Source organism: Bufo bufo, chromosome 11 (genome assembly GCF_905171765.1).
Source record: "Bufo bufo chromosome 11, aBufBuf1.1, whole genome shotgun sequence".
Taxonomy (NCBI): Eukaryota; Metazoa; Chordata; class Amphibia; order Anura; family Bufonidae; genus Bufo; species Bufo bufo.
In genome coordinates, this window is record NC_053399.1 from 11,581,727 (window position 1) to 11,708,820 (window position 127,094).

At 45.4% G+C, this 127,094-nt stretch overlaps 1 protein-coding gene across 3 annotated transcripts; it reads right to left on the minus strand.

The window, feature by feature from the left end:
- Positions 1-26,175: 26,175 nt before the first annotated feature.
- SAMD4A (sterile alpha motif domain containing 4A) lies at positions 26,176-99,011 on the minus strand. 3 transcript variants are annotated; one of them, XM_040412232.1, is made up of 14 exons: positions 98,910-99,011; positions 97,667-97,777; positions 97,283-97,456; positions 50,856-51,374; positions 42,646-42,909; positions 38,750-38,859; positions 37,543-37,629; positions 37,158-37,446; positions 36,193-36,278; positions 34,339-34,457; positions 32,139-32,367; positions 29,702-29,828; positions 27,457-27,540; positions 26,176-26,818 (listed from the first exon to the last, which is right to left on the minus strand). In XM_040412232.1, exons 3-14 carry the CDS (start codon positions 97,452-97,454, stop codon positions 26,790-26,792), a joined length of 2,115 nt encoding a protein of 704 aa, XP_040268166.1. In that variant the 5' UTR covers positions 97,455-97,456; positions 97,667-97,777; positions 98,910-99,011; the 3' UTR covers positions 26,176-26,789. The 3 variants fall into 3 exon arrangements, with proteins under 3 accessions (XP_040268166.1, XP_040268164.1, XP_040268167.1); XM_040412230.1 differs by having other exon boundaries at positions 97,283-97,777; XM_040412233.1 differs by lacking the exon at positions 42,646-42,909 and having other exon boundaries at positions 97,283-97,777.
- Between the last annotated feature and the right edge of the window lie 28,083 nt (positions 99,012-127,094).

Below are 127,094 nucleotides of genomic sequence, written 5' to 3' on the forward strand. Positions count from 1 at the left end.
CAGAGATGGCGTCATGTTAACAGCACGTGACTGCTGCAGCCAATCACCGGCCTCTGCCAGCCTGACACTAATGGAGGATTTATAGGACTATGGTTGGCAGTCATGAGGACAGTCCCAGACACTGACTAAATGTATCAGGGAACGGGACTGTGGCTTGAGTTGTTATTGGGGGTCTGTGGTGATATAGATGTGAAAAAACTCTTGTAATTTACATCTTAGGCCTCAGACGGTCCTTGTTGCCCCTAGCAACCAATAGGAGCTCAGCTTTCATTTTTTAAACTGCTCTGGAAAAATGAAAGCTGCGCTCTGATTGGTTGCTATGGTCTGACTAGTTGCTATGGGCAGTGAAGTCTTACTTGTAGACAGCTGTGATAACTGAGGCCTGCTTCTCGGGGGAGGAGGTGCGCCTCTATTATAATTCACTGTATTTGATCCAAGGATATTATATATAATACGTATTTATAGGCGAGGTTCACATCTGCAGCAGAGGTTGTGGTAGGAGCGTTCATCGCAAATTATGGGAAGAAGCTATATTGGTAAATGTGTCAGGTCATGGAGGGCCCTGTCCCACCTGCTGATAGTAAAAGGAGACTTGTGGCTAAATTTCCAACTTTTCTACGCAATAAAACTGGTATAGAAGATTGATCCATCCTCGATCAGCGTTCACCTGAACAGTCATTGACCCTGCGCGTCACCAGAAACTGTTCTCATTTTGCGCAGCGGTGCCAGGACTCCTAACACTGCTAATTGGGGGAAAATGGCCAAATTGTTTATTTAAAATAGTAAACATGGCAGAACCCCCGACTCAGGAAGAGTCGCCCCTCAAGCACTCAGGAGAGGAAAACCCCCTGTGGAGGAAACCACTAGGGAACCATGGCTGGAGGTCCGACCTTCCCTTGGGCTTAGAGGGTAACGTTCCTATGTGGCTGCCACATGAATAGATGGGGGCGGCAGCCGCGATGATCTGGGTGGCTCGGCGGATGTCCCTTCTCTCCTGCTAGAACCTCCAAAATTTATCAAGGTGCAGTGGGCGTATGTGGGTGGTCGAGCTTAATGTCCTCAAGTGTGGAACCAAATATGGCCTCCTGCCCTCTGTTCATAGGGGTTCTTCTTATGATACTCGGACTTGTGATGTCACAGGTGTCTATGACTAATGTTCATGATGTCACTTCGCCGGCAGTAGTTGAAGAATTAACCATTTAGTGACTGTCAATGTGGCTTACTGCAGAGGCCATAAACCCATTCCCAACTGCATTGCATCAATATATTCAGATAAACGCTGTATACTTAAGGTCCCCCGACAATCAGAGACCAGTGGCTCTTATTTAACCCCTTCCAGACCGCAGCATGTAAATGTACAGACTAACACCTTGGTCCTGATCAGTTTTGTGTGTGACCCTTGACCTTATTCTGGGACCCCACTTGAGGATGGCGCAGCAATGAGACGGACTCTTACTTCCTGACTTTACTCCAGCAGGGGGCGCAGTGCTTAGCGGTTCCAGTCACCATTGGTACAATTAAAGGTTGGCGGAGACTATGGGAGGCTGAACAGTCCATCAGGTAAACAGCTTGATGGTTTCAGTCTCTCACTGAGGCACACCGCCCTGTGGTTATAAATCTCACCCTGAGGGCACTCAGCCACAGTCTCTGACAACTCACACTAAACAAGATGTGGCTCAGGGCTCTCTTGTCAGGGCCCCGATATGGAGGGCATCACATGCTCTCTCTCCTCCTGGCTCCCAACTGTCTCCTCCCCCTGACTGAGCCTGGACATCTCATTGGTAGTCAGCCTGCAAACACATCTCTGATTGGTGCTCAGCTCCATTCAAACCCTTTTACAGATCAGACACCAGAAGACAGGCTTCATATAGGACAGAGATCATACACTGCCATTATCAACACCCTCTCTAACAGTCAAAGCATGGCTGAAATAATTTAAAGGGGCAGCACCTCCCTGTTACAAGCTGCAGTATGCTGGCAAGGTCACTACACGGGGATAGCCTTCTGCTTCTGGCTCCATTCACTGATTTAATTCCAGGCTGCTGAAAACAGCCGATTGTGGGGGTGCAAGGTTGCCACCTGGCCGGTTCACCACTGGCCTAGTCGGTATTATTGGCAGGTAGCCAGTACCAGTAATTTTCAGTAGCCAAGTAGGTGTCAGATCCCTCCTTGCTACTACCAGCTATATCTCAGGCTGTATAACACCTAGAGGTCTGAGCCTAAGCTTTAAAGGGATTGTCCGAGTGTTTAATACTGATGACCTCTCCTCCTGTCTCTGTGAATGACCCCGGGGAGGGGTAAGGCCGGGTTCACCCGAGCATTTTGATTTCCACTGTAACGGTTCCATTATAAACCCTGGCGTGCTGCGCTATATACTCGCTCGGATTCTTACATATGGGGGTCTTTTTCTCTCCAGATCATCAGTGAGAAGACGATCACTCGCCGTCTAATCCCCTCTGCCTCTAATGAGACCAATTAATTGACGCCATGACCGAGACATTTCCCAGCGTCAGATTAGTGGCACCAAACCCACAGACACCAGTGCAGCCTCCATGTTACACCGTCCTCCTGTCCATATTGGATCTTTAGTGTAAAACCTGCTACACGGTGCAGTAATGGCGAGTCGGCGACTATCACTAGCGAGGAGGATCTGATAGATCTGACGGATGGAGGAGGTTTCCATCAGAACAGACGTCTTCTCTCACTGACTCTCCAGAAACCATCGTCTTCTATTAGTTTTACAGAACAAACCAGTGTAACAAACCAGTGCAAACTGGGCTGCATAGGGCCACACGGTGCAGGGGCAGCAGTGGAGTAGGTGGAGGAGATGGATTTTCCTGGCTTTGTGGTTGTTTGCTTCTCCATTCATTACACCGGGCATCCTCAAACTGCGGCCCTCCAGCTGTTGCAAAACTACAACTCCCAGCATGCCCAAACAGCCTACAGGTATTAGCCTACAGAAGGGCATTGTGGGAGTAGTAGTTCTACAACAGCTGGAGGATGCCTGCATTACACTGTTCACACGAGGCTGGTGCAAAATTTTAGGCTGCATTTTATATTAAAGATAACTGAAAAAAAAATTCAAAACTAAAACTACCATCAAACCACTGGTGTCAAATAACACCCTGTCTTAATCTGTGCCCCCGAATTTGGCCAGTAAGTAATGGTCTGTTTTTTTTGTTTATTTCAACCCCTTTTCAACCCCACACAGTAAGATGCCCCCATAAGTGTCCCTAGACACAGTGATGCCACCATATTACCTCCACTTTAAACTCTAACCTATCTCTTGTATTTTGCCACTCCTGGGAATAGCAAGTATGTAACAGTTATATTTGTGCTGCGATGTCGCCATCTTTTGGTGAAAAAAGAGAATGGCAGGGAAAACTGGAAAAAATATAAAAAATAATAATAATAATAATAATAATATCCCCACAATAGGTAGGCTATGAAGAACTATAATGTGATAACAGCCCAGACAGTGACACAATCCAGGTTTTCTCCACTGGTGCATACACAGCAGCATGTACTTACTGTATGTGCTCCATCTATATGGATGTTCTTTGCCATTTCAACACATATCAGGAAAGGGGGATATATAGCCTGCCCTGAATAAAAAGAAAAACGACTATCCTGCCATTACCTGCAGACTACGAGGAACACTCCGGATAAGGGCTCATGCAGACGAACGTAAGGGCACTGGCCGTGTGCACACCAGGGTGCAGATTGGTGCGGACCCATTGACTTGAGTGGGTCTGCGATCCGCCATATACGGCCAAAGATTGGTAATCTCCAATTTTTATGAAGCGGAGGCACGCAAAAGATAAGACATGTCCTATCTTTTGTCGTATTTTGCAGATTGCGGACCCATTAAAGTTAAGGCCTCCTGCACATGACGGTATGGTTTTAGGGTCCTTTTAAACGGATCAGTTTTTCCGTTTTTTGTTTCAGTAGTGTTTCCGTTCTGCTTCAGTTCTGTTTTTACGTTTGGTTTCTGTTTGAGATCAGTTTTTTGCGGATCGCAAATGGAAACGGAAGCATATAATAAAGTTTAAACAGTAAGTACATTGAAAAATTGGGCTGGGCATAACATTTTCAATGGATGTTTCCACAAAAACGGAACGGATACGGAAGACATACGGATGAATTTCGTATGCATTCCGTTTTTTTGCGGACCCATTAACTTGAATGGAGCCACGGAACATGATTTGCGGGCAATAATAGGACATGTTCTATGTTTGAACAGAACGGAAATAAGGAAATGGAAGGTACCTTCCATTTTTTGGGCGGATCCATTGAAATGAATGGTTCCGTATACGGAATGCAAAAAACGGAATGTAAACGGAGGCCTTAATGGGTTTTTTCCTTACATTTGTTGGCATGAGCCCTAAAACTAATACCCATGTATGCCTAGAACTGGCCATAAGGGGGCAGTGCTCTCAATCCTTGTGTCATGCTCCACCCCCTGCAGAAGATCCGTCCTCTCCATGTCCTTGGCAGCACATGGGCAACATAAGCAGCTCTGTAGTGTGAAGGCCCGGACAAACAGTGCCTCATATCTCAGCTTCCTAGATAGAGATACTCTACGCCTTACAAATAGCAGATCGTTACATGGGAAAAAATAATGGTTTTGGAAGAAAAGGAGAAAAAAAATGACTTCAAGAGAATTACACAATGGACGCAGAACAGGCAGCGGTTGATTACATTATGGAGGCCGCTCTTATCTGCTGTAATCAGATCTCCTCTTCTATACCGCTTCTGTGCCCTCTGTCTGCCACATGCACTTGACACAACAACTGCCCAGATGACTACTCTCATCAGTTCAGGGTTATAAGTAAGGGATCTTAAAGGGGAACTCCATTCGTAATCAGCAAATTTGGGGGATGCATTGATAACTGCCTTAAAGGGGAACTCTATTCTAATCAGCCTATTAGGGACTACACTGATAAGACATCTTAAAGGGGAACTCCATTGTAATCAGCCCTTTAGGTGGTACACTGATACAGGGTCTGAGATGCTGAACTTCATTGTAATCAGCCCATTAGGGGCTCCACTACTAAGGGATCTTAAAGAGAGAACTCCATTTCTAAACAGCCCATCGGGGGATACACTGATAAAGGATCTTAAAGGGGAAGCCATTGTAATTAGCGCCATAGGGGCTACACTATTAAGGGATCTTAAATAGGCACTCTATTGTAATCAGTCTATTGTGGACTACACTGATAAGTGGCCTTAAAGGGGAACTCCATTTCTAAACAGCCCATTGGGGGCTACACTGATAAGGGATCTTAAATAGGAACTCCACTGCAATCAGCCCAATGGGGGCTACACTGATAAGTGGCCTTAAAGGGGAACTCCATTGTAATCAGCCCATTGGGGACTACACTAATAAGAGATATTAAAGAGGAACTCCATTGTAATCAGCCCATCAGGGACTACGCTGATGAGTGACCTAAATCTGAGCTACACTGTAATCAGCCCATCAGGGACTACGCTGATGAGTGACCTAAAGGGGAGCTCCACTGTAATCAGTCCATCAGGGACTACGCTGATGAGTGACCTAAAGGGGAGCTCCACTGTAATCAGCCCACTGGGGCAACTGATAATTTATAGTGTTTCAGGTGCAGCAGGAAGCGGATTTCACCATCACCCAAGACATTGCAGCAGGTTTGCATTGCTGACACTTACCCAGCAGTCACGCCCTCTACATGGTATATGACTGTTTGTGATAAGAGCCAAGCATTGATCCATACCGCTCTGCATTCCCTGCCAAATGCTTTGCACATTTCGACAGCCCACCGACTCCGCTAGAGTATACAGATCTATATGTAATTTGCTCTCTGGAATTTATGGGGAACCATATAAATCTACATGCAGTTTGCGCCTTCTAGTGGCAGCCAAAGGAATTTTTGTGGCTGACCCAACAAAGATTATCAGGTGCAAATTGTATCTCAGAACATTGGACCAATTTATGTCTTAATTAAAAAATAAAAATAAAAAAAACTCTAAGGGGGCGTTCACACGGCGGATTCTGACGCTGTCACAATCCGCTGCCAATAACGTGGCATAAGCACATGGATGTTCAATTTAGATGTCACGGACCAGCCCACAGTATAGCGCCACTGATTTATTATTATTTTTATTATTAAAGTGCCATTCATTCCATAGCGCTGTACATATGATAAGCGGTGCACATACATAATACAGACAATTGCACCAAACATGAACAAGACGAGTTACAGACTGGTGCAGAAGTAGAGAGGGCCCTACAGAAGGGCATGGTGGGAGTTTTAGTTTTACAACAGCTGGAGAGCCGCAGGTTGAGCATCCCTGGTTTAAATTAAAGGGAACCTGTCACCAGGATTTTGGGTATAGAGCTGAGGACATGTGTTGCTAGATGGCCGTTAGCACATCCGCAATACCCAGTCCCCATAGCTCTGTGTGCTTTTATTGTGTAAAAAAACTGATTTGATACAAATTAACCTGAGATGAGTCAGAGCTTGAAAATATGACTCTTCTCTGGTCACACAAGTAAGATATGACTCTTATGTTAATTTGCATATGTATCAAATCGTTTTTCTTACACAATAAAAGCACACAGAGCTATGGGGACTGGGTATTGCGGATGTGCTAACGGCCATCTAGCAACCCATGTCCTCAGCTCTATACACAAAATCCCGGTGACAGGTTCCCTTTAAGTTAAATGATCTGGACTGACATTCTGCGGTTTGGCCACAAGATGCCGCTGTTTCCTAAGCACAGCAACAGACTGCATTTCATGTGATGGTGGGAACTCTCAGGGGGTGGAGTTACAAGTCGGGAGAGGAAGGCAGCAGCCATCTTAGAGTGAGGCTGTGAGAGACACTGAGGAATTGTGTGAGCAGAGAATCTGAAGCTGATCGTGTTCAAGACCTTGATCCTGTCCAGAGGAAAGAGGATTGCTGATGAGAGCTGAGGAGCAAAGCTACATACACTGCGGGACCGCATGCTTGTTGGAGAGGCATTTGTTCTATTCAGAGTCAGCAGCGGATGCAGAGCAGACCCGGGTCGGTAAGATCGTGCACGCACCTCATTACAGTGTTGGCGCCTAAAGACTGAGACCAGGCCTGTAGTTAGTTAGTTAGGGTCTCTGTTTGTGTAAGGCCACAAGTCTTACTACTGTTCATTGCAAGGGCTCCATAACAAAGTGACATTTCACATTGGAGAGCTGATAAAATTCCCACAAACTCAAGCCAGGCTGGCGTTTTGCTCAGAAGGAATACTCAGGCACGTGCTACAGGACCAGTTATGGGAGGGGGAATACTGTAGATCTGTGTAAGATTGTAAGCTGTTGTGCTGCACCGCAGGCTAGCCTGTACCACACACCCGTACAGTGATTCTTGTTCTTTTAGGCCAATGACAGGTAAGGTATGGCAGTTTAGTTGTCCCCGTCAGTAGGTAAATTACTGCTCTTTCCTCCTGCATCCATCGGAGGGCGCCGTGCTGTGCAGCACAAGAGTCTCAGCCTTCGGGCTGGGTGTATGTAAATGTATTGTATGTTCCCAGCATTTGTGGTTGTGTTTATTGCCACATTTAAGTAAAATTCTGTTTTGGCAAAAGCTGGTGTTGGGGTTGCTTTCCTCGTTTGTGACTTCACTGTATCCTGGGGAACCCACCCCGGTACACGGCTTAGGCTACTTTCACACTATAATTTTTTACGGATCCGTCATGGGTCTGCAAAAATGCTTCCGTTACAATAATACAACCCCATAATGTGCCAGTAGCCAGAGGCCCCCCCATAATGTGCCAGTAGCCAGAGGCCCCCCATAATGTGCCAGTAGCCAGAGGCCCCCCCCATAATGTGCCAGTAGCCAGAGGCCCCCCCCTATCATGTGCCAGTCGTCATAGGCCCCCCCCATCATGTGCCAGTAGCCGCCAGTATTGTACGCAAAAAACACACACACACAAAAAAAAAAACACTTATACTTACTTACCATGTCAGCGATGCGATGCAGGCCTCTTCCGGCCTGTGTACCGCGCTGTACGGCTCAGGCGGCGCGATGATGTCATCACGCCACCTGCGCCGGCCTCTGATAGGCTGCCGGCCTAGTGCCGGCAGCCTATCAGAGGAACAGGGGAGGGACACTCCTCTCCCTCCCATGCCGCACAGCCATCTGTATCGCTGTCCTGAGGACGGCGATACAGAGCACTATCGAGATGAGCCCTGCCGCCGCCTCCCCCACAGGGGCCGGGGCCCACAAAAATATATTTAGTTGCCGGCCGGCGGGGGCCCCTAGGACTTGAGGGCCCGGGGGCAATTGCCCCCCTTGCCTTAATGGAAGCGCCGGCCCTGTCCAGAGCTGTACTTATTGTGGTGTTGTATAGGGTGGTAGCAGCATCTGGGTCTTGGAGGGAACAGATGGTAGAGAGTGGGAGAAGAGAGTCAGAAAGCAAGCGAAAGTCGAGATGTTTAAGGTTCCTGGGGGGTGTGCTAGTGTGTGGACCGGGGAGCAGCAGAAAAGACCAATGAAGGTGAGTAGGTTGTGGTCGGATAGGGGGAGAGGCGAATTAGAAAGGTTAGATAGGGAGCAGAGGCAGGTAAAGATACGATCCAGAGTGTGACCATCTCTGTGGGTGGGAGCTGAAGACCACTGCGAGAGACCGAAGGAGGAAGAGAGTGATAGGAGTTTAGAGGCGGCCGAGTGGCAGGTGTCAATAGGGATGTTGAAGTCACCCATGATGATTGTGGGGATGTTGGCAGAAGGAAAGTGTAGGAGCCAGGTGTTAAAGTGGTCAAGAAAGATGGTGGCTGGGCCTGGGGGGCGGTAAATGACAGCTACTTGAATGTTGGAGGGAGAGAAGATGCGAACAGAGTGTACTTCAAATGAAGTGAGTGTAATGGAAGTGGCAGTGGAGTTGGGCTGTAGGAGCAGTTGTCTGATAGGAGAAGACCAACTCCTCCACCATGTTTGCTGCCGGGGCGGGGGGGGGGGGGGGGGGGTGTGAGTGAATGTGAATAAAATCTGCTATAAGAGAGTGCAGCAGTGGAGGAGGTGTCAGAGGGTGTCAGCCATGTTTCTGTGAGACCAGAAAGGAAAGTTTTCGAGAGATGAAGAGGTCATGAATGTAGGATAGTTTGGTACAGAGTGTGAATTCCATAATGCTCCTGCAAAAGGAACCAAAAGGAGCAGGGGTCAGAGGAATGGTTATTAGGTTTAAGGGGTTGCAGAAATTTGTAGTAGGAGGTAGAGGTGATTGAAACATTGTTTGCATTAACTATTTCTGTAATTACCTTTGGTCCCCTTCTAGTCTGAAAGACCTGACTTAGATTTGTAGGTCTCTTGCACACAACCGTATGGCTTTTTTAGTATTTTGTCGTTTGTTTTTCACGGATCCGTTGTTCCATTTTTTGTTTCAGTAGTGTTTCCGCTTCCGTTCCGTTTTTTGCGGATCGGAAATGGAAGCATACAATAATATTTAAAAACAGTAAGTACATAAAATGTTGGGCTGGGCATAAAATTTTCAATAGATGGTTCCGCAAAAACGGAACGGATACGGAAGACATACGTATGCAATCCGTATGCATTCCTTTTTTTTTAATGACCCATTGACTTGAATGGAGCCATGGATAATTATTTGCGGGCAATAATAGGACATGTTCTATGTTTGAACGGAAGGGAAATACGGAAACGGAAGGCATACGGAGTACCTTCCATTTTTTTTGCGGATCCATTGAAATGAATGGTTCCGTATACGGAATGCAAAAAACAGAACGTAAACAGAAAAAAGGTCTTAGGCCTCTAGCACACTAACCAATTTTCATTCCGTATCCTTTCCTGGGTTTTTTGCGGACCGTATACGGAACCATTCATTTCAATGGGTCCCCAAAATAAACTAAAAGGTACTCCGTGTGCATTCCGTTTCCATATTTCCTTATAAACGTTCCGCTAAAAGCTAGAACTTGTCCTATTATTGTCCGCATAACGGACAAGGATAGTACTGTTCTATTAGAGGCCAGCTGTTCCGTTCCGCAAAATACGGAATGCACATTGACGTCATCTGTATATATTTAGCGGACCGCAAGAGGCCTTATACCACTCAGTGTTCAATCAGGTGCGAACAAGAGGGGAGGGGGCTACATTTGGCCTAATCAAGGGAGGACCAGATACAGGGCGAAATAGTCAATGTAAACAAATACTCAATAAATCCAGCAGGGAAAGAGACATTAAAGTTCAATGCAGACATAGCAGGGGATGAGAAGGAAAGATGAGGGGTGGGGACACTGACTGGAGCTAAGCCACTAGCAGACACCCACAGCATCTTCAAATGGCATTCATGTGGACACAGCAGTAAGAAGGAACTTGTCCCTTTTTGGTGCGGTCGCTACTTTAAATCGCCGGCCCACAAACAATGGGAGCCATCCACTACGCTGCAGCCGGCAGAATTTTGGAACTATGTCCATGCCAAAATTCCACAGGCAAATTCTGCGGTGTTTAGGACCACTTAGGGTATGTTCACATTGAGTATTTTTTAAAGAGGTTTACCGTTTCAGTACCACAAACACGTGCAGATCTTTCCGGTTAAATGAGGAATCTGCGTGTCAATTCACACATATTTTTTCCGCCTGCATTGCTGGAGTACATGGGGGTATCCGCAGAACATCACCACAGGAAAGTTCACATAAGCACGGGCCCCCTCCACCTCATTCTTTATACTTTCTGTGCAGCCCGATAGTTGGGGACCTCTGCTTTACAACATGCACATTGACCATAGGAACCTGTAGACTGGAGATGACGCAATGACTTCTAATAAAGAGCAAGGTGGGCATGCTCTGTGACCGGTGCAGAGGTCATTGTGCAGGGAGGGTGAAGAGATAAGCTGTGACCATCACCTATTGTGAATGGTGGATCCTGTGTCTACAGTAATATTATATATATACACACACACACATATATAAATATATATTACTTGTCATTGTAGTCCCACCTGTGATGATAATGAGATGACTGCTGAGAAGTGATCTCTACAGAATGTAAAGTGTCAGCCGATATGTTTTTTTCACATAGTGATGTGGCCACCATAACATGGACACAGAGGAGGCAGCGGGGAGCAGGAAAAAATGAATCTTCTATTTTAGGAGGTAGGCTGCGGGCATTAGATAAAAAAAATTCTGCAGGTCTGTGGGAGAGATCCTCTGATAGCTTCTTCCATGGACTCCTGAAAAAGACGAGCCAATGTGTATTGTTACTAAGGCAACACGCTGCATAAAAAAAAAAAAAAAAAAAGGAAAAAAACAAAATCAAGGATGGCGCCTGCTATTTTTAGATTGTGATATATAACAGACATGAACAGGAGGGGGCACCCCGATAAATATTATATCTACCTTAGGAAAAAAGGCATCTTTAAAAGGGGTATTCCCACCTGGAACATTTATGGCACATCAATAGAATATGCTATATATGACTGATGGGTGCAGGTCCCAAGTTTGCAACCTGCTCCGATCTCAAAAATGGGGCCCTGATGTGGAGACCAAGCTGCGCATGCGCAGCACCTTATTCACTCCCTGTTTTTGGAAGTCCCAGAACAGTGAATGGAGAGGTGGGTGCACCTGTGCAGGGTGCTCTTCACTCACATCGAGGCATCTTTTTTTGAGATAGGATCGGGCCTTAAAGGCTCTTTCACACGAGCGGATGCCGTGCGGGTAATCCGCTGCGTGAAAGACAGCCAAGCCCCGTTCCGGACAGCAGAGACACGGACCATTAACATGATTGATAATGCTCCGTGCCTCTGTGACCTTTTTGCTACAAAATCGCAGTGGGTTATAGTCTTGTTAGCTCTGCTCCATTATCTGTGATTCTAGCTTAGTTGCATGGTATTCTTCCCCCATGATTTACCCTGCGGCTTTGCTCATTCAGTTCAAAGGCACAAGAATTGTAGAAAAAATGTTGCAAATAGACTGAGGGAAATGAAGGTGGGGTGGGCGAACGGACTAACCAAAAGACTGGAGGATCCACTGATGAGCCCAGGCCCTTACTGGGCCCTAGCTACAGCAGGACCCAGAAGGGGTAGCAGGACATGTGATCCAATTGAAGGAAAACCTAGACCTGCAGAATGTGTCTGGACCTCTGGACTAGTTAGCTCAATATAGACCAGTCTGACCCTGTGATATGGGGGCGTGCAATGACTTGTGATGGCAGCTATCCCATCATCTTAGGAATCCCACATGGGTGGAGAGAGGGATTCCTCCTGTGCAATCATTTCTATATATGTAGGAGGAAATTACAGCGATTTTTCTGCCGCTGTGACGCTCCAGACCCCTCCACAGGAATGCATTTATTTCACCAAATACAATGCCTGGAAAGGAAGTTCAAAGTTTTTTCATCGGCACAAGCCCAGGGGGCTGGCGGTGGCTCAAGTATGGGGTAATCGGGGAGAAAAGATTAGTAACTAGACAAATTCCTTCGCCGTGATTCAGCTCGCTGTGTTTTCTGCGGCTATTGGATAAAACTTACACCATGGAAAGTTTTATGGAGACAATAAAAAGCTGAACTTCCCCAGAGTCACGCCGGAAAACTTTCCTCATTGCCGTGCAGGAACCCTATGATGTGATGACTGGGTGTAGTCAAAGAGAACAGCTATTAATCCCACACTTAAAGGGGTTGTAGGAGAATTGAAAGAATATTTTCAAGTAGCCTATTATTGCAGCCACCAGCAAGTGCCACAAACCCACCTCAATTACAGATAACCCGCCCGTAGGAGAACGTTTGTAATATACTTACCATTAAGAAGTTGCATGGATCAGGAACCCAGTCAGGTAAAACTCCTCTTCTAAAAATCCTACTTCTGCCAATGTCACATCCTTTACCAGGTTTCTGGCCTGGGCCAGAACTACTCCTTTTGTTGGCGCATGCGCAGATTAGGTGGAATCGGAAATTTGCGCATGCTCCAGCAAAAGGAATAGTTCATAGCCCAAGCAGGAAACCTGGTAAAGGAAGTGAAATCATAAGCTGGATCTTTAGAAAAGTAACCTCACATGACTGGGTTCCTGAACAGCCGATCAACACGACTTCGGAACAGTAAGAATATTGCAAACTTTCACTTACAGGCGTGTGCGCTGTAATGTGACTTTCTTGTGCCCACTTTAGTTCTGGAGGATCAAGTGTGTCTGCCCATAACATGATTTCAACAGGCTCCGTGCAATACCTTATTCCTTCTGTGGTGGCGCTGCAGGCAAGTTGAACACTTACTGTACCACCCACAGATTGCTGATCGCTGGAGGTCCCAGAACAACGCATGAGCAGCTGATTTTAGGGGGACTCTCCCTTTAAGACATTTCTGTAACGTTTTTAAAAATTCATATGTTTTTTGTTTTGTTACAGCCGATTGTGTTAAAAATCTAAGCAAAACCAATATGACTGCCAACACAGGTCCCAGAGTTCTCTGAACTCAGCTTTCCAGGACTCCTGAATGGCCAGTTATACAATAGCGTACAAACCGGAAAAGCTGGGTCATTTTTTATTTTTTTTTTGTAGCTGGAAATACTCTATAGCAGGCATGGCCAACCTGCGGCTCTCCAGCTGTTGTAAAACTACAACTCCCACCATGCCCTGCTGTAGGCAGTCTGGGCATGCTGGGAGTTGTAGTTTTGCAACAGCTGGAGAGCCTCAGGTTGGCCATGCCTGCTCAATAGCATGGGTTGAGGCTCTCCAGCCGTTGCAAAACTACAACTCCCAGCATGCCCAGACTGTCTTCAGCTATCAGCCTACAGCAGGGCATGGTGGGAGTTGTAGCTTTACAACAGCTGTAGAGCCGCAGGTTGGCCATCCCTGATCTATAGCAATGATCTGCAACCTGTGTATCTCCTGCTGTTGTGAAACTACAACTCCCACCATGTGCGATATACTGAGGCCCATCCATGAAAAGCAAGAGCTGTTACCATAGAAATCACTCTTCACGCTTATGGATTATAGCGCCATCTGTTGTTACCATCCTCCCCCTAACAGACCCGTTATTCATGGGACTACCCCATAAAACGGCACCACAAAGAGGCGGAGCTTACCCAGATTTGCATAAAAGGGCATTTCTGCCATTTTGTGGGTGGGAATTAAAATATCGCGCACGGTTTGGGCCTTTTTTTCAGCAGTTTTCATTTGTTTCATGTCAGCTCATTTCTAGCCAGAGGTTTTATATAAAGACAGATGTTGATGTGAAAATGAAATCTCGACTTTCCCAGGAAACTAAATTTTGGCTCAGCCACGGTTGGTGCCTGGGGCCATGCTAAACTTTAAATTACCTCTAATATTCATGTATTAATATCCTGGGACAAAGACCACAGAGAGAAGCAGGTTTGTACCATCTCCAACAACAAATTCTGAGGTGTTCCCTAAAAATCGAAAGGGATGAAAGTAGCTTATGAAATGCAGGGCAGAGATTGAGGTCATAGGGCCCCAAATATGCCCCCCAATAGGAAAGTCTCACTACAAATGTCGCCCATACAAGTCCCTTTGGGCTCAGGACCACAGTGTATCCATTTGTATGCAGTGAGCTCCCTCTGGTGGTGGCTGTGTGTAAGCAAATATCATGCTATTAAATACTGATGAACTATCTTTAGGGTTTTAACTGATTAATGGGGAGGGTCCAACTCCTGGCAACAATATCTGATTTTCTTAATTTTGCATTAATTATGGGAGAACCCTCATTCACATGCACTTATTCACTTGTGCTTCCCAGTACAGTCCATTTCATTTTTTTTTTATTCCCATGGGGCGATCTGAGGCTGATCAACGATTTTTACTGCAGCACAAAAGATCAGATCAACCAACAAAAGGGCTTCAATGACCAAGTGAACGTACGATGATCGGTCCATGTAACCGGCCAATGTCGCGTCGCGCCCCCCTCCCCCCAATAAATTGAAATAAAAACCACAAACACACAGCAGTGTTACAAAACCTTGTATTAATTGTCTCCCTTCACTTCGAATAGAATGCGGATATGAAATATAGCAGTGATCTGTAATAACATGGGAGGAAACGAGTAATAAATACTTTGTAGCAAGTTGAAATAACATGGGCATCGTCACCGGTCACAACATCTGAAAACTGTACACTAGCAAAGAACAGCATTTTGTTTTTGTAATATTTATTTTTTTTCCCAAACATCTCAATAAATTTTTTTTTCTTCTTATATCTCGTAAGATTAAATACATGTAACAAACGTGCTAATTTCATAAAAGACAGAACGTTTAAAAAATAGGCATTGCATGGCAACATCGAACGAGCCAAAAATATTTTGTTTGTGCACTAATTTTATACAGGTGGAAGGGAAGGTATAGAGACAAAAAAAAAAACACACAAAAAATAAAAAAAATAAAAAGCTTGCATGCATTTACAAACAGAAGTATGCCTGGATTGAGCATGCAAAAATATATTGTTTTTTTTTGTTTTTTTGGGTTTTTTTTACGAGGAGGCTTAGAATATACATAAATACACACAATTTATATTAAGTACGGGAGGAAGAATTTTGCTCAATACTATTAACAATCTTTATTTTTTTTACGGTTTTATTTCTCTTTATTCCTCCCAGAGGAATTTTCACACATACATCAGTTAACCCGCAGGCTGTCCCAGAGAAGGCCGCGCCGTGCAGGGCCATTCAGGCAACCCGAGGGAGGGGGGGGGGGGTTATGTAAAGAAATACAAAAAAATAAAAACTCACTTTGCAATCTGTAGTGATTTATATAAAATTAACTTTAGTGTTACTACAGCTGTGTGCAAATTTAGAATTTTTGCATGAATATACTTAGGCACATTCAAAAGAAGAAGAAAAAAAAGAAAAAGAAAAGCCTTAGTTGGGTTCACCGCAGCATGACCATCACCTTGGAGAATGCTGCCGCTATCCTCTGTGTTGGAGCAGCTTGCAGACGGATGCACTTCAGTGGCACACGAGCAAATAAGGCTGCACTTGGTCAGTGCCTAAAGGCTGCTGAAGGTCAGGAGGCCACAGACTATTTTGACACCAGCTCTGCTGGGTATATTGGCAATCTCATACTTCAAGACCGCCTGTAGCCACCAGGCCTACGTATCGGCAGTCATCAATATTGGAGGTGCTGAGGCCTCTAATGCTGCTAGGCACCAGTGCCTGACAAATATACATCAATAGGCCCGGCCCAAACCACGACCACCTCCTCTGCGTTTGCTCTTCAACCTCACTCCAGGTCCAGTCATGTTCTGCGGATCTGGACTAAAGGTAGTCAATTTTGGGTGCTTCCAGAGCGCCCTCTACAGGGCATTTAGGATGTGCAAAAACCTGTTGGTCACTGGACGTGTACTCTCTGAATAATTGCAGGACTACAAATCATGGCACCTGGACAATCAGAAATTGCAGTCATGAGGCACGGGGGCAGGGATTATAGTCTTTGACTATAAAGTGCACCCAGTGCAGCCTTTATACCGGTCCGGGCCAGACAGACACATTTGAGAACACAGAGATAACCTACTCTCTATTCCAATTGGATATTCTGGAATGAAATATATAGACTTTCTGTAGTCCTTCTCAGGACTAAAAAAAAATATTTTTTTTTATTAAGGCATGGTTAAAGCATCAAAAATCTCCCAAAAAGTTATATCGATATAAAGAGTATATATATTTGTATGCGTGAAACAAGCAAAAAAAATAATGCAGTCACCCAAATACTGATTCTACAGGTCACTCACCCAAGGCTATTTGTCATGGACTTTACCATTGACTTTTATCGCCCCCTGCTGGCCTGTGACTGAATGGTTTGGAAGGCTGGTCTTTTCAGAAATGTTCCTATAGATGATAAGAATACTTTTAGGTCAGTGGTCTTTTAAATGAAATATATCAAAGAAGGCTAATGCCCTATGCAGAAGGCAACCTTCAGAGTGCTAAGTTTATACAATAAAGGATCTCCAGGGCCAGGCTCGGACTGGCCCACCGGGGAGGCAGTAGTGAGCTGTAGGAGACTGTAAGGGGGGAATAGGGGATTTGTTTATAGCAGAGTCAGATCTGTATGTGTGTGCTGCTCTCTGTAGAGTTTCATTGGTGGGACTCTGCCCTATGTCCCCCCCAATGCCTCTGCTTTAGGTGCACCCCCATTAGTGCCTCTTCTCCACTTGCCCCCCTAATACCTAAGCTCCAGGATCACCACTATTACCCTGCCTCAGGCAACCCTAATGCCTCTGCTTTAGGTGCACCCCCATTAGTGCCCCAGCTCCAGGTGCCCCCACTCTAAATGCACCGCTAATATTGCATCTTCTCTAGTTACCCCTGCTCCAGGATCCACACTACTACCCTGCCTCAGGTGACCCAAATGCCTCCGTTTCAGTTATGACCCTCGGTTTGTGCCCTTTGCTTGGGATTTGTTAAAGGTTATGACCTGCAAAGGGGGTTGGACTTATGCCCGAAAAATTCTGCACAGTGAGTCACATTCTCCAGTATTGACATGTATGGTTTACATGGCGGCAGTGATGATATTCCGTATTTACAGGCATCACTACTGCCATGTAAAGAGATACTGGTAGTGGAGGATTTAAAGGGGTTGTCCAGGTTTTTAAGTTATCCTCCCCACACCATAAGGCATAACTATATGATTAGTGGGGTCCGGGTCCTGTTCCCCCTTTTTATGGACACAGGCCCTTTAACAGGCAAGTATTTCTATTTTAGTTTGACACATATTTTGGGCCAGATTTTTTATTGCAATTTAAAAAATAAAAAAAATTTACACCCAAAGAAAACCTTTAAGGATAAAGAACGTGAAGAAGTCCAACAGCTATTACACAACAGGTGATAAGTGTCTGATTGATGGGGGTCTGACTGCTAGGACCCCCTTGATAAAAAGGGAACGTGGTCTTAAGACCCTTGTGTACATAGATTGGTGGTAATGTAATTGAATGTCTCAGGACCCCTTTTTTAATGATCAGTGGGTGTTCCAGCAGTCAGACCCCAGCCATCTAAAGATTAAAAGACAAATCGCCAGGACCAGATGGCATACACCCCCATATCCTAAGAGAATTATCTAATGTCATAGCCAGACCCATATTTCTGATATTAGAGGACTCTATACTGACAGGGAGTGTTTCACAGGATTGGCGCATAGCAAATGTGGTGCCAATATTCAGAAAGGGTCCAAAAACAGAGCCCGGAAACTATAGGCCGGCAAGTTTAACATCTGTCGTGGGTAAACTGTTTGAAGGCTTTCTAAGAGAAGCTATCTTGGAGTACCTCAAGGAAAATAAGCAAATAACGCCGTTTCAGCATGGCTTCATGAGGGATCGGTCATGTCAAACTCCTCTATGAGGAGGTAAGTTCTAGACTTGACAGCTGCAAATCAATGGGTGTCGTATATCTGGACTTCTCCAAAGCATTTCACACTGTACCACATAAAAGGTTAGTATATAAAATGAGAATGCTCGGACCGGGAGAAAACGTCTGTATGTGGGTAAGTAACTGGCTCAGTGATAGAAAACAGAGGGTGGTTATTAACGGTACACACTCAGATTGGGTCACTGTCACTAGTGGGGTACCTCAGGGGTCAGTACTGGGCCCTATTCTCTTCAATATATTTATTAATGATCTTGTAGAAGGCTTGCATAGTAAAGTATAAATTTTTGCAGGTGACACTAAACTGTGTAAAGTAAATAACACTGAAGAGGACAGTATACTGTATATATATACTACAGAGGACAGTATACTGTATATATATATACTACAGAGGACAGTATACTACTACAGAGGGATCTGGATAGATTGGAGGCTTGGGCAGATAAGTGGCAGATGAGGTTTAACACTGAGAAATGTAAGGTTATGCACATGGGAAGGAATAATGCAAGTCACCCGTACATACTAAATGGTAAAACACTCGGTAACACTGACATGGAAAAGGATCTAGGAATTTTAATAAACAGCAAACTAAGCTGCAAAAAACAGTGTCAGGCAGCTGCTGCCAAGGCCAATAAGATAATGGGTTGCATCAGAAGGGGCATAGATGCCCGTGATGAGAACATAGTCCTACCACTTTACAAATCACTAGTCAGACCATACATGGAGGACTGTGTACAGTTCTGGGCTCCTGTGAACAAGGCAGACATAGCAGAGCTGGAGAGGGTCCAGAGGAGGGCAACTAAAGTAATAACTGGAATGGGGCAACTTCAGTACCCTGAAAGATTATCAACATTAGGGTTATTCACTTTAGAAAAAAGACGACTGAGGGGAGATCTAATTACTATGTATAAATATATCAGGGGTCAGTACAGAGATCACTCCCATCATCTGTTTATCCCCAGGACTGTGACGAGGGGACATCCTCTGCGTCTGGAGGAAAGAAGGTTTGTACACAAACATAGAAAAGGATTCTTTACGGTAAGAGCAGTGAGACTATGGAACTCTCTGCCTGAGGAGGTGGTGATGGTGAGTACAATAAAGGAATTCAAGAGGGGCCTGGATGTATTTCTGGAGCGTAATAATATTACAGGTTATAGCTACTAGAGAGGGGTCGTTGATCCAGGGAGTTAGTCTGATGCCTGATTGGAGTCGGGAAGGAATTATTTTCCCCTAAAGTGAGGAAAATTGGCTTCTACCTCACAGTTTTTTTTTTTGCCTTCCTCTGGATCAACTTACAGGATAAGAGGCCGAACTGGATGGACAGATGTCTTTTTTTGGCCTTATGTACTATGTTACTATCCTGTAGATAGGTCATTATGGTAGGACAATCCTTTTAATTATACTGTCGATTATGTACAGTATGAGAAGGTTAAGATTTGGTAAATTTCATGCCAGACATTTATGCTTAAAGGGGTTTAAGTGTTTGTCTCACTTCAGTAAATGGCATTTATCATGCAGTTAAGACAAGGCACTTACTAATGTATTGTGATTGTCCATATTGCCTCCTTTCCATCACATTATACACAGCACGTATCTGTGGTTATTACCACCGTGTAATCCAGCAGCGGTGGCCGTGCTTACACACTATAGGGAAAGGCTGGAAGTGCTCGTAGGCCAACACCTTTACCTATAGTGTGCAAGCACGGCCACCGCTGCTGGATTACACGGTGCTATGGAAAAAGAGAGTCAAAATGGACAATCACAATACATTAGTAAGTGCCTTGTATTAACTTTCTCTACATGATAAATGCCATTTACTGAGGTGAGAGGACCCCTTTAAGTCTGCTACACTTAATAGGGTTAGGCATAAATGTATTGGTGTGTGCATTGGGTGTTTCCTATGTGTGATTGGTGTGTTCTATGTATCAGCGGTGTATGTGCAGTATGTGACATATGCGTCAATGGCATGTGAGCCACATGTGTCCAATGAGCGATTGGTGTGCGCTGCATGCGTCTCGTTTCTGACTGATATCCATATATGTGTAAATTCTGCCACATGTATGTTTGTGCGTGTTGCTGTGAGTGTCGGCCATCATACTTCATCTGTAATATTTCTGTTATCACTGTAAGGGCTCATGAACACGACCGCTGGATGTTTTGCAGTCTGCAAATTGCGGATCCGCAAAACATGGATACCGGGTTTGTGCATTCCACATTATGCGGAACAGAACGGCCGTCCTCTAATAGAACCGTCCTATCCTTGTCTGTAATGCCGACAATAATAGGACATGTTCTATCATTTTGTAGAACAGCCATGCGGACATACAGACACGGAATGCACACGGAGTCTTTTTTTTTGCGGCCCCATTGAAGTGAACGGTACTGACATGGAAAATAAATAAGTTAGTGTGCAGGAGCCCTAAGGTGGGCCCCCAGAATCAGGTACACTGGTGGGCCCTAAGTACCCCAGTTCGACACTGTCCAGGACTCAAACATCGATGGCGTATCTATAGGCTGGGCATACACAGCCCCCTTCCGCCATGCACATGCATGCTCAGCTCAGCAGAGTGCATGTGTTCTCAGTAGGGAAAAGAAAATAAGTAGCTGCCAGTCACCTCGGGTGGCAGATTGTCTCCTCTGTAAACAGGAACAGGCATGTTGAAATTAAATGTGCCTGATCCTCATTACCCCCCCCCCCCCCTAAAAAAAAAAAATTTAGATGGCTCGTAATCATCTAATGTGCATCGATAGCTTTGAGATTTGCAATTAATGCTCATACCTTCATTATGCCAGAGGTCGACCACCTACCGATGAAACTTGGTGGTTTATGCTTTACCTTCCAGAGAATCCCTTTAATTTTTTTCCATATAGGGGCAGATTTACTAATAGTGCCGCACTTTGCACCGTCTAAGAATACGAATCACAGTCTTAATATTAGACAAATATATTATTCTGACGCATGGACCTTTGTAAGTTTGGAGTAATGTAAAACCTGCACCAGATTTACACTAGAATTCCATTTGTGCACCAAAACAAACAAACTGTCTAGTCTAAGTTTGCCACCTATAAGTTGGCGTAGTTTCACTCCAAAAATGTGGCAAAAATGTTTGGTACATTTTTTGGCGCACAAAGGTGCATTCAGATCACACCCTTTCCCGTAAAGCCTCTCCTCCTTGTCAGACGAAGCGCAAAATGCTTAGAAAAAAAAAAAAAAATTATTTTCAATTATTGTCAATAGTAAATCTGCCCCATAATGTCTCATTTGAAAATACATGGTCAGGAACCCTACAAAACAGCTCAAAAAAAAGTCTTAGTTTTGGGGATAAAACCCCACAAATATGTTGCGGATGACTTTGTAGCGAGTGCGAGTCATCATGTAACCATTTTATTTTTCACAAATTTCTCATAATTCTTTCCTCCCTTGAAAAAATAAAATAAAATACATATAAATTTTTGTGGTCATAGCCTATTAAATAGGATCCTGGACCCTTCCCAAGCAGCAGCTTCTAAGATAGTACTGAAATGAGTAGTAAATTCCTTGGCATTATGGTTTGGCTTAAATATATTGTTCTACAACATATTCATAAACCTACTTAGAGTAAACTAGCTGTGTTAATACAAAAAAAAATTAAAAAAAATCCCCAAATCTACACAATACACAGTGGAAGAATGGCAACGTTTAACAAATATACCGCCATTGCTCTGAAGGCCACTAGGGGGCCGTTATATATGTATATATACACATTTTTTTATTTTTTATTACTGCAGGTAATATATTCCCTAGCACCCGAGGGGTATAATACTATGATAACAATACTGTATTGTACATAGAGCACTTGTGTAGTCAGCTTCGCCTTAAGGGGGTGAAACAAAACAGTGCATTTGCCTTGGGACCCTCACGGAACGAAGCTGAAAATGTTGAAGCAGCAACATCTAAAAAAAATTTTTTTGTACATCTGAGAATACTGTTGTTTTCTTTGTTTTATAAACCACTATGGATAAAAAGCACCAGAAGTAAGGCAAAAAACATTTCTATAAAATATCTAAAAAAAAAATAGCCAGAGATGAGTATACCACGATGCACAGCTAAGCAGTTACTTAAAATAAAAAATACCAAGAAAAAAGGAAAATAGAAAAAAAAAAAAAATTAAAAAAAAGTCTAAATAAAAAAAATCTGAAAGAAAAACATTACAATAAAAATAAAAATTGACGATGAACAAAGAAAGGCACTGCCACTTTAAATATTAGCCTAACGCCTCCAGTACATTTACATTATAAATAATTTGCGCCTCTTTCTGTCTTTGTAAACCTGCAGTCAATACAGGATCTCTGGAAACCAAAAATAGTCAACATTTTGCTGCTAGAATAGATCAGAAATGACATGTATTGTAGGAATATAGAGATATATACATATATTTTATATATATATTTTTCTTAACACTGACCAAAGGGGGGGAAAGAAAAAAAAAAACCACAAATATATAATCTACAAAACCTATTCATACATTTTATATGAAAAAAAAAAAAAGAACAAAAAACTACAAGTATAACATGAAGGTAGGTTATGGTTACCAGCCACAGGACAATATTACAAAATAAAAAGTTGTACAAGACGAAGATAACATGGCTGCTTCCTTTCAAAAACAGCGCCGCACCCGTCCACAGGGGGTGCGTGGTATTGCAGCCCCAGGCTATGCACTTCAGTGAGCTGCAATACCACACACAACCTGTGGACGGGTGTGGCGTCGTTTCTGGAACCATGCAGCCATGTTTTGCTCATCCTGGACCACCCCCTTTAGGATCGCTGAACCCCTGCTGGTGACAACCAGGAAGGACGAACATATGAGATAACTAGAATCCCAGTGAAGGATCTCAATGGAGGCGTTAGGGAACGTTCACATGTACACCTCTTTCTCGGCGGCCCCATAGAATTTGCTGCAAAATGCATGTGGGGTCGATTCAGATTTCCCCACGGAATTCATCCTATGCGTTGCAAAGGGGCGAAATCCGCACGGAAACCCTTGCATGAATTACCATGCTCCGGATTTAATATCTACTACATATAAATCAGTTTCCACAGTGGATTTTCCCCGCAGCAGGTGGATCAAATTTTTTAAACTCTTGCTGTGCATTGGATATAAAATCCACAGCAAACCCCCCCCCCCCCCCCCCCCTCCCGTGAACGTACCCCAACCCTGTTCTTCTGACCTTTCATTTTACTATGCAGCATAAACATCTTAATTTGGCACAGCCTACCTAATGTAAGAAAACCAAGCAGAGGACAATTTTTTGGGGTCAAACCAAGTTTAAAAGGGTTTCTGGGGAGTAAAAATATATCAATGTCGGATCCGTGAGGGTCCGACTCCCGGCACCCCTGTCCATCATCTGTTTGGAGAGGTCGCGGCACTCCGGCCAGCATTGTGTCTTTTTTCTAAGTCAGTGACGTCACAATCATCGGTCACATGGCCTAGAAGCGCTTACTCCCCATTCAAGTAAATGGGCCCGAGCTGCAATACCAAGCACAGCCACTAAACAATGCATGGTGCTGTGCTTGGTAAGCTGTGAGAAGGCCACAGCGCTCAATAGAGTGCTGCAGCCTCTTCAAACAATCAGGTATTGATAACCTATCCTGAGGAAACCCTTTTAAAAAAAAAGGGGGTACCCTCCAGGACAGGCTCCTTGGATGACCCAATTTACTCCACTCTTGGATTCACGAGTAAAGGCCACCTATATTCAAATGCCAGTGGGTGGACGGGGCAATAAATTCACTCTACCAATTACAATGCTGTGACGCAGCGGCGCCCCCAATGGCCAACATGGCAGAGACCTGGCCAGGTATGTCTGACATCCCTTCCCTTAAACATCTAGGGAGTAAGAGGAATAGTGTGGCACTTTAAGGGGTTGTCCCAAAAATACTTTCCTGTCTGGTGTCTGACAGGTTGAAGGTACAACTACTGGGACTCCCAACATCCCTCACTGATCGTAAGGGGTCTGTATCTCCCATTAGCACAAGGTTAGAAAAACATGGCGGCTTTCTTTCAAAAATAAGCGCCAAACATATTGAAAGCAAAAAATGTTGCATAGCAAAACACCACGTATGATACTCTAAAAGGAAACCACAGCACAATCCAATCTACAGCATCCCTCCATCCAAATGACAGCATCTAAAATGATTTGCCCCTTTAAAAAATAAAAATAAAAATGTACATTGTGCAGTATGAACGTGTTCTGTGCCCGAAATGACCACAGTGAGGTTGTCACCCCACCCCATCTAATATTGGGGAGGTCTTGTAGCTTTGGCAGAAGTTTCTTCAACTCTAGGTTTAGCAAAAAAAACAAAAACATCAAGGGGTGCAGAACGGTGGAACCCAGAAATGCGCATTTAGGGACCAATAAAAAAAAATTATAAAATACCATAAAAGCAAAAAAATGACATTCAACTGTAGCTACAAAAAGTTCTCCATTTCTGAAAGGAAGAGACAAATGAAGTTGGACATCTCAGTGGTATAAAATAAAATCCAAAAACATACAACTGCTGAAACAGGCACCTCCGGTAACCCATATTACCTGCTATATCCATATCTCATTTTGACCTTTTTTGGAGTTTTTAGATAAGTGCGTTAAGTTATCCATCGTTTGTACGAAAAGTTTCCCTAATATTTTTTTCTAATTAGATCTAGTCCCGATTTTCTTTTTAAACAACAATGAAACATGGACTGAAACTACGGCCAAATAAAAGAATAGCCTTAACAGCTTTCAGGCTCTCCATCAGCCAGGTCTAAAGAATATATTAGCCACACAAAATATATCAGCTCCTAGAAAGTCAGAAGCCACAGATCTTCAGGGAACTTTTTGAAATTTTTGACTACGCAAAATGCAACTTGCGGTCCCATAACTAAGTAATGCATTTGTAGATTTGCTGCATTTGGGTGTGGTACAGATCCATAATACTGTGCCCATAGCCTGCTATGGGCCCATGCCAATCTGTGAAAAAAAAAATGAAAAAATTGTGGCATGAGCCATTGCATCCCATTAGAAGCGCTGCTTCTCAGAATATGGTGCCTCACTGAAGCATCATATGGCGGCACAGAGAGTGCCAACAGGTCGTGCCAATAATTTGACCATTACGCCAATAGGCAGATTCCTCTTGGCAAAGCCGTTTGATAGAGAGACTTTTGATATAGGACCCCCACTTGGGATCACCAGTCACTGACTTTTTGGCAGATGCAGTGGGGTTTATTGCAGCAAACGGTGCAATATGTTTTCTTTAGACTATGTACTTGGTACTTTTAATTTTGCCTCTGGCAAATATATTTAGAAAAGCTCCACAAGCAGCACTAAAATCACATCAGCAGCATTTATATCACATGACCAGCAACTGAATATTGTAATTGCCTATGCGTGCCTCCAAAAAATGCAAAAAAAAAAAAAACTACAAAAACTTTGGACGAGAAAAAAAAAAAAAACACCCCAAAAAATCCTGCTCCAGTTTTCCCTCTTCACCTTCCAATCACATTCCATGACTTTCCCTGAACATTTTAAGAACCTTCTTGAGTTCACGACTGGCACCATAAAGCTGCCCCATAAACATTAGAGTCTGCCGTTTTTTGGCCCAATTTTTGGAGCTCATTTTTTTAATTTTAGGAATACAAAATTTTCTTTGCATGACTAATGCAGATTTCTGCAAACAACAGACCCGGGGACAGCAGCTAAATAAACTTTCTAATGTCTATGGGTTAGCTTACTTTAGGTCTGATCAAAGAGCACAGTGGCCCCCCCCCGGGGACCGAGGGGGTCAGAATCAATATTCCTTGAGGACACTTTCTAATTTCCATAAGAATATTTTGACTCTTACATAATGCAAACCGGCTGCTACATCGATAAAAGAAAAATCTGCAACATTTAAGAAACAGAAGGCATACCTGAAGAAACCATGTACCCTTAATAATTCAGTTTTTTTATGTAAACATGAATTTTTTTTTAACTAAGGGGAAAAACAAAAACAAATTTCAAATACTGTAAATGTATTGAAAAAAAACAAAAAAAACGACAGAGCGATCATCTCCCCTTTCCTCCATCGTTTGGTCACATGTACAGCCCCCGATGACTGGTCAGACATGTATTGTCCAGTGGCAGCAAAACTTCCTGCCCGTCACATTTCATGCGTTTTTCCCGCTCAGAACACGAAGCTTTTCATTCAGGAAACCAATCGCATGGAAAAAGTTTGAATTTTTCGCTTCACAAAGTAACAAAATAACCTTTTTTTTTTTTCCTCGCAAGCTCAGCTTATGCTTCCGACCCTCTGTGTCTTCTGTTCTTTAGACAATAATGAAATTGAAAAAAAAATTAAAATTTGCAAAAATTGTGTTTGGCGCTTCCAGGAAAGAGAGAGAAAGAGAGAGTCAGCAAATTCCAACACTGGACCAGCAGTTCCGTGTGCTACGTCCAGCGCTGCCACGAAGTACCGTTTCGCATTAGATAGTGGATGTTTTGTCTACGCCATCTGCAAAGAAGCAAAAAAATAAAGTGATTGGGGGGTGGGGGGAGTCCAGGTCAACGGACAATCCATAATCCATATTAATCTCATCATCCCTTAAACCTCAAAGGAGATAGCATGTATGTATGGCCACTTCTAGTGGACTGAAAAGTGGCCATCAGTGGGGGGGGGGGGGGGGGTCTGTATAAAATTCCCTCCTCTCGGACTGCAAGGCATTATGGGACAGGTAACCGACCTCAGGCTGGAAAACCGCACAAGATTTACAAAATAAGCGGCGATAAATGGGGCGAGTGTCCGTCCGTCCCCCCCCCCTGCGCGGTCACACGGTGTACAGACCACGTTGTTTTGCTGTTACACCAGATCCTGCTTTGCAATAACCTCACATACCTCGGCCCACCGCAAAACTGACTTTGGCAGCTGCAGACTGACATTCTATCGCCGGGCTACCTGAAGCCGAGCTTTCCTGCCGCAGGACTCCAAACAGCAGACTTCTCTGTAGTCTAAGTGGTGATTTCATTGGACGGATTTACAAAGCAAAGCCAGAAAATAGACATTTTGTGCATGCATTACGTCTCGCAGACATTCCACTTCCAGGCTGTCTCCTCCCCGGGTATTTTTAGCTGAGCTATATTTGAAATGCTTACCGCTCAGGGCATGCTCAGTCATACTGAGACACAGCGATTCCAGCCGGTTGTTGATATCGGGTTCTGTCGCTGGTACCTGAAAATCTGGGGAAGGGGGTGCAAAAAAATAAGTAAAAAGATATATAAAATATGAAATTTTTTATTTTTTTTTGTTTAGGACAAATAAGATGGTGTCGCGTGTCGCCAACAAGGATTTCCGTTATTTCAAGTCCGTACAACCAAGCTCCAAAAATAAAACCCAAACAGGTGCATTATTAAATCATTAGGACAAGGGCATTACTAGTGGGGAATGTAGATGTAGTAGAAATGAATCGGTTCCGTAAACTTATAATAGAGAAAAGTAAGGGTTGTGTTGCCCAATTCCACAATGTGTAGGTTTGAAGTAGCAAAAGTATATTATGGATGGATAAAATCGCCTTTCCGGTCAGTTGCATTGCGGATTTTCACGCAGTAAAATACAAAACAAAAAAAAAAACACCAGTCTGCTGGATCAACCCTAATACGACATGCTAGTGGTAGTGTTGATTCTGCTAATTAGAATGATCCCTATCTTGTAAAAATCAGTTGCAACGTTTCCGAGAACAAGTCGCTTACTCAGCAGGATTAACCCTACCACGCACTATGCCTGGATTAATAGGGCTGATCCTGTAGGTGTTCTTTAAGTCAGCTTACACTACGGGTTTAAACATTTGCAATGAACAGAGTGAAAGACGTAGGAAATCCGCAGACAAATCAAATTGGCAGATTTTTCTATTGGAAAGTACATTTCAAATCTATATCCTTAAAGGATATGTACACCTTTGGGGGCCATCTTTTTTTTATTATTGCATCGCACTTATCTTGAGCTAAAAATAATTTTTTCAATCAGAGTTTATTAAAAATGTTGAGCCCCTTTCCTTGTACGGCCTTGAGATTCTGTAGTAGCAGGCTCTGTATTTTTACTCTGCTCTGTCAGGCAGCTCAGCTGATGGCTCCTTGTCTCTGACCTCCTAAACACTCAAAACTCAATTCTTACTCCTCATTGTAGTTTTGCAACCACTGGAGAGTCACAGGTTGGGGAATACTGGATTAACATCCTCGTGACCAAAGAATCGTCAACCTATTAACCAACAGGTGACATTTATACCGATTTACCTAATCGCTACTTCACCGGGTATGCAAATGATAACACCAGGTTTATTTACCTGCAGTCCTATGTAAAAACCAGAAACACGAGAATATCATGAGCTGTGCTAAATGACAAATACAGCTCTGCTACATCTGTTTAACTCCTACTGTTTTTCTGCTGCAACAGAATAGCTGTACATTTTGTGCCAGTAATTTGTCTCCTTAAGGCTGGGTTCAGACCTGAGCGTATTCGATATGCGCTGTTTACAGGCGTTTTTTGGGGCGTTTTTGTATTTTGGAAACACGCGTCGTACGCGCGTTCTTGCTATTGACCACAGAGGCGTACAACGAAAAACAGAGGTGTTACGCGCGACAATACGCCCCAAAGAAGCTCCTGTACTTCTTGGGGTGTTGGGCGTTTTACAGCACGTAGGAACGCGCTGTAAAACGCTCAGGTGTAAACCCAGCCTTAGGGTTGGATTTACCCCACCTAAATGCATCAGTGCACAAGTCTGATCACTAGGGGGAGCTGACTCCATACATTAGACATTTAATTAATTAATGAAACACTATGCAGAAGCTCCACAGCTCCCCCTCCTGGCGGCTGCAAGAAGCTCCCAAGCTCCCCCTCCTGGCGGCTGCAGGAAGCACCCAAGCTCCCCCTTGTGGCGGCAGACAGAATTATGTTAAGTATCCCAATGTCTACACAAGGGATTGGGAGCTCTGTATGAAAAAAGTTTTTTTTAGGATTGATCCAAGGAAACTTGTTAGACTGCACACACAGACTGATCTATGGGCAGCAGGTTACAGAGCAGGAGGAGCTGAGCAGATTGGTATATAGTTTTGCAAGAAAAGATCATTTAAAAAAAAAAATCCTGCTCATTCTGGGTTTAGGAGTCCAGTGGGCGGTCTTATCAGTGACTGACAGCTAAATGTACGTGCAATCATACAAGGAATGACGTCAGTCACTGACAGGAACGCCCACTGGACTCCTAAGCCCAGAATTCTCCTATGAAACCATATATCAATCTGCTCAGCTCCTCCTGCTCTATAGCATACCGCTTACATATCAGACTACATGTACAATGCGACAGGTTTTTCCCTTTAAACCCAAGCATGAGCGCAGCGGCACGCTTACCTGGCTGCTGAAACATAAGCATGGTCTGCGGGGAGGTGTGGACGGGCAGCGAGCGCGTTCTTTGCACGGAGCTGTGAGATCGACTCGGCATACTGTTACTTCCACCAGGGTTGGCGAACCACAGATTCTATTAGGAAACCAAGAAGGAATCATTACTTATTCTATTCATTACTTACAGTGTCGGCACTTTGGAGTAAGGAGACATTATGTGGTCAGGAACACACTACTGCAGTAACGAGCATGCCCTGTCCCATCTGCGGCAACCGCCTCATCCCTACTGAAAGCTAAATATCGCACAAAAATACATTTTATAAGATGATCTCCTATTTATCTATGTATGTGAACGGTTTCTCAGAATTCCTTTAATCCAGATCCGTTCATCCAGGAAGTCTGATAATCTGGTACAGGAGAGCGCACCCTGGTTTCCTTTGGGCACACCATGGACTTTTGGGGGGGCTCCTGCCTGGTGGCAGCGGAGGTGCCTCTGATGTTGGGTGGATGATATTTTCTGGTAGGAATGGTTTTCCCCTAGATAAAAGGTTTTATATAGGGCCTAGTTGGAAGAGCACGCCATGGCAGGTCTTCCCCCTAGATCTGCTGGCTAGGAACTCTCGACGACCCAGCGAGGGTCTCCGGGTCAGCCTGTCTACAGACAACTAACTAAAAGATGGTCAGATTTAACTACTTCCTACCTATATCTAGCCTTTTGGGATTCACAGTGCACAAATCATCATCACAGTAAACATATTAAAGCGGTGAACTTATGTGTTAACCATTTAACAATGAATCACAACATTAACCCTTTTAGCAGTGATCCCCTGGGTCACTGCATACACACAGACAAGAGGTAGACAGACACGGACATGAGAGACAGACTTTAATGAGAGCCTCAAGCTACCTGCACATGGGGCCGGTAGATTTCCGTGCGTTTCTGCACCAAAGATCACGTGTTAATTGCGGTTTTTTGGTGCACCCTTGGATTAAAAAAAGGGTGCAATCCGCACATAGGATTGATACGCTGCAGATTTCATAATCCGTCAATTTCCGCTTGGAACGAAAAAAGCAAAGTGTGCATGAGATCTGTCTAATCTTCTACAATAATCTGCTGGTTCTGTATTACACTGCGGTTCAGAAAAACTGCGCGTAATCTGCAATGTGTGCAGGCAGCCTTATGGGGACGAATGCGAGCGAATATGGGATATTATTTACAGGGAGTTCCTTAGCGTTTTAAACTTCAAAACTCCAGCCCACTGAATGCTGATCCTCTGTATTTCAGGCACAAATTCTGAACCAACGTCGACCCCAGAAATAGATTTGTTATAAGCCTCCTCTTCCTCCACGTCCGTAGTTCTAAGGAGCCTTGGGCTAAATAGGTTTTCTTAAAGGGCCAGCGCTCCTGTTGCCACCATTCAGAGACGAGCTCTATACTTGCCACCTAAATGTACATTATATCAGCTTTTCCCGAGCGGGACTGCACCTGGTCTGCTCCTGATTTCACGTCTTAAAACTCCTCTCAGCCCCTTTGGTACCCCTCTGCAGGGAACACAGGAAATGCCTGCAGTCTGTTCTCACTACTTTTTTTTTAATTTTTTTTTTTACTTCTTTAAAAGGATCCAGACATGTGGAAAAAAAATAGAACATGCATGGTTAAGTAATCAAGTGCACGGGATGGACGGCTCCTACTTATTTTACCCTCTGTGTGGTAAGGTTGGCGACTAAGGTTCCAAAACAAAGCAGTCGCTGAGGTCACAGGTCGTGCGCTCCCGAATCCTCTAGCAGTCCTAATGTTATCTTAAAAAGTCACAAAAAAAATCTGCAAAATGTTCTATAAGTGCAGTTATAACCCCATTTTATATACATCAGCAAGGCATGAAAAGGGACAATCGCTGTAAGTAAGAGCATAGCCATAGGGGACTGCCGAGATAGTCGCTGCACCCAGGTCCTGGTGCCTGATGGGAGCCAAGGGTCCCAGAGACATAAGGTGTTGCCTACTGTAGATTTTGCATATGCTCTAAGCCAGGGATGCCCAACCTGTGGCCCTCCAGCTGTTGAAAAACTGCAACTCCCAGCATGCCCTGACCGCCTACAGCAGGGCATGGTGGCAGTTGTAGTTTTTCAACAGCTGGAGGGCCACAGGTTGAGCATCCCTGCTCTAAGCATAATTTTCCCTAAGGGTAATGACTGACTCTTTAGCGCCCCCTAGCCCTAAAGACAGGTTGTCCTACTCAAACAAACTTCCAATGATCCTGCATCTTCTAGTACAGAATTAGTTTGGATGTTTTTGGCTTAGAAGTGCCCAATAATCCAGTATAGTTAATGTTGCGTTCATTGCCAAGCTGTGCAGCCCCCTCCTTCAATGAATGGCTTTTCGGTGTACTTCCCCTTTAAGAGAGATGACTCCATACACACCAGTACACGGGAAGACTTGAGCACCGACCTGTCTCCCTTGCTTTAGCATGGCGGGATTGTTGGACGTTGTTCGTTGCGTCGCCCCCAGGAGGCTGCTTGGACCCAGCAAACCAAGCCGTGTGCTGGGGAGGTTCCGGGATGGGATCGGAAACTGACGGGGGTTTCTTCTCGCTATTCCTGCACCCACAGATCCAGCTGTGGGCAGCGAGTTGGACTGGCCAAACCCTCGGCTGCCAATGAAGACATCAACGCTAGTCCTGTAAACGGCGACATTTAGAAATTCACCGATTGGACACAAAGCGATGGAAATAGAAACATTGTATCAAAATATAACAACTTTACATTATTTGCATGGAGTAAAAAAAAAAAAAGTGCAACTTTATGAAAGTCAACTCTCCTCCAGAAGCAAGAAAACTCTGTCTAGTGCCTCCTCTTGGTAGCTTTCATGGCACTAAAGAGATTGCTTTTTAAAGGGGTTGTCCCACAAAAAATATTTCACAGTTTTCAAACCAGCACCAGGATCTGAATACTTTTGTAATTGAATGCAATTAAAAAATTTGTATAGCCCTCGAGTTATTCAATAAAATATATCTCTATGGCGCCACCTGCTGTTTGTTTTATTTATTTTTATTTCTTTGTCCGGCTCACTGAGATGGCCGCACATGCTCAGTTTGATCCTTCAACTGACTCCTGAGCGAGAGCTGGAGCTGAATGGACACGTCTCCTATATACCTCGGCAAGGCATGAAAAGAAGGGACAATCGCTGTACGTAAGCGCATAGCCATAGGGGATTGCTGAGATAGTCTCTGCACCCAGGCCTTGGTGCCTGATGGGACCCAAGGGTCCCAGAGACATAAGGTGTCGCCTACTGTGGATTTTTGCATATGCTCTAAGCCAGGGATGCCCAACCTGCGGCCCTCCAGCTGTTGCAATACAAGTCCCAGCATGCCCAGGTAGGCTACAGCTATTAGCCTACAGCAGGGCATGGTGGGAGTTGTAGTTTTACAACAGCTGGAGAGGTTGAGTATCCCTGCTCTAAGCATAATTTGCCCTAAGAGCTAATTTACATACTCCTTCCCAGGGAGCACTACATTTAAGACTCTACACCGGCTGGATCTCAACGAGGGGAACCGGTACCTTGATTTATGAAATATTATTTAATACCGCACTCCCTTAATCTACATAGAGACCTAACATTCTGTTCATCCAGGGCCTCCTGGTTCATGGGTGCACAAGAACAGATTAGAGCGTTAGCGTCACAGCGATTAGCTATGACAAATGGACGAATGGGAGAATGTAAATGCCACTGAGGGTCTGTGGACAGCTAGGCGATAACCATCTAATGGCTGCCAATATTCCTTGTTAAAGGGGCAGTCCACATTTTTCCGTGCTTACCCTTATCCCACACGAAGTGCCCATGTATACTGATGTAAACAAGTAGTGGCGTCCATAGTTTCCCAAGATGGCGACTGTCTCCTCCACTGTGCAGACGCAGGTAAAGAGTGCTCACAGCCTCCGTGTATACGCGCCCTGTTTACATCGGTATCCATGGGTGCCATTAGGGTGGGCTTCTGCCATCACATGTCTATGTATTCTGATATTAATGCAGAAAGTGGACAACCCCTTTAAACATCTGACACTATAAAACATTCGCACAGGATTAATAAAGCATGGCTAGTTTCTTCCAGAAACAGTACTGCGGCCCTGCCCTATTCACTTTGACAGCACTGACCTGCAATACCACACGCAAACTATAGACAGGTGTGGCCCTGTTTCTGGAAGAAATCTTTTTTTTTTTTCTTTTTTTTTTTTAACAGCTCTCAGGGAATGAATGAAATGGTAATGAAATTTAATTCCCCTTTAAGAGAACGGAGAGAGATTTATATTCCCAGCGCCGGAGCTATGCAGCGGAAATTTCAATGGCTTGCTGCTGCAGCCGAGGGGAGAGGAAAACCCTCATCCTTCTGTAAAATAATACATCAATGTCATAGAGCTTAATGGATGTGATCGAGGTGAATGTGATTCAGGTTATTCCTGCGTAAAACATCCTGATATCTCGCCTGCAGATCGCGGTCAGACCGGTAATGTGTGCACAGGAATTTTTACTGCAAAGGGGAAAAAAAAAAAAAAACACCCATAGCCTGCAGACAGAGATGGGTTTCCCAACAAGCTGATGAAATGCAGTCACTAAGGTAACTAGCACACGGGGGGATCTGAACCCAACCTACTTTCTCTGCTGCCGGTACCCAGCAACATCCAAGAGGGTTTTCCGTGGAAAAGACCTGTATAGCTTCTGTACTTGCTGTTTCCATGACAACAGTCTCTTCTTCTGTGTCTCCGTAAAGGCCTGTGCAAATATATCGTTTTAAAGAAGACGAGGACTGCAACAGGATAGCACACACACCATGCAGTGGAAAGCCCCCCCCCCCCCCCCCCATCACTAAAACATTGTGACCTGTAATCGTATCACTGTCCTGATGCATGCATGTTATTGCAGATCGTCAAAAATATCTCCCAAAAATTCAGGATCCGTTGAATTATGACTACAGGTGTAGCAGAGCGGAGTTTGTCATAGTAATTTCATGCATGATTTGCTGTAAGATAAATCTAATATAGTAATTGTGTACATGACTACCTCCTGGAGCAGTGATTTTACCCTGGATTACCGGGGGTCATTGATGGTTTAGTGATGACAGCTTTTCCCCCTGCAAAGAAGTGTATGTGTTCCCAAGAAAGGGGGGCACTGTGGCCGGCACCAATACCAGGGGGGAGCACTGTGGCCGGCACCAATACCAGGGGGGAGCACTGTGGCCGGCACCAATACCAGGGGGGAGCACTGTGGCCGGCACCAATACCAGGGGGGAGCACTGTGGCCGGCACCAATACCAGGGGGGAGCACTGTGGCCGGCACCAATACCAGGGGGGAGCACTGTGGCCGGCACCAATACCAGGGGGGAGCACTGTGGCCGGCACCAATACCAGGGGGGAGCACTGTGGCCGGCACCAATACCAGGGGGGAGCACTGTGGCCGGCACCAATACCAGGGGGGAGCACTGTGGCCGGCACCAATACCAGGGGGGAGCACTGTGGCCGGCACCAATACCAGGGGGGAGCACTGTGGCCGGCACCAATACCAGGGGGGAGCACTGTGGCCGGCACCAATACCAGGGGGGAGCACTGTGGCCGGCACCAATACCAGGGGGGAGCACTGTGGCCGGCACCAATACCAGGGGGGAGCACTGTGGCCGGCACCAATACCAGGGGGGAGCACTGTGGCCGGCACCAATACCAGGGGGGAGCACTGTGGCCGGCACCAATACCAGGGGGGAGCACTGTGGCCGGCACCAATACCAGGGGGGAGCACTGTGGCCGGCACCAATACCAGGGGGGAGCACTGTGGCCGGCACCAATACCAGGGGGGAGCACTGTGGCCGGCACCAATACCAGGGGGGAGCACTGTGGCCGGCACCAATACCAGGGGGAGCACTATGGCCGGCACCAATACCAGGGGGGAGCACTGTGGCCGGCACCAATACCAGGGGGGAGCACTGTGGCCGGCACCAATACCAGGGGGGAGCACTGTGGCCGGCACCAATACCAGGGGGGAGCACTGTGGCCGGCACCAATACCAGGGGGGAGCACTGTGGCCGGCACCAATACCAGGGGGAGCACTATGGCCGGCACCAATACCAGGGGGGAGCACTGTGGCCGGCACCAATACCAGGGGGGAGCACTATGGCTGTCACTAATACCAGGGGGGAGCACTATGGCCGGCACCAATACCAGGGGGGAGCACTATGGTTGGCATTTGTGTTTCCTGGGGGTCAGCAGTTATGTTGACTAGTATGGAATCAAAAGGCATCAGGTTGGTCGGGTGGGGGCATTTTGAGCATAAATATTAAGGATTTATGTACAAGACTCACCCACGATCACTATGCAATAGTATAAAAGTCACAAATAAAGATGCTTTCATATTTAATTCTGTCTAATCTAGCTGCAGCAAGAAGAATTCCCACAGGTGGCTAATACACAGGTCTCTTCTGTCCCCCCCTTTACGTTTCCCCATCATGGACGCCACTTACTTCATGAATAAGGCATTTGTCAATCAGCTGCAGATATGAACTGATGTTTTCTTCGTCCGGCCTGGACACCAGGAGCTGAGTACAGACTGAAAGAACAGGACCGTATACGGTGACCAATCTGAGCAAGAAATGGACCCTATCCTAACAGATCGCCATGAGGGAAGTCATGCATCTTATATGGGGCTTAGACGAAGACAAAAATCATAGGGAACCATTAGTCTAAGGGCTCATGCACAATGACGTATGCATTTTTGCGGTGCGCAAAACATAGAGCCACAAAAATAAAAAAACTGATGACATCCGTGTTGCATCTGTATTTTTTGCGGATCCATTGTAACAAGCCTGTCTTTGTCTGCAAAACAGGCAGCAATAGGACATGTTCTATTTTTTTTTGCGGAAAAGACTTGCAGACATACGGAAGGCACACAGTCATTTTAGGTTTTTTTTGTGGCCCCATTGAAATGAATGGTTCCGCATACGGGCCTAAAAAACAAAAACAAAAAACCATAACGGACAAAAAATATGTCTGTGTGCAGGAGCCCTAATTGTACCCAGCAAGGTACCCCCTAACCCCTCAGGTTAGCACTGATGATGGGCCGGAGCACTGGGACCCTCATCAGCTGCTGTAGTGAAGGGGTCAGGGCTCAGTATAAGGGGTCAGGGCTCAGTATAAAGGGGTCAGGGCTCAGTATAAAGGGGTCAGGGCTCAGTATAAAGGGGTCAGGGCTCAGTATAAAGGGGTCAGGGCTCAGTATAAAGGGGTCAGGGCTCAGTATAAAGGGGTCAGGGCTCAGTATAAAGGGGTCAGGGCTCAGTATACATGAACAGGAGATTTCTGGATGAAGGGTATGATGGTTGCTGTCATTGAGCCCAGGGGCCCAGACCATTTCCAGTTCACCGTTGCCCATGTGTATATTCGAGCCTGACCCGGTGTAGTCTCAGATTTATTACAGCAGCAAACTTACCTTTTCCCATCACCCTAGTGAACTGTCCTGGAAGATCGGCTTCAGGTAAAGGGACCCCCCCGCTCTCTCCTTCTAGGTTGCCCATATGGTGCTGATGAATCCCACCAGAGGCAGAGTCTTTGTTTTCAGATCCGTGGCCCTCAGTGCCCAGTAATGAAGACTGAGAGCCCGGCTCCCGGCTGTGGTCTTCTGCGGTGGAGTTTTGTGCGGAGTACGCTTTGATGGGTGTAAGAATCATCTGGTGCAGCTCCTGAAGAGGACCCCGCAGGTTACCCCCATCTAGGATGTCCTGTCCAATGTAAAACATACATAATATCTGTAATCATCTGAGAAGGATCATGGACTAGTGGGAATTCTGAGCCGTCCCTCCTGAAGGAACACTTACCCTTTCCAATGACTTCAGGAGAATGTGTCGCTCTTTCAGCTTCTGGATACTAATGACTATTTTGTGCCTTGCACCTTTTGTGACATTCTGAAAAAAAAAAAACACAACATAAATGAAATATTAAACAATTCAAAGCAGACCATGATCAGCAAAGATCCAAGAGGTGAGGATCAGAGCGCCAAATATTTGAAGATATTGGCTATTGAAAACAAATGTCCTATATTTGCCCTATAACCTTAAATGCAACATTTATCCCCTACCCTCTGGATAGATGATAAATTCTAGATCAATGGGGGGGGGGGGGGGGGTTAACTGCCCGGACCCCCACCAACCTACAGCGCCTAGGTATATTTGTCAGCACCATAGACTTTGAATGGAGCAGACGGGCGCACGGTCGACCAATCTCCCCCTGGCTGGTGTGTAACGAGTATCAGGGTTCCCTGTTGTAGCAAAGAATGGGGGTCCCAGTGGTCAGACCCCAAGCTATCTAGCATTTATCACCTATGCAATAGATATATGCTGCAGGTCGGAATACCCCTTTAAAGCAATAGTCTTCTAATAATAATAATAATAATACCGGTTAAATAAAAGGATAGTCCAGCTGTGACGGCAAAACTGGCGCCATTGGACCTTGCGTGCAAGGATGAGATCCCGTTACACAAAAATAAATCAGCAGCCATACCCATTGCTTATGAAGAAGACCAGGCCCGATATAATCTGATTATTATTACAGTACTACGCAGCCAAGCAGTGCATCATACCAGTTATTTCCACAGATGACCCAGCAAGAAGCCATCGCAATGCACGTGGCAGCGCTCTCCAACTTTTGCAAAACTACAACCCCCAGCATGTTCCGACATGCTAAACGATGCAGTTTTAAACAACAGTTGGACAGCACATGGCTCCGGGAGATATAGACGTCATAGGGCCACCTACAACGGATACCTTTTATGCACAGGGGTTGGAACGGTAGCTTCGACCCTGGTGGGCTCGGCCCGTCCGTTTATTACGCGGACATTTATATGAATGACGGGCACGTAAACGAACATTTTCCTTGCACCAGTTTGGATGGCCGGCTGCAGCTTCCTGCTTGCCGGAGGTTTTCTGAAGCCGATCATCGCATTGGGTTCATCTTGCAAGGAGATAATTCCTTTAAGTGCAATCCTCTAATAAGAATAAAAGATATATCCATATTCTCTAATCGTACCTGTGCCTCCAGCTGACACTCATTGAGGGACATCATTTCCTCGTAGGTCATCTGAGAAAACAGGGCTGCGTACTTGTGCAAACGAAGACTTTTGAGCCATGTAGGCACATCTGAAAGACAAGCGGTAGGTTTTTAAAAAAAATATATATATTTTTGGACCACTGTGGAATTCAATGCAACTGGCCAACAAAAGGGCATAAACTAATAGCTGTATTACACCGACAGATTACCTGACCAATTTCTGTCCAATCAGACCAGTAGTTGCTGTGTGTAAACGGGCATCTGACCAATCTGTTGGTGTAATACAGCCCTAAATCTGGCCATACATAATAAGGCTACTTTCACACCTGCGTTTAGGTCAGATCCGTCTGGTATGTGCCCAGACGGATCCGCACCTATAATGCAAACGCTTAGATCCGTTCAGAACGGATCCGTTTGCATTACCATGAACAAAAAAAAAATTGAGCCATACTGTATCAACTTCAAACGGATCCGTCCCCATTGACTTACATTGTAAGTCTGGACGGATCCGTTTGCCTCCGCACGGCCAGGCGGACACCTGAACGCTGCAAGCAGCGTTCAGGTGTCCGTCTGCTGAGCGGAGCGGAGGACAAACGGAGCCAGACTGATGCATTCTGAGCGGATCCGCATCCACTCAGAATGCATTAGGACTGGACGGATCCGTTCGGGGCCGCTTGTGAGCCCCTTCAAACGGAACTCACAAGCGGAGCCCCGAACGCTAGTGTGAAAGTAGCCTTAGATGAAAGTCGGGGTGTAAGAGGGCCACCCACTCGCTGTCTGATCACAGAGAAGGGTCGGTCATGCTGGGTTTCAACATACCCAATCCTTTTGTGTTTGGAAGATAAGACGCCACCAGAGGTAGCGGCTTAATCCCCCTTTCCCATCCTAAAACACACACAGGCGCGGCTGAGCCGAATAGGCAACTGACAGCAATCTGTGTAGGCCAACTTGAAACTTGCATCTTCATCGGGGGGTCTGTAAGGAGATTCTGCGTTTCAAAACCCACCGGACCCCATTAGAAGTCATTGGGGCCTGTTAGACAACGCCAGCGTCAGTCATGCACTGGATCCAGCACAGTGTTGTAGCTTCCATCATATGACAGATACCGATGGCACTTGACGGATGCTACTGGTTTATAACAGGGTCTATTGGTTTCTGCCAAGGCATCCCGCATGCAGCGATATTTTTTCTGTCAAGTGTAATAAAATCTGCGCTTGAAGCTCATAGAACAGATGTTACCAGAGCCCAAGCACGAAATATCCGGCTGTAAGACAATGCAACTCCTGCAATCGTCCCCCTTCTGTCCATATTTATTTTTTCATTATTTTTTTATTATATATTTGCATCATTATTTCACCTTTTTTTTTTTATTATTATTTTATTCTTATTCTCAGTACTAGTACTAATGAGATTTTAAAAAGTTAGAGGTATAGTAAATTTTAAATCTGAAAAAAATAATAAAACTGTAACATGTCCTCATTTAACATTTCATTTTCTATAGTTTACGAAGAACAAAGTGAAGGAGGTTGTTACATTTCATAGGAATAAACTTTATTTCATTACCTAATAACTAGCACATATCCTAAGGAATACAACCTTACTACAGACAGAAGAAAATGTGCAGCATACTGGATACAGCAAATGGACTGGTGCCCGGAGCGGGCCCTTGGGGTGTGAAAACTTGTGTACCCGCAGGCTCTGGGCATGTGAACCCCAGAGAAGAAGTGATACATTGTATATGGGACATATTTGGCATGTAGCACACAAAAAAAAATCTAAATAAATAAACAAATACAAAGATAGTAAAATAAAAAAGAATGAAAAACAAGGACCCAATTAATAAGTGATATTTTTGCATCTATGCAGCCATTTATTCAGCAGATGTCCTCATCTGCCTCTCCCGACTGCGCTAGCTTCCAGCATTTTGGAAGCGTTCAATAAGTGTAAATGTACCACTTGCAGCTAGAAGCCATTAGTTGAATTTTCAGATTGCATACGGCACAACTTCACCCAGCTGGCGGGGTATATTTCACGGCAAACATGGCTCCTCTCTAGAGCCTTTACCCCCCGTCTACTCGCGGCTCAGGTCATTCAGGGGACATGAAAATTTTGCAGCTGTCAATAACGGATAACTGAGCCCCAACAAGTGCGCTTCTTAGAGAAAGAGCGAGGATCAAAGATGCTATATACATCTAAATCTAGAGCTAGACGGGGGAGGGGGGCACCTGGCACGACTTAAGTCGCATGATGCAAATTTTGTCAGATTCAAGCTAGCTTTTACGACCGCAATGGAAATTGCGAGTGGTCCTCAGCGCTGCATGCCGCTTCTATGGCAGATTCATTTTTTGCTGTCAATCTTGGACCTGGAGGCCAGTGGAGCAGCTATAGCTCTGTCACACCAGGTGTGATGGCATTAACCCCTCTCCACTGCCCTAGACCAAAAGGAATACTGACATGAGCCCCCTTCACTGCCCTGCACCACCAGGTATACAGACATGTACCCCTTCACAGCCCTAGGCCACCAGGGATTCTGACATGAGCCCCTTCACTACCCTAGACCTACTGGTCAGACCAGGTATAATGACATTAACCCCTTCACTGCCCTACACCAAAAGGGATAACTACATGAGCCCCTTCTTCACTGCCCTGCACCACCAGGTATACTGACATGAACCCCCTTCTCAACCCTAGGCCAAAAGGAATTCTGACATGAGCCCTTTCATTGCCCTAGGCCACCAGGGATTCTGACATGGACCCCTTCGCTGCCGTAAACCACCTGGAATATTGACATTAGGCCTATAACCCCACCAGGGCTATTGACACCTTTACCGCCCACCTTCACTACCATAGTACAAAAGGAATACCGACATGAGCCCCTTCTTCACTGCCCTGCACCACAAGGTATAGCGACATGAACCCCCCTCACAGCCCTAGATCAAAAGGAATTCTAAACATGAGCCCTTTCACTGCCCTAGGCCACCAGGGATTCTGACATGAACCCCTTTACTGCCCTAGTCCTACTCATCGTACAAGGTGTAATGACATTAACACCTTCACTGCCCTAGACCAAAGTGAATTCTGACATGAGCCCCTTTACTGCTCTAGTCCACCAGGGATACTTAATGTACCCCTTTGCTGCCCTAAAACAATAAGGAATATTGACATTAAGCCCATCACTGCACCAGGGCTGCTGACACCTTTACAGACACAGAACACACGTTCACTACCATAGACCATAAGGCATAGAGACATTAGACCCTTCACTAGCCTAGACCACCAGGGATACAGAGGTTTAGAGGGAACATTTTCAGCGATGCCGACAGGTGAAAGTTACAGGCAGGCTGCAGCAGAGGGTCGTGAAGAGAAGATGCAGGGATGGCAAGCTTTATTTTTGCACCAGGGCCCAAGAGCCTTTAGCTATGCCCCTACTTAATACACCTCTGCAGATGCCAAATTACAAAAATTGCAGTATGTAGCAATGCAGGGCAAAAGAAGACCTGGAGGGCAAGTGCCGAATCGTACGGTCCCACAACGTGGCATAAAGCTAAAGAATCCTAGATCGAATCATTTGCAACCACAGCGTGCCCCGTCCCTGGTTGTGAAAATGTGCCTCCAACACAAATGTCAAATTTGCCTCCTGTCCCATCCGTTCAGGCTGTTGCAATTTCTGCCCCCCCCCCCCATGCTTTACACTGCAGTTCTTGATCAAATTTGGTTTGATGTAGCAGGAGCCCCATTCTAAGTTCTGCTATGTGGCCCCCACAATTACTTGTTCCACCACTGCATGGAATAACTTCTCTATAAAGGGGAAGACATGTTTCCACATTCCTTTTGTAGCCGGACACTCCCTCCTTAGAGGATCCTACTGCACCCACCTTTCATGCCGCTTCCTTCATCTTGGAATGTATTACGTGCAGAAGAGGGGTCTTCTAAGTGCTCACTCCCACCACTCCCCGAAGAGGCTACGCTGCTTTGTGGAGACAGGGGGGCGTGATCGGATGAAACACCCTGGGATCCGCGAGCTCTCAGATCTTCATGAGACATCCACCCATGTCCTAGCGGCTGGTTTGGCACATTCATGGGCGGAGTGAGGGATACCGACCTTTTCAAGGGGCTATGGTGCGTCTGGCCTGAGAGAACTGAAAAATAGGGAAACAGCGATCAAATCCAGCAGAAGCTTACATAAGAAGTGCCGTTTATACATAAAAATAAAATATAAATTCTGTGGGCCCTAACCTATGCTTAAATAGAAAAAAAATAATAATTTTTGGCCTATCATCAGCAGTGGCCGTGCCTGCACACTATAGGGAAAAGCTCCAGCCTACGTGCGCTCCCACCAGAGAGGCCAGCGGTTTTTTCCTATACAGTGCAAGTACGATCATGGATGGTCGTAATCATGGAAACTAGCAGTGTATAAGGTGCTATAAAAAATAAATTAAAAAAAAGTGCCTTGTATAAACTTCCTCTATAGGATAAATGCTATTTGCTGAGTGAAAGGACCCCTTTAAGGCAAGAATTCAGGCAAATTTGATCAAATGTGTTAAAGGGGGAGGAGTGTGATTTTTAATCTGTGTTGCACTCCTTCCCATAGTCCTAACGCCATGTTAACGTTTTACCTGGAGTGTTCCTGGTCAAGGGTGGCGCTATTTTGTGTGGGTGGTGAGGAGGGGGGGGGGGGGATAACTTTTTCCAACTCTGAACAACTCCTTAAAATTTCAGGCATTGCTTGAGGCTCTCTTACAGGTTAGAGAGAGAGTGCACATCACCGGTATTTTTCTGTTCTTCTGATCAGTCAGAAAAACTGAAAAATAAAGCGAAAAACAGATCCCGTGCATTAGTTACGCACATCCGTTTTAGCCATTTCCGTCTGAGATCCGTTACAGATGCATGTAGGGCTTTTTTTTTGTCTTAAAAACCCCACAATGGATCTCAGAAGGAAATGGCTCAAATGGATGCCAACTGTGTATTAACTGATGCATAGGATCTATATACACTGCTCAAAAAAATAAAGGGAACACTTAAACAACACAATGTAACTCCAAGTCAATCACACTTCAGTGAAATCAAACTGTCCACTTAGGAAGCAACACTGAGTGACAATCAATTTCACATGCTGTTGTGCAAATGGGATAGACAACAGGTGGAAATTATAGGCAATTAGCAAGACACCCCCAATAAAGGAGTGGTTCTGCAGGTGGTGACCACAGACCACTTCTCAGTTCCTATGCTTCCTGGCTGATGTTTTGGTCACTTTTGAATGCTGGCGGTGCTTTCACTCTAGTGGTAGCATGAGACGGAGTCTACAACCCACACAAGTGGCTCAGGTAGTGCAGCTTATCCAGGATGGCACATCAATGCGAGCTGTGGCAAGAAGGTTTGCTGTGTCTGTCAGCGTAGTGTCCAGAGCATGGAGGCGCTACCAGGAGACAGGCCAGTACATCAGGAAACGTGGAGGAGGCCGTAGGAGGGCAACAACCCAGCAACAGGACCGCTACCTCAGCCTTTGTGCAAGAAGGAACAGGAGGAGCACTGCCAGAGCCCTGCAAAATGACCTCCAGCAGGCCACAAATGTGCATGTGTCTGTTCAAACAGTCAGAAACAGACTCCATGAGGGTGATATGAGGGCCCGACGTCCACAGGTGGGGGTTGTGCTTACAGCCCAACACCGTGCAGGACGTTTGGCATTTGCCAGAGAACACCAAGATTGGCAAATTCGCCACTGGCGCCCTGTGCTCTTCACAGATGAAAGCAGGTTCACACTGAGCACATGTGACAGACGTGACAGAGTCTGGAGACGCCGTGGAGAACGTTCTGCTGCCTGCAACATCCTCCAGCATGACTGGTTTGGCATTGGGTCAGTAATGGTGTGGGGTGGCATTTCTTTGAAGGGCCGCACAGCCCTCCATGTGCTCGCCAGAGGTAGCCTGACTGCCATTAGGTACCGAGATGAGATCCTCAGACCCCTTGTGAGACCATATGCTGGTGCGGTTGGCCCTGGGTTCCTCCTAATGCAAGACAATGCTAGACCTCATGTGGCTGGAGTGTGTCAGCAGTTCCTGCAAGACGAAGGCATTGATGCTATGGACCGGCCCGCCCGTTCCCCAGACCTGAATCCAATTGAGCACATCTGGGACATCATGTCTCGCTCTAGCCACCAACGTCACGTTGCACCACAGACTGTCCAGGAGTTGGCAGATGCTTTAGTCCAGGTCTGGGAGGAGATCCCTCAGGAGACCGTCCGCCACCTCATCAGGAGCATGCACAGGCGTTGTAGGGAGGTCATACAGGCACGTGGAGGCCACACACACTATTGAGCCTCATTTTGCCTTGTTTTAAGGACATTACATCAAAGTTGGATCAGCCTGTAGTGTGTTTTTCCACTTTAATTTTGAGTGTCTCTCCAAATCCAGACCTCCATGGGTTAAAAAATGTGATTTCCATTTTTTTATTTTTGTGTGATTTTGTTGTCAGCACATTCAACTATGTAAAGAACAAAGTATTTCAGAAGAATATTTAATTAATTCAGATCTAGGATGTGTTATTTTTGTGTTCCCTTTATTTTTTTGAGCAGTGTATTATATTATATATATATATGTGATGTGACCTCTCCCTTAGAGCTCATGCACACGGCTGTTGCCTGGCCGTGCCTGTATTGCAGCCCGCTATCAATATACGGGCACCGGCCGTGTGCACACCGTATCATAGGAGCGGTGCGGAACGCCACAGAAGCACTACGGAGGGGTTTCTCTCCGTGCCACCACACTGCAACAAAATAGAACATGTTCTATTTTTTTTGCGGTGCGGACAGATCACGGACCCATTCAAGTTGATGGTGCCCGTTCATTGAGGACCGCGAATTGCACAGAATGGCCGGCACACGCTCGTGTGCATGAGCCCTTCGTTTGATATACCGATTGACTACCATTGCTAACTCCAGAATATCCAACAATCCAGCACCTTTCCAAACCCAGAAATGCTAAACTCTAGGAAAGGCATCATACCATTATACTGCCACCCGTAGGCCAAAAAAATTTGAAAAACGGGAATGTGATTATATAATTAGCGTTATTTATCCTCTATGCAGGGCTCATGAGTGGAGAGTATAAAGCTTAATGCAGACGTCTGTGGAACACGGTCCGTGAGATACTGGACTGGCATTGTAACCAATGACGCCGCGCGCTCCTGCAATGCCAGTCCGGTATCTCACGGACAGTGTTCCACGGACGTCTGCATGAGGCTTAACCATGTGCCCGACGGACTGTGGCAGCCTCTTCCACGGCAGGATTTTCTATGGTGTCTGAGGAGCGCGCTACAATTAGTAAGAGTGACCATTTAATGCACTCCTAAACGTATAAGCAAGACACTGGTGGCCTGGATCTTCTGCGACAAGATATCCTAATTTGTAGAGAGATCCTGACACAGGAGATGGGACCAAGGGGAAACCATGGATATTGAGCCAGAGCCGCCACCACAGCCCGTCCTATTCTATGGAATCCGGCAGGTTCCGGATCATCAGATATTCTTGGTTATTGGACGGTCACGGGAAAGGTCTGTAAAACTCACCAGTTTCATATTCTAGTGCAGTTATGTGCTGGATTATAAAAATTTCTAGATTGTCGGATTAAAACAGTTTCACTATATAAAGATCGTTTTGCAGAAAAGAATAGGCAGTTATATTAATGGCTGTACGCGCCGTTCCGCAAATTGCGGAACGCACACGGACGCCGTGTTTTGCGGATCCGCAGTTTGCTCTGCTCATCTATTCCTCCTAGTTATAAAGATTACACGTGCCATTTGCCGTTCTGGAGACATAAGAGGTCTCCTCGCTGCAGCTCTGTCCCTCGTGGCTCTGACTCCGTGTTTACAAAGCAAACCTTGTACTGAATCTCTGGGGTTTTTGAAGCAAAGCAGCAAAAGCAAAAAGAGGCCAAAACGCACTACATCTCCGCAGTTCCCTACAACTGTATGAATGAAATGGACGGCTCAGCCTGATCTCCGGGGGGGGTGGATGGCGCCGAGCTATTCTTTCTAAGGCCGTACCGAGAACTGTGGGATCCCCTGTTGAATCTAAGCTCCAGCATCACATCTATGGCGCATGGTATAGAACAGGGATCAGCAACCGCCGGCGCTCCAGGTGTTCAGAAACGACAACTCCTAGAATGCTTCATTTGCTATTGTGGGAGTTAGAACAGCAGAGCATGTTTGCATGCTGAGAGTTGTAGTTTCACAGCAGCTGGAGTGCCGAACATTGCCGATCCCTGGTATAGAAAGATATTAAACATGGCTGCTCACGCCATATTGATTTGGGTTGCAATTTTTGCATGAGACAAGACCTCTGTATGGCCAAGGTGTCTGAAGGAAAGATCTACAGGAAAGAGAGGGTTAAAGCCCCTTAATGGCAATGTGAAAGACTGACGTAGAAATGATAAGAAGCCTGGTTACAATAATTGCAGCTAAAAAAAAAAATGCAATTTAACCGCACCGTGTGAATAAGGGGCAAATTTATCAAACCAGACTCCAGAATTCTGCTATCAAAAAGTGGCAAAAAAATAGAGAATTGCAACTTCTAGGGCAAAAATGTTGACCTCTACACCACTCACTCCAGTTCTGAAAAGTGGGTGGAAAACTAGACGTGATGCTATGTGAATTATTTTCAAAAATGTCTTTTTTTTATGGGGGGGGCGCAATTGAGCCAAAAAAGTTGCAAAAACAATTCTCACTTTGTGTTTTTGCTTTTCAAGATCTCTTCCTGCTGTCAGTGAAAGAAAAATTGTTCAGAGGCAAAAAAAAACAAAACTGTGATCTTTTCTTGTATATAACTACAGTTTGTTACCGTCTAAGGACTCATTCAGGCGACTGTATCCGTTTTTGCAGTCCGCAAATTGTGGAACCGCAAAACTCAGATACTGGCCGTGTGCGTTCTGCATTTTGTGGAATGAAACGGCCAGCCCCATTGCCAGCAATTGCGGACAAGAATAGTCATTTTTATCTTTTTTCTCAAAGCCACGGAACGGAAATACGGATGCGGACAGCACACATGTACTGTCCACATCTTTTGCGGCCCCATTGAAGTGCACTGACACAAACGTACGGTTGCGTGAATGAGCCCTAACTGTGTAGACAACATTCTGCAAGCTGAGCATAATAGCAAACTCAAAATACACAAAAGAAGGGGGGGGGGGGAACTGACCAAGAGGCTGTGGGTCCCCCGCAAGGTCATGTACCCTGGTTCCTCCCTAATGGCCAATCAGCTCCTAATTCGGGCAAATTTGAATGTAAACATAAGTACTTCCATTCACTGACAGCAATTAGGAGGAGGTGAAGGGGTAAAAAAGCAAAGCATATGAGAGCTGCATATATTTTCATTACATAGATAATAAGTTGCATCTACATAAAGACTGGCCCATCAGAGGGTGCAATCATGAGCCCCCAAAAAAGGGCCAGTTATTGGGTCAGAGCCGATCATTCGCCAATAGAGTCTATTTCTTATAGGTTGATTCTCACAGTAGACCTTATGGAGATGTATTGTGTGCGCAATGATAGTAGTTCGACTGACCCTGTAGATAAGTAGCTGTACAGTACAGATTCAGGCTGGGCCCTCAGGGTCATTTCCTCAGGTGGCTACAAGAAGCCCCAGCCCAACACAGAAAACTAATTAACCCTACTTAACGAGGAGCCGTCACCTCTCCTGACATGTCTGCTTCAGTAACTACTTTCCCCATTAATTTATGAGCATCTGTATAATGGTATATTCTTCTATTACTCCCACTAAAAGTTCATGAATGAAAAAAGGTACAACTGGGTTGTTACCAGTTGAGGGGGTGTCCCTACACAGTGCAGCACTGACTGGATAGTGTCAGAGACTATGCAGGGACCCCCGCAACTGGGTTACACCCAGTTGTACCATTATTTATAAACTTCTATCAGGAATAATAGACCAATGGTACAACATAGAGTCATAAAAAATAATCGGTCCAGAATTGTTATTCTTAAAGGGGTCATCTTCAATTTGCCGTTTTTACGGTAAGATAGGACTAAACGCCGGACGCAGGTGGATGGGCCTTCGGAGACTGCCGAGCGGGCCGGCGCTCGTTGTTAACTCCCATTGCAGTGAACGGGAGCTACATAAAACGGCGTAGCAGAACAAGCAAACCTGCTTCCATATTCCTCTATTATTCCTGTTAGAAGTTGAACGGCGAGATGGGATAACGCCTTTACTGCTGAATTCTTTTCTAAAGCAGATGCGTCAGGAGTGGCGATGGGTATTGTTTAATCATCGGTCACCATGATACACGAGAGGAAGGATTGGGGGGGGGGGGGTGCAAATTTTTTTTTTACACATGTATTGGCCAGTAGAGTTGTCAAATTATTGGACGCCAATCTCATATGAAAACAAGCAAAATCCAAGCAGGCAGACGCTATAAAATCCACCGAACAATCCAATACGGTCATCAAGCGTACAGTAAACTGTTCTAGGCGCTCTAATTAAATCTGCGCTTGAAATATGGAGCCAAGACCTAGTGAGATTCCAGATAACGGGGAGGTAAAACACAGCGGAGGCTTCTCAAGAGCTTAATGGAAACCTTTATTTACGATACGTCGCCCTCCTTCGTGCACAGTTCACTGAATCTGTAAGCGCAGTTTTTAACGCCAGACCCAAATTTCATCAATCATTCTGGAACGGTTGCCGAAGCTCCTCAGCCCGTCCAAGCCTGCAGAATGATGTGACTGTGCCCCGACAGAATAGAGCTTTACCTTCACTTCATTACGTCCGTGTTCAGACTACTGCAGGATCCACTTTGGGTTGTATCAGGTATGAAGCAGCCATGATAGTGACATCTACAGGCTGCACGCAGGTACTACACTCCATCATATGAAATTGTTTCATGTCGTCATTATTTATTAGGGCTGTAATTTAACTTTTTTTTTTTGCTCAGAACTGGGGTAACATGGGCGTGCAAAATGAAATCATGCTGAGCCCACACCCCCAACCTGCGCAAAACACGTCCGCTTTAAATTATATGCCATCATCGTAAGGTCTAATAGATCCAAAATGGGTTCAGGTCTTAAAGAGAACTTGACTTTGGAGCCAAGAACTTGCTATTAGAGTTTGTCATCTGCTAGACCTTTTCGACCCCATTATCGTGTCAGAACCTTGGCCCACCGTAGGATCCATTGGCACTCTGTTGTGTCAATCCAACTGGGTTCCGGGCTGCAGCAAAACTACAATTCCCAGCATGTTCTGTATGCTGGGAATGGCAGTTTTTCAGCAGCTGAGGAGCCATAGGTTCGGTACCACTATATTAAGGGCTCATTCAGACGACAGCAATTTTGAGGAACGTGTGCGGACCCATTCATTTCAATGGGGCTGCAAAAGTTGCGGACAGCACTCCATGTGCTGCCCACATCCGTAGTTCCGTTACGTAGCCCACAAGATAGATAGAGAAAGTCCTATTCTTTTCCGCAATCACGGACAAGAATAGTCAATTCTATCATAGTGCCGGCCGTGCGTGGTCCGCAAAATGCAGAAAGCACAGGGCCTGTGTCAGTGTTTTGCGGATCCGCAATTTGCGCACTGCAAAACACTACAGCCAACTGAATGAGCTGTCCCACCTCAGACATTGATGGCATATCGCGAGGTCACGGCATTAAATGTCAGATATGTATGAGTCCCACCTCTGGGACCTGCTGCCATCTCAAGAAACTGGGCCCCCAAGGGAAGGAGGAGAGCGTACTGCGCATGCACAGTGGAGGGTGGCCAAAAATGCGCAGTGATCTCCCCTTCACTTTGGGGTGACCCGTTCTGGAGATCCCAGGCCCCCACCTACCTGACATTGATGACATATCCTAGCAATACGAGATGGAAATTTCCCTTCAAGGAGCTCTGAAGACTAGCTACTTTGTAACTCATAGATTATAAATGTAACAATTTGTGCATCTCCTCTGCATACCTATAGGTTTCCGTGGTTACAGACTACAAAGCTTGCGTAGTCTGATCTGACTTTGTTTTTTTGCAGTTTTTTTTTAAAGCAAATTATATGAAAATTTTTACAATTTCAAAAATAAGCAGTATCAGCCGACTTACTTGTGCTTGTGTTTGTTCCAATCGCATTGATGGTTGTAGAGACAGAGGAAGAGGGGTACAGGGGCAAATGTCCGTTCTCACAGCTGACGTTCTTGTCCTGCCAGTTAGAGGAACTGACGCAGATCCCGGAGTCGCGAGAATTCGGCCAGCCGTTCAGCTTATCGTCCGAGTTCTGTCTTTGGTGGTAGTAATGCATTTGCCCATAATCCAAAGAGTCTGATCGACAGCGCCCCTGGGTACCAAAATTCCCCGACGTACGGTCCTCCAAGTGATTCAGCCACATTGCCAGAGCGCTCCTGTCGTCCAATGACGTGGCCGGGTGTATCAAGGCGTACGACAACAGCTGACGGCTCTCCTCTATGTGCTGGTTGTGTTCTATCGAATGAGCCAACAGTTTCGGCAGCAACTTCATGTACTCCACCTTGGCGTCCATGTTCCCGGGCTTTAGTAAAGGCAGGTGGGTTAAAAGCTGAGAGATCACCGTGTCCTTGGATTCCTGTTGCCACTGGTTAATGATTGCTGAAAGGGAACAGGAAAATACAAAATCAGCCAATTTTTTTTTTTCTTCTTGCATCTAATTTTTCAGTATTTTTAAATTATCTAAAGGATGATCAACATTAAAAAACAAAAAAATAAAATCCACAAATAAAAAAATTGAATAAAGCTATACGTTAAAATTAAACCAGGACTCTTGGATTCAGTCCGATCAGCATCCTGGTGCTACATCCTCCAATCACAGCATAGTCTTAATGGACTCTATATGGCAGTAAAAAACAAACAAACAAGAAAAAAAAAAACGTTGAATGCAGCTTTGGCTGTGAATAGAGTATAATGAAGTATAAACCTATTTAACTCTTTAAGTAGAGGAGCTGCAGTATGGGGCTGTATTATGGGACAGGCAATTGTTCTTGGGTCTCCACCATCCTGTCCAAGTTGTATTATTAGGACTGTATGACTATATTCACATTTGACCCAGATTTTGGCAAAATCCACATTAAAGCCAATAAAATCTGACCCCAATGCAAGTGACTGGAGTTTATGCATCAAAAATTTCAACTGGCAGCAAATAACTGGCATGTCACTTATTTGCCGCAGAACCAGATGACAATGGGGCTAATCCCTGTGTGGATCAGGGGCTGTGCAAACTAACTAATTAACCCCAACTATAGCCTTAGCACTGGTTATGGGGCCCAGGGTTTGGGGGGCCCAATCAGGTGCAAGAACGTTGTACCTTTTTGTATTGAACAACTAAATGGCGACTTTTGCTATGGTGCTAGATCGTTTCTTATGCTGCTCTTAATTTTCTTACACTAGGTGGTGGGGGCCCCATCTTATTTTGCTATGGGGCCCTATGAATTACAGTTACGCCCCTGAGCACAGACTCATTTCTGCCACCAGAGAAATGCTCTTTGGATTATTATTATTATTATTCTTATACGATGTGTGAACACAACCTACAGCTTTATTACCAGAGCACTGTATAGCGGTATTATTTTGGCACCATATTGTACGGTTTTCTATTTGCTATATGTAATTATGCAGAAACTATATGGTTGTGTGAGAAGCAATAATAGATCATTGAATGGCATGTGGTTTTTTGGAACTATATGGCTGTGTTACGTGGGCACCGCATGGTCATTATATATTTTCTATTTTTTTAAAAATAAAATAAAATAAATACATTTAAAACATTCATAGGATATGGAGAAGGCAAATAATGCCCGCAGAATCCCATCGACTGCCTAATAAATAAAAATTATTTTTTTTTAGCAAAATTGGCCAAGCCAGGCTTTCATTCTGCGGTGATCCAGAGAAATCCCAAAACGCGTGGATGCGATCACAACAGAAGTTTTCAGGGATAAATATTGATGTATCCAACAAATACAACATGTCAAGTGAACGCCCACGAGACGCTGGGCGCAGCATAGCGGGAGCGGACAGATGGTAAAATCGTCAATCAGGACGGCTGTAACAGGCAACCGATCGGAGGAGAAGACAACGGCGATTCTGAAGACAGAACCTTCTGCCCTGTACACAGCTTGGAAGAGACAATCAAACGCTTTGCCCTGCGAAGGTTATCAAGCCAGAACCTCACATTTGTATAATGCAACCCCAAGGGCAGCTCCATACCCTAAATAAAATTAAAATAATAGGACATACACATGAAACTGAGAAGCCATCTTTGCTGCCCATAGCAGCCAATCACAGCCCAGCTCCGTTTTGCACAGCTTGCCTTATTGTTTACGGTGTGGCTCCATTTCCCAAGGCCTCGAGACCTGGGGTGGCAACTGGCCCAAAAAAAATAATATAAAAATCACAGACGGGGACTTTTCTGCCAGATGGGCACTCGACTAGTCAGGTCTTTCCCCAACTTCCATGGGCTTGAATGGAGAATACTAAAGCCACTTACCTATGGCCTTACCTGGGAACACTGGGTTAACAGGGGGTCCTCAATCACCTTCTGTCAGAGGGAGGGGTGTAGCTAAAGGCTCATGGGCCCTGGTGCAAGAGTTCAGCTTGGACCCCCCTTCCCTCAGTGCTTTCTGGCCAGGGGCAAAAATTTAAATGGCAACTCAAATTCTTGACCTAACCCCTTCCCTCCAGCCAAAGGTGTAACTTGACCAGCATACACTTTCTATAATACCAGTGTCTTCTTATGCGGCACAAGGGTTTTTGGGCCCCCTCAAGCTCAGAGGCCTGGTAGCGACCGTTAGGCTGGTTTCACACGGGCGTTGCGGGAACATGCATGGTTTTTCCACGCGAGTGCAAAACATTGCAATGCGTTTTGCACGCGCGTGAGAAAAATCGGCATGTTTGGTACGCAGACCCGAACTTCTTCACAGAAGTTCGGGTTAGGTGTTGTGTAGATTGTATTATTTTCCCTTATAACATGGTTATAAGGGAAAATAATAGCATCCTGAATACATGATGCATAGTACAATAGCGCTGGAGGGGTTAAAAATAAATAAAAAAATAATTTAACTCACCTTAATCCACTTGTTCGCGCAGCCAGCATCTCTTCTGTCTTCTTTGAGGAATAGGACCTTTGATGATGTCACTGCGCTCATCACATGGTCTATCACATGATCTTTGTTTTTTACCGTGGTGGTGGATCATGTGACGGACCATGTGATGAGCGCAGTGACGTCACCACAGGTCCTTTTTCTTGTGCACAGCAAAGAAGACGACAGAAGAGAAGCCGGCTTTGCGAACAAGTGGATTAACGAGAGTTAAATAATTTTTAATTTTTTTTAACCCCTCCAGCCCTATTGTACTATGCATTCTGTATTCAGAATGCTATTATTTTCCCTTATAACCATGTCATAAGGGAAAATAATAATGATCGGGTCTCCATCCTGATCGTCTCCTAGCAAAATTGCGTGAAAATTGCACCGCATCCGCACTTGCTTGCGATTTTGGAAATCTCGCCCGTGTGAAAAGGGGCCTTACCTCTACACCCCCTATAGCTACGCCCCTGGTCAGAGGTATACGTCGCAAGGACTTCACGCGGTAGTTCTCAGACGGAAGGCTCTGGAGTTCGCTACAATATAGGCCTATGTCTCCAAAACTTTTACCAAAAAGACCCTCTTTCAGCCTCAGTCGGGTGAATGGAGCTGCAAGTCCACGCCGGAAGCCTATCTTTGTGTATATGGCACATGTAAGGCTTAAACATGGGACCCAAACACAGATCTTGAAATACCGTGCCAAATCTGGCCGCCAAATACAAGATTGGCACGACTACGGCGCTAAATGCAAATCCGGTGACGTGAAATCTTGAAACCGTCGCAGATGTAAAATGTGTGGTTTTCCTCACCCTCAGTGGGAAAGAACATTCATCCAAAAATACCACCTTTCCCGTGCATCCATGTGACCGGCCTACGTCTCCGCCGTATGACTGGCCGCTCAGTTTAGCAAGGAACCGTCGCCACAAACTGCAGTAACCCCTTCTAAATTAGATTTGTCCGTTTGACTTGGCCGCTGTGCGTCTCTCGCAGCTAAATAGAGATTTTTTTCTTCTGGAGCATAATACTCCTCTTTTTAACCTGCCAATGCAAATCTCGGATCAAAACGCGGCCTCCAGATTTTCTTCTGTTTTTTCTGGTGAGCTCAGGACGGAAAAAAAAAAAAAAAAAAAAAAAACACACCCACAGACGACAACAAAAACAAGGGAAAGTAGACAAAACTGAGTGACATTCAGTGGAAAACCTCGGCGAGTCGGCGGCCACCAAGGCAGGTTTTAACGCCAGGCTGCCCAATACGGTAGCGGGGGGGGGGGTGGTCAGGCACATTGGGAAGTCTGCGGATGTGTATTAAGGTCACTTTACACGTATACGTAACGTGTCCAACTATAAAATGGTGATCGATTTAAAAAAGAAAAAAAAAAAGTTGATAAATATAAATAAATGTGACCCTAATTTTTTATTTTTTTTTGCAAGTCTGATGACCTTTTGTACGCCATCCTCAGCTAGTCCTTCCACGTAAGAGTTGCACACCCAGGACATCTCATGTATTCTAGTAGCATGTCACTGCCTCCAAATGCACCTTTACATCATGATAATCAGCAGGATCAACCCTATCAGGCAGTATGTCTGGCTCAATGCGGTTGATCCTGCTGACAGGTGCTCTTTAAAGGGCATCTGTCAGCAGATTTTTCCCTATGACTCCGGCTGACCTGTTACATGTGCGCTTGGCAGCTGAAGGCGTCTGTGTTGGTCCCATGTTCGTATGTGCCCGCATTGCTGAGTTTTAGTATATGTAAATTAGACTCTAGGAGCAATGGGGGCGTTGCCATTACACCTAGAGGCTCTGCTCTCTCTACAGCTGCCGCGCGCTCTGCAGTTTGTAGTGTGAACCTCACAAACTCAGCATTACGGACACATATGAACATGGGACCAACACAGACGCCTTCAGCTGCCAAGTGCACATGTAACAGGTCAGCCGGTGTCATAGGGACAAATCTGATGGCCTTTAATGAGCACCTGTCAGCAGGATCAACAGTCTTGAATCAGACCGCGATAGTCAGCAGGACCGACCCCATCTGGATGGTGAAAATCCTACTTCTCTTCTAAATTAAGGGTTCAATTGAGATGGCTAGCCATAAGCCTCCTCTCACCCAGCCCTGTAGCAGCAGTACGGTGCTGCGCACCAATTTCTGCACATGCACAGGAAGGACCGATTCATCAGTTGTACTGTGCATGCTTTAAAAGGGTTTACAAGGGTTGATCCTGCCGACAGGTCCACATTAAACACTGCACCACTAAAACATCTGTAGCTTCCTAATATACTTCATATTTCAAATCATCTCTCTGCTTATTGTCAATAAATTGGGGGGGGGGGGGGGGGGGGGAATGATGTTTACGTTCATCGATTGAAACCTGGCCATAATCAGAAGCAGACTGACTATTCGGGTGCGTTCACACATCTGTAAGTATTTTGTGGTCCTCATTGTGTGGATACCGGCCGTGTGCGTTCCGCATTGGTTTTCAGCCCACATATGGCCGATGCTATATTGAAAACGCCTATTCTTGTCCGCTCTCTCTTTGTTGCAGGGCCACGGAATGGAACAACATTGAAATGTAAATATAAAAATTAAAAAACACAACCCTCCCTTGTCTGCAGTCCACCTGTTCCTCTGCCACTGCCCCATTTCCAGCTGCTTCAGGTCCCTTGGCGGAAGGGCCACGGGCAATGAGCGCTTTCATTGTGGCTGAGGGGTTAGGTTAAGAAATTGGCATGGGGGGGGGGGGGGGGACGCAGTTTCAGTTTTCACCTCAGGCAGCAGAAAGACTAGGTGCACCCTGATAAATCTGGACCCAATAGACAGGCACTTTCTTGGATGGTCTTCATATTTATATTTCTTTAGGACTCTTTCAAGAAAGGGTTAAGGAGTCAGTAAAAACTCCCAGTTGTAAGAGCGAGCTGTCGTAACGCCCAGCCACCGCTGAGCCTTCTACATGTTGGACATAGTGAGGATCGCACATTCCTCTCCTCCGAATCTTTGGACTTGATCCCGCAGCGAAGATATTTTTGGTACGCCCATCATGCGCCTGCTAAATCAAGAGACACGGCCATGCTTTCCTCATCCAATTACACGGATGTGCTTTGCTCTTGGGTTAAATGCAGTTCAACGAGAGAAGAAGAGCATCTGTGTGGGACGATGGCACCTCAACAAAAAGGCCAATTCCGCGCCGTAACAAAACCGCGTGGGCTCATCGAGTGGGATAATTAATATTGAAACTGCAATGGCGACCTAAAAGGGCGCCCCCGTCAGGAATAAGAAAAAAAAACTACAGGGCAGAGGATTAACTTCCCCGCACCAGACCACAGAGGTCAGGACTACTTACTGCTCCGCCCAGTTGTCTCCCTGCACGGCGTCAGGATAAAACACAGTAGCAGGGACGGCGCAGCACTTGGTGGATGCAAGTTCAAAGGTCGGTGCGCTTACACTGGTCTGTAAACTGTATGATAACTCCACGGGACTACAAATACAGGAAGCCAGAAAAAGTTCCTTGGAAATAGATTTACGATTCCAAATTTTTCAGTCTGGATTCATGAAAGGAAGCATCACGCCCTCCCATAGGAGGGGTCGGCTGCCCTTTACTGCGCATCTGTCTGTACACATCATATATCCGACGGTCATATATAACAGAGCCAAATAGGAAGGGCCGGGGAGTCCTCCTCGCACCCAGGCACCTGCACCTACAGCCATACACCTACCATAAAGCTCCTCATTGAATTTAGTGCAAACCCAGGAGGAGGAGAAAGCAGGGGCTCTGCCCTAGTGTAAAGACTGAGCGACTCTGTGACTAAACGAGAACCGCAAAAAATGGCTGCCTTCTACAATAGGAAGAGGTGATAAACGTGGCAAAAAAAAATGGCTTTCAGCACAGTCAAATTTAGCTTAAAGCAGTTTGTAATTATGTTTTTTTGACCCTTGAGGTTCACTTTTTGGGTCAATGGTGTGTTTTTTTTTTTTTTCTTTTCACAATCACAGCTTTTGAGCAGATGATATTTTTTTCCCCTCATTGTCTGTGTTTTTGTCCCATTGACATCCATCGTTTTTTGCTTTTTTTCTGCCATAGACAATTAATGCCAATTTTTGCTCCAATGTATTTCCCCATACTCCTCTACAGAGGAAGTGACATCACAGGGGGTACAGGCGATGTGATTCTGCCGCGGATTCTTTGCATATTTGGAATCTGCGGCGGAAAATACGCTGTGGAAAGTCTTTTCTCAGAGGCCGTAACCCCTCAGTCCTTCCTTTATATTTCCCATTTCTTTAGTATTTACTCCAGGCTTTGGTGCACAAAATGCTACATTAAAAAAACAAACAAAAAAAAACAAAAACTGCATGTGCGATTCCAGCCTAAGGGCTCATGCACACAACCGCACGTGTGTTTTGCGGTCAGCAAATTGCAGATCCGCAAAACACAGATGCCGTCCTTGTGCACTCCTCTGATTTGTAGAACAGAACGGGCCGCCCATAATAGAAATGCCTATTCTTGTCCGCAAAATGGACAAGAATAGGACAGGTTCTATTTTTTGTTTTGTTACGCGGAATGGAACAACACATGGTGTACTGTCCACATCTTCGCAGCCCCACCACTGAAATGAATGGGTCCAGTGTCCAAAAAAAAAAAAAAAAAAGTGGCTCGGATGCGGAACCAAAACAACATTTGTGTGCATGAGCCCTTAGGCTCAACAACATTCTGCTCAGGATTAAAAAATAAATAAAAAATTAACAATATTGTCCATTTCATCCATGTAGCAACTTTGACTAATGCATTGTAATCCTCTGTAGGGCTGGACGTTCGCCCATTACTTTTGTATCTAATGTTCGCAAACTACTCTATCCCTGTCCCCCACTGGGCAGAGCCATGGTTGACTTCAAATCTATTTTAGAGGGATGAGTAACATTTGGAAAACCTCAAAACATAACTTTTTTTTTTTTCACCAATTCTTCCCTCAGAACAAATGAATGCTCGAAGCAATATTTTCCACTGGTGGTAACATCCATGGAGGAGGCAGAATGAAAAAAAAAAAAGTTTAAATAGTACTTTATTTTCAGCCTCTATTCTCTGGGGTATGACACACAAATCACCGCCTCGAGTATCTCACAGCGTAAGAATGTGCTGGCACACCGCACGAGCAGGACTTAAGAATGCAGGAGTTTCCGCACAGCCTCGAAAGATCCCAAAATGACGCTGGTCAGCCACATTCTTTCAATTTTAAATCACCATCCCGCTTCTAATGAAGGAGCAACGGAAACGGATTGGCGAGGTCAGCGTTTTGGGACATCGGGTGATTTTACACATTTTTAGACAGTCTTGTAAATAAGAATAAATAAAAATAAAAAATAGGCAGAACTCATAGTAATACGTAACAACTAATGTAAAATGTACACGTTTACATTTTTTTACTTTATTAAACTTTTATTTTTGTGTATTATTTTTTTTGCCTTTTCAAAGAGGTACTTGATTTCTTGTAGAGGACCGCTGCCCCTTACCGAAGGAACGATCATGTGAGCGAGGCAGCTGGGTCAGGAAACATTGCTAAGCGACATCCTATAGAGACGCTCAACGGCGGACACTGCGTTGCTATGGCAACCAAATGCTACTTCTGCAGGCAAGTGCACGGGTCCCTCTGAGCAAGGAGCGTCAGATGGAGACCCGCATACAGAAAGCGATGTCTCCGGATCACTTGAAAACGGTCTGAATTAAAAACGGAGGAGCAATAATAAAATACAAAAAAAAAATGAAATTAATAAAAATTTCGACTCCATGGAGATTTTGGCCCTCAGGCACAAATGCAACTGATAAGCTCACGTCTCGCTGGTAAACAGATATTTTAGTTGCAGATTGTTCCAGAGAAAAGCTATAGGGGGTGCAGAGGTTGCAAGGCCCTGGCGCACAAAGAGGATCAGAGGCCACAGAAGACATATCAGGACCCAGGAGCTTTACCGTACACCTGGGACCAGACCATCTCAGCAGTGTCGGCCCCCTCACCGTACACCTGGGACCAGACCATCTCAGCAGTGTCGGCCCCCTCACCGTACACCTGGGACCAGACCATCTCAGCAGTGTCGGCCCCCTCACCGTACACCTGGGACCAGACCATCTCAGCAGTGTCGGCCCCCTCACCGTACACCTGGGACCAGACCATCTCAGCAGTGTCGGCCCCCTCACCGTACACCTCGGACCAGACCATCTCAGCAATGTCGGCCCCCTCACCGTACACCTCGGACCAGACCATCTCAGCAGTGTCGGCCCCCTCACCGTACACCTCGGACCAGACCATCTCAGCAGTGTCGGGCCCCTCACAGTACACCTCGGACCAGACCATCTCAGCAGTGTCGGCCCCCTCACCGTACACCTCGGACCAGACCATCTCAGCAGTGTCGGCCCCCTCACCGTACACCTGGGACCAGACCATCTCAGCAGTGTCGGCCCCCTCACCGTACACATCGGACCAGACCATCTCAGCAGTCTCGGCCCCCTCACCGTACACCTCGGAGCAGACCATCTCAGCAGTGTCGGCCCCCTCACCGTACACCTAGGACCAGACCATCTCAGCAGTGTCGGCCCCCTCACCGTACACCTAGGACCAGACCATCTCAGCAGTGTCGGCCCCCTCACCGTACACCTAGGACCAGACCATCTCAGCTCAGCAGTGTCGGCCCCCTCACCGTACACCTCGGACCAGACCATCTCAGCAGTGTCGGCCCCCTCACCGTACACCTCGGAGCAGACCATCTCAGCAGTGTCGGCCCCCCTCACCGTACACCTAGGACCAGACCATCTCAGCAGTGTCGGCCCCCTCACCGTACACCTCGGACCAGACCATCTCAGCTCAGCAGTGTCGGCCCCCCTCACCGTACACCTAGGACCAGACCATCTCAGCTCAGCAGTGTCGGCCCCCTCACCGTACACCTCGGACCAGACCATCTCAGCAGTGTCGGCCCCCTCACCGTACACCTCGGACCAGACCATCTCAGCAGTGTCGGCCCCCTCACCGTACACCTCGGACCAGACCATCTCAGCAGTGTCGGCCCCCTCACCGTACACATCGGACCAGACCATCTCAGCAGTCTCGGCCCCCTCACCGTACACCTCGGAGCAGACCATCTCAGCAGTGTCGGCCCCCTCACCGTACACCTAGGACCAGACCATCTCAGCAGTGTCGGCCCCCTCACCGTACACCTAGGACCAGACCATCTCAGCAGTGTCGGCCCCCTCACCGTACACCTAGGACCAGACCATCTCAGCTCAGCAGTGTCGGCCCCCTCACCGTACACCTCGGACCAGACCATCTCAGCAGTGTCGGCCCCCTCACCGTACACCTCGGAGCAGACCATCTCAGCAGTGTCGGCCCCCTCACCGTACACCTAGGACCAGACCATCTCAGCAGTGTCGGCCCCCTCACCGTACACCTAGGACCAGACCATCTCAGCAGTGTCGGCCCCCTCACCGTACACCTAGGACCAGACCATCTCAGCTCAGCAGTGTCGGCCCCCTCACCGTACACCTCGGACCAGACCATCTCAGCAGTGTCGGCCCCCCTCACCGTACACCTCGGACCAGACCATCTCAGCAGTGTCGGCCCCCTCACCGTACACCTCGGACCAGACCATCTCAGCAGTGTCGGCCCCCTCACCGTACACCTCGGACCAGACCATCTCAGCAGTGTCGGCCCCCTCACCGTACACCTCGGACCAGACCATCTCAGCAGTGTCGACCCCCTCACCGTACACCTTGGACCAGACCATCTCAGTAGTCTCTGACCCCACACTGTAGTGTCTTTGTAGACACAAATATTATGCCTTTTTTTCCAGACTGTGATGTAGAAGGAAAAAATACAGAACTGAAGAAATCCTGCAGAAGAGCATTTCCATTTTTATCCATCAAGCAGGGATGGGCCCTCAGCCACAGCTGTTCATGAAATAGATTTCCCATGATTCATCCGAACATTTGTATTCCTGCAATGTCAGCGGCGGCCTGGATTATACCGATTCCACCGGGAGATGCATGTGTTATTTTATGATAGACCCTTATGGGCAGAAGGGGTAGGATAGACCCTTATAGGCAGTCACAACCCGCTCCTAGAGCCCAAAAGGCCACATAAGACGACCAGTGTTATAAATGGCGCATGGTAGGTTGGGGCCCCCCCATTACAGGTATTGCATTAAATATACAGAAATGCAATGTTATAAGTTTACAAAACCCACCCAAAAGTTCTGTAAATTCAATTTAAGAGACTCCGTAAATCCAAATCTTTCTGCCAATGGGAAGATGTAAGCCACATTACAAAGCCATCCATCTGTAGTGATGTCACCACAGTCACGTGATGTGTTGCCATTATGTCATCACATGGGTGGGCTCCATACTAATCTCTCCGGGAGTCTCCTCCTCCATTCCAGAAGCACAGTTGCCAACAATCCCGAATTTGCAGGGACTGTCCCCAAGTGCTCATGCACACGACCGTCATAGGCCCAGGAAACATGGTCTGTGTGGCGGCGGCAGCATCTCCTGACCCGACCAGTCGGTCTCTATCTGATTGTGGGGCTATTGTACTGTGCTCATATCATCATGCGAGTACACTGCAATAGCCCCACGATCAAATACAAACTGACTGTATCATAATGCTGTGGCCTGGGAGGAGCAGAGGATGGGAGTGGTAGTGGCTCTGGCTGCAACAGTTATCGCAGTGGCAGTGATATTCGGGCACGCCCTAACATTGAGGCTCCTGTCTGATGGTAGTTGGGGTGCCCTTGGTGGTAGGGGTGCAAGGCAGGAGATTTAGGTGCTGCGGCCGGCGTATGGTGCTGAAGTCAGTAACCAGGCCAGTGGTAGAAAATAAACAAGTCTCTCTCTACTTAGGTGCCGAATGGGAGTTGTAGTACATCTGACAGTATCAAACACAGTGCAGTGTATGGACTTGAGCAATGATGGGGATGTGGTACTCCTTCCTTCAACCTAAGGCTGGCAATAAACTTCTTGCAAAACTTGTCTGTATTTCCCAGGCTGAGGGACACAGGACAGTGGCAATAAAGTCTCCATCAGCCTTAAAGGGAACCTGTCACCGGGATTTTGTGTATAGAGCTGAGGACATGGGCTGCTAGATGGCCGCTAGCACATCCGTAATACCCAGTCCCCATAGCTCTGTGTGCTTTTATTGTGTAAAAAAAACGATTTGATACATATGCAAATTAACCGGAGATGAGTCCTGTCCCTGACTCCTCTCAGGTTAATTTGCATATGTATCAAATCTGGGTTTTTTTACACAATAAAAGCACACAGAGCTATGGGGACTGGGTATTGCGGATGTACTAGCGGCCATCTAGCAGCCCATGTCCTCAGCTCTATACATAAAATCCCGGTGACAGGTTCCCTTTAAACAGCGTATACTTACTGACTGTCTCCAGTGCTCGGCCATGCAGATTCTAGTTCTTTCCTTCTCCGTCTGGAGTACTGTGGAGGAGTAGAGACTGCTTTCTTGATGCAAATGTCTCAGAGAAAGTGATTCTACGGGATGTTGGCTTAGTCTTCTGAGGAGTGAGCAGATGATGAACACTAGACTATCCGAAAACTAAGGGCGGACCTAGGTCCAACTCCTAGCCTCCTAGAGGGTAGAGTCAGGATCGTTAACCCTGACTAATCCATACATAACTATATGGGTAATACAATACATCAGAACATTAAACAAAAAGCAATTTTGCAAGTGCCCTATTCCGGGGTAGTGCATCAATTTACTATGATACAGTCAGTTCAAGTCAGAGGAGCAGCGGTTGCAATCACATGTGCATAAGCTCTAATTTTCAAAGACAGCCCCTGAAAGATCAGGCTGTAACGGGCCAAAAACAGGCGGGATTTATCTAAGCCCCACTCATAAATTGGTGTCCCTGTGTGGTTTGGGGGGGCGTTTCTGAGGACTGGGTCTATTTGTCCCTAATTTACCAAGAACGATCATATGGTGGCTCCCATTAGTTCAACCATTGTCCCTGACCTTCTCCCTCCAAGGAAGCGTTACTCTTGCCCGTACCAAGTCGCTGGTGTCAAGCGAGGCAGCAGGAGGCATACCCAAGGCCAACCGAGGCACTACTTCTCATGGGTGCCTGACTGATCCGTTCATTGATCAATGTTTTATAATGTCAAGAATTAGATGGGTTGCTCTCTTTCAAAAATAGCGCCACCCCTGTTCACAGGCTGGGTGTGGTATTGCAGCTCAGTCCCATATACTTTAACAGAGCCAAGCGAACACACCAGACGCCATTCATAGGCAGGTGTGGTCCACTGGGTAATGCAGATAGGTTCCACTGTAGTGAATAGGGTCGAGTTGCAATACCACACAGAACCTGTGGGAAGGGGTGGCGCTGTTTTTGGAAGAAAGCAGCCATGTTTTACTAATCCTGTATCATATTTTTTATTGAAATGAGGCCAGAGTTTCCCGTAACCAGACAAAAGCTTTTTGAACTGCAGCAGATTTCCTTCCATGACCTACGGCACACTTAGCTGTAAAAATAAACTGAATGAACAAGCTATAAAAAAAAAATAAAAAAAAACACAATAACTGTTTACAGGGCACCATTCAGATTATGGATTGGCGGCCGACGCATTTCTACACAGCTGTAGGAAACCGGCTTCACGAAAATGTGGGATTCAAGTGATACGGAGCCCCCAGTACCAAAATTGTGTGCGTCAAAAAGGGAAGGTAGCCATCACTATGGTATTGCCTTTTGGAATCAATTGACTATATGGTTGAGCACACACACAACCAGCTACTCTACCTTTATGGACGGCAGCATACATGGACGTCAACCTACAAAACTCATTTTTAGAAGCTGCTACATGGTTGAGTGTCACGATCAGTGTGGGGGGGGGACTCCACACTGAACACAGGAGGGAAGGGGAACAGTAACTGGGCCTGGGAACTAGGGAAGGAACAGGTCACCTCCTAGACAACCCTAATCCGGGCCCTGACTACCTATCAGTATGAATAGACCTTGAAGGTAGGAATATTCATAAGCAGGATACCTAGGCCCTGATTTCCCTATAAGGCCCTGGAATAAGTATAGGACCGGAGACAACCCATTCCTCCCCAGATGGACGAATGGAAGTCTCTGTCTCAGGACCAGATACAACAACCGGGAATATAATAAATACAAACAAACGCAACACTTAACTTCTGTAGAGCCGGAAGAACAGGAACACCAGAGACGACCTCACACCATCTCAGCCAAACCCAAATGAAGCTATCTACCGGATAGTCAGAAGGGTGGGGTGAGACTATAAAGTGTAGAAGTGATGACCACTGAGCAACAGCTGAGAAAAGGGAAGTGGTCATTAACCCTATCAACACTGAATCAAGAGAAATCAAGGAGGCTGTTGGATTCCTCCACGCTCATCCAATCTCCTTGATTTCCTGACATCAGTCACCATTGAGCATGTGCAAGGTAAGTCAACCACTGCCTGTGGCCCCCCCAAGTCTTTTGTATGACTGAGCAGTAGTAGTGCGCACATGGGACCACTACTCCATTCACATCTATAGGACCGCTGAGCGTCATACTCCACCACCTGTGCACCACCATTCTAAATCAAACCTGGAACGCGTGGACCCCGGTGGGGAATCCCAGCAGTCAAAAGTCCAACGATCATACAGTTATTTATGTAAAATAACGGTAGCAGATGCGAGGGAGCCCTGTAACGGAAATCAATCTGTCACCCACCTGAACAGTGTGCTCTCCATTTCTATGGGAGTCGGGGGTTCCGTTCTGGAGATAGGTGTGGGTCCTATTGATGCGCCACAAATGTCTCAGATGAGACAATCCCTTTAAGAAGACACCTACCTATATTATAAATGGCGGTCCAGTTACTGATTTTACAGTTACTGCAAGTTAACCTTCTGCTAACAATGCTCAAGTCTAATGAATCGAGTCCTGCATACAGTTGTGTTCAAAATGTTAGCAGTCAGACATCACTAAACTGATCACTCACTGTTTATGGTAGAAATGATATATCTACATGGCAAATAATTTACTAGCAGGTGTAGTAGAGTAATAGAAATCCAACAGACCCAACAGTCATGACATGCATGCTGCTAATTCTGTGTAATTGAATCATTAATTGAAAGGGGCATGTTCAAAATAATAGCAGTGTGGAGTTCAATGAGTGAGGTCATTCATTCTTTATAAAAACAGGTGGCAATTATTATCCTTATTTAAGGAAGGAAGGCAGTAAAAGTTGTACATGCCGGTTACAGTGCATTTCTCTCTGAAATTCTGAGGAAAATGGGTCGTCCCAGACATTGTTCAGAAGAACAGCGTACCTTGATTAAAAAGTGTTCCCAATGTATTTGTGTGTATGGAAATAAAAGCTATTAGAAGGATTTTGAGCTTTATTCACTTTTTTAAAACACACTGCTATTATTTTGAACACAACTGTAGGTTCTTGTGACTTAACAGAACAGGGGGTAGGCCCAGCTAGGACCTCTATCGCAGCTGTACGGTCTTCTATATGGTAGGTACCACCTGGTGCCTCAATAAGGTCAGATCTACACAGGGACTTGTCGCTGCATCACATTAACCCCTTCACACCTGATGACGTACATGTATGTCATCGGTCCGGTCTTTAAACATGGTGCCTGATCGCATGCCCCATCTTGCTGGAAAAACTCAGGGAACGTGCCAGCTTCAGTGCATAAAGAGGGAAACACATCATCATGCAGCAATTTCGCATATCCAGTGGCATGAAGAATGGCCCCACTATCTTTGTATCTTCACTATCTGTGAAGATACGAGATGTGCAGCACCTAAAACTACGGATACTGGAAGCCTGTGCTAGCATTTCTCCTGCGGTGTTGCTATCAGTGTGTGAAGAGTGGGAGAAGAGGGTTGCATTGACAATCCAACACAATGGGCAGCACATTGAACACATTTTATAAGTGGTCAGAAACTTGTAAATAACTCATGAAAGAATAAAGTTACGTTAAAAACAAGCACACCATTGGTTTTCTTGTGAAATTCCCAATAAGTTTGATGAGTCACATGACCCTCTTCCTATTGAAAAAACAAACGTTGGATTCAAAATGGCCGACTTCAAAATGGCTGCCATGGTCACCACCCATCTTGAAAAAAGTTTCCCCCCCTCACATATACTAATGTGCCACAAACAGGAAGTTAATATCACCAATCATTCCCATTTTATTAAGGTGTATCCATATAAATGGCCCACCCTGTATATTTGGGAGGACAAACCTGGAACTCCTGCTTTTGGCTGCATCTTTGGACATAGTACAACATCCACAGATCATAGCAGTGTACCAGTCACAAGACCAGTCAGTGTCTGCCCGCTATCTGGAACAGTCACCTCCGCAGAGATGAACTTGTTTTTCCAGAGAGGAAGGGGAGATGGATTTCCGTTCTTCATCCACAAAAGGAGCACAGTTTCCCTGGCTGCTCCAATGGAATAACAACCTTCCCCAAAAGTGAAACCAGCTCCTTACACTTTCCACAGGGGATATGAAAAAGATCACTGCAAGATACTGTAAAAAATATCCACATTCATATTCAGACTTACTCAACATTAGAATTTAAAGGCAATGTACATTTTTTTATTATTGCATTGTATTCTTTTTAAAGCTAAAAATTCTTTTTTCAATTGGCGTTTAATAAACATTTAGAGTTTATCTAGTAGCAGTATCAGAATTTTCACTCTGTTCCATCAGGCAGCTCCTTATAGCTCATTTCTTATCTTACGAATAAGAATGTGACTTACAGTCTAATGACCTTTTAGTATTTTAGGGATAAGATTTATTAGAGGACAGTGAAAGTAAAAAGTACAATTCACACAGCTAGAAAAACAGTTAACACTTTGACAGAACGGCTCAATATTTTTAATAAGACCAATTGAAAAAAGTTTTTTTAGGCCAAAATGAGTAAAATTCTATCATAAAAAAAATTGCCCCCTGAAGGTATACACAGCCTTTAAAGGGTGTGCAGAGTTTTGCAACATATTTGTTGCCTTGTCCCAATGCAAAAATTTTTAATAAAACAACGTTGCAGGTAGCCTTGATTAAATTTTATATTTTTTTTTATACACCGCTCCTAGGTGTCTCCATGATTACAGACTACTAACTAGTCTAAGTGGCTCATGCACACGAACATATATATTTTTTCTGTTTCCGTTCTGTTTTTTACAGGTCCCTATGCGGAACCATTCACTTCAATGAGTCAGCAAAAGAAAAAAACGGAAATGACTGTGCACATTACGTTTCCGCATGTCCTATTCTTGTCCATTTTGCAGACAAGGACAGACATTGTTACAATGGGTCCACCCAAAAAAAAACGATGCAATACGGATGGCACATGGAAATAATCAGTTTTTTTTTGCGGATCGTAAAATAAATATGGTCACGTGCATGAGATTTTTTAATGGAAGGCTTATCCATATAGAGCAGTGCTGCCTCTTTAGGGCTCATTCACACGACCGTATTTATGTGTCTGCATCCAGTCCGCAATTTTTTGGAACAGATGCAGACCCATTAATTTTAACGGGGCCGGGTCCGGATCCGTACTTCTGTTCCGTGGCCCCACAAAAAAAAAAGATAGGAGCATGTCCTATTATTGTCCACAGTTAGACTGGCCAGTATCCGTGTTTTGCGGATGTGCATTTTGTGGACCGCATAACACATACGGTTGTCAGAATGAGCCCTTATTCTGATTATCAGTAGAAATCCCTGGTGGGGAAGGGGTAGCTGGACCCCCATTGATCATACATGGATAGCCTATTCTCAGTTACTGCAGCCCTTGCAATCACAACTCCAAACACTTTCCCGCACTAAACGGCGATTGGTTGTTGAAATTCACAAACAGCAAACTAAAAAAAAAAAAAAAAAGTTACGTAAAGAAACAAACCGTACATCACAAAGCAGCCCGGACTACAACAGTGCGACTTCAAGGCAGAAGCCAGCCGAAATTTCTATGGCAGGACTCCAGTGGTCTATTTTAATGTTATTACCCATGTATAACCCGTCATGTGCTTCGGCCGCACTGTTCTACTTTCCTATCAAGTTCATCAACTTACAAAAGGTCCATCCAGCAAGGACATGTGAAAGACTCTCCGTGACATAGCCAAAAATACTGCAGGGAATACAATTTATTGATGAGGAAATAAAAGCTTCATGCATTTGTCCCAGCTTCCATCAATTTTTTAGCCCAAAACATATCTTTGCTGTGTGTCTTAAAGGGGGAGTTCACTTTTAAGAGAACCCATCACCTCAGCTGTTTGGTAACCGCTTGCATTCAGCATGTAGTAAAAATTCCAGAGCATCTATTCTTATGATCCCATGTTGGGCCATTCCTTTATTATTCCTGCTAGAAGTTTATAAATTAATTGCCGTCAGTCACCAACAGAGTCCAACTGGGTGTTACCCGTTGTGAACATATCCCTGCAAAGTCTGACACTATATAATCACTGCTACTAGTGGCAGACTGTGCAGGGACACCACCCTCAACTAGTAATACCCAGTTGGACTAAAGTGCAGACTGTTGGCAATTCATTCATAAATATGTACTAAGAATAATAGCAGAAGTCTTATGTTTGTAAATACATTTTTCTATAGATCGATTGTAAGATTCAAATTACTAATTCACCTTACAGATTATATGTAGAATTACCCCACATATAATGTCCAGTCACTGTGTACATAAGAAGATCACATTACTTTTTTACTCATCCCAAGTTTATACATTATGATGCTACAGAGCTGTACTCACTATTCTGCTGGTGGAGTCACTGTGTACATACATTACTTATCCTGTATCCTACATTACATAACTTATCCTGTACTGATCCTGAGTTACATCCTGTATTATACTCCAGAGCTGCACTCACTATTCTGCTGGTGCAGTCACTGTGTACAAGTAATGTAATGTATGTACACAGTGACTTCACCAGCAGAATAGCGAGTGCAGCTCTGGAGCATACCGTAATACAGGATGTGACTCAGGATTAGTACAAGATAAGCAATGCATTGACAAATTGATACATAAATGTAGCCTATACCCATATGTAAAGTGTCAAATGGGGATCGAGAGGTGACCATATGTTAAATAGGAAAGTAATTTTACATTTTGCCACAAGAAGGCCGACATAACTAAACAAAAATCACCAAACATTCATCTGATGAGTGTAATTAAATAATCTTCTTTATCCTTTAAGTGAATTCTCTATTTCTAATGAATGTTAATTTCTTAAATAGTAATACTATTATGAGAAGAATAACTATTGGAACTATAACAATCATGGCTGCGCACACGCAAAAAAAAAATCTAAAAAGGGTGCCACATACTAAAAAAAAAAAAAAAAAAAAAAAAAAAAAAAAAAAACACACACACAGCATAATGACAGGACACAGATATGTCTGACCTCGTCTGCTGCACATTATCTTCCCTATAATAGGGAATAGATATTATGAGTGACCTACGAGGACAACCGTTGCTCATGTTTAGACCCAATTTGCAGAACTCATCCACTTGTTCTAGAACCACTTGACATTTCCATTACCTCCAATGTCTAATCGCAGCACTACTAGGGAATTTAGTTTAAAGGAGTTTTCCATTTTCCTGCATCTGCATGAATGGGACAGGATTGACAGATGTTCAGTCCCTGGATGCAACCAATGCATGTTCCCAATCACTGACAACAAGCAAAGATCTTGAAAATGTTGAAAATTGGAAACAAATACACTGCTCAAAAAAATAAAGGGAACACTTAAACAACACAATGTAACTCCAAGTCAATCAGACTTCTGTGAAATCAAACTGTCCACTTAGAAAGCAACACTGAGTGACAATCAATTTCACATGCTGTTGTGCAAATGGGATAGACAACAGGTGGAAATTATAGGCAATTAGCAAGACACCCCCAATAAAGGAGTGGTTCTGCAGGTGGTGAGCACAGACCACTTCTCAGTTCCTATGCTTCCTGGCTGATGTTTTGGTCACTTTTGAATGCTGGCGGTGCTTTCACTCTAGTGGTAGCATGAGACGGAGTCTACAACCCACACAAGTGGCTCAGGTAGTGCAGCTTATCCAGGATGGCACATCAATGCGAGCTGTGGCAAGAAGGTTTGCTGTGTCTGTCAGCGTAGTGTCCAGAGCATGGAGGCGCTACCAGGAGACAGGCCAGTACATCAGGAGACGTGGAGGAGGCCGTAGGAAGGCAACAACCCAGCAGCAGGACCGCTACCTCCGCCTTTGTGCAAGGAGGAGCACTGCCAGAGCCCTGCAAAATGACCTCCAGCAGGCCACAAATGTGCATGTGTCTGCTCAAACGGTCAGAAACAGACTCCATGAGGGTGATATGAGGGCCCGACGTCCACAGGTGGGGGTTGTGCTCACAGCCCAACACCGTGCAGGACGTTTGCTATTTGCCAGAGAACACCAAGATTGGCAAATTCGCCACTGGCGCCCTGTGCTCTTCACAGATGAAAGCAGGTTCACACTGAGCACATGTGACAGACGTGACAGAGTCTGGAGACGCCGTGGAGAACGTTCTGCTGCCTGCAACATCCTCCAGCATGACCGGTTTGGCATTGGGTCAGTAATGGTGTGGGGTGGCATTTCTTTGAAGGGTCGCACAGCCCTCCATGTGCTCGCCAGAGGTAGCCTGACTGCCATTAGGTACCGAGATGAGATCCTCAGACCCCTTGTGAGACCATATGCTGGTGCGGTTGGCCCTGGGTTCCTCCTAATGCAAGACAATGCTAGACCTCATGTGGCTGGAGTGTGTCAGCAGTTCCTGCAAGACGAAGGCATTGATGCTATGGACTGGCCCGCCCGTTCCCCAGACCTGAATCCAATTAAGCACATCTGGGACATCATGTCTCTCTCTATCCACCAACGTCACGTTGCACCACAGACTGTCCAGGAGTTGGCAGATGCTTCAGTCCAGGTCTGGGAGGAGATCCCTCAGGAGACCGTCCGCCACCTCATCAGGAGCATGCACAGGCGTTGTAGGGAGGTCATACAGGCACGTGGAGGCCACACACACTACTGAGCCTCATTTTGACTTGTTTTAAGGACATTACATCAAAGTTGGATCAGCCTGTAGTGTGTTTTTCCACTTTAATTTTGAGTGTGACTCCAAATCCAGACCTCCATGGGTTGAAAAATTTGATTTCCATTTTTTTATTTTTGTGCGATTTTGTTGTCAGCACATTCAACTATGTAAAGAACAAAGTATTTCAGAAGAATATTTAATTAATTCAGATCTAGAATGTGTTATTTTTGTGTTCCCTTTATTTTTTTGAGCAGTGTATATTAAAAAGTTGCAAAATGTCTCATTACTTTTTTTTTTTTTGCACAAAATCCCTTTAACTGACTTTCCCACTCTAGCTGCTGCAAAGCCACATTGCAAGTAGCCAGGACATGCTGGGCGTTGTAGTCTCGCAATAGCTAAAGTGCTACAGGTTTGGAGCCCACTGATGCGGACTATAGACAAGAAAATGGTGACTCTTAGGCCCCCCTTTCAGAAAAGCGGGTGTCACGCTGCGGACTCTCAGCGCAGCACCTGGCCTGAACTTCCAGCACTGCCGGGGTCACATAGCATTAGATTGATTTGGAATGTACTGGATAAAACACTGACAGCACTATGTCAGTGTTATGTGATACATTCCAGAACTGTAAGGGTTCTAATACTATGTGACCCCGGCAGTGTTGGAAGTTCAGGCAGGGTGCTGAGCTGCAAGTCCGCAATGTGACACCCTCTCGTCTGAAAGGGGTTGTCAGAGATCAGAAAATCAGGCTGTGTGCGACACTGCAGTGGACCTGCAATAACAGACATGACCCATGCTTGAAGAAAGCAGACATGTTTTTCTAATACTGTACAACCCAAGTATATATGAATCCTGTTTCTGGGAAACAATTCCTAAAAAGATTCTGGAAAGTAGCTCCAAACAGGAACCGGATCAAAAAACATGGACCCACACCGCTCGGCCGCCCCCGAGACACAAGTCGCCGCATTTTGCTGCATCTCGAGGCTGGCTGCTTTGGATCATTACTTGTGCCGTTCTCTCACGGAGGAAGGGTGTGTTTGTTTTTGTATTTTCTTTGCTGAGTAAAGCGTTCCTTCAGAACTCGCCAGACCCTGGATACAAAGCGGTTCTGTTCTCTTTAAGCAGCTTTCAACATGAATATTCCCTTTCACCAGTTCTGGTGCACACATGGAAAAAAAAAAAATATATAATAAACTTCATAAAAGGACAAGATAAATTCCTTGCAATGCGACATTTCTGGAAGAAAAAAAAACCTGCAATACGATTTTTTATTTCATATTTTTCCCACTAAAATAAAATCAACAATTAGTCACTACTTAAAGGGGTTATCCAAGACTAAGCTGTTCAATATCTGATCGATGGGGGTCTGACTCCTGGCATAATAATAATAATCTTTATTTATATAGCGCCAACATATTCGGATCCGCTGTTTGATGAGGAGGTGGTCTCACATCGGTCACATTGGGTCTGAGCTGCGCCTAGGCATTCAAAGTGAACGGGGCCGAGCTGCAATAACATGCACAGCCACTATCCAATGGACAGCTCTGTATCCCCAGACAGAGGATAGATGAGGCTCCCAGCAGTCCGACCCCCACCAATCTGACATTAATGACCTATCCTGAGGAGCACATGTATAGAGCCAACTTTTTTTTTATTTTTTTTATTTTTATTTTTTACTTCTTGTGCAGTGCCCGATATGATATCACCAGTTTTTTTTATCTGCTTTAATTCATGTTTATTTCAACCTCTTATATAGTGGCCCCAGAGTTGTCACCTGCACCTATCAGGCATTTAGGACATATCCACAGGGAGTCTAAGACAAGAGTACCCTTTTGCTGAAAATCCCGCTTTCAAACTAAAGCTTAGGCGCCCAACCCATCCTTAAAGTTATATTAGTGGGGAGGCTCGGGGACAGCTCTGCTCAGGACCACCATGCTGGAGACCCCACTTGATTCCATGGATCGGTGTACATAGCACAAGATACAGCGAAAGCCCTTTGGGGGCGACCGCCAGAAAAAATGGTGGCGCTTTCAAAGAAGATGGCAAAATATATACAAAGCATATGATGGAACTGAAAAAAAAATGAAACCAAAAAAAAAAAAAAAATCTGGGTCTTCTGGAGAGGTTTTATTGTATGCACTTTTTTTTTTTTTACAAATATCTGCATACAGACTCAATGTCATGAACTCCAGACAACCCAGAAAATTGCTGCCTTCTGCACCGTCCATTAGTGAGCAGTGATCCTGTGTACAGAAGGAGAGCGCAGAAAGTGACCAGAAGCTCATTGCACACGACAGCAATGAGGTCTATGCTCAGGTCAGGGGAACGCCAATGTATAATAACCTGACTGTACTCATCTGCCCTGCACAGCAATAAATAGAGAACACGCTAAAATGTCCAGGACAAACCCCATGGTTGATGCACCATTATCATGCCTGCAAACCCCCGCCCCCCCCCATTCCGTGCGCTGTCCCCACATGCAGAAGGGTGCTTATGATCACTTGTGTGGCTATTCTATTAAGGGGATGTAGAATTTTGCAATCCATCAAATAATGAATCTACTATACAAATAGTCTTATGCAGATCTTCATACACCTTCAGCCAACAGGTCCCCCTGCCCCCCTGTACGCTCAGTTTGGCCGAGCATGCATGTGATGTCAATAGGGGATAGGGCAATAGGCAGCGGTCCTTCTACATTTCCTGTGAGAATGAAGGATTGGGTCTGTTGAAAGTCAAACTGCCTGATCCTCCTGAAATCGGATTCGGTACAACCCTGTACACACAAGATAGTTGGCTGTTACCACTGACCTTTCTGTTATGTGTATCCGTGATTTTAAAAAGGGGTCTTACACAGTTGAATAATTTTTTCACAGGTGAATAGCAGCAAAAAAAAAAAAAAATGGACTGTACCCAAAGTGCACTGTATTTTCCGAAATGTTGCCCCTTTATTTGGATCTTCATCAGTAAGTTCCCCTTTTTCCATTAGTCACACAGCCTAGGGGCAGCTTGGCCTGAGATGCAATACCAAGCACAGCCACTATACAATGTACGGCACTGCGCTAGGTATGCTGTGAGGAGGCAGCGGCGCTCACTGGATGGCCATGAACTCTTCAAACATGTGATCGCCAAGGGTGCTGGGAGTCAGACTCCCACTGATGAGATATTGATGACCGATACTGAAGACTGGGAATTCAATATTGATTGCCTGAGAGCTTCTTTAAGGTAAAAGGAAATATTAAAAATTGCTATCGCTGACATTCTCTAAATTAAAAGCCAGCGATGAAAGGCTTCTTATAGGACAAGGCTTGCAGGACATTTGTCTAATGGTTTTGAATCTGCAACGAAGGCCCAGAACGGTTCGAGACTCCAAAGCTCGGCCTAAGAATACTACTGACCAATAGCCGTTTTGTCTGTGACCCTGGCCTGTGTATACAAGCAAAACTTCATGGCACTCTGCCGTCTGTTTGCTGCTGGAAGCCATGTTCCCACCCAGTCTTGTAATAAACATAGAAACTCCAGCAAATAGAATGCAAGAAAAGGATTTTTTTTATTGGTGTTGCGGCTGTATACAATGTGACGTTTCGGCCACACATTGACCTTCATCAGACTTGTGCCGCTTTGTTAGAGGAGTATCCAAGTTGCGGGCGTCAGGACAGAAGTGCACTTCCTATTCAGTGCTATTGCACTTCTGTCCTGACGCCCGCAACTTGGATACTCCTCTAACAAAGTCTGATGAAGGCCAATGTGTGGCCGAAACGTCACATTGTATACAGCCGCAACACCAATTAAAAAATCCTTTTCTTGCATTATAATCCCTGGCCTGTGTATAATATAAAAAAAAAAAAAAAAAAAAAAAAGAAGAACAAAAAAAAGTATCCAAGTATAAAATGTACATAAAAAAAAATTGAATAAAATGTATAATAAAAACGTATAAAATAAATATCAAAAAATAAAAATAGAATGTAAAAATACTATAAAATGGCTAGAAAAATTTAAACCGTATAAAATGTAAAGTAAAATAATAATAAAAAAATAAAAAAAATAGACTAAAATGTATAGAACAAAACAATAATACCTTTAAAGGGGTTGTCTCACTTTAGCAAATGGCCTTCATCATGTAGAGAAAGGTAATAGAAGGCACTTACTAATGTATTGCGATTGTAATCCAGCAGCGGTGGTTGTGCTTGCACACTATAGGAGTGCACCTCCACCCACCAGAGAGGTCAGCCAGCGCCTTATCCTATAGTGTGCAAGCACAACCACTGCAGCTGGATTACAGGGTGGTCGTAACCCCTGGAAACGAGACGTGTATAACGTGATGGATTAACGAATCAAGCCAGCAAAGGAGGCAATATGGACAATCACAATACATTAGTAAGTGACTTGTATTAACTTTGACTACATGATAAAAGGGCCATTTGCTAAAGTGAAAGGACCCCTTTACAAGTAATTACAGCTTCCAAGAATCAAATAGCACAAAAGAATAATAAAAATGTAATGAAAAATAAATAAATAAAAAAGGGAGGGGATGATGATGGTGGGGGGGGGGGGGGGGGTAGCATGCAGTTTCACACGGTGACTTTTACCAGCATCCATGGTGGTTGTGGTGGGGGGGGGGGGGGGGGGGGTAGCATGCCGTTTCACACAGTGACTTTCACCAACAGCCATGGTGGTTGTGGTGGTGGTGGGGGTACGGCATTGAAAAGCTGATCTCATTGATACTACAGTGGTTTTTCTGTGCTGGAGAAGGTCGAGCAGAAGAAGGCTGGAGCTGGACTCGTACAGTGAATCATTTCCTCTTGGACGTAGGAACCGCTCTTTACTAAAACAAACTACAGATTAAGCCCTTGTTTGGTTTATGAATGAGCTCGCTGAAATTACAAACCTGCGCACGGACCCACCATGACAAATACGAGACCCCGCTCCCCCCCCCCCTCCCGTAGAGTTTTTTTTATAAGACACTCCCTTTATATTGCTGCCTTCATTCAGAAAGCTAAATCTAAAGCACAGTTGTCTGCTACAGAAATGAACACGTTAGACAATAGTCTCCTTGATGACGGCGCTTCCTTCCCTGGAGAAAGGATCGCACAGTGTAATCTTCAGCTGCTGGGACGTGTCGGATGGGGGTCCGCAGACTGCAAACAGAAAAAGCCCTCACATTTCTTATACAGGTTCAGGCTATAACCGACAGGCTGCATCAATCTACAGCAGGGCATTGTGGGAGTTGTAGTTTTACAAAAGCTCGAGGGCCGCAGGTTGGGCATCCCTGTCCTAGAGGTTTCTGCACTTTCTAGAAGACACATTTGTGCAACTTGCTGCACCCTACCATTTTAAAGCTGTGTTTTGGGTCGTAACAACAGACGAGTCGCAGAAAAGTCACAAGGAAGTCGCATTGTGGTCTATGACGGCAAAGTCGCTACAAAAATAATTTAAAAAATCCAGCAACAGTTGCATCCCAGTGACTCAAAATATGCAATGCGACGTCTTGATTTTCGTGTTGCATGTAGCCCCAGCCTAAAATGTGTCCCCTATCCACTGATGGGGTCTAAGCAGTGGGGTCAAACTGCTGGGACCACCCAACGATCACAATGACAGGGATCCCGACCAAACCACCCTCCTTTCCCATATGAATGGAATGGTGGACGTGCCTCTCTATGGGACTGTTTGAGATGGCAGAGGCTTCTCTTCGGCACTCCCACAGAGATGAATGGGGTGAATCTCGTAAATCTTGGGGGGTCCCAGCGGTTAGATGCTCAGACTCCTGCGGATAGGAGAGAAGTTTAAAACTTAGCACAACCCTACATGTGCTGGTGTCTTCTCGTGTCCCAGAGGGCTTTCACACCCCTGAGCCACCAGCCCCAGATAGAACAGCGCCCCCTATAGCTATGCCCTGATAAACCTTGTGTCTTGTTGGCACAAAGTATGTCTAAAGGATGGACAGGGGTCTCTCCTTCCAAGACCACCAAAGAGGGATATAGAAGACCAGCCCACCACCCATGGGAGATGGAAGGTGCTTTATGTTTAAAAAGCATTGAGAAGCATAATTTATTTTTGCTGTGGGGCCCAGTTAGGCCACTGCAGCTCTGCCTCTACATCGGACAAGGATCGGGCAGTATCTATTCACTACAGGCTCAGGACTTCTGGAATATCGTCAGGATTCATAATGATGTCTGTAAGGCTGGAGTTTTAAAGGAGTTTTTCGAGACAGGGTTTGGCCTGGGTGCTTGCCCAAAAAAAAAAAAAAAAAAAAAAAACACCCTCCGGGTCCAGTGCTGAGCCCCCGTCTCCACTGCTTCTAGTCCCTACTGGGCTGCAAGTATGACATGTTGTCTACATGTACGTCACCAACCGCCTCAGCAGTGACCTTAGTCACGGGACGTTTCTGCACAGGTCACTGATTGGGCGACATGCATGTAGATGGCCTGTTACACTTCCGATCCTGGAGGCCGGAGCTCAGCACTAGACCCAGAGAGCTTACGATTTTCTTTTTTTTTTTTTTTTTTACTTTTGCACCCCGCTCAGCCCCCTCACCATGAATTCTCCATCTTCGAGAATCCCATTAAGGCACCTAGGAAAATGAACAAGTTGTCTGACCAGAGGCTATACAAAAGTCGCTTCCGTTTGCTCTGCGTTCTTCGCAAGTAGATCCAGAAGGGAGATCGATCTTTCTCAAGGGAGTGATAGGTGCATAGTTGATTACCCTGGGGAACATATATGCCCCAAATGTCCACCAGGTAGATTGGCTGATCAAGGTTTTGTTACGTTCAGGGACTTTGCAGAAGGCTCCATAATCCTGGGCGGGGATCTGAATGTGGCACTGGACCAGTCGGTGGATTCTTCCAGTCCCTCCACATCCATCACTAAGGCGGCTCTGGATAGACCACGGACATCCCTGGCAGACTCTGCACTAGTAGACGCCTGGCGATTGATGCACCCTGGAGACGGGGATTACTCTTTCTTTTCCCATCTTCATCACTTATATCATAGGCTAGACCTCCTGTTTGTCCCACCACATCAACTACATCAATGTCAACCTATTGGAATAGGGAGCATAGTACTGTCAGATCATGCTCCGTTTTTTTCTGAGTTATAACATACAAGGTTTCCCCAAACAGGCCTATAAATGGAGATTGAATTGCACACTCCTAGGAGTAGAGAAGAACGTAAAACAATTAGAAGATGCCCTAAATGATTATTTTAGATTGAATGATTCCCCTGAGATACCCAGAGGCTTATTATGGGAAGCCCATAACTCTGTCATTAGGGGTCACATTATAGCGCTAGAAGCACATCTTAACAAAATTAGACAACAAGCATGTTTAAAACTGAAAGAATCGTAAAGATGGAAAGTTCCCACAAAACCCAATTAACCCCGGTTTTACTGGAACAATTAACTCAGGCAAGAACCGAACGGACAAATCTACTGAATACCCAAACTATTCCTCTCCACCCAATTTAAATACTATGCCCACGGTAATAAGGCTTCCAAACTGTTGTTGGCACAGATTAAGAAGAGGAAAGCCAGTTCTTATATACCAGCCACCCAAAACACCTCTGCACAGCATTGCCCAGCAGTTTTGGGAATACTATAGTGGCCTATAAAACATACGGTCCCAGATTTCACAAAAAGAGCAGGACTCACGTAGAGACCCCATTGACGCCTGTCTTTCTTCCCTGTCCCTCCCTTCTATCTCAAATACACAGCTAACTAAACCTTTCACCTTAACTGAACTAGAGGGGGGCTCTGAGAGAATCTCCAGCTAACAAATCTCCGGGACCTGATGGGTTGTCAATTCTCCATTATAAGACCTTTCGCTCTATACTATCACCGCGCCTCTTGGAAGTCTGCAACGCGGTCCTAAAGGGACAACATCTCCCACCACAAATGCTATCCGCACACATAACCATAATACCGAAAGAGGGCAAAGACCTGACACATTGCACTAGCTATAGGCCCATTTCGTTATTAAACAATGACCTAAAACTGTTTGCCAAACTTTTAGCCAATAGATTAAAACCTTTTCTGCCATCCATAATCTCACCTGTAGAAGTGGGTTTTATCCAGGGAAGAGAAGGTAAGATGAACACAACTCGCCTTCTCCATCTAATGCAATTTTCAAAAAAATCAGCTACTCCTTTGGTCCTTCTCATCACTGATGCTGAGAAGGCCTTCGATAGGGTCGATTGGCTCTTCATGTCTAGAGCTCTTCACCGATTTGGGATTCCACCCTGCTTTATACAGGCAATTATGTCTATGTACTTCTCTCCCACTGCTCAGATATGGGTTAACAATACTTTATCTCCATTATTTAAGATTAGTAACGGAACCAGGCTTGGCTGTCCCCTGTCCCCTCTTCTTTTTGTCATACCATTAGAGACAGTTCTACAGGACTTTAGACAGGAGGAGAAGATAAAAAGGATCCCTAGGCAACACTAAAAACCAATTAGCTGCTTTTGCCGACGATGTTCTCCTATTCCTCACAAACCCCAAAGAAGCTCTTCCTGCGGTTATGTCCATATTAGATTTCTTTGGACAGTTATCGAATTTTAAAATAAACCTCAATAAATCTCAGGTTCAATAGTCGTTCAGCTCCAACACTCTACCCCGTTTCAATGGGCTACCCACTCAATCAAATTCTTGGAAATTACTCGCGATATATCTCCGGTCTATAAATACAAATTATATGGAGCTTCCCAACCAGGTTAAGACCATTTTACATTCCTGGGATATACCATGTGTCTCCTAGTTTGGCCGAAGAGCTTTAATAAAAATCTGTCATCCTTCCTAAAATACTTCCGATTCCACTCCCCCTGACATTCTTTCAAAAATTAAGGAAAACTATTTTCTTTTTATGGAAAAAAAAATTTAGGCCAAGATTGGCCCATAAATTCCTGATACAGCATGTCAAGAAAGGGGGATTAGGAATACCGGATTTTAAAACCTATTATAAATGCAATTTTAGGAACCCGATGTTTAGATTGGCTCCGGTTCCCAGAGAAGAGACTGGACACGCTATTAGCTGGCAATAAGCTTAATCCCCACATTCACAAAAATATATACAAACGTCCTAACAAGAAATACGTTACATTATGGTCACGCCCTAGGATTGAAGACTGATTTATTAACAAATTCGCTAAAACTTAAGAGTCTCAGATGCTCTTCTTGACTCTCAACAGGCGTTTAAAAGACACCCTTCCCAAGGATGCCTTTACGTCGCAGATCCCATTGATCGATCTATGCCCTGAGGGACTTCTACCTAGCTTACAGGAGCTCAACTCTGGTTTGCGCTTGAGGGGCCTCTCTCTCCCTTTCCCATCCTACACCTCAGTCGCCATCTTAAGCCCCTGGCTAACCTCGCTTCAACAAATACTGAACACTCAACATTCGAGAAACTAGCTCTGCAAAAGAGAGAACCTGCTAAAAAGATTTCCACCCTATATTCCCTACTTGAAACCCGGATGGAAATTAATAATTACTGGTTCATTCTCAAACGGGAACGGGATTTGGGGAACAAACTATCAGATAAAAAGAAGTCAGAACTCCTGTTTCTGACTCCGAGAAAGTTCTCACTAGATGGCATTACACGCCCTCAAAAATTAATACTCTATTTCCAAATAGCGACCCTGGGTGTTGGAGATGTGGAGGTGAGACAAGGTTCCTATTTTCATATTTGGTTGGAATGTCCTGGGATCAATGACTTCTGGGTGCAAATATGTACTAGGCTGTCCGCACTAAGTAGACTGCGCCTCCCAATATCCCCAAAGAGGTGTCTACTGGGTTTATTGACCGAGGTACAAGGTACCCAAGTGAAAAAACATCTAATACAATTATTACTAGGTGCTGCTCGAATATTAGTAGCCAGTCAATGGAAACAAAGAACCGCCCTCACTAACACACTGGCTAAACAGAGGGGATCAACTCTACCGTTTTGAACAACTAGCTCACTGGGAACTTCACTCCTCACACAAATTTGAAAATATATGGAAACCCTGGTTGAAATATAGAGGCCTTCAATTGCATCTAGGCGCTTACTCGTCATACAACTAATTTAATTCAACTGACGGGATCAACACCCTCTTTTTTGTTGGTATTGTTCTCTAAAGAAGTGTTAACTTGTGGATTTGGTAAATGTACATGATCTGATGCCTACACTATACGTGATGTATCTCCACCTCTTTTGTTTTTTCCTGCTAGGACAACCTGACCGATCTATGTCCTTGCTGTTACATGTATTTTAAAATGAAAAGTGTGTTAAAAAAAATAAAATAAATGAAAAACCAGCGACTGCCGACCAGGACCTGCTCTGTATCTGCAAGAGCTGAAGGACCTGTGATGACGTCAGTCATGTGATCAGTGGAGGAGGGGGCGGAGCTCAGCAGTGTGATTAAATGGGGTTTTCAGGGAATTAAGAATATGAAAAACACTTAAATATTGCTTTATTATGAATATATTCCTGAATACCTTTCATTAGTTATAACGGTTCGTTCTGTCTAGGGAGCAATCATTAGGAGAAATAAAATGGCCGCTGTCCTATTAGTGCACACAAAACCTGTCCTAATTACACAGGAGGACAAGTAACTTCACAACACTGAGATAAAGAGCTGCCTCATCCTCCTCTCTGCTCTGCCTGTGAGGAATCAGGATCCTGAATACAGGTGAATCTCTGTGGGAATGGAGATGATGAGGAGACAGGAGAGGATTGTGAGGTGTGGCTAATGAGCAGCAGCACTTATATGCAGTCTCCATTACCACAGTCTGTCCTGTCTGTACTTCATGTCTCCTCATGAACTCAATTCCTACATTCAGCTGAAGATCCTATCTGCTGTATTCAGGATCCCTAACAAGTAGGAGGAGGATGAGGCAGCTCTTTGGCTCACTGCTCTGAAGTAACTTGCCCTCCTGTGTGATTAGGACAGGTTGTGTGCACTATTAGGACAGCGGCCATTTTGTTTTTTTAATAATTTTTCCCCAGACAGAACAAGCCATTATAACTAATGTAAGATATTTGGGAATATAATTTATAATAATGTAATATTTAAGCATTTTCAGTAATTTTAGTTTTTTTTTTAATTCCTGGAGAAACCCTTTAAGGACCTGTGACAACGTCATGTGACATGAGGGGAGCCTGGTGTGGAAAAGCGATGGATTGTGGGAGCCAGAGAAACACTGGAAGTTGTAGTCCTGTCCTCTTACACCTCATCCCTTTATTGACCTAACAGTCTGGACATGCTGGGAGTTGTAGCTCTCTCCTCTTATACCTCCTGTAATGACCTCTGATATCACATAATAATGGTCTGGACATGCTGGGAGTGGTAACCCATGCTTTTTAAACCACACCCCTGTAATGTCCTTTTGAAAATCACATAATGGCTTGTCCATGCTGGGAATTGTAGTTCTATCCTCCTACACCTCCTCCCTGTATTGTCCTCTGATATCATATAATAACAGCCTGAACATGCTGGGAGTTGTAGTTCTTTCCTATAGTCCTCCCAGTAATTACCTCTGTTAGTACATATCAGCCTGGACATGCTGGGAGTTGTAGTTCTCTTCTCATACCTCCTCCCTGTAATGATACAGTGTCGGACTGGGGTACCCACCGTACGGATACATTCAAGTATAATAAATAATCTATCAGGTGTTTTATATGAACATAGGGTGGTTGAGGTGCTGTACATTGTATATATGCATGTAGTGAAGTAAGTCTACTGTGTTACGTGCCACTTGTGCAGGGGGTGGGAGACTAGGGGCCCACCTGGCTCAGGGGCCCACCGGGGGATTCCCCTGTACACCTGTGGGCCAGTCCGAGCCTGCTCAGATCGTACATAATATCAGCCTGGATATGCTGGGAGTTTTAGTCTTTTCCTTGTATGCCTCATCCCTGTAATGTCCTAGGACAGTGATGGCGAACCTAGGGCACGGGTGCCAGAGGCGGCACTCAGAGCCCTCTCTGTGGGCACTTGCACCCTGGAAAAGTCTATGCCTTATTCCTCCTGCACACGAACGTGTGCACCCCGTGGCCGTGCTGCGGGCCGCAATGCATGAACACCGACCATGGGGCAGCCGCAGTGGATCGCGGACCTATTCACTTTAATGGGTCCACGATCTGCAAAAAGATAGAACATGTCCTATCTTTTTTCGGAACGGAAGTACGGGATGAAACCCCATGGAAGCACTCCGTAGGGTTCCGTTCCGTGCTTCCGTTCCACACCATTCCGCATCTCCGGATTTGCGGACCCATTAAAGTGAATGGGTCCGCATCCGTGATGCAGAATGCACACGGAACGGTGCCCATGTATTGCGGGTCCACAATATGGCAACGGGACACCTACAGTCATGTGCAGGAGGCCTTAGACTTTTCCTGCCATTCATCAGCGCAGGCGCACTATGAACAGCACAGGCAGCGCAGTGAGTGTAAACAGGCTTTTATAGCGAAAAGTACATGGAAGATATACTACACTGGACTGTAGTATTCAGGGGAAATTCCCATGTTGGCACTTTGTGATAAATATGTGGGTTTTGGGGTGCAGTTTGGGCACCCAGTCTCTAAAAGGTTCGCCATCACTGTCCTAGGATATCATTTAACAGCCTGAACACGTTGGGAGTTGTAGTCCTCTACTCTTCTACCTTCTCCCTGAAACGTCCAATATCAATCTCTTGGAGGCAGCGAGGAAAGGTGTTAAATATCACAAGGAGGTTCTATAGATGACTGTTTCCATTCTGTGTCTTGTATTGTCACCAGCTGTCCCGGGCGTGATGTCCTCCTTTTTGGGGTTATGAAAGTGGCGCCCCCAACCCCACCCTAGCAATAGGAAGTTATGAAGTCTTCCTCAAACAAACTATGGTCACAGCATAGCATGGAGTAAGGAGACGTCTGTAAAGCTGTCTGGAACTCCATTTTCAAGACAGAGGGCGCGGGGGGCAGGGGCAGGGCCAGACGCCAAACGCAGAGGGCGCGGGGGGCAGGGCCAAACGCAGGGGGGGCAGGGGCAGGGCCAGACGCCAAACGCAGAGGGCGCGGGGGGCAGGGCCAGATGCCAAACGCAGGGGGCGCGGGGGGCAGGGCCAGACGCCAAACGCGGGGGGCAGGGCCAAACGCAGAGGGCGCGGGGGGCAGGTTCAGTCATAGCTTCTTACAAAGGGGAATAGGAGGTGCTATTATGCGGAGGAACACAATAAGGAAAGGTGGGGGGGGGGGCACTACTCATGAATCCTCTCCATCGAGACCAACAATGTGGTATAACGGCTCTTCTGGGGCTAGGTACCCATCTGTGTGCCCTTATGGGCTGGCAGCCCATCTAGTACACAAAGCAGCATTTAAGCCAGTGCATTGTAGTCATTGCCAGCAGTCGTATCATGGGGCAAGGCTTCATTCATGAGAATGCAGTGCAGATAAGGCAAAAAAATAAAAAATACAAAAATAATATTACATCCAAAATAGCACCGGCTGTATATGTGGCATCTGCAGAAACTGATAATTCTATGTGAAAACCACAGCCGTCACAAGGATCAAGGGCCTAGCGCAGAGCTGACAAAAATAGCTTTATTCCATTGCGACACGCAAGGCACGGCGTTCGGCTGCAAACAGAAGCAACAGATTATACAGCGCTAAAACAATGTCTGCAATGCAGAAAGGCAGCTCTAAGGCTGAGTTCACACGAGCGTGTCCGGATGCGTTGCGGCAAACCCGCGCGAGTAGGTACCCAATTGCATTCAGCTTTGACTGCGATTGCGTTCCGTTGTTCAGTTTTTATCTCGCGGGTGCAATGCATTTTGCACGCGTGTGATAAAAAACTGACTGTGGTACCCAGACCCGAACTTCTTCACAGAAGTTCAGGTTTGGGTTCGGTGTTGTGTAGACGTTATTATTTTCCCCTTATAACATGGTTATAATGGAAAATAATAGCATTCTTTAATACAGAATGCTTAGTAGGTGGTCAAATTGAGGGTTAAAAAATAATTAACTCGCCTTCTCCTCTTGATCGCGTAGCTGCTGGTCTCTTCTTACTACTTTAATCATGAGCTGCCGGCTAAAGGACCTGTGGTGACGTCAGATCACATGGTCCAATCACATGGTCCATCACCACGGTGGTGGGCCATGTGATTGGACCATGTGATATGACGTCAAAGTAGGGAAATTAAAGCGGGACTTAAATATTTATGACCTATCCACAGGATAGCTAATCAATATCAGATTGGCGGACACCCCGGTCAGACCCGACACCCCAGGCGATAGCTGTTTGCATGGGCTGCTGCACTCTGTGCTCCAGTACAGGCACTGGAACAACACTGCTCCTGTGAATAGTACTGTAGCGCTGCTTTTATTTAAAGGGGTTATCCAACCCCTATAATGCCCCCCAAAACGCCCGGGCACTTCATACATGTTATACTTACCCCACTCCCTGGCACCCGCGTCGCTCCTGATGCCCTCCGCATCAAAACATCTGCAGTACCAGCTTGGACAGCTTACAGCAGGGCAAGGTGGGAGTTGTAGTTTTACAACAGCTGGAGGGCCGCAGGTTGAGCATCCCTGCAGTAGCCCATTCAATCAGTGGGGGTGCCGGGAAAATGACCCCCATCGATCTGATATTGATAACCTATTCTGAGGATAGGTCCTCAGTACTGTAGTCACAGAAAATCCCTTTAATTTCCATACTTTCATAAAGTTATCCACCCCACCTCTACCCCAATGTTTTGACCAAGGGCTTTCACAGGATACCAAGCACAGTGCCATACATTGTATAGTGGCTGTGCTTGGTATTGCAGCCCCCCAAGCCCTTTCACTTTTAGCTGCACCTAGGCCACGTAACTGTCATAAGTCAGGCCCCCACCTGGTAAGATATTTTACACCTGGAAAACCCATTTAAAAGAAGCTACAAGTAAAAGAAACTATGTACCACTAAAAAGGCTATAAAACACTGCACATAGTAAAAAAGGGAAAAACACAACAGTAACTTATAATGGAAGGTCTTCAAGGAAGGGAAAACGATGCACTGCGTTTTACCTAGTGCAAGGCCTAAGGGCATAGAGAATGCCAAAGCAATTTAAAAGCCATCTCTCCTGACCCCTTCTCCCAATACACTTGCATGCTCGGCTTGTATAATTATTTTATTTCTTTCTGCAGTGGCCGCGTGAATCGGAGTCTGCGGCGTTATCCTATACAGTTGAGAAATATATAATGCCAGTGCATACCGGCCAGATGGGGGCCATAAGGACTCTTGGCCTCTGTTTGGTGAATGGGGGCTATGGGAATGCTAAATGTATATGTCAGGAGCTTTAATGCACTTCACCTAATATCGCATAAAATAAACACAAATAACTGTGGCATACAGTGCCCATAGTTTACCGCCATACAGTGTGCCAGGCTATGTTCATAGGATTACCTTGCAATGCAGTCAAACCTTTCGACAAATGCAGCTGTGCCATATGATGCCTGCAGGATACATCACGCGTAGGCAGCCATGCAACCGCAGGCTGCATTTTTTCTATACTATCCCATAGAGGACACACACCCATCCATGGGTTGACACACACACACACACACACACACACACCTGTTTATGGGTTCACACACACACACCTACCTGTTTATGGGTTGACACACGTCCATGGGTTGACACTGGTGTTGAGCGCGAATATTCGAATACCAAATTTTAATCACGAATATCGGCACTTCGAGAATTAACGAATATTTCGAATATAGTGCTATATATTCGCAATGACGAATATTCATCTTTTCAATGACGTCATTGGCCCACAAGCAAGAAGCAGGGAGGAATCATGTGTTCAGATGCAAAAAAATGACAAATATTATAAAAACAAATATATAGCACTATATTCTATAGTGCTATATATTCATTTTTGACCCATGCCTGTACTGAGCGCGCAATATTCACATATTACGCGATCATTACCTTGACAATTTTCGCGTCAAGATAATACAATTTTAAAAAAAATATTCGCAAAATATCACGAATTCGAATATGACCTTTGCCACTCATTACGGGCTGTCACACGCTCACCTGTCCACGGGCCGTCACGCGCTCACCTGTCCACGGGCCGTCACACGCTCACCTGTCCACGGGCCGTCACACGCTCACCTGTCCACGGGCTGTGTCTGGTATTGCAGATCAGTTCCGCTGAAGTAAATGGGCAGGAGCTCCAGTACCACATACAACCTGTGCACAGATGTGGCGCTGTTTTTTGGAAGCAGCCACGTTTTTTCTAATTCTGGCCAACCCCTCAAAACTCTGGTAGGGTAGAAGAAGGCACTGTGGATGCCCGGCTGACGGTCCAGTGGACAACTTTCTAGATCTGATCCAATAATTTGACTCCCCCGTACAGATACAAGCTTGATTGGCCAACAGTAGTCTTGGCAGCTGCTATGGGGCCCCTGAGAAGAGGGCCCAGCTTGCCCTCCCCTTTGCTATGAGCTATGTGAACACACAGTGATAAAATTAGGACTATGGCCACATAACCGAATTTGGACCCTATATAGCTGCAGGTCTGGGTATCTGCTCACAGAGAGGTCTGATGAAGTTCCCATGTGGCCTGTAGGTATATCATCATTTCCTATGCAGCATTCCCTACATTAGAGAGAGCAGCGAGAGGCGGCCGAGTCTCTTATCCGGGATTTTTCAAGTCATTGCATGAAAAAAAGGTCATAAAATGCACAAATTATTTACGACTATTTTCCAACTTTTTGTTACTTATTGACTTGGCATTACTATGCGAGAAGGTAACATAGGCAGACAGATGTTGTACTGTTTTTGTGCCAGAAATCAGCCACATTTTTCTAATTTTGGAAAACCCTTAAAGGGGGCAGGATCATAAAATTGTGGCTGCTTCCTTTCGGAACAATCCTCATCAGTCGGGGTTGGAGAAGGACAACCCACGAGGATGCCATGGGGACTGGTCTTACCTGGTTCCATCCCCTTTTTAATTGGGTGTAGATAATCTGGAGAAAGCTTCCAACCCCACAAACAAAGAAAGGGACAGAGGGGGTATCTATACCTATCCAGCAATTATAGGTGGGTGTACCCCTTTAAAATCATAGCGCTGGACAAACTTTAAATAATTCCTCTTTCATCCCTTTTCTAAAGCTGCTAGCTGAAGTGCACCTCCAGATCAATAGGTGCATGACTCAGCCGATCCCCCATAGAATATGAGTCAACAACTCAGAACCAAAGTTACAGTAAAAGAGCCAGCGACAACTCCGATTATTTCACGTCGTGAACCTTTACCATATGAAAGCCTTTCGTAGCAACACTCTGGAACAGGATATTCTATAATAGAAACCTTCACAAGACTAAATGTATACAGGTGAAAGTCGAAACATTAGAATATCGTGCAAAAGTTAATTTCAGTAACGCAGCTTAAAAGGTGAAACTAACATATGAGAGACTCATTACATCAAAGCGAGATAGTTCAAGCCTTTATTTGTTATAATTTGGATGATTATGGCTTACAGTTTATGAAACCCCCAAATTCACAATCTCAGAAAATTAAAATACATGAAAGCAATAAAAAAAATAAAGGATGTTAAATAGAAAAAAAATGTAGGACCTCTGAAAAGTATAATCATGCATATGTCCTCAGTACTTGGTTTGGGCCCCTTTTGCATCAATTACTGCCTCAATGCGGCGTGGCATGGATGCCATCAGCCTATGGCACTGCTGAGGTGTTATGGAAGACCAGGATGCTTCAGCCTTCAGCTCTTCTGCATTGTTCGGTCTCATGTCTCTCATCTTTCTCTTGGCAATGCCCCATAGATTCTCTATGGGGTTCAGGTCAGGCAGGTTTCCCGGCCAATCAAGCACAGTAATCCCATGGTCATTGAACCAGGTTTTGGTACTTTTGGCAGTGCGGGCAGGTGCCAAGTCCTACTGGAAAATGAAGTTACCATCTCCATAAAGCTCATCTGTGGAAGGAAGCATGAAGTGCTCCAAAATCTCCTGGTAGACGGCTGCGTTTACTCTGGACTTAATGAAGCACAGTGGACCAACACCAGCAGATGACATGGCTTCCCAAATCAAACTTCACACTGGACTTCAAGCATCTTGCATTGTGTTCCTCCCCATTCTTCCTCCAGACTCTGGGTCCTTGGTTTCTAAATGAGATGCAAAAGTTGCTCTCATCAGCAAAGAGGACTTGACCACTGAGCAACAGAGCAGTTCATTTTTTCTTTAGCCCAGGTAAGACGCTTCTGACGTGGTTTGTTGTTCAGGAGAGGCTTGACAAGAGGAATACGACATCTGAAGCCCATGTCCAGGATCAGTCTGTGTCTGGTGGCTCTTGATGCACTAACTCCAGCCTCAGTCCACTCCTTGTGAAAGTCCCCAACACTTTTGAATGGCCTTTTCCTGACAATCCTCTCCAGGCTGCAGTCATCCCTGCTGCTTGTGCACCTTTGTCTTCCACACTTGTCCCTTCCACATAACTTTCCATTAATGTGCTTTTAAACAGCACTTTGGGAACATCCAACTTTTTTTGCAATTACCCTTTGAGGCTTTCCCTCCTTATGGAGGTGTCCATGATGGTTTTCTGCACAACTGTCAGGTCAGCAGTCTTTCCCATGATTGTGATTCCTACGGAACCAGACAGAGACCATTTTAAGGCTCAGGAACCCTTTTCAGGTGTTATGGATTAATATTAGCTGACTAGAGTGTGACACTTTGAGCTGAGAATATTGAACCTTTTCACAATATTCAAATTTTCTGAGATTATGGCTTAGTTTATGAAAACCCCAAAGTCACAATCACCCAAATCATAACAAATAAAGGCTTGAAATATCTCGCTTTGCATGCAATGAGTCTCTCATATATTAGTTTCACCTTTTAAGTTGCATTAGTGAAATAAATTACCGTAAATTTTGCACAATATTCAAATTTTTCGAGTTTCACCTGTATTTATCTATTACTTGCCTAGTGCAATAAAGCTGGGAAGACTACAGACACCAAGGAGCCGACTTATGGGGAGCTATTTGCAAGGACTTCACACTATAGTCTCAAAGCAGTTGTCCCATCTTGGACATTGGGGTCAAATGTCTAGGATACATTACCAATGTCTGATAGGTGTGGGTCCCACCTCTGAGACCCGCACCTATCCTTAGAACGGAGCCCGCAAAGAGCCTGAGGCCGCACCGTGCATGCGCGGCTGCCTTCATTAATTTCTATGGGAGCACCGAAAATGGCCAAGTGGCGCGCTCGGCTATTTTCAGAAGTCCCATTAAAACGAACAGGAAGTGCACCACGCAAGCACGGCCACCAGACAGCGCTCAGCTACTTTCGGTGGCTCCCATGGAAATGTATGGAGACTGGATGCGCATGTGCGGTGCGCGCTCCATCACTTTGCAGGCTCCATTCTAAGGATAGGTGCGGGTCCCAGAGGTGGGATTTGCAGGCTCCATTCTAGGGGTAGGTGCGGGTCCTAGAGGTGGGACCTGCACCTATTAGACATTAGGGGAATATCCTAGCAATATGCCCCCAAAGTCCAAGATTGGACAACACCTTTTAAATAGCGCTGTAGTTTCCACAAAATTTGCTACGATATATTACAAAGTTTCTTATCAAATTACATAAAAATGCCTCCTTCTCCACTTATCAGTATCTTCTCCTTCCCATGCCACCCCAGTGCTGGATTCACAGCTACAACGCTCAGTACCTATCACCTCTATGAGGTGCTTCTGAGGCTATGCTACTACAGAGAGACAGGGGCGCAGGGTTTATTCTTCTCTGTGTACAGTGTATGGGAGACATCATAGCAGCTGGTATACACCAGTAGCTCAGAGAAATTGGAGTAGTAGTGGTGGAGCGTGAAGAGGGAAAAAACTGGTGAAAAGTGCCATATACAAATCATATAATGGTCAGATATAGCAAGATTATAGAGCACAGGATGCTGCACGTGGGGGTGGGGGGTGGGGGGAAACAAAAAAATAAAATAAATAAATACCATGCAGAGGTCAGAGGAGCAGTTTCAGCTCTCGGGCTGGTTGGGTTCAACAGGTTACAAGGCAAATAAAAAGTGACGCAATAAAGAAAAACATGTTATTCAGTGTATACACGGCCATATAGACATGGCATGATTATCAGGTTCTCCTAGACAGGAAATCTAAGCTGCTACATATCAGGATACAGACAATTCTGCCGTCAGCCAAGCTTGTTTTTAGAATAGGAAAAAGGGACACACAAAAAAAGGAAAAGGATAAAATGAGCCTTCAATTTATCATTGAGATGTACCATGGTTCTTACATCAGGATAGGTCATCAATAGCTGATCGATGGGGGTCCGACTCCAGGCTCCCCCGCCGATCAGATGTTTGAAGAGACGGCCTTATCCTAGGCCAGTGATGTCATGTTAAATCGGTCACATGGCCTATGCACAGTTCAGTCGCATTCAAGTGAAGGGGACCGAGCTGCAGTACCAAGCACAACCACTGTCCAGTAGATGGCGCTGTGCTTGGTAAGACGGTGTTGGGAGTCAGATCCCCACCGATCAGATATGAAACACGCGGAGAACCCCTTTAAAATCAATACTTAGACAGTATCGCTGGACATGGTTTCCTTCCCGACAGATCACTTGGGGAATCTCCAGCCATCCCATGCGTATAAATGGCTGAGATTCTAACACACGGCCAAGCCGAGTCCTCCAGAGTAGAGCTACAGTTTCTTAGTACCCCTTCTATGGCATCCATACTGTATGTCCTAACCTCCTATAATGACGTGCTAAGGCTCCGTTCACATCTGCATCTGAGACTCCATAGTTTTTGAAGGGAAAAAAAAAAAACAGTGTGACGTGCAACATTATTTTTCCTGTCTATGGGCACCTCGGCCAAACCAGTCAGATCCCATAAGTCAACACATCCCATCAAGTGCCGCTGGAGTCTGACATGCAATGAAATCATATCATAATCATTCCTCTATTATTCCTACTAGAAGTTATGAATGAATTACTAGCAGATTGCAGATGGGCGTTACCAGTTGGGGGCGTGTCCCTGCACAGTCTGACACGATCCAGAGCGGAGAGCAGGGTGCAATTCACACTGCAGCCAATAAGACACCAGCTTTTAACTTTCTCCTACGGGATAGAGCCGCGATCGATTGACTTTTTGTTGTCTGCAGATGCAGTCAGGAATAAAAAGTGTGTGACGATCAGCATCAGGATTAAATTAAAAAAGGGTTTTGGCGTACGTGTCTCGTCGCCCCCGTGTGACATGGGAAGCTGTCACTTTTCTTTCGCCACTTCCTCTAATTATAAATCTCTTACATTCCGCTGAGGCCGAGGGAAAGTTTAAAATGACCAGAACTAGATGCAAATTTCCTGGAAGGTGCAAGGCTGGTAAATGACAGCCCTGGCCGGGTGCATAATGTGTGATGCACAAAGCTTTCCTCTTTACGATGGATTTCATTAAAAGGGGGTTTTCAGATTTTTTTTGCATAGGTGATCAGCAGCTAAATGGACGAGGGTCTGACCCTCCCTGCCGATCATCCGTTTGAGAAGGCAGCTCTGATTGGGTAGTGTCGGACTGTGCAGGGACACACCCCACACTTGTAACCCCCTTCTGGACCTTCCTTGCACACCGCTAGCAATTACATAACTTCTAGCAGGAATAATAAAGGAATGGCCTAACAGAGTCCTAAGAATAGATGCAGCAGAATTGTTATTATACAATGCAAGTGTATGTTGGAAAAGGCGACAGCTCTTCTTAAAAGGGGTTCTCTTGGATCTGGTTATTAAATGTCCTATCCTCAGACTACGCTATCAATATCGGATCTTCTAAAGCCAGTGACGTCACCATATAAAAATCGGTCATATAGCCAATGAATGGGGCTGAGCTGTGATACCAAGCACCGCCACTATACAATGGATGGCGCTGTGCTTTGTGAGCTGTGAGGAGGCCGCCGCGCTCACAGCAGTACCGGTGCCTTCCTGACTAGCGGGGGTCCCGTGAGTCAGACTCCCGCTGATTTCATATTGATGACCAATTCTGAGGATAGGCCAACAATATGAAAATCCCTTTAAGTGGTCACATGACTGAACACCATAAAACCAACTTGGTGCTGCACCAACTAAATTGAACAGCTGAACCGCCTTAAAACTTAGGTACCGTTAATATAAAGAAAATACAAAAGTATAACAAAAATATTACAACCGGCACAATGACTCCACATAATACGGGCCGGAAATATCATTGCGAGTGCGGGGAAACCGTGCGATTTTAGCAAATAAACTGTATCATTCACATCCAATACAAATGCAATGCAATAAAATGCAATAAAAAAACAAAACAAAAAAAAACAAACAAACACAACATCATATTACTAGATTTGAGATTTCATACTTATGACCCCCAGCATTGCCAGAGCTGCCAACCTTTTTCAACTGGCAGGAAACCCAGCTGCCAACGATTGCAGCCTCTAATAGAAAACAGCTGGAATAAGCCCCGGCATTCTTCTCTCCGTGCAAACACATGGTGGCTGCATTGACCGCGGTGCTGCAGCCAGGCCTGAGGAATTTATTACAGAAGAACACAAATCCAATCTTAGACCCACTGCCTTCCATCAGGCGTAGCGAATGGATAGGCCACAATGCAAATCCTCTTACTTTTCGGTTCATAAAATAAAAAAACAAAAATTTGGTTTAAAGCATAGGGAGGGGGAAAAAATAAAATAAAAATCTCCTGGCCAAGTTCTTACAGCTGAGCAGCGACCAGGTTAAAAAACACAGAAAATAAACTGCACAGCAAATTAATTATCCGCTCATGCTGCATGTTACTTAAAATGAAACTAGCTACCTTGCCAAAAAGCCTACAACATCCAGACTCTACGTGACCTGACTTAGTTATTCTAGAAGAAACTGCAAGATAGCGAGAAAAAAAAAAAAAAAAAAAGTCCATCATTCATTCTAGCGTAGTTCAAGTACACAGAAAGAGCACGGTCGTGAAGACGACGACGACTGCGCCTAAGAACAAGGGAGAAAAGTCACAAAGAAAACAATAAAAATCACATCCTTGAGACGCACACAGGACGATTGTTTTCGAAAATCATGCAATGGAATATTCGGATCACTGCATTCATTTTCCTGCTTAGTCACTATAGGCACCTCCATTGTAGGCAATCGGTTAACTTTTATTAGTGCTCATTCCCACAAACTTATTTTCTTTCTGTGTCCATTCCATTTTTTTTTGCGGACCGTATGCGGAACCATTCACTTCAATGGGTCCACAAAAAAACAAAGTTACTCCGTGTGCATTCCATTTCCGTATGTTTGTTCCGCAAAAAAATAGAACATGTCCTATTATTGTCCGCATTACAGACAAGGATAGGACTGTTCTATTAGGGGCCGGCTGTTCCGCAAAATACAGAATGCGCACGGATGTCATCCGTATTTTCCGTGGACCAGTTTGTGTGAACCACAAAATACATACGGTCGCGTGCATGAGCCCTTAGGAGGAGTTAAGCAGCCCAATGCATATTCACTGGGTATTAACATATGGGCGAACAGACATGGCGACGGCCAGCCTAATGTACAGGGCTGGAACACTACTATGGGGGACACACACACAGAGCCATGCCGCCTTTCCTGATGACATCATCATGACTTCGTAGGAAGAGTTTAACATAGGCCAAGTGGAAAACCTCTTCAGATAATGGCATCAACCAGGTAAAAGCACAATACTGTAGACATGGACCCCTTCCAGAAGTCCTCCTTGTAAGATTTCAGAAGTCAAGAAGCAAACTTCCAGGCACATTGTCCACCCCTGACATCTTTCAAAATATTGTTATGGATCCCCCTCATCTCCAAACATTGCAGAGGCGCACCACCAATGAGGCCAGGTGAGGCGATCGCCTCTGGGAGCACCAGGTAGAGGCAAGAGGGGGGCAGCGGAAGGGCCATGGACAATGAGCACTTTCATTGTGGCAAAGGGGTTAGGTTGAGAAATTGGCATGGGGGGGGGGGTGCCATTTCAGTTTTCACCTCAGGCAGCAGAAAGGATAGGTGCACCGCTGCAGACACTTGACCATCCTTAAAGGAGTCAACCGATTTTTTTGTTGCTCACCCTTCCCAACTTCTGAAAAGGGGATATTCAGTGATTCACTTATGGTTAAAGTGACAATTTCTGTGGGTTTGGGAAGCCATATGGTACAGCGTCCTTGGTATTTCTACAGGAAGTGAAGACATTCCATACACTACGTTCCTTCTGGAAGTCAGGCCTCCAGGGAACAGAAAGCCTTCAATGACGTCCCATTTTGGGGATTATTGGCCGATCAGTTGTCCTTGGGATTGTCCATATAAAAAAGGTCCCAAAAGCAACATGGCAGACTGGCCCATGAATGAGTTCATTTAGGAAAAAATATTTTCTGAAAGTTTGATCCCGCCATACCCGTGTATTTTTAGCTTACCAGAGGCCAAATTTTTCATCCAGACGGATGAAATTTTTTGGCAGAAGTCTGATGCCAGCCGTAGCGGATGATCAATTGTGTAAAATTTTCGAAACAATGGACGGCTGAAATTGTCCATTTCTGTTTAGTTTGAAAACTTTTCTCTCACGTGTCTAGGGCTTTTTAGGATACCTGCCAGGGGTGTAACTACCGTAGCAGCAGACTATGCGACTATAGGGCCCAGGGCAAGAGGGGGCCCAGTCTTAGTTAGTAATATCTCCTCTTCTACTGGAGGCGAGAACTTGGTCAGGACTCAGGAGCAACTTTTAGCAAATGAGGCAGTGGAAAAAAATGGCCCAAAGGTCATTGAAAAGGGTTTGGTTTGATCTTTGCTATGGGGCCCCTACTTCTCTATGTACGCCACTGATACCTGCACATGGGTGAGAGTTGACAAATTGATTTTCGCGCAGATTTCGGTACGTTCCCGCACCAATGTGGATCGGCAGGAGGAGAGGGATGGAGCGCGTCAGAGGAGAAGTGTACAGATCTTGTACAGTTGTGTCATAGGAAATGTAGTTTCAGCATCATGATTTCAATAACATTAAAAACATGACGGGAACGTTTTTGTGTGGGAAAATCTGACCACCATTTAATGCTTCCTTAGGCTGAGAACCTGCAAAGTTGGGAAAGTCCCACCAGTTTTGAACCAGTCTGCTGCCACAACTTGGTGATCACATTGGGCTTTGGGGACATTGTCTGTGCCACAGGGGAAGAAAGAAAAAGAATAATAAAAAGAGTGATTTAGTCAGTGTTTTTTTTTTTTTTTTACTATCCATCCCTACATGAAATTTTTGGCAGCGACTTTTGATAAGGATGATCTTCACCTGTGCCTTCAGGAAAAAGCAATCATCTACAGAGAGGAGTCGGAGATACGTTACTGTAACACCTATGGTCAGACTGCGCAATATAATACTCCACATTTCCGGAATCGAAACTTACCGGGATTATTGGCTTCCCCTTCAAGTATGTGCAGTTCTGTACAGTCGACCAAGGAATGCTCCAAGCAGATCTGTAAGAATCTGGCTTGGGTCCTGCTAACCCTTTTCAGCAAGGACAGCAGTGCAACAGTTTGTTCGCATTCATTCCAGCCTTTAAACCAACCCGACAGCATTCCTACTTGATCCCGAAACATCATGATGAGAGGAAGATAGACAGGATCCACTGAGAAATTTGGAGATGTAAAAAAATAAAAATGGGTCTAATGAAGATTTTTTTTTTTTGGGGGGGGGGGGGAGGAAATATTTTTGTAATATTTCTTATAGAGGGACGGCTCTATCAATAGTACAAATTAATGGATGGTTGCATTATCCACTTCAGGCATACTCGTCGTGGGGTTTTTGCTGGTGTCCTGGGTAGTGTTTTTTCCAGATCTGACGTCCCTTTCGGTTCTCTCTCGGACTCCTCCACACCCGCATTCCAAGTCAATGTTCACAACTGTGAAAATAAGACACTGATGTGACACATAGAAGAAAATGCGTGACTCAATGCAATTCAAGGCTCGCTACTCTACAGCCCATCAGACTGGGCATTGTTGCAAGTTAAAGTACTCAATTTATTTTCCTCTACAGTTAACATCTGCAGTCCGGCAAAAAAACAAAACAAAAAAAAAAAAAACGCTACTTTCCGCTACATCCAAGACCTAAACCTTGACAGAGGGAGGCGAATGTACACAAGGGTTTCCTACAACCTCGAAACAAAATGAAAATCTCTCTTTTTCTATTTGGTGCAGTGATTAAATCAAACTTAGCTGTTTACTCACTGAGGCAAAGAAATCAGCAGCACCTACATCACCCACCAGCAGATATTTCACACATGCCAGCTGAATTCCCTTCAACAGCAGATTCCTCACCACAAGCATTATATATATATATATCTCTATCAAGAAACGTAACCAACTGCTGTACGGAAATCATTCAATGGGTTAAAAAAAAAAAAAAAAGACAGATTGCCACCAACCTGAGGTATGGTCATTAATAAATGGGCTAAATGCAAAAAAATAAAAAATGCTCCCAGATGACTGCAAAAAAAGGGGGGGGGGGAGAGAAGTTGATTTCCTATCTTGGAGCAGCAATGCATGTATTCATAGATGTCAATGAGGTAGCAGACAGCAGCGCAACAGATTATACTACAGCACGAAATATATAAACCTCTCAGCTGTGTGGTTCACATGGCTTGTGTGCTAAGCAGATACATAGAGAGAGATATGACATATTATATTCTGCTATATCCCAATAATATCTACATTAAATTGAAAAAAAAAAATACAAAAATAATAATCAGCACCAGCCCATAGAGCAGAGAGGAGCCACTATTGCAGATGTCCATTGCCTTCATTCACAAGTGACAGGGCAGACTGGATAATACAGTATTTATAAATACAGGGGGGGGGGGATCAACAATCCATGGAAGCCCACTGGATACAATGTTGCAGTTTGGCATGAAAGTCAACAAATCGTGTAGAGCGGTAGATACAATGTTGCAGCTCCCTACTGAGGGTCTCCCTGAGCTATCTGCTCGCCCCCCTCCTCCTCCTCCTCCCCATTCCCTGGGTGACAGCAGCACCTACCTGCACCCAGTGCATTGCACCAGAGAGAGACCCTGTGCTGGAGCTAGAGGTGCTGTTGCTCTCCCTCCCTGGGTTTTGCCATGTTGAAGGCTCTGTGCTCGCTCCCTCACTTGCAGAGACTGTGAAGCTGGGAAGCGCCAGCCCAGGCTTCCCACATGCTAATAATTAACATAAACCATTACGTCATGGGCTCGGCACTGAGGAGAGGGGAGGAGGGGGAGAGGCACCAAAATAGAGAAGGGATCACTTGGGAGGAGGAGGGGGGCGCATTCCTTGTGCAGCCTCTGCTGCTGCTGTCAGGCTTTTTGGGAGGGGAGACCGCAGAGGACAGTGGGTGGGGTAGGCTGAGGGCAAGCTGAGTGTGAATTCACCCCCCACCCCTCTCTGCGTCATTTAACACTTTATTTTATTTTATTTTTTATTTTTTGCACACCATAATGCACACTGGTTTCATGCATGAATTTATTTTTTTCTTCTTCTGGGTGCATATACATGCGTGTAGTGTAAGAATAGAAAGGCCAATTCATATTGGCATGGCGCAGACATTGGCATGGCTTCAGCACAAAAAGTTGCAATTTCAGGAGTTTTGGCAAATCATGGGCTCCTCCTGCCATAAAGGACCCCATGGCAGAAGTCATTCTCCACCTAAACCCAGGATGAGCAATTCTATCGCTTGATAATGCTCTTGGATGTGGCCCTTTCTAAGAATTTCAAGAATTGGACGACCCCATTCCATTGGTCCATCAGTGGCGGACTTTACCACCAAGCAAATGCTTGGGGCCTCAGAGATCAGGGGCCCCCACAGCTGGAAACAATCAGTTGGGTCCCATCTTGGACATTGGTGGCATATCATCGGTGTGCCCTCCGGCACTTTGCGGGCTCCGTTTTAGGTACTTTCACACTAGCGTTTTTCTTTTCCGGTATTGAGTTCCGTCCTAGGGTCTCTATTCCGGAAAAGAACTGATCAGTTTTATCCCCATGCATTCTGAATGGAGAGCGATCCGCTCAGGATGTCTTCAGTTCAGTTACTGTACGGTTTTCCGTAAAACGGCACTAAGTGTTCCGGAAAAACTGATCCGGTTTGCGCAGACCTTTAAAAATGTGAAAAAGATAAATACCAGATCTGTTTTTCCGGATCCGGTATTGCAATACATTTGTGAGACGGATCCGCATCCGGATCCGTCTACAAATGGTATCCGTTTACATACAGGTTGCCGGCGACGGAACTGCCTACCAGAATCCAGCGATGATAGTGTGAAAGTACCCTTAGGCCCCTTGCAGACGAGCGTGTCCGGATGCGTTGCGAATGTGTTCAGTGAAAAATGCGCGATTTCCCAGGCAAAGTCATTCAGTTTTGCCTGCGATCGCGTTCAGTTGTTCAGTTTTTATCGTGCGGGTGCAATGCGTTTTGATGCGTTTTGCACGCGCGTGATAAAAAACCGAATGTATACAAACATCTCTAAGCAACCATCCGTGAAAAACGCATCGCATCCGGATGCGATGCGATTTTCACACAGCTCCATTCACTTCTATGGGGCCAACGTTGCGTGAAGATCGTTTCGTCGCCGGAACTGCAAACTGATGGCATTTGTCAGACGGATCCAGATGCGGATCCGTCTGACAAATGCATTGCAATACCGGATCCGTCTCTCCGGTGTCATCCGAAAAAACGGATCCGGTATTAGTTTTTTTTTTGCATTTTTTAAGGTCTGCGCGTGCGCAGACTGAAAAGCCGGATCCGTTTTGTGTGTCCAGTATTTTTGGCCGGAAATAAAACTGCGGCATGCTGCGGTATTCTCTCCGTCCAAAAAACGTAAAAGAGACTGAACTGATGCATCCTGAACGGAATGCTCTCCATTCAGAATGCATTAGGATAAAACGGATCCGTTTTTTTCCGGTAATGAGCCCCTAGGACGGAACTCAATACCGGAAAACAAAAACGCTAGTGTGAAAGTACCCTAAATTTCTTAACTTCTGCCAATATTTCTAGTGATTACAGTTAATTCATGGTGAATGTACATCATATAATTGCTTCTTAAGTAATTTAGTGAAATAAATTAAAATAAATAATCCAGGGGGACATGATCTTCACTTGATCCTAGATTATGTAAAAATGAGATACCGTAGTGGTTGACGGCTCTTAATGGAACACTGCTGGATCTTCTGCGATTCTAGGGTCACGGTCACGGCAAATGTGCAAGTCGTGCTTCGACCCCATTCATTCCTATGCTAGCGCCGTTGCACTGCGATCCATGGGAGTGACAGTTGTCACACAGCCAAGATTGCCATGTAGCCAAACCCTAAAAGGAATGTATCATCCGAAAATGACCTTTTGTTTAAATCACATTTTTAGGCTGCATTCACACGTCCGTGGTGTGTTGCGGACCCGCAAATTGCGGGTCCGCAACACACCAGCCCGGCACCCCCATAGAAATGCCTATTCTTGTCGGCAAGCTGCGGACAAGAATAGGACATGCTCTATCTTTTTGCGGAGCTGCGGACCCAAAATCGGGGCCGCGCTCCGCAATTGCGGCTGCAGACAGCATCCATTCCGTCCCCATAGAGAATGAATGGGTCCGCACCCATTCCACAAAATTGCGGAAAGGATGCGGACCCATTTTGCGGATGTGTGAATGGAGCCTTAGGCCTCTTTCACACGACCGTTTTATTCTTCCGTTTTGCGGGCCGTTTTTTTTGCGTTCCGTATACGGTCCGTATACGGAACCATTCATTTCAATGGGTCCGCAAAAAAAAACAGAATGTACTCCGTATGCATTCCGTTTCCGTGTTTCCGTTTTTCCGTTCCGTTGAAAGATAGAACATGTCCCATTATTGCCCGCAAATCACGTTCCGTGGCTCCATTCAAGTCAATGGGTCCGCAAAAAAAACGGAACACATACAGAAATGCATCCGTATGTCTTCCGTATCCGTTCCGTTTTTGCGGAACCATCTATTGAAAATGTTATGCCCAGCCCAATTTTTTCTATGTAATTACTGTATACTGTATATGCCATACGGATAAACGGAACAGAAAAATGGAACGGAAACACAGCGGAAACAAAAAAACGGAACAACGGATCCGTGAAAAATGGACCGCAAAACACTTAAATAGCTAAAAGGTCGTGTGAAAGAGGCCTTAAGTGAAACGTACTTTTTAGAATTTTTGGTGTTTTTTTTATTTACTTCCCCATGTCACTAGCTCTCTCTCTCTCTCTCTATATATATATATAAACTGTAAACTGTTCACACGAACGTATTTTGCGTTCCGTATACGGGCTGTTTTCTGCATTCCCCATACGGTCCGTATACGGAACCATTCATGTCAATGGGTCCGCAAAAAAGATGCGGACAGCACTCAGTGTGCTGTCCGCATCCGTTGCTCCATTCCGTCGCCCCGCAAAAATTATGAGTCCTGTCCTATTCTTGTCTGTTTTGCGGACAAGAATAGGCATTTCTATAATGGGCCTCCTGTTCCGTTCCTGCAAATTGCGGAAGGCACACAGGCGGCATCCGTTTTTTTGCGGATACGCAATTTGCGGACCGCAAAAAAACGGCTTGGTCGTGTGAACAAGCCCTAACCCTTCAATTTTCATATTGTCCTCTAGGCCTAAAATAAATTAAGGCTTCCTATCTTTTGAGGGCAGCTACAGTACATGGGCCATAGACACAATAAACAGGAGGGGACCCTTCTATAGGAATGTTGTGACCGGTGCGGAGGTCAGGAGGGAGTAGATAAGCTCCGATATCACCTATTGTGAATGGTGGATCCTGTCTTATCTATACAGAGGTGTTACTTGTCTGTGCAATTCTGCCTGTGGTGATAAGGATAATGGCTGCTGAAAAGTTACCTGTACAGAACAGGAACTCATGACCTGTTAGACCCAGTGGCCAGTGCGAAAATTGCAGTGATAAGAATAAAAAAAAAAAAAAAAAACCAATTTATTAAAATCAACAAATAAAAAAAAATGGTTAACATAAAAATGCGATTTAAAAAATAGGTATTAATATCCGACATTCTTATACACTGCATGCAAGTCCGATATCGTATGAATAGTAACTAGATGCTGGATGTTCATGCACCGTAAGGTGTTTATGTTTGTAAACCGCAGAATTAACGTACATTGCAGGGACCGCAGAAAGGCGAGACTCCACGATGATAACACAACAACCAGCGCACTGGTCAGTAAAGTCTATGTCCAAATATTTGTTCCTACTTAGATAATGACAATGTATGCAATCGCACGGGCAGTTTGCTGGTTACTCACGGTTGGATGTAAAGGTAGGAAGTCCCGTGCCTGCCGTGGCGTCCCACGTGGCCTCCGGCACCTACAGGGCTTACCTCCAGTTTATTCGCTCCCTACTACTGTGAAGTGTATTGCAGCTTGTCCTTCGTGCTGCTGACTTGACGCTGTGGGATGTATCGCAGCTCAGTGATCGCGTGTGTGGAATAGTGAGGAAATCAAAGCCCGTTTGTTGCGTTCGGTCCGGGCAGGTAACTCAGCAGCGGCTTCTGTCTCGAATAGCAGTTCATTAAATGGCGTGTCTGGAGCGCTCCAAATTCTGTCCCCTCGTAAATCCAAATGGATACTTCCGACCCTGGGGGTCTCCTGAAACCAGACGCGTTTCGGAGCTTTTAGCGTGCTCCTTCTTCAGTGGTTAATGGACCTCCAATGTCAGTACCCTTTAAATACCCACAACTCCCTCCAAAATATTTGGGATGACAGAAAGGCGTGGAGTGGATTCTTCCCTTACATTTGGATTGTCTATATCTTCGTCAGGAGTCCTGTGATTCAGCTGCATGATTCGGATACATTCTATGGTTCTTTGTTTCATAGTTCCAGCCCCCCCTACGGCCTATATGGACCGAGTGGTACTTACATTCTAAAAAATATATAAAAATAAATGTATATAAAATATGTTTTATAAAAAATGCCTGCTTGATAATTAGGGTTCCACATGTAGTACCTGGTGGCTTTAGTTCAAATGGAGTGAATGGTGGAAGCCACCTACCAAGAGAGGACCAAGGTGAAGGTATATAAACACACCTGGTTCTCCTGTCGGTGGAGGGCCCCCACCAAACTTACAGGAACCCAAAGGCCTCTTTCAGACGGGCGTTGCGGGAAAAGATGCGGGTGCGTTGCGGGAACACGCGTGATTTTTCCGCGCGAGTGCAAAACATTGTAATGCGTGTTGCACGCGCGTGAGAAAAATCGGCATGTTTGGTACCCAAACTTCTTCACAGAAGTTCGGGCTTGGGATCGGTGTTCTGTAGATTGTATTATTTTCCCCTATAACATGGTTATAAGGGAAAATAATAGCATTCTGAATACAGAATGCATAGTACAATAGCGCTGGAGGGGTTAAAAAATAAATAAAAATAATTTAACTCACCTTAATCCACTTGATCGCGCAGCCGGCATCTCCTTCTGTCTTCTTTCTTTGCTGTGTGCAGGAACTGGACCTGTGGTGACGTGACCCCGGTCATCACATGGTCCGTCACATGATCCATCACCATGGTAAAAGATCATGTGACGGACCATGTGATGACCGGAGTGACGTCACCACAGGTCCTTTTCCTGCACACAGCAAAGAAGAAGACAGAAGAGATGCCGGCTGCGCGATCAAGTGGATTAAGGCGAGTTTAATAATAATTTTTTTTTTTTAACCCCTCCAGCGCTATTGTACTATGCAGTCTGTATTCAGAATGCTATTATTTTCCCTTATAACCATGTTAGAAGGGAAAATAAAAATGATCGGCTCTCCATCCCGATCGTCTCCTAGCAACCGTGCGTGAAAATCACACCGCATCCGCACTTTCTTGTGGATGCTTGCGATTTTCACGCAACCCCATTCATTTCTATGGGGCCTGCGTTACGTGAAAAACGCACAAAGAGGAGCTGGCTGCGATTTTCACGCAACGCACAAGTGATGCGTGAAAATCACCGCTCATGTGCACAGCCCATAGAAATGAATGGGTCCGGATTCAGTGCGGGTGCAATGTGTTCAACTCACGCATCGCATCCGCGCGGAAAACTCGCCCGTGTGAAAGGGGCCTAAGTTTGGGGCTTTTGTGAAGATGATTTGAGGAACAGTGGGGACTATATGTCCTAGAGTCTTATCTTTTTGGATGTAGTGCCAATGTTTTCTAACTGTCTGCTGGATCTTTCTATATTGAGTGTATGATAGATGGTAGTATGATGCGTATGGCATCGTCTTCTTGTTTTTTGGGTATCTCATCCTCTGTAAAAAAAAATGTTTGTCTGTCCATGTTACGTACTTTGGTCAAGGAGGTTTCTAACACTTTCAAAGGGTATTTTTTAGTTAAGAATTGTTGTTTCATTTCTCTTGCTTCCTCCTCAAACTTATCTTCTTTAGTGCAGTTGCGTTTGATACGTCGAAAACTGACCTAACGGGATATTTAAAAGCCAACCAGGGAGGTGGCAGCTGGTGTACAGAATATAGCTGTTCTTACTGGTCGGTTTATGATAAGTGTTGCATACTAGGTTTCCATTGTTAATTGTAAATCTGGAGATCTAGAAACTCTATTGTTGGGTCACTGATATTAGATGTGAATTGTGAATTGTATGAATTGATATTGATCTCTTCCAAGAACCTTTGGGGTGAAGTTCTGTCCTTTTGCCAAATAAAGAATACATAGTCAATATACTGTATCTTTGCCATAGCGCCAGATCTGCCCCCAGCTTGGGGGTGATGACTCCTGCCATTCTGCCCGTGCGATTGCATACATTGTCAATATCTAAGTAGGAACAAATATTTGGACATAGACTTTACTGACCAGTGCGCTGGTTGTTGGGTGATTTAGATATCCTTGAGTCTCGTCTTTCTGCGGTCCCTGCAATACACGAACTGTTAAGAGTCCATTCACACGTCCACAAAATGGGTCCGCCTCTGTTCCTCAATTTTGCGGAACGGGTGCAGACCCATTCATTTTCAATTGGGCCGGAATGTGCTGTCCGCATCCGCATTTGCGGATCCGCACTTCTGCATCCGTGCTTCCGTTTCCGCCAAAAAATAGAACATGTCCTATTCTTGTCCGCAATTGCGGACAAGATTAGGCATCTTCTATTATAGTGCTGGCGATGTGCGGTCCGCAAATTGTGGAATGCACATTGCCGGTGTCCGTGTTTTGTGGATCCGCAATTTGCGGATCTGCAAAACACTTACGGAACGTGTGAATGGACCCTAATTCTGTGGTTAAGGCATCATGCACACGACCGTTGTTCTGGTCCGCAGTTTTTGCGGCTCGGGTGCGGACCCATTCACTTCAATAGGGCCGCAAAACATGCGGACAGCACTCCGTGGATGATTTTGGTAACAGCTTGTATATAGCAAACCTTTAGGATCTATACAATGAATATGATAACGGGAAGCCCCCTTATAATGGAATCAATAACTTTACAGCAAACCTATCAGGTGTGTGAGTAGAGCTATGTCAGGATTGGGTGGAAGGGGGAGGGGGGGGGGGTTACATCAATGCTTGCATTCACTGCAGGCAAACAGAGATCTTGAAAATGATAAACATTGGAAGTGTAGGAGGACTGATGCCTGATCCAAAAAGTTCCCTCTTAAGTGCAGATGTGTCTATTGTATTATATTACACATGGGACATTGTTTTGAAAGTGTGTAGTTTCCCTTTAAAAAAAAATAAAAAAATAAAAATCAGGAATCGATCCGGAATAGTTTATTAAAGGAAGCAAATAAACAGCGAAAACCAAATACAGGATATTGTCACATGACTGAATTCTATAATGTCAGCAGGATTGTATTTCACAAGATACACAAAGGTTTACATCAGGGCTGCGCTAAATACGGAAGAACGAGTAACATTTACAGTTTCTTAAAGAGAAACTCCATCAAAAAATTGTGATGATCCATTGTTCAGGCATCCTCAAACTGCTGTCCTCCAGCTGTTGCAAAACTACAACTCCCAGCATGCCCGAACAGCCTACAGGTATCAGCCTACAGCAGGGCATGGTGGGAGTTGTAGTTTTACAACAGCTGGAGGGCCGCATGGTGTTGGTCTTCTATTTGGGGCTACCCAGTGGTTGCCACGAAAGCTGTCAGGGCATGCTGGGAGTTGTAGTTTCCCCACGGCTTGTGAACCACGGTTTGAAGGCCACTGCTGTCGGTACCCAAATAAGTTAGGATGGCGGCCTGGCGATGGGCACCACTGGCAGCAGGTGACACTGGTCCATATGAGAAGCTGGTTGGGTGCTCACACTGGAGAGCTGCGGCAGTTAAAGGGGTTCTGCGGGCTTTTAATATTGATAGTGAATGGATGGTCATCAATATCAGATTGGTCAATATCAGCCGATCAGCTGTATGAGGAGACGGCGCGCGCAGGGTACTTGTGCCACCTCCCTTCTCTCTTCCTGCTTGCTGATGCTTTGCCATAGACATACAGCAGCAGACAGGAAGGGAGATAGGACGTGCACGTGTCTCCTCATACCGCTGATCAGCGGGGGGGCACCGATCTGAAACTGATGACCGATCCTGACAATAGGTCATCAATACTAAAAGCCCTGAGAACCCCTTTAACGATCCGCCAACATCTACCACACTGTGGTCACCATTGATTTTCATGGTGTTTGAGGCATATCAGATGGGTACTCCCATCCCATGGATGCCATGCATGCTTTGGATTCACACCTTTTGGGAGAATGATCCCCGGCCACCACATTCTCAATGCAAAGCTGTTTCTTAGCTGTTTTACTCCCATACCCTTCATGCACAAATAGCTCCCCAAAATGGGTCCGCATTCCGTTCCGCAATTTTGCGGAACAGGTGCGGACCCATTCATTTTCAATGGGGCCGGAATGTGCTGTCTGCATCCACAATTCCGGATCCGCACTTCCGTTCCGCAAAAAAATAGAACATTTTCTATGAGAGTATCGGCGATGTGTGGTCCGCAAAATGCGGAACGCACATTGCCGGTGTCCGTGTTTTGTGGATCCGCAAAACACATATGGACGTGTGAATGGACCCAGAGTAGTGTATCCATATGGCATATACAGTATGCAGTAATTCGATAGAAAAAAATTGGGCTGGGCATAACATTTTCAATAGATGGTTCCGCAAAAACGGAACGGATACGGAAGACATACGGAGTACATTCCATACGTTTTACGTTTTTTTTTTGCGGACCCATTGACTTGAATGGAGCCACGGAACGTGATTTGCGGGCAATGATAGGACATGTTCTATCTTTGAACGGAACGGAAAAACGTAAATACGGAAACGGAATGCATAAGGAGACACCTTTTTTTTTTTTGCTGACCCATTGAAATGAATGGTTCAGTATAAGGGGCTCATTCACACGACCGTTGGTGTCCCATTCCCGTATTGTGGACCGCATTTGCGGATCCGCAATACACGGGCACCGTTCTGTCGTCATTCCGCATCACGGATGCGGACCCATTCATTTCAATGGGTCCGCAAATCCGGAGAAATGCGGAACGGAACACTACAGACTGCTTTCTGGGGTTCCGTTCCGTGCCTCCGCACCCTGCAAAAAGATAGAACATGCTCTATCTATTTGCGGAAAGGAGGGATCGCGGACCCATTCTAAGTGAATGGGTATGTGTTCCCCACGCGCCTGCCCCACGGAAGATGCCTGTGCATTGCGGACCGCAATTTGCGGTTCACAGCACGGGACACCAACGGTCGTGTGAACGAGCCCTAAGTAACGCATACTGAACTCCAAAAACGGCCCGCATACTGAACGCAAAAAACTTTTGTGTGCATGAGCCCTTAAAGAGAAGCCGTCACCTCTCCTGGCATGTATGTTTTAGCAACTGCTTGCACCCCCCATGTAATGACAATTGTGGAGCATCTCTTCTTATGACTCCATGATTTCCTGTTCCTTTATTATTCCTGCTAGACGTTATGAATGAACCGCTAGCAGTTTGCAATGAAGGTCCAGATGGTTGTTACCAGTTGGGTGTGTGTCCCTGCCCTGTCTGACACTATCCAATCAGTGCTGCCCATGTTAGGGGACCCCCCCCCCCCCCCCCAACTAGTAATTTGCAAACTGCTAGCAATTAATTCATACCTTCTAGCAGGAATAATAAAGGAATGGCACGTCACAGAGTCATAAGAATTTATGCTCCAGAATTGTTATTACACTGGGAATGCAAATCCGGAATTGCGGAACGGCCGCACGGAACGGGACACCTCGTAAGCACTACGGAGTGTTTCCGTGGGGTTGCGTCCCGTACTTCAGTTCCGCAAAAAGATAGAACATGTCCTATCTTTTTGCGGAACGGGCAGATCGCGGACCCATTAAAGTGAATGGGTCCGCGATCCGATGCGGTTAACCTACTGCCGGCATCGTGCAGCACGGGCACGGGTCACACACGTTCGTCTGAACTCGGCCTAAGGCCTCATGCACACGACAGTATTTTTTCACGGTCCGCAAAACGTGGTTGCGTTGTTCCGTGATCCGTTTCCGTTTTTTTTTCTGTGTGTCTTCCTTGATTTTTGGAGGATCACCAGACAAGAAAGGTGAAAAAAAAATCTAAGTCAAGTTTGCCTTGAAAATGATAGGAAAAAAACGGACACGGATCACGGACGCAGATGACAATCTTGTGTGCCTCCGTGTTTTTTCACGGACCCATTGACTTGAATGGGTCCGTGAACCGTTGTCCGTGCAAAAAATAGGACAGGTCCTATTTTTTTAACGGACTGGAAACACGGATCGCGGACGCGGATGACAAACGGTGCATTATCCGAGTTTTCAACGGACCCATTGAAAGTCAGTGGGTCCGCAGAAAATCACGGAAAACGAAACAATGGACACGGAACACAACAACGGCCGTGTGCATGAGGCCTAAGGCATTTATGGCCTATCCAGTAATAAAGGGGTTGGGAGGGAGCAGGGCAATTATTTATATAATATCATATAATGTCATATTTTTAGTGTAATCATAAAATGACGCAATTACATCTGTTCCCGGCCTCAACCAAAACGTTTCTGAAGCGTACGTCATTTCGGAACAGTATGTGCCTATGCCAGGTGTAGTGGCGGTTCACTGTGATACGGAGGCCAAAAGGCAGCGTGAAGTCTCAGATTTGTGCCTAAATATAGAAGGTAACAGCGTGGACTGGACATTGAGAGAGGAAAGGGGGGCCATGAATAGACCGAGAAAGGAAGGCCGGCCGCACCGTCTCACCAGGAAATAGAAGTCCTTCACGTGTCCCCTCCTGTCCTTGGCCACCACCTTTACAGATCACAGAACAGTTATAACCCAGCTTTCCCAGCCTCCTGAACAGCAAAGTGATGCAGCATTGCAAGGCGCCACCATGACTCATTCACTGATATACGTAAAAATTCCCAACCCTTGAGGTATGTCTCACATAGGCTTACCATTTCCCCCGCAGGTGTGGCGTTCCGGCTATTTTGGTTCAGTAGCTGGTAAATGTATATTCACACTCGTCAGATTTGCTGCAGAAATGTCCTGGGGCTTTTACAGAATCCGCGCACACGCATGCCGCAGATCCATTTACATGTATGGAACGGATTTTCAGTCGCAGACATTTCTGAAAAGTATCTGCATCATGTGAACTTGACACAGGCGTGGATGCCCTACAGCAGGCATGCTCAACCTGCGGCCCTCCAGCTGTTGCAAAACTACAACCCCCAGCATGCCTGAACAGCCTACAGCTATCAGCCTACAGCAGGGCATTGTGGGAGTTGTAGTTTTACAACAGCTGGAGGGCCGCAGGTTGAGCATCCCTGGCCTACAGTATTTCCTATGAAAGGTCCCCCCCCAGCCACGAGCTGATAATCGTCAATTTCTAGTTTCACATAAATTATGATGAAATTGTGAGTGAGTCGCCCCTTCAATGTGTCTCTACGGGAAGAAAAACCACAGGCGACCTTGCAAGTAGTGCAATTTTTTTTTTCTTCTACTGGTTGCAAGGTCACTTGTGATGTTTCTCCCATAGGGAAGCCTTGAGGTGGTAGAGCAATCGCCGATGTACCGCACATATCACTGGTGGCCTTCCAAACCCATAGGTTCCAAGAGGTTGTCTCATGCTGCAGGTGATCCACCACCTCGAACCCCAGGGGCTCATGCACACGAACATATTTTCTTTCCGTGTCTGTTACGTTTTTTTTTTTTGCGGACCATATGCAGAACCATTCATTTCAACATTGAAGTTCTGCAAAAAAACTAACAAAAAAAACCCCAAAACATGTCCTATTATTGTCCGCATTACGGACAAGGATAGGACTGTTCTATTAGGGTGCAGACGTTCCGTTCCGCAAAATACGGAATGCACACGGACATCCTACGCATTTTTTGCGGACCGTAAAATACATACGGTCGTGTGAATGAGCCCTTATGCCATAGGGCTCATGCACACGAACGTTGTTGGCAGGTGCCCCGTATTGCATCCTAAAAACAGCGGGTCACTTGAATGGGTCCACAATCTGGAAGGTGCGGAACGGAGGGACGGAACCCCACGCAAGCACTACGGAGAGCTTTCATGGGTTTTCTATCTGTGACTCCGCACCGCAAAAAAGTGATGCATGCACTACTTTTTTGCAGTGTGGACTGTCGGATGGGGCCCCCACTGGAATGCCCCTTTAATTGCTAGACGACAAATGCCAACCAGGTAACACATGGACAGGCCAGGTCTGCAAGTGTCTGGCTCCTAGAGGGCGGTCTTGAGCAGTAGACGACCCCCATAACATCCATGTACCCTAATAGTGTATGTGGAAAGGGGTTGTTACATCAACTCCAATAGAGGGGCTTACAAAGTAGGGACCCCCATCTGATTATTATATTTGAAGAAGTTGTCCAGGACTAGAAAAAGACGGATGCTTTCTTCCAAAAACAGCACCACGCCCGTCCATAGGTTGTGTGCGGTATTACAGCACAGTCCCATTTACGTCAGTGGCGCTGAGCAGCAATACCCGGCACAACCCCCAGGGGCGGATCTGTTTTTGGAATAAAGCCGCCATCTTATCTAATCCTGGTCAACCCCTTTTAATGAGGGGCTTTCTAAATTAGAGATACAGCGATGCATTCCCTGCATTACTAGACCTATTGGCCGTTCAGGCTCCTGGGAAAGCTGGGTGAGAAGCTTTTCCAGAAACAGATACAACAGATTTTAGTGGGAAGGTCTCCCTAAGAAGCCCCTCGCTCCGCGCACAGTTGTTTTCTGTGTAGAAATATGATATGGAGCTGAAATTCATTTTACTCTCCGTCAGCCTTTCCAAGAGGAGCAATGGAGGAAAACGCCCCAGACCCACAATAACCTTTATCTGGTGAAGGGGGGCCTCAAACCAGGGATCTTTGACTTTGTAATGGCAATGACAACCATCGCTGAAAACCGTCATAGCGCTCTGGGACTTGTAGTTCCCACCACGATGCACATATTGCCCGTGACATGTAACGTCCTTGTTATTATATGAGCAAAACAAATGTAGAACTTTCCAGTGAAAGAGTTTCTGGATATAAAAATGTGACTCCGGGGATCCCGGACAGGCGGAGAGACAGCTGGCCACTTCCTCGCTGCTGCACTGATCACAACCTATGACGTCAGTGGAACAGGCTCTTGGAACCAGTCTGCATTCCAACTACCAACCTGTTCCACTGGTGAGTTCCCCAATCAGACTTTTCCGCAAGCCATATATTGCAGAAAAAGGATATCCACCTTATTCCCCCGAACAAGATTGATTCAGAGCTATATAAGGAGTGAAATCTGGACGGAAAACAGCAGCGACCCGATCCCTCAGAATTCACATCTGGTCCATGTTGTATTTGTTCACGATGGCTTATGCCAGGGACGCTCAACCCGCGGCCCTCCAGCTGTCGTAAAACTACAACTCCCACCGTGCCCTGCTGTAGGCTGATCGCTGTAGACCAGGCATGCTCAACCTGCGGCCCTCCAGCTGTTGTAAAACTACAACTCCCACAATGCCCTGCTGTGGGCTGTTCAGGCATGCTGGGAGTTGTAGTTTTGCAACAGCTGGAGGGACGCAGGTTGAGCATGCCTGCTGTAGACTGTCCGGGCATGCTGGGAGTTGTAGTTTTGGAGTGAACCGAGCTGAGCTGTAATACCCCATGCAGCCTGTGAAGAGATATGGCGCTGTTTTCAGAAGCAGCCATCTTTTTCGAGTCCTGGAGAAGGGTGAATTCACACACCTGGCGGATTTGTCACGGATATTGCATCGGTAAGCTCCCTAGCAGATTCCTGCAGTCGGAAGAAGTCTTACAAAATCTCACCCACTGGCTCCAGACTTTTATGCCCCTGGGAAAGCAAGGGTGCTCATTCTTCGGGCGCATTCATCACGGATTTTCAATGTGGATTTTTGACACATTTCATGCAGCAGAGGTGAAATCTGCTCTGAATCCACAGAAATGATTAGTAATGGACACATGACTAAGGCCTCATGAACACGACCGTATTTTGTTTCCGTGTCCGATCCGTTTTTTTTGCAGATAGGATGCGGACCCATTCATTTCAATGGGTCCGCAAAAAACACGGACAGCACACCGTGTGCTGTCCGCATCAGTATGTCCATTCCGTTGCTCCGCAAAAAAAATTGTGCATGGGTCCTATTTTTTTCTAGTTTGCGGACAAGGAAAGGCATTATTACAATGGATCCACAAAAAAAACGGATGCCATACGGAACGTCATCCTTTTTTTTGCGGACCGCAAAACACATACAGTCGTGTGCATGTAGCCTAAGGCCTCATGAACACGGCAGTTGTTTTGGTCCGCATCCGAGCCGCAGTTTTGGCGGCTCGGATGCGGACCCACTCACCGCATCCGTTGCTCCGTTCCGTGGTCCGCAGAAAAAAAAATATAACCTGTCCTATTCTTGTCCGCGTTTTGCGGACAAGAATAGGCAGTTATATTAATGGCTGTCCGTGCCGTCCCGCAAATTGCCATCCGTGTTTTGCGGATCCGCAATTTGCGGACCGCAAAAAACACACAACGGTCGTGTGAATGAGGCCTAACTGTCCTGGGGCCAAACAGCTCAGGACTGTCCTGTAGGGGGCGCCACAGGATGGAAAACATACAATCATTATAAATATTATTAACAGCGACTAAGAAAAGACACAACACCTTGAAGAATGTCGTATGAAGCCGTCGTCATTGTTTCCTCGGAATGTAACAATTTCACGGTATTTTGGCTAAAGTTACTTCCTCCTGTTAATCTGACGGAGCAGAAGTGGGAAGAGTCGCAGATTAAACCGTAGTTGGGCATGACTGTGCCCTGGAGTATCTGACCACGTGGTGCTCGGGTGACTCACTGCAAGTTCATTCAAAAGGGGGGGAAAAAAAACATGAATGGATTTTTGCGGCTTTAGAGACAATGTAACAAGTGCCGGCAGCAGAATACAGTCAAGAGTTTGGTATTTTTGGACACAGAGTATACGTGTCACATATCATTATTTGTGTATTACATGAACTGCTGTAAGAACACGTAAGATACACGGACTTTCTACACTTTATTCAGTACTCGTCTGCTTTGGGTAATTTTTTATTTTATTTTTAGAATGATGACAATCTGATCACAAGGGATTGCCAGCTGTCATCTGCACTTGAACTCAGTAATATATGCTCAATTTCCCTGCAGCACCCCCACAGGTGAAATAAGGCATTACATGGTTCGTATTAACCAGTTCAGGATCAGGGTAAGGGCTCATGCACACGACCGTGGCCGCATAGCAGCCCGCATACAGCGGGTCCGCAATACACATTTACCCATTCACGGAGTGCTTCCGTGGTGTTTCTGTCCGTGCCTCCGCATGGCAAAAAAATAGAACATGTTCTATTTTTTAATGGTGCGGACGGATCACGGACCCGTTCAAGTTGAATGGGTCTCGATCTGTCCTGGCCGCCGCATGGACGTTGCCCGTGCATTGGGGACCACAAATTGCGGTCCCCAATGCACAGAACAGCCACACAACGGCCGTGTACATGAGGCCTTATTTTGGGACTAGACGAATTGGTTTAACCGTAATGATTTTTTTTTTTAAAGCCTCATTCACACGTCAGTGTTTCATGTACGTGTTTCACAGACAGCACGTGTACCCATTCACTTTGGGCCTCATGCACACGGCCGTTGTTTTGGTCTGCATCCGAGCTGCAGTTTTGGCGGCTCGGGTGCGGACCCATTCACTTCAATGGGGCACAAAAGATGCGGACAGCCCTCCGTGCGCTGTCCGCATCCGTTGCTCCGTTCCGTGGCCCAGCAAAAAGGGCCGCTTTGCGGACAAGAATAGGCAGTTATATTAAAGGCTGTCCGTGCCGTTCCGCAAATTGTGGAACGCGCACGGATGCCATCCGTGTTTTGCGGATCCGCAATTTGCGGACCGCAAAACACACCACGGTCGTGTGCATGTAGCCTTAATGTGTGTATTCACACATCAGTTTTTTACCACAGTCCGTGGGTCCGTGTTTTTATGCTCTATTTCGTCCGTGTTCACGGATCCATCACACCCATTGTAGTCTATGGGTCCGTGAAAACCATGGATGCAACACGGATGCCATCTGTGTTTCATCCGTGTTTCACTGATCATTAGGAAGAGATGCTTTAAAAATTATTTTTTATCTGTGGGGTGTCAGTAAAACAACAGATGACACACGGACAACACAAAACACGGACACACGTACCAAACACGGATCCTTCACGGACATCTTCGCGGTGGCATCACTGACTACCAGCTTTTCAGAGATTTGAGCACGGACATGGACGTGTGAATGACGCTTTATAAGGTAGTGATGTGTTTTTTTCATGAATGATTAATTTTTTTATTTTTTATATGATATGATACACACAATTTAGGCTTTTTTGTTACAATGTTTAGGCTTGAAAAATAATAAAAATATGATTTTCTTAAAATTTTTTGCTTTTCTTTCTCTGGTAATAATATAGTATTAACCTAAAATAGACTTTTTTCGTCGTCATTTCATTGTCTACCATAAATTTTGATGTATTATATGTCCAACTTGTATTTATTTTTTTATTTTTTTACTTTTTTAAATGTTTATACTCCTCGCTCATTGGGCACTGTGTATGTGAAAATAGAGAATGTAAAAACGGCTTCTGTCTTCTCTCCAGGGGCTTCACAGTGGGGGTTTCAGAGACCTGAGACTTCGGGAGGTCCTGGATATGTTCACACGACTAAGGCCTCATGCACACGGCCATTGTTTTGGTCCGCATCCGAGCCGCAGTTTTGGCAGCTCGGATGCGTACCCGTTCACTTTAATGGGGCCGCAAAAGATGCGGACAGCACTCCGTGTGCTGTCCGCATCTGTTGTTCCATTCCGTGGCCCGCGAAAAAAATATAACCTGCATTTTGCGGACAAGAATAGGCAGTTATATTAATGGCTGTCCGTGCTGTTCCGCAAATTGCGGAACGCACACCGACGCCATCCATGTTTTGCGGACCGCAAAACACACAACGGTCGTGTGCATGAGGCCTAAAGCCGTTGAGTTTGCAGTCTGAATTGCTGCAGGCTCTAATGCACACTAGCATCATTCAATGGCGCTGACTCGCATGTGGTCTCGGCTGTGGAAACCACATCAAGAAAGGACATCCTGTCTTTTTTTCTCTCCCTGTGATGTGGAACTGGGCTGAGCTAAAAACCAGGCAAACAAGAAGAAAAAAAAATCACATGTTTCCCATTAGAAACCATCAACAAGCTTACAGATCTTATTCTTACGTGTGTATATATATATATATATCTCCTTGTGTGCATATTGGTTACTTCACACCTTATTCCCCTATGCAGGTTGTTACATTTTACTGGGCTGAGTCGTCCTACTTGTTGATGGTTTCCACTTTAAAAATGAACTGAAGTGAAACCAGAAAGTAGCTACTGATATTTTACCTGCGTTTTGGATTTAATGATGTGGAGCCAAGGTCTTTAATTTAAGATGGAATGTATTTTGTATCTGTTAGGCCTCATGCACACGACTGTAGTTGTGGTCCGCATCCGAGCCACAGTTTTTGCGGCTCGGATGCGGACCCATTCACTTCAATGGGGCCACAAAAGATGCGGACAGCACTCGGTGTGATGTCCGCATCCGTTGCTCCGTTCCGAGGCCCCGCAAAAAAAAAAAAAAAATAGCATGTTCTATTTTTGTCCGTTTTGCAGACAAGAATAGGCATGTCTACAATAGGCCGCCCGGTCCATTCCGCAAATTGCGGAAGGCACACGAGCGGCTTCCGTTTTTTGCGGATCCGTGGTTTGCGGACCGCAAAAAACGGCTAGGTCGTTTGCATGTAGCCTAAATCTAACATAGCCACAAGATATTGCCCCCTGTCATTCCTAATCTCACACACCAAGTCAACCCTGACCATGACCTGAGGGCCACCTGACAACCACGTTAGGCAGACATTATATCCATAGCAATAATAGTGTCAGACAAGAAGTGACACTGCCGTGTTACTATAGTAAATGGCAACAATGTTGAATCTGTGGTGGACCCCAGCTTCAATGGGACGGCTCTGTCTTGAATAGTATAGAGCCATCCCATGGAGGTCTCATGCACACGGCCGTGGCCCGCAAACAGCCGTTCTGCAATATGCGGGCACCGGCCGTGCGCTCCCTGCATCACCGATGCGGACCCATTCACTATGGAGTGCTTCCGTGGTGTTTCTCTCCGTGCCTCTGCACCACCAAAAAACGTGTAAATTTTTTTTTACTGTGCGGACGGATCACGAACCCACTCAAGTTAAATGAGTCTGGATCCGTCGCGGCTGCCGCACGGATGGGGCCCGTGCATTGCGGACCGCAAATTGCGGTCCCCAATGCACGGAACGGCCGTGTGCAGGAGGCCTGAGGTGAATGGGATGGCTTCAATGTCGACGGCGAGCAGGTAAACAATGAACGTATCTTGAAAATAGTAATTGAAAGACAAAATATATTAAATTTCTACCGTTATTATGCATCATTTGCATGAAAAATGACTTGCTCAACCTGATCTACTTTATGGAGGCATGCTGAAGATCAGTGGAAGCCCCAGGGATCGGACCCTCATCAATGTCTTGGTCCTCTAGCATCCATCAATGATAAGGACAATGTTCACATTGTAGCAAATTCTCTGTATAGTCAATACATATTGGCAGGTTCTTCTATGTGACTAAGGTCACCTTTAGATGCAGTTGAACTAGCTGAAAGTGTCTACACCCAGAGGCAACCAGCGGGCAGTGGCCCCTTCAGCAGCCAAATAGTTACTGAGCAGAGACTGCAGGAATGTGGTGTCTGTAATATGAACCCAAGCTTTCAACTGGGAACACTTCCTTTGTTTCTTCCCCTTTCTCTATGCATGTACGCCTAGTAATGAATGAAAGCCTTTATGTACTAAGTATTTACTCCTTTACCAACTACACAGGAAAATATTTGTGCATCTCGTATATGAGATTTTATGCGCTGGTAGTTTGGTGGAGATTTGGACTTATTTACATGACATTTAAATAACAATTATTTTTGTTATTCATGCAGAACGCTAACAATTCTGCATAATGTCCTACAGTGAGTTTTTCCAGGCGGATTCCATGCTCGCCGAAGCTTTCATTTTAATTCCGCTGTCATTTCTCTTTGATTTTGCAACACAGTGTATGAGAGTAAGTTGTAAGATCTGAAAGGTCATCAAGGTCATGCAGATGAATAAAACAATGCACCATTCTATATACTGTCGTAAAGGCGTTCCTTCCAGAAAAATCTGATTAATAAAGCTGACTGAGATGGGCAATGACTGACCAATTAGTTGCTAAACTCTACCCTACTCTACTCTAAACTCTACCTAAGGGCTCATGCACACGACCGTATGTATTTTGCGGTCCGCAAAACACGGATCCGCAAAAAAATACACATTACAGCTGTGTGCATTCCGTATTTTGCGGAACGGAACAGCTGGCCTGTAATAGAACAGTCCTACCCTTGTCCGTTATGCGGACAATAATAGGACATGTTCTATTTCTTTGCGGAGCAGACAAATGGAAACGGAATGCGCACAGAGTAACTTCCGTTTTTTTTGCAGACCCATTGAAATGAATGGTTCCGCATACAGTCCTAAAAAAAAAAACGGAACGTCACGGAAAGAAAATACGTTCATGTGCATGAGCCCTAACAGCCAGTTTGTCTTAGATCACTTAGCACTATTTTATTACTATATAGTTTCTGTTTTTAAAAAATCTGATTACAAATGCGGGCCAAGATGGAGAACGCTGGAGCTGTTGACGGACTGGTTGCAAGGGATACAGTACCTATTAACCAATCTATCTAACAGTATTCAAAGCCATTTTATATAGCGTTAAAAGTTGGTCATTTTAGAAAAATCTGATTAATAATGTAGGCTGAAATGGGGAATGGCACTGTAGAATTTTAGAAGAGGCGAAGAGCAGAGATCGGCGGTGGAGCAACCACATAAGCCCGAGATGTTGATATATTAAATGATGTACTTTATTGTGATATTCTCTTTCAAGGGAACACGTTTCGGGGCGGGAACGGCCCTTCGACAGACCAGAGAGCAACTGTATGATTTGTGGCAGAGTGGTTGTTAGGAGCAAGTCTCTCTTAAGATCACTGAACAGCATTTTATAGATTGTAATATAGGTGGTCATTTGTTAGAAAAATCTGATTAATAATGCTGCCTGAGATGGAGAATGGTGAGGCAGCCAACAGACTGGTTGCTAGGGATACACTACTTTAGTAGTCTTAGAATGGATTACCTAGGTTTCAGTTACATTTAAAACTTAAAGAGGTAAGGCAATCAGTAAGACGCAAACCATCGTTTTCTCTTCTCTTCTACTGGTGATATATTTTATTATTAACGACATTTTCAAGCAAATGAACGAAGGGTTGTCACAGCCCCTTGTTGTTACTAGAATTGCGGAACAGCTATATTATGTTAAGGCTCCATTCACACGTCCGCAAATGGGACGGCATCCGTTCCGCAATTTTGCGGAACGGGTGCAGACCCATTCATTCTCTATGGGGACGGAATGGATGCGGACAGCGCATCCGCATTTGCAGAACGCAGGCCCCGATCTTGCGGTCCGCAGCTCCGCAAAAGATAGAACATGTCCTATTCTTGTCCGCAATTGCGGACAAGAATAGGCATTTCTATAGGGGGTGCCGGCCGGGTGTGTTGCAGATCCGCAATTTGCGGGTCCGCAACACACCACGGACGTGTTAATGGAGCCTAAAACCAACCTGGGAATAGTGATTTCACCAAAGGGCAAAAGTGATGTCAACAAAGGGACATAGTCATGCCATAGATGATGCTAATTGATATATTGTGGGATGCCAAATTCGCTAGTTTGCCCTCAAATGACCAGAAATCATCTATCTGCTTGGACTTGAAACTCCGGCTGGATGAAGAGGACATCAGCATGTGGGTGTAGGGGTAACCAGCTGACTCGAAAATATGGAGGCTTGCAGTTATTCACTTGTTTGGTCTACATTAGCAGAACAGAAACCACTCACATACCTGGGAATTTAGCGATTAAGTCAAATGACCACACAGAAGGCTCCACCACGACCACCATTGATTTCCCATCCTATGTGGGCGGCTGATCAGACATATTACCATACGGTCACAACTGTTAAATATGTGATACATTCCTTATTGACGGGTGCTGGTTCTCAGGGCTCTCGGCAGGGACTGGTTTGGCCCTTTGTGGCCGATGTCCTTGTTTTTGATTGTTTTTTTCTTTTTGTTGGGGGTATGTTTTGCCTTTTTTTTTGGGATGAAATAACTGTGATCGTTATGGACACGTGTCAGTTCCGTCTTATATCTGATATGTAAAAGTATAAATTTTATACAATGTGTTTATATATGGGAAATAGACAATAATGTATCTATAGAGGTGTGTTCTCCAACGTGTAGCCAAACTACAATTCCCAGCATGCCCTGACAGACGCAGGCTGCGTACAGATTCCAGGAAGGAATTTTGGGGCCCTGTTATACTGCCCGATGCGCGCGCCCATGATTGAACACATCCATCGCTCCTCGTTTGCACCAGCCGATGCAAACTTTGAATGTGGGAGGAAACGATTGCTACTCTGTCCTATTGATTATCAGCAGCACATCCCTGATTACATAGTCTAATAAGGCCTAGTTCACACGAACGTATGGCTTTTATAGTTTTTTGCGGTCCGTTTTTCACGGATCCGTTGTTCCGTTTTTGAGTTCCGTTGTGTTTCCCTTTCCTTTCCGTTTTTCCGTATGCCATGTACAGTATACAGTAATTACATAGAAAAAATGGGCTGGGCATAACATTTTCAATAGATGGTTCAGAAAAAACGGAACGGATACGGAAGACATACGGATGCATTTCCGTATGTGTTCCGTTTTTTTGCGGACCCATTGACTTGAATGGAGCCACGGAACGTGATTTGCAGCCAAATATAGGACATGTTCTATCTTTCAACGGAACGGAAAAACGGAAATACGGAATGCATACGGAGTACATTCCGTTTTTTTTGCGGAACCATTGAAACGGCCCGTACACTCACAAAAAAAACTTTGTGTGAACTAGGCCTAATAGGGCCTTTACTTTGGGTGTGATTGGAGGAGAAAACTATGTAGAGCTTGTAATCGGTGTAAATTAATGAAAGGATTTACAGATCTACTTTATTGAGATTTTAGATGTTAAATCCTGTAGAAAAGTGAAAAAAAAAATAATGGAAAATGCTACTCCATTACCAAATACCCCACGCCTGAGACGGTGGTTTTCAGCTGCTGTGGTTCTTTACCGTGTATGAGTAAACAAATTCATAAAATATACACGTAATCTACAAACAAAGTCTACCCCTATCCCTCCCGGAGGAGCGGTTTCTCTGTAGCAGAGGAGTACTATCCGCGGGCCTGGCCATATAAGAATCCTATGTTAATATTCCAGATTCTGCCCTTGCATATTAGAAAAACAGCCTTTGTTGTGATGCCACTGGCAGGGGTAGAGGTGACAGTTACACATTACTTTGCAATGGTCTTACTCTCCTAATCTGCATAGTAATGAATGAATACATTGATTGCTGCTGAGATGTCTCTGGATGATGCTGAATGTGCTGTGTAGTTCAAGTGCATTCCTCACACTCCCTCTAGTGGCGAATTAGAGAACTGCAGCGCTGTCCACCAGTCAAGCTTACAATCTAATCACAATATATAATACAACAGTCCGTCCTATAGTCCCATAGGAGAGAACAAGGTCCGTCACAGGAACCCCTTATGGTGGCATATGCAACGTCTGTCCTGCCATACAGCCCCTATATTTCACACTGTGTAGCAGCTGCAGAAAGCTGTTCTGTGATAAATCCTTCAAACTGGCTCGTTCGTTGGTAGCCTTTTCTCCCAAATGCATGTACGATAGTAATACAAAAAAATGGCTGCAAGGGTGTATGTCGCCTTTAAAGGGGTTGTCTGTGAAGAGATAATGTCTTTAAAGGTGTTGGCCCACCTGGGACATTGCTGGCCTGTTACTAGGATATGTCTATCAATTTCAGATAGGCGCGGATCCCAACTGCGGGACCCACTCCTATCTACACAATGAGTCACCAATGTGCAGTTGCGAAAATAGCCGAGCGAGTGGAAGTCCCATAGTGGTGAATGGACAGCGCACTGGGCAAGTATGGCTACCTCCCCATTCACACGCTTTGGTTATATTCGGAATTCCTATAGCGGTGGCCGTGCGCGTTCACTTCGGAGTCCCATTCTGGAAATACGCCTGGGACCTGCATCCATCTGATACTAATGGCACATCTTAGCAATATGCCAACCCCTTTAAGGCCTGTGGCTGGCAGGGCATGCTGGGAGTTGTAGTTTCACAGCAGCTGGAGAGAAATGTAATTGTGGAAGGTATAATTACCCAATATCTAATCTGCTAGAATCCACAATACGACCACTAGGGGCAGTATCAGTAAAACCCTATGCTCAGTCTTTGTAACCATATTACAGGGTGGGGGCCGTGTCCTAAAATGATAAATCTATCAATGGGGTGGGGGAAATAGTGCAAGGCAGGGGATCACTTTAACCAATTAGATGCCAGCTTACATATTTTTGAATTTTTTGTAAAATAAAAAAAGCTATCTGATTGGCCGCATAAATTAACATACAGGTTGTTAAAAAGATACTCCCATTTTCGACATTTATGGCACCTTTCTCCAGAACAAGGGCCACCCAACCCCCTTGACGTGAGGCGGAGAATGAGCGGAGCTGCAGGGAGGCTGAACAGCAATATCTTACAAAGCCCATGTCCAGAAATGGAACAGATCTTTTTTTTTTTCTGCTCATGGACAGCCCCTTTAAGGTGGAATTCCCATTTAAAGGGCTATTCTGGGACATTTATGACATATTGATAGGATATGTCCTAAGTGTCCGATTGGTGTGGGTCCCTGTTGTCAGGCATGGACTGGCCATAGACCCTACAGGAACATTTTCTGGTGGGCCGATGCCCAGGGGGCTGCCCGAACCCACCTTGTGGCCATCAACTGGGTCCATAATTTGATTTGATGCTAAGCATTAATTAATGCCAGGCTCATCAGGTACTTCTGCAACTGGAGTCCTGCCCAAAGGAACCCCCCTGAACTCCACCGTATTATCGTCCTCAGGACTGAGGTGAAGGCGACAGTATTTTGCGCTGCATGGTGCTATGGCGGGATTTTGTGCTGCACTACAGTATTGCAGGCCCTGCCTACTTGTGTTGCCCCTGACCTCTGTCAATTTGGACCCAACTCCAATGTGGGACCACTTTTAGTTTTTTTTAAAGTTTTTTCCCAGGGCCACATTAAGTTCCCAGTCCGCCCACGCCTGCTGTGAATTTAGAGCAAGCCGCACATGCACAGTATCCTCTTGGACTTTTCGGAAGTCCCATAGAGGCGAATGGAGGATGGCCATGTATGTGCAGGGCCCTATACTTGAGCTGTAAGCGTGTCGCGCGCAAATAAGTGTGATCCCGTAGCGGGCAACTAATAGCAGGCCGCGACGGGGACGAGCCTCCGGCGGCCGTACAGGGATCCGGGAGCAGGTATAATGTATACGAGAGGCCTGGGCATTAGGGGGGGGGGGGTATTTTACACTTTGAATAATCCCTTTAAGTACTTCCTTAATATGTTTTTTTTTTTTTTTTTTACTGAAGCTACATAATAATGTGAAATGCACCAAGGTAGAAGTATATAAAATAATATATATATATCAAAGACGGAACTAGATTATCTGCCGTGGACACTGGAAAGTAGACCTCGTCTGCATGGAGCCGGACTGCGAATGCGCAGCTGTTTAATTTCTCCTCTCTGGAGCTGGCACAAGTGTGAACCAAATGCTGACATGGTATGGAGCCCACTGCAGAATAAAGACCCCTATTCATCACTGCGGTTCACAAAGGCATTAGGAAGTCAGGTCATATCCAGCAGTAACTCGTGTCAGCTAATATTTTATCCTAATATACCGCAATACATACAGTTACCGCGAGCGGAGCTTAATACCGCCGGGCTGAGGTCACACACCGGCAGAACCAACGGGACAACCGACGCATTTTCTGCATCCGCTGCCCAATCCAAAAAATGTAACGTTCTGCACGCTTTCTTATACTTGGGGGCAACTTATCAACCGCTTTACTGCACTAATCGGACTCTAAAATGTTGTCAGTGGTGCAAAAGGAAGAAAATAAATTCAAAAACTGTGCTATAGTTCACTCCTATGAGCTTATCTTTTAGGGTCCATTCACACGTCCGTAAGTGTTTTGCGGATCCGCAAAACACGGACACCTGCAATGTGCGATCTGCAATTTGCGGATCCGCACATCACAGACACTATAATAGAAAATGCCTTTTCTGGTCCGCAATTGCGGACAAGAATAGGACATGTTCTATTTTTTCCAGGAACGAAATTGCGGATCCCGAAAAAACGGATCCCGAAAAAATGGATGCGGATCCAGGAAATGTGGATTTGCATCCGTTCTAGCCCCATTGAAAGTGAATGGTCCGCAAATTGCGGAACGAATGCGGACCCAAATTACGGACGTGTGAATGGACCCTTAGACTGCCCAATCTTAAAGGGGTTGTCCAGTCTTTTTTAAGCAGTGGCCTATCAGGATAGGCCATTACTAGCTGATCGACAAGGGTCCAACACCCTGCACCCACACCGACCGGATTTTCCGTGTAGCTCCGTCTCCAGAAGTCATTGCTGGAACTACACTGCATCGTCAACATTGTAGTGGATAATGGGAACTTCATTGGGGGCATCGCTTTCCGCTACCATGCTGACGGAGATACACGAAACAGTGTGCGGGGTGCCAGATCCCGCCGATCAGCTACTGATTTAGGCTACATGCACAAGACCGTATGTGTTTTGCGGTATCCGTATGCCATCCGTTTTTTTTTCTTTGAGGATCCATTGTAACAATGCCTAAAATGGACAAGAATAGGACATGTTCTATTTTTTTTGCGGGGCTACGGAACGGACATACTGATGCGGACAGCACACGGTGTGCTGTCTGCATTTTTTGCGGACCCATTGAAATGAATGGGTCCGCATCCTATCCACAAAAAAACGGAACGGACACGGAAACAAACAATGTTCGTGTGCATGTAGCCTTAAATCTCATCCACACTATGCCTAAGAAACTGACCTGTGGTGCAGATTTTAAAGGGGTTCTCCAGGATTACAAAAAGATGGCTGCTAGTTTCCAGAAAGGGCGCCACACTTGTCTGCAGGTTATATATGGTATTGCAGCTCAGCCCCTGGACTTGAATGTAGCTGAGCAGCAATGCCAGACACAACCCATGGACAGGAGTCACCTTGTTTTTAGAAGAAAGCAGGCGCCGTCTTCTTTTCCTGGAGAACCCCCTTTAAATCCTCAGCACGTCAATTCATGCTGTGGATTTCCACTGCGGACTTAACCCTTTTACGGATGAAACCCACAGCAAAATCTGCAGTGGAAATTTTGCTGCAGAAAATATGCTCCATGCGGCCATATCCTTAAAAGCCAAAGCCCAAAGCTACTCCTGCACGATCGGAAAAAATTCAGCAGACGATGAGGATAGTAGTCCATCTCAGAGTATACAGAAGCAACATGGAGTCAGCTTCTAGGTTTCTCTAGATGTAAAATCGGGGCTGAGTGACCCTTGTGCCCACAAAATGCCCCTTACCCCGATGACGAACAGGACAGAGCACAATGCTATGCTGTGTCCTGAGAGAAAACCACGTATCTAGATTAATTGACGGTAATTTCAGTTTTAAATAGTTTCGCTGATCACATCAAGCAACTCAATATCTCCGTAGACAGCTGAGTGGAAAATCCCAGTTGGCTGAAACAAAGATTGCTGTTCGATCCTCTGCTGAAAAGTACATTTAATTACCCTCAATAAGTTACGGTCAACCATCCGAAACATCAAGGCCTCGGCAGGGCTTAGACCGCAGAGATGAGCTATGTGCACACAGGAGCCATTATCTACAGTGACCCAGAACCATCAAGAGGTAGCGTCTATTCAATGCTGCTTCTGCCAATCAGAACATCATTTTACCACTAGGTGGCGCTCCATAGAGGGACCACTGAAGAGTTTGGGGGGGGGTTCTATAAGGTGCACAGTTCTGCACACTTTATATACTTTTTTTTCCATCACATCCTATAGTGCTCATCTCCATGGTTACGACCATCCTGCGATCCATCAGCAGTGGACGTGCTTGCCCACTGTAGGAAAAAGAGCTGGCCTCTCTGGCGGGCAGGACCCATAGGAGTGGCGCATAGGCTGGTGCTTTTTTCCTGTAGTGTGCAAGCACGTCCACCGCTGAAGGACTATTGAATGATTATGTACTCTGCACACCTTGGGTCCAGTGTGGGTGCCTGTGAGAGTGGTTTAGACAATATAGGTTAAATATCCACGGCACTCCAAAAAGTTTTTGCAAGAATAATTTCATTTAATTCTTAATAAACAGAATGCTGTTAATATACATCCAGTGCAAGTTCATTTACATATAGTAAGTATTTTATGCCATATCAGATAGAAAAATCCCGAACGTTTCGGTCTGTACGACCTTCTTCAGCGGGGTCTGAAGGCAGAGAGAATAGGCATGCGCTGGAGGACAGCGCATGCCTATTCTCTCTGCCTTCAGACCCCGCTGAAGAAGGTCGTACAGACCGAAACGTTCGGGATTTTTCTATCTGATATGGCATAAAATACTTACTATATGTA

Excerpts from the sequence above, each read along its gene's own strand:
- SAMD4A (XM_040412230.1), bottom strand. The coding sequence starts at position 97,478 with ATGATGTTTCGGGATCAAGTAGGAATGCTGTCGGGTTGGTTTAAAGGC. Across the intron at positions 37,630-38,749 it reads AGTGTCAGCTGGAGGCACAG|AATGTCACAAAAGGTGCAAG; the intron begins GTACGATTAGAG and ends TTTTTTTTTCAG. Across the intron at positions 34,458-36,192 it reads ACAAATGCCTTATTCATGAA|GCCTTTACGGAGACACAGAA; the intron begins GTAAGTGGCGTC and ends ATATTTGCACAG.